The sequence below is a fragment of the Scleropages formosus genome, chromosome 8 (genome assembly GCF_900964775.1).
Source record: "Scleropages formosus chromosome 8, fSclFor1.1, whole genome shotgun sequence".
Classification (NCBI taxonomy): domain Eukaryota; kingdom Metazoa; phylum Chordata; class Actinopteri; order Osteoglossiformes; family Osteoglossidae; genus Scleropages; species Scleropages formosus.
This window is the reverse complement of record NC_041813.1, coordinates 2,673,488-2,802,892: the sequence shown is the minus strand read 5'-3', so window position 1 is coordinate 2,802,892 and position 129,405 is coordinate 2,673,488. Positions and strand designations below refer to the sequence as shown.

The 129,405-nt window shown below is 44.2% G+C and overlaps 1 protein-coding gene across 1 annotated transcript; it reads left to right on the top strand.

The window, feature by feature from the left end:
• Window positions 1-16,984: 16,984 nt before the first annotated feature.
• wdr11 (WD repeat domain 11) lies at window positions 16,985-67,353 on the top strand. The gene is made up of 29 exons (XM_018738135.2): window positions 16,985-17,187; window positions 19,325-19,436; window positions 20,953-21,106; window positions 21,951-22,124; window positions 22,774-22,960; window positions 27,205-27,370; window positions 29,400-29,502; window positions 29,847-30,045; window positions 30,196-30,296; window positions 33,309-33,488; window positions 38,589-38,673; window positions 42,267-42,373; window positions 45,689-45,764; window positions 46,504-46,612; window positions 47,707-47,828; window positions 48,099-48,246; window positions 50,642-50,748; window positions 50,832-50,946; window positions 52,663-52,834; window positions 53,117-53,225; window positions 53,535-53,597; window positions 54,088-54,153; window positions 55,081-55,258; window positions 59,044-59,139; window positions 61,139-61,304; window positions 61,681-61,778; window positions 61,874-62,019; window positions 62,331-62,410; window positions 64,380-67,353. The coding sequence occupies exons 1-29, from the start codon at window positions 17,102-17,104 to the stop codon at window positions 64,571-64,573; spliced, it is 3,699 nt and encodes a 1,232-aa protein (XP_018593651.1). The 5' UTR covers window positions 16,985-17,101; the 3' UTR covers window positions 64,574-67,353.
• Window positions 67,354-129,405: the final 62,052 nt, after the last annotated feature.

Here is a 129,405-nt window from a genome sequence, read left to right as displayed (position 1 = left end):
TATTATAGTTCATTTTTAATGGACAGATGAATTAGAACAACATCTAAATACCAGTTATAGAGGCGGTTGGACTCTCAATATGATCCAACAAAAATTTTTGGAAGTCTGAACCCCATCCCCCCTTTTTGAGTTACAGTTACTATATCACCACCACATCATCCTTGTTAGTAGATAAAGGTGTCACCTGCGATTACGGCAGAGTGTTCTGGGGGTGTGAGCGGAGTAGGGGCACGGTGGCACAGCGGGTTTGGCCGAGTCCTGCTCTCCGGTGGGTCTTGTGTTCAAGGCCCCCTTGGGGTGTCTTGTGACGGACTGGTGCCCCGTCCTGGGTGTGTCCCCTCCCCTCCCCTTGCAGCCTTGCGCCCTGTATTGCCGCCTTAGGCTCCAGCTCACCGTGACCCTGCTTAGGACAAGCAGCCTCAGTCAGTGTGTGTTGTGGGGTCAGCTACACAGAAACCTTCCACTAGTCAACGTTACATAACTATATATACCAACGTGATCTATCTGCGACTGTATTTCTTGGACAGAAGTAAACAATAATACCCTTTCTCAGTGCATCTATTACGGTGTTCTGATCAAACCGCACTGACAGCATGCCAAAACAACAATACCCAAGTAATTCACACTAGAATTGCATGACATTAAACATTAAACAGACTTCTTCGCTGGTACATCTCAATTCTAGAGTGGCTTAGTGTGACGAGAAATGACAAGAGAAGAAGAGGTGCAAATCTTCCTGAAAACCATAATGCTCATCTGATGGCCACACCAGGTATCGTTACACCTGAAGGAATTTATGCTGCTTCTTTTATGATCCCGACTCATACAAGTATTGCACCATAATGCCGTAGGAATGCCTACGGCCCTAAGCTGGTGGATTTTTTTTCTTCACCACTTGTCAGTGTGTTTTATAATACTAATATTTTTATACAGGTACTAAGCTCGGGCTTATGGTCCTATCATCTGTGTTTTTTTCTTTAGGGGAGGAACAGATCAGCAGCTACTGGGAGGCTTGAGGGACGAAACAATAATGTGAGTTTACAGAAAGCAAGTGCTCTCATATCGCCCTGCAGTCTCTGGATTGTGACGTTTCCACAGATACCCAGAGCCTAATACCGTGTTTTTCTTTCGCTCCCATCTGATCACGTTCGTCAAACATTTATATCCCCCCGCATAACGGGAATCCGCATGATCTCAGTTCATTTAATTACTCATCGATTAGCGGATGTTACAGGAAAGCAAATAATGACTAGAGCCCAGGATTTTGATGTGCTGTGATTTTCACCAGTGCTGAGCCCTGATTTGTGGGGGGGGGCACAGCCTCATCAATGGGAGCCCGAGCCCAGTACTGGCTGCCGGAGGCCTCGCCAATTAAAGAGCATTAGGAGATGACAGGTTTGATGAGACTGAATCCACCCCCCCTCGGCTCTTGCCATTGGCTCGGAGTCACCATGGTCCCGTGCATCCATTGGGGGCAGAGTCATCTAAATGATAGTCTATTAATGAGCCAACAAATCTCCTTAATGTCTGCTTCCATGCAGAGTACATACCCTTTATCTTCACTATCCCAGCAACGGCCAAGTACCGCGGTACGGAAGCATTTCGACTCCAGCGGGCTGGAAAGTAGAAGGTGGAGGTGACTTTAAGTAGTTCATTTCCACAGCTGCCCTCACAGAAAATCACCCCCCGGAAAAATGAATTGAACTCAAGTCACCTAAATATGACAATTTCTTCTCCTTGCAGCCTTTACATTCACACATTTCCCCTTCATGAATAATGCAGGAAAACAAGGGACTCTCTACTTCTTGCAGAGCCTCCAGTTGGGTGGCATGGTCACTCTTGGCCATAGCAGGACAGGAGGCAATGTGGGCCTGCGGTGATAAGGAAGAAGGTGTGTGGCCATGATTGGATGCTCTGCTGAGTCTTCACCTGGCACTCTTTGGAGATGAGGGGTTTCAATTCAGATTTAATCCCATCGGGCCGTGCAGCTCAGGGATGTTATCGTTTGGATTAGTCCATTTTATAGCTTCTGAGGCCATCCATCAGGCCCCGACAAGCACCGACATTTTTTTTACCGTTTCCCTCCAGGAGAGCGATTTCTATCAGCTTCGACAGGGGGTATACACCTCGGCGTGTGTGTGTGTGTGTGTGTGTGTGTGTGTGTGTGTGTGTGTGTGTGTGTGGGGGCAGTGCTGATTTGAGTGCGAATGATGAAGCACATCGTAATGTAACTCTTGGCTACTTGTCTTTGCTACAGCCAACCCCCCACCACCGCCCCCAAGCCTGTTCTTCCGGAGCCGATATTGTACTCATTGACACGTCATTCAGGTTTACCGTTGTCAAAAAAGCATCTCGACCGAGCTCAGATGACCTTACCATGGGTTGCATCACGATCATCGCTGGCCCTGAAGGCACACAAGCCAGCCGTTCCTCCAAATGGCAGGAAAGGTCATTTAGGCCCCTGAACCTTTGTCCAGTTGGAGGTTTCAAAGCACAGCTTGTCTAAATGTATTGAGCTTTCTGATCCATCGCTACAATATACGTCACAATAGGAGCTCTGCTTTATATGTGTTATTTATAGGCTTCTTTCTGTGTGCCGCTCTAGCCTATTTCCCAGAATGACAAATCTGTCTGTATTTTCCGGTACGAGACGATAGGCGGGGAGGGGACGGCGAAGAGGCAGGGCAGTCACCGAAGTTTTGTTGTACGACTCAATCGATATTCTGCTCTATAATCAAATTTCTATCATTTGGTTGCGGGGGACGATTGCAGGTTCCATCCCACGATCCTTGTACTGGAACACGATGAGTTGTCAAATCTTATTAGCTCGTGACATCTTGTAATTTTCGATAGATGAAAACCTCACGCCAGATGTGTTTTTTGAAAGTACTGTACATTCAAGGAAATTCATTGTCTCGGCAAGAACTTGTATGTAAAATAAATTGTCACGTAACCCCCGGAGGAAGACAAACACATACATGCACAGCATCGCATCAGCCAGTCAGGCTTCGCAGCTGAAAGGCATCGGATCGTTTAAATATCGACGGTGGACGGGTGACGTATGGGGAAAAAGGCAGTTTGTGCTTTATCGCATTTAATTATCAGTCATGTGTTAAATATTTGTTTGTTTAACGTGAATGAAATATCAACAACAGCAGCCGTGCTGTTTCGGGGCTCGATGAGAAATAATATGACAGTACTGTTTGATCCCTATGGGGATTCAAGAGCAAACCCGAGCTTTTATGAGAAAACCTCAATGTTCCCGCTTCAATTTTCCCTCCGTTGCCTGGTTATGAGGCGTTTATTTCATGGACAACTTCTCTCGGGGCAACGGCTGTGAGGAAGGAAGCAATGGCAAAATAGCTGCCCGAAGGACTTAAGACACATTAAAAGTCAAAAAGTATGTTGTACGTTGCATGGTAGATTGTGTGTGTTTATGTAAATTGTTTACTCATTTTTATTCTGCTTATTCGCAGGGTCATCAAAAAAGGAAGGAGCAGTTTTGAATGCCAGCTGCATTTTTATTTATGTCTTATATTGACACAACGGAGTCTGATTCGAAAACTATGAAAGCTGTGGAGACTCTAAGCTGCAGGAGAATGACATATTATTCAAATTAAAATGTTTTCAGTGTTTAATATTTTATTGCCTCACTACTAGACTGCAAAATTAACATGCCTTCACAGTGGTGGATAGAGTAGCAGTTCAAGCTACTGCCTTTAGACCTTAAGGTTGCAGGTTCGGTTCCCACCTCCGGTTGTAGTACCTTTGAGCAAGGTACTCGCTCTAAACCGTCGCAGTAAAATTACCCAGCTGTATTAATTTGTCAGTAATTGTGACCTTGACATTATAAGTGGCTTTGGACAAAAGTGTGCACTAAATGAATAAATGCAAGTGCTGTTGTCTCACAGTGCCCTGGTGGTGCGAGGTGCCCTCTGGGTGCTCTGGTTTCCTCCCACACTCCAAAGACATGCTGTTCAGGTTCACCCATAATATGTGTGTTCCACTGATGTATGAATGAGTGACCCAGTGTAAGTAGTGTATCTAGCAGTGTAAGTCACCGCGGTGAATAAGGTGTGTGGCCTGATAGTAACACTACATAGAGTTCCTTGGAAGTCGCTTTGGAGAAAAGTGGCTGATAAATAAATGTAAATAGTCTGTAGAAATACACACACACACACACATTTTCAGAACCGCTTGTCCCATACGGGGTCACGGGGAACCGGAGCCTACCCGGTAACACAGGGCGTAAGGCCGAAAGGGGAGGGGGACACACCCAGGACGGGACGCCAGTCCGCCACAAGGCACTCCAAGCGGGACTCGAACCCCAGACCCACCGGAGAGCAGAACTGCGGTCCAACCCACTGCGCCACTGCGCCACTGCATCACCGCGCCCCCCCCTCTGTAGAAATACAGAAGAGTAAATAGTAACAGTGACAGAGTTCAGCAGACAAGCAAGGAAGTGAATTTGTTGCCGGTGTAATGGGATCACTGCAGTCTCGGCACAAAGGTCCACAACGTAGCACAGAGCTGCACGGAGGAAGAAGGTCGAGGCAGGAGCTGCGGAGGGGTCTTGCTGCAGAGATATTTATTTCGACACATGCAGAGCTCACGCCATTTATCTTACCGCGGTATGTTACTCAGTCCACTGCTGTCATCTCAAATGAAGAGCTTATTTTGACACAACTGTTTCTGTTTTCCTCTTACAAGCCCCAGTACCTCATACCAGGGTCTCCTGAAAATGTGTTCAGCAGCAGCAGGCTGCGTTTCTTCACTAATACTATTCATAAAGCATCTGATTTCTATGTGCAAAATTTGTCAACAGAAAAGACACGTGGAACTAGCATGAGAGTTTATTGTGAGCTGGTATGAAATAAATTCCTGCTAAGGCAGTATAATAAGACTTATGAGCATTGTGATCTACTCTGTCTTTTTTGGTTGCCCATTGAAAGACAATTAAAGTGGATATATTTTTTTTCCCTCTGAAACTTAATGCAATTAAACGGAAATAAATAAGATGAATTATTTTATTTAATTTCATGTTTGCGGCTCTCGGCTCTTTATGTTGGTTCCCACTGACATGTGTATGAGTCGACAAATACATTAGCAGTCAATAAATCCCAGTCCACGTGTTGCATATTTTTGGGAAACAATATCCTACATGCTCAAAGACACAGAAAGCCAAAAAAAGCTGAATCAAGGGTTTATCAGGTATTTCTTACATGTAGGGATATATTCTCCTTGTCTATAAATTACATTATGCATTAGAAATGACAGGTCGCTGCTAAAGCAAAATCCACAGAGTCCAAATTTCTTCCATATCCTCCTCTTGAGTTTGTGTGACCCTTGACCTCAAATAATGGAACCGTTTGTTAAAGTAATTTCTCTCCTCTGAACGCTTTATTAACTTCATATTTCCCACCCGTAAAATCCCAGCTGCTGCAGCTAATAAGGTGTCACAAGCTTAGGAAGCAATTAGAGTGGGCTGTGAGAGGAGACCCAAGCCTTGCACGACGTGTCCGCCAACCCTTCCTCTGTGCATTAATTGCGAGACTATTTTAATTCTTCTGTGCCAGGCTGATGACATGGCATGGCACGATGGTGCCTTATGGATGGTGCGTCATAGTTGTCCGTTTTCACATGACTCTTGTTTTCGACTTTCAGTGGCATGCAGCGGATAAACCTTCTCTCCACTACTCCTGTAATGTAACATTAATGTTTATATGTATCGCCCAAAAAAAGAAAAATGGATGGATGGATGGACGGATGGGTGGATGGATGGACAGGTGAACGGACGGATGGATGGATGGACGGATGGTTGGATGGACGGATGGTTGGATGGACGGGTGGATGGACGGACGGGTGGATGGATGGACGGGTGGATGGACGGATGGACGGACGGATGGACGGATGGACGGATGGTTGGATGGACGGGTGGATGGACGGATGGACGGACGGATGGATGGATGGACGGATGGTTGGATGGATGGATGGATGGACGGACGGACGGATGGACGGATTGTTGTATATTATTGTGTATTTTTGCACACATATAAACATGCATTGAAAGAACAGTCAATGCTGTGAACACCAACCTGCGAATGATGGCTTAATCCATTGATTCCTCAGCTCTGTTATCAATACTGATTTACAGCTGTCAGGCAGTTTATTCAACTGAATATTTTGCTTCGGTATTTGATGTCGAACACTTTTCTCATCATGTCAAGATCCCTTTGGGATATGAAGTTGTGGAAATGAAAACGTCATTCTGAAGCTTGATTCCTCCTCCTCAATATTCATCTTAAGCTGCAATTCAAGTTTTGTTTTTATGAAGATATGGAGCGTCACTGTTTCACATCTGACAAGGAAATGCATTTTACTGCTCTGATCCAAACCAAATTCTCCCTCCACAATTATGCAGCTTACACAAGTGTCTGAAAGTCCTTCCACTAGAAGCCTAACCCTAAACCGCATGGCATTTGAATTAATTCCATTCTTTGTTCTGGAACTTCCTAGTGCTGCATTGTTCCTCCAGCCACACAGTGTAACCTTTTGCAATTTGATCCTATTATGCATCTGTACATCTTTAGATCTTCTCAGTATAGTGCTTCTGTCTCTCTGTTGCTGCGACCCATTTCTGTTCTATTGTTCAATAATTTAAAAAAAAAAAAAAATACCATGTTAAATCACAGCACAGACTTTTTTTGCTTTCAGTCAACATGATGGTGTCAGTTCATTCCCCGTTAGGTAATTGCTAAACTTTTCTTTGCTTGACTGCAGATTTTACCATGTAAAAGCAAAAAGATGAGGAAACTCTGACAATTTATTTTTTTTTAAAAAAAAAAAAAAATGTCAAAGCATTTTTGCAGAAATACAGTTCTCCATTATACAAGTCACATTTTGAATTTTGTAACGTAGTAATAGATGAAATTCTGCTGAAGTACTCTTGGACCTGCTGTAGTACCCTTCAGCAAGGTACTCATCTGAATAATTCCAAAAAAAATATCCTGCTGTATGAATGGGTAAATCACTGTAAAATAATCTAACATTATGCCACAACAACAATAATAATAATACTAAGAATAATAATAATAATAATGTGTTTGTTTTCACTGGCAATATGTAAATTACTAGCATTTTTCATTCATTACTTCACTGATCATCCAAACAGTACGAATCAGAGCATCAGCGATCGTGAAGTTAACAAAAGTGTGTTAGACTGTTAGACTGCAGCCGCACAACGCCAGCTTTTCCTTTTGTCGCATCACTGTACCAGTCTCAATTTTCACACTGGCTGGTGGTTTCAGCCTTAGAAAATTGCTCTGCAGCCTGTGATGATATAGATGATGTAATTTTGGAGTACATATCATGCAATCTTGGGAGGAAAATGCTCGAGGGAACTTTTGGTCACTGAAAAATATGCCCGGTGCCCTCCATCTGAGGATTACATAATAAAGCCCTCGGCAGAGCTTTTCTCCTTTAATTATAGGCAGTGGACCAGCGCTCAGGGTCGACAAGTCCTCCGGTGAAAAGACAGAACGGGTGAAGGCGTGTGTGTTTTATGGCTCCGCAGATGTGTCGGGAACGCCTGCGAGGCAGCCGGTGTTCGCGGTACATCACCGCAGTGAGTCCCTGGCAGCTTGATGGAAGGCCAGGTGCGAGGCGGCGAGTGTCAACCTCCTGCCGTGCGCGTGGGTGTAAAGCCGTCCCTCCGTCACCCGTACAACTTCTCCTGCCCCGGGTCGTTAAAGGTAAGGGTGAGCTGCTCCGTTCGGCGCGTTTCCCGGACAAGCCGCGCAGAATTAAACACCAGAGCTCCTCTTTCCTGTCTGTTGTTTAAAGCGCTTTCTGGCCTGGGGCAAAAACTACATTGTGGTTAATTCGCTGTGTGGAGTTTGCATGTTCTCCCCGTGTCTGTGTGGGTTTCCTCCCACACTCCAAAGACATGCTGCTCAGGTTCACCCATAGTGTGTGAGTGAGTGACAGAGAGAGTGTGTGTGTTCCACTGATGTATGGATGAGTGACCCAGTGTAAGTAGTGTATCTGGGTGCTCTGGTTGCCTCCCACACTCCAAACACATGCTGTTCAGGTTCACCTGTAGTGTGAGTGACAGAGAGAGAGTGTGTGTGTTCCACTGATGTATGGATGAGTGACCCAGTGTTAAATGGTGTATCTAGCAGTGTAAGTCACCGCGGTGAATAATGTGTGTGGGCTCATAACAGTACATAGAGTTCATTGGAAGTCGCTTTGGACAGAAGTGTCTGATAAATAAATAAATGTAAATATAATTTTCACTCAGGCCACCTACATCCTCGGTACCTGAACACAGGGTGATTTAGTTGTAACTTTCCAACACAACAGAGATGCTCGTGAGTCGCGGTGCGTTATCTTAAAATATTGCTTTTACACGGTGTGTGTCAATGTTGTTTTAAGGAGGTCTTTAGAGGGTCTGTGCTAACCTGGCTATGCGGGCAACAGTGCGTGGGAGAACTTTACAGATGTGACTGGACAGGCACATGAGATTGACGCCGCCGCGGGGGGAAAATGGCAAGATGACAATCCCAGGAGCAGCCTGTGACATTTCTGAGAAAAACACCTCGGAGCTGGACGGAATGGCCTACCAGGTAGCCGCAGTGGCCGAAGCAAATAAGCCTGAGCTAAACAGATGAATCTGCTTTACCCGCGTGCAAGACCCTGGAGAAATTGGCCGCAGAGCGATCTCGGCAAGACTCGGCAACCGATTTCATGCCGACACTAATTTTCCCAAAGCGTTTTTTTCTTCTCGCTTGGATTCTTCAACATCTCAGCCAAGGTCAAACACAAGTCCCCAGACGCCACGTCCTGCGACCCACCCCACCCCACCCCACCCCCACCAATCCGTTTCATGCTAGCACCTAGAAATGCTTGCCGATGTTTGAACCAAGATTTCACCCCAGTGCCCGAACGATGCCGTACGGTGGTGATTAGGGTTTGGTAACATTGCGGTCATTTCTCTATCACCTGTCTCTCACACCTCAGTACGGTTACAAAGAGGACCTTACAGGTAAAACACAAAATAAAAGCCCATAGCTGAGTCCATAAAAAACGCATTTACATTTACGTATTTAGCAAATAATACATTTACTTGTATTTATTTAACAGACACTTTTCTCCAAAGCGACTTCCAATGAACGCTATGTAGTGTTACTATCAGCCCACACACCTTATTCACCACGGTGACTTACACTGCTAGATACTCTACTTACACTGGGTCACTCATCCATACCTCAGTGGAACACACACACTCTCTGTGTCACTCACACACTGTGAGGAACCTGAACAGCAAGTCTTTGGAGTGTGGGAGGAAACCAGAGCACAGGCCGACACAAACACGGGGAGAACATGGAAACTCCACACAGACTGAATGGGGATCGAACCCATGTCCTCTCGCACCATCCAGGCACAGTAGTACCATAATAATACAAATAATGACACAGCAGCCTTTCCTTCGGACATAAACACCAAGGGATCAGAGTGGAAAATGCCGCATGACATGTTAACTGTGAAATGGGAAAAAAAAAAATGTCAGAGTTAATGTCAGGCAAGTTCCATTCGAAAGGTGTTTTATTCTTAATAGTACGAATCGCTTTTCTGACGTTTTTTATCATTTTGCTTTACATGAGGAACTATTCCTTTACTGATGGAGATACGATGCGTTTTGATGACTCAAAAGTCAGCTGGGTGTTCTGGGTCACTGCAGCCCCGGTGAGCGGACACGAGTGACAGCGGAGCTTAACGGTTCCTCCGTTACTCACCAGCTTGGATGGGAGGGGCAGCCCTGAGAGCTGGAAGAAAGGACAAATTAAGGAATGAAGGGAGGCAGAGGGCAGCGCATACAGTCGCTCCCCAGCAGCAGTCTATTGATTCTGTGGCACAAGGCAAAATTTCATTATGCCCCCCAACACTAATTAATTCATCTGCCATCGTTATTGCCTGGAAAAGAGACTGGCCACCTCACCTTTTGGGGGAAACTTTGCAGTTGTCTTATAACCCCCCCCCCCCCCCCCCCCACTTACTGAGCCCCCCCTTGTCTGTTATGTTTATTTTTTGAAATGACTCCCTCCAAAGCAATGCTAATTTTGTCTTCTGTATTACAGTGATTTGTCCCTTTATTCCCATTTATTCAGCAGGGTATTCGGGGACAGCTGGTAATGTAGGGGTTAGAACTACTGCTGTTGGACCCCAAGGTTGCAGGTTTGATTCCCACCTCCAGCTGCTGTACCCTAGAGCAAGGTACCTACCTCAATTGCTCCAGAAAGACAGCCAGCATCCTGGCATGGGGCATCACCGTGTCGGTGATGCCCCATGCCAGGATGCTGGCTGCCTTTCTGCATTCTGCGACTGAATTGTTATTGAACGTTTGCGTGTGCGGCTGTCGAAGGGCGTCTGATCTTAACACCCGGCTGCGCAGAGGGAGAAGATTTATGTGTCAGTGCATGTGCGTCTGCATGTTTACATTACTGATGATCCGATGTTTGTAGGTGGATGGCGAGCGTGGCTTCCGAAGACCCTTTCTTCTCCCGGTTACCATGGCCACCGTGTCACGAAAACACTCTCGGCTTCTGTAGCCCATGGTGATCTGGGCCACAATGAGAGGGTAGAAAGGAGAGAGCAACATCAGGACAAGGGACAGAGAACAAGACCAAACAGCCTCTGGGATGCAGCTTGTTTGTGGGCATGAACATGAGAAAAAAAAGAAGAAAAAAAAATCCCTTCTGTCACGGCCCCCCATCACATCTCCAGCAGACGCTTGTCAAAAAGCAGCGAATAAACCGAAGCCCCTCGCAGTGTGTTCCTTCACATATTTTTCTTTTTTAATGAGGACAACATCAAACCGCAAGTTCAAGCAAAAAACTGCTCTGATATTTTATGGGATTGCTAAACATGTCATGGGAAACTGGTTAGACTTACAACAGAAATGTGGGCTTCGTGGTAAAAGCTGACATGTAAAAGCAGCAAACAACCAGTCTCATCTTGCAATAAAGACCTTGCTTGGGCAAGAAACAGATGAGTAAATATGGATCAAAGCAAAGAAATGGACAGAAAGGACTTGGGACATGTGAAGGTCATCTTATGTTACTTCCCTGCTCTGCTTTTCATTTTGTCTGTCCTGAGTTCAGAGCTGTCAGCCAGTGTGATGACATTCTAAACAAAGGAACTTATTATATTCTATCCTTTCATGGCGTTCATTACATTTATGATACACACACACACACATTTTCAGAACCGCTTGTCCCTTACGGGGTCACGGGGAACCGGAGCCTACCCGGCAACACAGGGCGTAAGGCCGGAGGGGGAAGGGGACACACCCAGGACGGGACGCCAGTCCGCCGCAAGGCACTCCAAGCGGGACTTGAACCCCAGACCCACCGGAGAGCAGAACTGCGGTCCAACCCACTGCGCCACCGCACCCCCCACATTTATGATATAATATACATAATTGTAACTTGCACATAGAGATTTTGCAACTGAATTAGGCCATACACACACACATCATCTAAAACCGCTTGTCCCATATGGGGTCGCGGGGAGCCGGAGCCCAACCCGGCAACACAGGGCAAAAGGCTGGAGGGGGAGGGAACACACCCAGGACGGGATGCCAGTCCATTGCAAGGCACCCCAAACGGGACTCGAACCCCAGACCCACCGGAGAACAGGACCCAGTCCAACCCACTGCGCCACCACGCCCCCTATAACAACAACAACAACAATAATAATAATAATAATAATAATAATAATAATAATAATAATAATAATAATAATAATAATAATAATGGTAGTAGTAGTATATTATTGTTAATAATAATTATGCCTCCAGAAGAGGCTCTGGACCACCATGACCACCATTAAGAAGGAACAAGCAGTTGCTGACAATGAATGAATGATATTTCTGTTTGACATCAATGTTATGTATCGTCTCAATTTTACTTGACATTTAAGCCTCGTGTTTTTCGTACATAATGTGACATAATGAAATATAAAGAAATGTTACTGTGCTTCCCATCTTCACTGAATGTAAAAATGTGTAGCATCAATTTCAAGTTACACGTCCAATACTGAATGAACATGCTATTCTTGTCCGAACTGATGTGCTTTGATCCTTCGCTATCCCTATTATGTCTACAGCATTAGTATTTATTGACCGCCTGTACGGTTTACCTTGTAGTGTCAAGTGCTTTGCGTCAGTCTGTTGGAAACAGCACTATATAAAAATGAATTGAATTGAATGTAACCGAACCATGTGGATTTCAGTCATAAACATGCATCTACTGCATATTACCAAAGTTCTCTATTAAACTACATGGCGCAACAAAAAGCGGGAAAAGAAGCCAAAAGAGTAACTTCGCACAATGACGCTAATACAACATTTTTTCTTGCGTTTATGGGCTCCAGATCATAGTAACCCATAGTAACCAGCTTGTGTTAAGAGCTGCACAAATTGTCTTCTTTAATTATCTTGACCTGATGAAGATCAGATCGGGACATTTAGACATGAGAGAATCATAAGATGAGAACCTAATTTCTGTATGGGATCAGGACCTGGGTTCTGGACCTGGGATTTGCATGGGATCAGAACCCTTTATCTGCCAGGGATTGGAGCCATATTGCTAAACGTCAATAAAATTCTCAGATTTCTCTATAGTACTTGCGATACTGCCTATAGTTGTATGAATATCCATCCATCCATCGATTTTCTAGGTCGCTTAGTCCTTCTAGGGTCGCGGTGGCAATAGGAAGAGCAGAGCAGCCCAGACCTCCCTGTCCCTCGCAGCTTCCTCCAGCTCGACCCGGGGATCCCCAGCCGCTCCCAGGCCACCTGGGAGATATAATCCCTCCAGCGGGTCCTGGGCCGACCTCGGGGTCTCGTCCCAGTTGGCCGTGCCCGGTATACCTCCAAAGGGGGGCTCCCAGGGGTCGTCCTTTCCTAGATGGGTCCAGGTGGGACGTAGAAAGTATATAGAAATGTTATTCTAAGATCCAAGCGTACTAGTACTAAGCAAAAATAAGACGGGAGTGTTTACAAGTTTTGCCATTATAAGGCCTCCGCGGAGGAACAGTCCCAACACCCATTTGCTCCTCACCTTCTTTCTAAGTTTGCAGCCCTGTTTTGTTTGTCTTAATATATGTATGTGAATGAATTTAAACTAACAGCCTAAAAACAGACACCAAATACAAACAGGGCCTGTAAACAAAATCTCCGACCTAGTTTTTTCGCGGCATGCAGCAGCGCCTGAGAGATGGTGCAGCATCCATGACTTCATCAATTATGCAATCAGTGGCTGGGGGGGGGGGGGGGGGGGGGGGGGGGGGGGGGGCGGGGCATGGGTTCAGAATCCCGAGAAAACAACTGAAGCAGGCGGCCTTCTTTCACGTGTGTGTGTGTGTGTGTGTCTTCGTCTCCGCATCCGTGAATGTGCTTATTTGTATTTCTAACATCTATTTATTTGGCAGATTTATTTTGCAGGCGCGGATGTGTGGTTCTGCGTCCGTGTGCGGCTGTGCATTTCTGCGTGCCTGTGTTTCCAACGCGTTTCTTTGCGCAGCACGCGAGTGTGTGCATGTACTCGTGCATCGTCAGGTCCTTCAGAATTCGAGCATTTGCAGAGATTTTGGTTTGTGCCACTCTATGGGTTTGGTGCATGTGAACATTGGAAGGCTAAAACCAAGCCAGGAGGTGAACCAATTAATGAAGAAGTTGACTGAAATCTGGTTAAAATCCCTCCTTCTCCCGTTCACCTGCTGTGAGTGGAAGATGCCAAGCAGGACGCCGGATCCTCGGAGAACTCTTCAAAGACACGAAGGGGTTTAGAGGGACAGACCCGCTTCGGATTAACATCACCATGACCCAAAAAAACATCACAAGCAGGAGAAATCCTATCGCAGAGAACAAAAAGAAAGGTGATTCAAATTTCTTTTTTTTTTTCTTCCAAAAGGCACGAAAAAGGATGGTTCTGAAATGAAACACGTTGTTTGATTCACACATCTAGTTGCTGTGGCCTTTCTTTAAACTACGCTTTTGATTCCCTGTGTTTTAAAGTTCATGGAATGGAAAAAAATAGCTGTGCGATAACATTTGCAAATACGTGGTTTTTTTAACACACTGCATCCTGCAGCAGCTGTTAACTACTTTTCGCTTACAAAATTAACTGAACGTGGTAATTTGGCCAGGGGTGCCCAAACTTTTACATACAACTGTATGTTTTCTGCTATGCATTACTTCATATAAGAATTTCTGTACATGAAATAATGCATATCTATGAGAGACATGTAACAATTTGGATAAATGTGTCTGATCACATACACACACACACACACAATCTAAAGCCGCTTGTCCAATACAGGGTCACAGGGAGCCGGAGCCTAACCCGGCAACACAGGGCGTAAGGCCGGAGGGGGAGGGGACACACCCAGGATGGGATGCCAATCCAGCGCAAGGCACCCAAGTGGGACTCGAACCCCAGACCCGCCGGAGAGCAGGACCCAGCCAAACCCACTGCGCCACCACACCCCCCACCTGTGTCTGATAGAAACAGAAATAAAATGCACATTCTTCTGTAACAGTACATTAATGATGCTAATATGCTTTATGTACAATTTATTTATTTATATATTACTATTTATGTTAGATTCAGCAGTTAAGACCACCAGTAACTAAATAACACACCAACAACGCATCAGCTTGATGGATCACATAAACGTAGAATAACAGTCTGCCCGAAACGAGTGACGGTTGAGTAGAAACGATGACTTTACAAAGTGTTTATTCTTATGAATCTTGCAATCAATGTATTCAAAAGAAAAATCCGGGTTCTCGTATAAAATGTTTAAATAAACTCGCCCGCGTTACATCCCAACACGGGAAAAAGACAGAGTAATAAATCACGGGCCTTTATGTCAGATCTCATCTTTTCATTGTCACCTTTGAGCCCCACGAGTGTCCTTACGCCGCATGATCAATGGCGAGACAATAATTCACATTCCCATTAATTGACTGGCTTCACCACCCTTGCTCTCGCTCCGTGACTCTTTGTCCCTTGACGGCGGTCGTTCCTTTCGCGCCGCCGATTTGACCGCAGACGGGGCTGCGTCTGGGGTCCGATATGTGGCACAGCAGCACCTGCTATCTGATCAGAGACTGATCGGTGTCCCTCGTCTGAATTGGAAGGAAATACACGTTTAAAAATCCACGGTACGGATTCCGAGCCCTATCAATCCAGACTAATTGAGTTTTTATAGCAGCTGACGCATGATTATTTCTCTTCTCGGATCTCATTACTGAACCTTCATTACACATCGCCGCTGGGATCCTAGGGCTACCCTCCTTATTACGACTCAGGGCTGCTAGATTAAAACAAGAAGAAGTCACTTTTATAGATATATTGCTTTGTTTCACCCCAGGCAAAGGGCTTGGTAGCTACACTTCCACTCTAAGAAACTGTCCCAGGTAGCAGAGGAGGAGAGCAAAAGTAGTGCAGGTTGAAAACAGCAAATCAGGCTGCTCATTATTTCAGGTTCATTGTAGCTGCTGCACTAATGAAGCCTCTGGTCCAATGGCAAAACCACTTGTGACCGGCAAAGGACACGAGTAAGAAGGCCGAGTTTCGCCTTCGTTGATCACCAAGGAGGGTCCTCCACAGCAGCATTCCTCCTCTGGACTCATGCTATTTAACACTTCTAATGTCGGTAATAAATCGAGATATGATCGATATGAGACATGCCGAGTATTTACATTTATTTATTTAGCGGACACTTTTCTCCAGAGCGACTTCCAATGAACTCTCTGTAGTGTTATCATCCCGTCTGTCACCTCACAGCGCCTGGGTGGTGCGAGAGGACGTGAGTGAAGTTTGCACATTCTCCCTGTGTTTGCGTGGGTTTCCTCTGGGTGCTCTGGTTTCCTCCCACCCTCCAAAGACATGCCGCTCAGGTTCCCCCATAGTGTGTGAGTGACAGAGAGAGAGTGTGTGTTCCACTGATGTATGGATGAGTGACCCAGTGTAAGTAGTGTATCTAGCAGTGTAAGTCACTGCGGTGCATAAGGTGTGTGGGCTGATAACACTACACAGAGTTCATTGGAAGCTGCCTTGGAGAAAAGTGTCTGAGATGCTGGCACTGATGAGTCTCTTAAATCTGTGTGATTTCATTTCTTTTTAGGCAGCTGTAGGAAAAGCAAGGCTTGTGCGCATATTGGAGCCTTGTTGTCATGGCAGCTCTAAGAAATGACCAGTTTTAATAAAGTTATTATAGGACAGCTCAGTGAACCGATGGATTCTGTATGGAAATAGTGCTGCCAGGAGTTCTTCTTTCGAGCTATGAACCGGACTCATCGGGCTGCTTAGAAGTTACATCCTGTCAAGTATGAAGGGAAGCAGCTCAAGCATCCCAGAAGCATATTTCCATCAAACAATAGGAACTAAACAAAACTTTGCTCTAAATTCATTTCCGGAGTCATTCTAAGGCAACGGAAACTAGAACTTGTTATCAGTTAATGAGATATTAATACAGCTTCTCCCAGGAACCTACAAAGTCTTCAAGGGGCTACTGCTTCCATTCTGAAACATTATCTTGAGGCTGCGATTTAATAATGCTTCATAATATTACTTTGCCAAAAGGAAAAAAATGGAAATAATCACTATAACGTTAAGAGTCTGTCAAGTTCTTAATGTAGTCAAATATTTAATTTACCCATTGCCTGATACTTATGGCATGCATGTTATTATGCCAGAACTTTGTAGTTTTATTAATAGGTTTATGTTTTTATGTATTTTTAAGAGGGGCTGTTGAAATTCATCCCATGGGTTGTATTGTAAACAATGAGGGACGCGGAACCTTTTTAGCGGTTGGCTAAAGTTTCCTACATCCCGTTAAAATGTAACCCTCAGTGGAAGCGATACTTCCTGCCGTCCTACGTCCAGTTAGAGTGTAACCCTCTTCGGAAGTAGCACTTCCTGTTTACGGTTATCTCGTCAAGCCAAGGAAGGGAACCGGTTCTCGACTCTCCGGTTACTTTTTGGTTATTTTTATGTAGCGTGGATAGTTACAAAATACAATTAGAGCCGTCATGATCCCGTACACGGTGAACATTAAGCTGGCGGCTCGGACGTTAACGGGCACTCTCAATTTACAGAACAAAACCGCCGTGGATTGGTGAGTGGATGGTGGTCGAACCGTCACACACAGCGCGCGGCGAACGGGAACGGCGACCAAACGACAATAAATTATTAACACACACTCGTATTGACTCGTTAACTGGCTAAATTAATCTGGAAATTACTAAACGTGGCCTTGTGAGAACTTTTTCAGTTGTGCATCTTTGTAAATCATGATATGTGTTGTATCCAGATTTTGTTTCCTGAGTGAGTCTGACGTAAACAACAAAGAAAGATGTATTTTACTCCCTGAGCTGAGCTGGTTTTCCTAATAAAACCACAGACACGACTATCTGACTGAAATACAGCTGTAAAATGGTCTTAACCCTTCCTCTAGTCTTAACTGGTAGAGTCTTAACCTCCTTCTACTACAGCTGGTAGGTTGTTGGTTAAAGCTGTTGGACCAAAGTCGCAGGTTCGAGCCTCACTACCTGCTCTAGTATCTTTGATCAAGTTATTTACCCTAAAAATTGCCTCAGTAAAATTATCCAGCTGTACAAATGGGGTAATGATTGTGAAAAAGCGTCAGCTAAATGAATGAACATAAAGTAGTGCGCTGGGTGCTGCTTCCTGTCGAAACCCAGAAAACATCCCCATGAATCATTTCCAGCCGGCCAGCGTGTCCACTCTGAATCTTTCACTCTTTTCTCCCATTTACAGAGCAGGCTGTTCTTACTGAAGTTATTCAAAGAGCGTTCCTTGATCAAGGTTACTATAGGTGGTTGGGTAGTAGGACTTGAACCAACAGCCTTTGGGTTACAATTCCATGCCCTTATGGCTACACCACCTGCTGTTCCATCAATCTTCTCCCACCACCTCTTTCAGCATTTCTGTAGCATTGACATTTATTCATTTAGCTGATGCTTTTCTCCAAAGCGACTTACAATGTTAAGGTTACAATTATTTACCCATTTATACAGCTGGGTATATAACGGGTTGTGTAGTGTTAAGGGCTGTTTCCTTCCAATCTGAAGGTCCTCTGTTCAAATTTTGCTTCTGCTTTACTGCCCTTGGTCATGGTACTTACCTTCAGTTGATACAGTAAGAGTACCCTGCTGTATACATGGGTAAATCACTAAGTACGTAAACTACTATTGTTACAGTAGTGTAATAGGTGGGCGCTGATGCCTCGCAACACCTGAGTTTGAGCCTGGGTTCAAATCTGGCTCCGTCAGTATGGGATTTGACTGTGTTTCCTCCCACAGTTCAATTGAATTGGTGTCTGAATTGTGTGTGTGTGTGTGTGTGTGTGTGTGTGTGTGTGAGAGAGAGAGAGACTATGACTGCCCTCCATTTAGGTAGTTCTTTGCCCTGCCTCCTGGGACAATGTCCAGACCTCTTTCATTAATGTCAAAATTTACACTGCATTTTGCTAAACTCTATATACTCTCCCCAAAAATAAGTCTTTTTTTCTATTTCAGGTCTTGGCTGAAGCACTTTCAAAACTGAGGTTTATAATGTTTCACTGTGTAGGAGACAGTAGAAATGGGCACTTTTAAACTTGTGTAGCTTTTTATCTGTCAAAATGTCTGGACTTCAAAGTATGCCTCAGCAACATTTCTTTATGGCTCTATAAAAACTTGAAGTATAATATTGATATTATCCTCCTTTCAGAAAAACTGTGTTTTAGTCATTCTTTGAATATAGTGTGCATCATGAAATAAGGACATTTTAGAGAATTGGTTGTTAAAGTACTTATATTACAGGGTGAAGAAAGATGAGCAGCATGAATATGGATGTGTTGCTACATTTCGTGTGTGCAATTTAAGTGGTTTTTTTCTTGGTTTTCGTGTTAAGAGGGGTCATATCCTATGACTCCTTCACGCTCTTTGGCACCACTTTACGTTTATGATGTTTCTGCATTCAGCTGCTGGATATAAATGGCGGGCTTTGTACTGTGGTCGCCAGTAAACTTCAGGCAAAATTACTGAATCTCTGCTTAGTTTGATATCTGAGATGGTAATATTGTATTTTTTTAAGTGCACTTGTGACTTTTCTTGGCCATTTCATTGATTTGTTGTGATAACACAGTCATGAATGTGATTTTCGGAGTTGTCAGTTATATATGATATAGAAGTGTTCTTGTTTTCGGTCTTGCGTGCCATTTCCGTCATCTTTTCATCTCTCTCCCTCAGGGGATGGCAGGGGCTAATTGCTCAGGGCTGCCACTCCAGCATCCTCATCATCGACCCAAAGACAGCCCAAACCATCCAGGTGTTGGAGAAGCACAAGGCCAACATAGTCAAGGTAAACTTCAGTTTTTTGTTTGTGTAACTGCAGATACTACCTGCTCGCTGTCACTATCAACAGTTTGCTTTTCAACAGTTGTTTTATCTAAAACAAAGTGTTCTGGAGAACGCTTGTGTCTCATCTCCTTAACAGTTAAGCACCCATTGGTCTTTTGTACTTTGTAAAAAAATAAATTTGTTGTCTGTTAATAGCAAGCACAATTAGATGTGTGAAGGTTTATTGCTATACATGAGATGAGTGTTTGGAAATTATTTTTTTCACATTAGCATTAAAAGCTCAGTAAAGCTGAAATACTGAGTACCAGATGTCTTGCTGATAAATAACCTAAGTTTTTAGAATCTGTTTTCACAGCAACTTTAACCAGTGGTCAAAGAGTTAACAGATTTCTCCTGATAAATTTGTTACGCAATTCATATTAACTTCTCATGTGAGTGTTTAATTGACAATAGTGTAATTTTTCATGGTTTTTCAGGGTGTACTGCCACAGTTTGTTTGCTAAGCATTTTGATATTGGTTTGAATCCCATTCTTTGTGGAGTTTGCATCTTTTCACCATATTTGCCAGGTTTCTCCTGGGTTCTCCAGTTTCCAAAGACATGTGTGTTAATTTGAAGTGTGTGTGAGTGTTTACACTGAATACGTGGTTATTGATGATAAAGTAATTAATATCTTTGTTTTTTACTTGATTAAAAACATGCAGCATTTTCTGGCATAGACATGGTTACTGTATTTTTGGTGTACCTGCTGTTGAACCTACTCCTTGTGTTCGCTACAGTATATTATGGAGTTCTCCATTTCAGTTATATTACAGATGCCCTTTTGAAGCAATCGGTAGAGTTGTTTTATAATGTTTGGTCACTTGGGTCATGTTGTATGGTATAGAAGCTAATCCTGCAACTTTCAGGTTAAAAAAAATATCAAGCTATTTGGACAATTCTCCACTTTACTGACATTGGCTGAAACTGAGGTAAATATGTACTTAACTGCAATGGTGGGTAAAAGTTTCCTAGCCTTAGGAACCGAGAGAGCAAACAGAAGAGGAGCACAACAATGTTAAATATTTGCCAAGAAAAATGCCAGTGGTCCTCGATATAATATACATAATTATTTTGGGAAGTGTAATTCATGCGCAGTTCAGCACAACAAGCCGAAAGGGGTACATTAACAAGAATGGTGCAGTGCTGTGCATGAGTGGGGCCGACTTTATCCAGAAACCATCGACTGCCTTGTGGCCAGAGGTCAGTCTTTGAGTAATGGTCGAGAAGCAAAAGATCGTTTATCGGTGTGGGAGCCATTTTTCACGCCAGTCTCTAAATTTGGTCTTGTGGAACACTTCAGTACAGTAACAGCATAGCTTTTCAGTAATTTCTTACTGGAACTAAAAACAGTCGAAATGAAAACAAAGGTCCAAATAAAATACGAGTGGTCACATGTAAGGAAAGAACAAACTGGCAAAGTGGAACAAAATAGAAATCGTTTCTCTCCACCTGTCTGTCTGTCCATCTTTGCTGTAGGTGAAATGGTCTAGGGAGAACTACCACCACAGCCTCAGCTCCCCCTACTCCTTGCGGCTGGCCTCAGCAGATGCAGCAGGCAAGATCATTGTATGGGATGTGGTGAGCGGGACCGCCCACTGCGAGATCCAGGAGCATGCCAAGCCCATCCAGGGTAAGATGAGACCCTGCTGTGGGATTAACTTCAGTGAACCTGTTTCCTGCAGAGGAGAAGATGGCATGGTTGTGAAAAATTACTTTTGTACCCTAAGGTGTAAAGAACCAGTGCAGACCCTGTTGTTGTTACCTTAAGGGGGTAATGGTAAATGCCACTGACTCGAATATCACTCGTAGTGACCACTCACGTGGTTTTTTTCGGTGCTGAAGTTGTTTACCATTGATTGCCTTTTTCCATGACCGTCTTTGGGTTGAAAACATAGAGAGCTCGTCCAAACTCCAAATACCCTGAAGCTGGATTTGAACTGGATTCGTATGAGAAGCTGTACTTGCTGTGCCATCATGCCACAATTGTTCTTTTAGGCAAATTAATTGCACTGATATAATGTCCAAATGTCTAAATGGGTACAATCAATGGGCTAAACAGTGATTAAGTAACTATTATTACTAGGTTTCTTGATGTTTTGGATTTCACAAATGTACAGAACACAAGTGTTCCAGACATGTATTACTTGTGTACTTGGTTAACATAAATGTATTGCCTGGGCTGCCAGGGGACTCTCAGAATTTTTTTTTTCCCGTTGCTGCTGTGTGCTTTGATGTTATTTCTGATATTGGAAGTGGATTTAATTTAACTATATTTAAATTAAAAAAAAAAAAACATGACCTCCTTCTGCGGAATATTTTACTTTGCGTTATGTACTGCGATCTGGTATCATGTCCATACTAGCTTTTCCAGTAAAACTAACTGAATTAAAAATTAAATACCTGAGATGTAACACTGATGAAATGAGCATTCATAATGTTAAAGGAAAAACAGACAGAACATAATCTTCTTCCAGACATGGACTGGCTGTGGACGCAGGATGCATCACGTGATCTTCTGCTGGCCGTACACCCTCCTAACTATATTGTACTATGGAATGGCGATACGGGAACCAAGCTGTGGAAGAAGAGCTATGCAGAGAACATCTTGTCCTTCTCCTTTGATCCGTTTGACCCTTCAAACCTCGCATGTAGGAGAACAATCTTATACCTTCTGGTTACAGTAAAATCCTCGTTCATACTTCATCTTATCATTGTTGTCAACACCTGCATTTGTCATTATAAAGAACCCTGTCCTGCAGCCTGTCTTCTCATTACAGTTACCCTTCGACTCAGGCTGTAACTTCTCAAAATTGACACTTGTGGTGCAGATAAAGATACATGCTTGCACTTGTAATTTGTTGATGGCCATTGTGATAAATGTCACCGGAAAAGAAACTGCATTGGCTGTGCTTGAAATTCTTCCCAAATTATTTTGACTGCTTCTGTTTTTCTGAAATCCCATGGTTTGAACTGTACAGTGATCTTGGTAAGAGAGGTTTTCATGAAAGTGAAGATTGGCCATCACTTACAGGCTTCACAGAAAACTAGATTAGAGAATTGATTTGATTTTCATTCTATCAGCAACTCCTTATAGATTCTGAAAATATTTTTGTATGGTACAACATTTAATCTGTGTGCAAAATTTGGTTTCTTTTTCTAAGTCAACCTTCATTTGTATGACTGGGTAAATTTGTTTTGGAGGGGAATTTAACTGCTCTAGGTAGAAAGTCAGGACCCAGGTGGGTCTCAGAAAAACACATTCCTTTATGTAACATCCTCCCCCTGTCTCCACTGTAGTGTTGACCAGCGAGGGCATCGTGTTCATCACAGACTTCTCCCACTCCAAGCCTCCGAGCAGCACGGGTAAGAAGGTCTACATCGCCAGCCCCCACGCTAGCCCTGCTCACAACAAGCCTGCACCGCCTACTGGAGCCAAGAAGGCTCTGAACAAGGTGAAAGTGCTCATCACCAATGAGAAGCCAAGGTAATAGTGCCTAAAGTGCTGGTGTTCATTCTGACAGATAAGGATTCACATGCGATATGTGAAATACTGCCATGTAACAAAAGAATTGCTATAGTCAAAGTTTTCAACCTGAATGCACCTTGAAGTCACCTTGGTGAATAAGGTGTGTGGCTGATAACATTACATAGAGTTCATTGGAAGTCGCTTTGGAGAAAAGTGTCTGATTAATAAATAAATGCAATGAATGCTCAATAAATAAATGTAAATGTACATGAATATAAGAGTAAGGATACAGTGTTTTAGTACGCATAGGACATCTGTAATAATAATAATTTTGTAACTCAGAAAAGGACTGGACCTCCCTTTAATTTTCCATACAGTTTCAATCCTTCAAACTGTCATTCAGCTCCTGAAGGATGTAATGGAATACTGGACAATTCTGAAAAAAGGATAGGTTCCATTTGTGGTGCAGAAAAAGGAGGTGTAAATCTATTCAGCACTCCTCGGGTTTCACTAAAAGTTAAATGATGTTTGTTTAAATAATGTTTAAATCTGATGGAAGTCATGGAGGGCATTTAACTTCTTGTGGATGCTCTTTAAGGTTTTAGTATAAATCTGTTTAGCAGTGTGAATGTGATTATCACCATCTTGAAATACTTGAGCATCATGATTAGATCTTTGCACAGAAATGATTTGTGGATTTAGAGGAATTTATAGTGACTTACTATGAGAGGGTAAAAGTTGCTTTCCCCAAGGTGACCCTCCATATTAGTGCCAGAACCCAAGACTTTCTTTGGCTGGTGAGATAAAATGCAATTTATGGCTTGCCAGGAATGTGCTGCTGTGGGACTGGGCTCATCAGCCATAAAACTCAAGCTTCAATGCACAAGCATTAGTTTCACACTGCTGCTCTGTGCAGTGTAAGGATAGCGTTTTGCACCCTTTAATGTCTGTAAAGCAACACTAGACAGGGATCATGTCCAAATTGTATTCCAGGAGATTAGTGCACTTAGAAGGGTGTGGTTCATCTGCGACTCTCATCTGTGGGTTCCACCTGTCAACTCTGTTTCATCTCAAGAAGAGACATCTTGTGTAGAAACACCTTATGATCCTTGCTTTGTCGTACACCTCCAGTGATGCTAAGGTCAGATGATGGAGTTTCCAGTTTAATTTACCTTTCACCGCCTGAGACACAGCCAGCAATTTAAGGAGTTTGATTTACAGATTTCCATGACAAGCTGGACAGTGCTCAGTCTGGCCCAAATAACCTTTCATTGCTTTATCAGAGGAAGCTGAACTTGTTAAAGCAGGCCCTCAAGTCTGAAATTTAATACAGTGCAATTTGTCTGTCCCTGTTGGCATCGAAGGCATTACTTTCTCATACACAAATTGGCTTTATAGCTGCGTGATAAACTCGCTCGCAGTAAAGGCAACAGGAGACATGGAGGAATCATATACTTTGGGGGACGCCAGCTGCAGCGTTGCGGAAAGACGCCTTGTGGAACCCAGCTTCCAGTACAGCTTGTGAAGCATTTTAGGGCTCTTATCAGCTGAAACAAATACACACACAGTCTGACATTTCTCCTCAGGTTAAACATAATTTGACTTCTATCCGCACACTCGCTGTGTTCGTGTTTCCAGGAAAGTTTCACGCTCTAATTTGTTTTCATTGATTTGTCAGCCTTCTCTCCCATTGATTGGAGACTCAGTTTGCCCTCAGTGGTCCAACTGTTATTTCTGCAGTGTGAGTGCTGTGAGTATATCAAACTCACTGCCTCCAAAGGCTACCTTGCTGACCTCCAGTTACTCCATCCCCATCATTGAAATGCATCTGATTGATTTGCCTCCATGCCTCTAAGGATTAATTGTCATAGTAAACATCCAAGACCACACCTTAGCTATGTCCTTTTGCTCCATTAGTTTACCATTACTCGTCTTTACAGCCGGCACATGAAGCAGAATTAAGCGGAAGGAGAAACATGGCCTCCAACTAGTGTCTTCATCCCAGTGTTCTTCATGGGGTGCAAACATTACAAGGGCTTGACGTTTCCCCCGTTCCCTTGACTTAAATGCTGCTGTCCTAAGAAATCTGACGGACTGTTGCTGTTGTCCCTTGTTTGTTCAGCGCTCCCTCTGTGTGGTCAGCTGCTTTCAGTTATGACTGATGGAGATGAGAGTTTGTAACTGAGTTATGTCTTGTAAGCAAATCTTCATTGTTGCATTTCTTGCACTACCTTTACATGTAGATGGGCAAAGGTCAGCATGTGGTGTACTGTGTTTCCCAGGAGGCTGCTGCCAGCGGTTTCACCATCCCCCCAATACTTTGAATCATGAGTTGGCAGGGCAATCTTGCATCAAGCCTCTCATCCATGCTCTCAGCTCCTGTTCAGAATGGAATTCCTGATCGTCTTCACGTCTCCTCCCCATCCAGTGAGCAGTGAATCTCTGGATGATTCAGAGTCCACCTCGCTGCAACTTTGCGATCAGTACACTTAGGTGAACTGAAACCTCACAACAGTTCTTCAAGATGTGAAACATGGAGGATAAAACATCATTTTGCTAAGTCGATAATGTTAGAGGCAGGCAATGTCTGCCTTTCCTTGCCCAAGTGTAAGCATTAAAAACTTGTTGACACATTCAGACATGTGGCTTTGGCAGCACAATGCTTGTAATTTGTCATTTTAGCTGTTCATTTAGTGTCTTGACCATCTGTTACTTTATTCCCCTAGATAATTTATTTCTGCCTAAGTTACAGCTTATGAACAATTGTTTCTGCTCTGGGAGATTGTTCCTGCCACCTTATGGTACCAGGTTTATAGCTCTGACTACTTTGCTGCTGCTCCCTATACTAAGTTCTGCAGTATACATATTTTAATTTATGTTTTTAGCAACCACTTCTGTCTTACAGTTTATACAGTATAGCTTGTTTTCCAGTTTTCTTCATAGAGATACTTACCCACAGTGGTATAAGAAATCCAACCTTTTAACTTCAGTACTGATCCATATTCTGCTTATTCCCAGTAAGGCACTGATACAGGGAAAGGTTACCCTCTGTTCCATAGTTTTATAACTGTTTCTTCTCACCTCAACACCTGACCTCACTGTGACTCTTAAACCACAGCTGTACTGGATGCACGCTAAGCCAGTATGGGGGATGAATAAATTTATTGTGAATTTAGTATGTAACTATTTATAATAATCTGAGCTGAACTTCATAATACAGGCAGTGTGTTAGAAAATTTAAGGTATGTTTGATTTTCTTATTTATTTTAAATAAATACATTTATAAAATTACAAGAACCTTGAGAAGATTGCACTTGCTGAAGTGATTTACTGTGGTACATGGGACAGAGTTGCACTGTTGTGGTCTAGGTGATGAACCCTCTGGATTTTGCCAGTTTTCTTGACTGGTCCCATTTAGCTGCCTTTCTGAGTTGTTGTTGGTGTAACAAGAGCTATAAAGGCTTCTGAACTCTGACCCTCCGGGACTGGAACGTAATAGTCTTGCACTAGGTTTTGTCTGCCTTGGCAGTTATAATGTAAGGGAGGACTTGTTCCATGGGTGAAACCAAAGGGTGACTTATCCATGTTTTTCCCTACTCAGTTCAGATGAATAGCAAAAGAAAAAGGCCTTTTGAGTGCAAAAAAACAAGATCAACTTTTTGGGTTCAGTCACAATGCTTATACTTTGACCAGCTCTGTCAGGCTGTTTTATTGGTCCATGATATGTTGTATATTCAGCAGAAGTTAACTTTAATGAGCCCCTCCTCAAATGTGAGGGTTTAGGCCTGGAAGACCATGTGTACAAAACCTTCTCCAGCATCCTTCCTAATGTACTAAATTTTTTCTGTTACTGTTGTTTTTGTTGTACATGATTTTGAACATGTATCTATTTTTGCAGATTAGTTTTAATCTACTACTTAAAGACATATTCATGACAGACAGATAATAGACATATTCATAATTTATAATTTTTCAGGTTAGGTGGAGTTGGCACTCAGCTGAAAAACAAGGAAGTCCACAAAGCACATCACTTGTCCTGTTCAGAACTTGCTGTGATGACAGTGAAGATGCCATAAGACAGAAACTGAATCAAGAAACAACACTGACTTCACATGATCCGTTTAGTTAGCAGAATGTTGAGAATAAGACCAAGGGCCATATGGCCCATCACAGCTGACTTCTGCAGGACTTCAGATGAAGTGGATTACTGTACTCCACTTGTTACGTGTAATTGTTTTTAATGCTGTTTTCCTTGTTTGCAGTGCAGAGTCAGTGACTCTCAATGACTGCCTGCAGCTTTCATACCTGCCCTCCAAGCGCAATCACATGTTGCTCCTCTACCCCCGCGAGATCCTCATCTTAGACCTGGAACTGAGCCAGACAGTGGGCGTGGTGGCCATTGAGCGTTCGGGTGTGCCCTTCATTCAGGTAAGTCCTGCTCAGTCCCATCTAAGGTTCAGGGTCTTTAGAAAGCTTTCACCTCTTCTTTTTGTGATTGACAAGGATATCCATCTTTACACTCATGCCTCCTGTTGATTTTATTGCTTGCCTGATGCTTTTATCCAAAATCCATTATATGGTTTATGTTTTCCTCTTTATGCAGGTGGATATTTTTACTGGAAAAAAGCAGGTGAAGTGCACATACAAAAAAACATACAGTTGCAGACTTCATCTGTTTGAAGAGCTTAATGATTAAGTACTTTTCTGCAGGGCTACTGCTGTGGTTTTCAATTGCAAAACAAATCTATTTCCTTAACCATTATATTCCCCACTGCTTTTTACAGTCATGTGAAAAAGAAGGTACACCTTCATTGCATTCACTTGTTTTACGTTTAAGGGCTTAAAAATAATCATCTGTCCTCACCAACCTCTATAATTACAGAAATCCAGCCTCATATTACAAAACATAATAGGTTTCAATATGTCGTTAATCAATGAACAAAAAATAAGCCAAAATTAAGAAACCATATGGGAAAAATGAAGCATACCTTTACTGCTCCTTTTAACCTCCGGTTTGATTTATCTCATTTTAGGACCTGGTAAGGATCAAATTTTTTTGTTATATAGACCTACTGATATATAAAACCATAGAATTGAAAGAGTGTGTACGTTTTTTCCACATGACTTCACACATGTAACAGAGGGTAATTTGTCATTGTCCGTCCTGTTAATACATATTTTGTGCACCTAAGCAGTTCCCATTGTTACGCTTGCATTTATGTATACTTTTCATGTCTACTTCTGATATTAAGTATACTCATCCTTTACATTTTCTACCTTTAATTAGCGGTTTTTGCAAAGTGAGCATATCGGAGGCCTGCTTTGTGAGCCGTGTGGTTTAATGACGATAGTGCTTGGCTTGTCTCCATGTGTCCTGCAGCTCTACAGAGAATGAGTCAGGCAGGTTATAACCACTCAGGCTGCTTCACTGAGGGAAGGTGTGTGTAGGGGGGGGGGTGAAATTATTTCCCATTTTGATTCCTGCTTCTGGCCCAGGACAGGTGCAGCCTTGCTGCAGGAACTGGCTAATGCTCCCACTAGGTGATCAAGGAAACAGTGTGACAGTTCCAATGGTGTATCACCATAGGGGCTGGAAGAGTACTTGACCTGTCATCACCGTATAGTGTGAATTTATTAAATGCGTATGCAGAAGGTGTATATGTATGGTACAGCTAATGACAGTTTTATGCACTTTGCCTCATCTAAGAGATGTGTCGAGAGTGTTTGGTTCTTTGTGTGTCTAGGTGTATGTACTACGTTATTCCAGTGTTACCAGATGCAGCCTCTTCAGGTTTTATATGTATGACTGTGTCGGTGTGCAGTGTAGGAGTGCCCCCTCAGGTGCGTTGCAGACTCTTGTTTCTGTGTGTTTATGCGTTATGGTCGTCGTCCGTGCAGGCAAGGGAAGGGACTGGTGTTAGTCATTCTCACGTCTCCCCCAGGAGCCTGCCTCCTTCCTAAGTGTTATAAAGTGCTTGTCAGAGAGGCAATTTGCATGAGTGATAACCTCTCTCTAGGGGTGGCTCTGAGTCCAGCTTGGAGTCACATCTTACACACACACAACAGATAATGAGTACAGGCACACAAAAACACACACACACCTTCACATTATTCTCATACTTCATGTATCATACAAACACTTTCTCATGTTATCATAAAGCAATTTCTGATGGAATCTAGACATGTTGCAGTATTTTCACATTTATCTCTTAGACCGCACCACTCACTCACGTACCTTGATTTTTTCAGGACTCACATGCAAACGTGTTTCCTGTACATTATGCCATATATCTGCTACACACATTATCGTCGTATCTATATTTTGTCACATCTGTCTTTTACACCCCAATATTTTAGACATGTCAGTCCATCTAGAAGACATGCGTCACTGTTGCATTACTCTTCATCTGTCGCACACACACACAAGGTTCTTTTTGTCAACTGTTTCCTGCTGCAGGTGGTCCCATGTGCACAGAGGGACGCCCTGTACTGCCTACATGAGAACGGCTGTATCACCCTACGACTATGCCGCTCTACCTCCCCCTCAGCTGAGGAGTCAGGTTAGACCTCTTTAGTCGCTGTCAGTTAGCAAATCGGTTTCCTCCGTCGGCTGTTCCACTCTGTACTCAGGCATGCACTGGCCACCCTTACAAACGGAAGCCTTATCACTGTCCACCACCCACTACTGATCAATTCCAGTATTTTATGCCTTGCTTAGTGTACACATTTGTTAATATTCTGCAAGATGCTTATGGCTCATGGAGTACAAGACTTAAAATAACAGACACCTCTTTTTTTGTTGGTTTGTTAACTCCTGTCTGCTATTTTCTTTTCCATGTCTGTTAAGTGATTTACTCATGTCTCATCCCTTGTTCTTGCTCTACGCTGTTATTTAACGTCCCAGATCCAGAACAGAGTGTCCAGGAACTGGTGTATGATTTGAGGGCTCAGTGCGATGCCATTAGGGTGACAAAGACAGTGCGCCCATACCGCGTGGTTATATGCCCTGTCAGTGAAAACAACGCTGCCCTGGTGGTCAGCGATGGCCGGGTCATGCTTTGGGAGCTGAAATCCCACATCTCCAAATCGCCCACCAACCCAAGGTATATTCTCTAATACCACTTTGGCTTTTTGTTTAATATTTTTTCTTAATAAAACATGTCTGTCTATATATTGCTCTATTTATGTCTGATTTGGTTTTTTTGCATGTGCCTTGAAAGAAATTACAAATTTGTCGTCTCTTATTCTCCTAGTTCTGGACTCTCCCCACTTTACGCCCCAGTGTCATTTTGTGGAACTCCAGTGGGTCCAAACCAGAAAATAATCCCAGACCTCTGCCTGAACACCATGATTGGTAAGACATCACTTGGAACACAGATTTTTAATCTGAGTATACAGGGGTTTTGTCCTCGCAACTGATACTCCTGTGCACATTTTTTGCTACCCTGAGGCAGACTTTTACCTGATCTCTCTCTGTCTGCTGCCATCATTCTGTTTTCAGCTCAGCCGTGGCACAGTTGCAGATGAGCAAAAATCATTTATGTCCTGGCTTTCCCTGGGCTTCAGCCTAGGCAGACATGAATGCTGATGATTTTGAGATCTGGGTTTATGCAGCACAGGTGCAGGGAAAGTGGCAAACTGACTGATGAGGCTCAGTGTGCTCTGAGTATTCCTCTAGTATTCCTCTAGGCCATGTAGCCTATATCGACGAGCCCGGAATGCTATTGTCTCTCTGCCTTCTCAGCGGTTACTTTATGTTTCAGTCCTATATTGCCCTCCATTAAACTGTATGTAAAAGTACTCTTTTTTTCAGTAATTCAGTGTTGGATTTTATTAACAAACAGTTACCTTGCAGATGACCATGGTTTCATGGAGTGGGAGAGGAAGGGCACCTGGCTGACATTAGTTTGCCTAATGTTTTTTGTGTGTGGGGGGTAATGTTCACATGGGCCATTTTTCTGACTAAAATATTTAAGAAGAAAAAAAAAAGATTAAATGTAACTAAACTTATTCCAAATATCCATAGGTAAGAAAGAGTTGGTGCATGGAAAATGTTCTGAAACTCTCGAATTTGACAATTTGTCTGGCTGCTATATTTTTTTCACATGCCTTTCACAAAACTTTTAAGAAGTGTTTGTGGCTTATACACGTACATGAGATCTATATTTTATAACCCTTGCTTGATGAGAAAAGAAAATATATTTATAATGTATACTGAAAATGTTGATCACAATTTTGAACTTATAACCCTTGAGGCACTTTGCCTTGTTTAATTCAAAATGGCCTAAACGTGAGCCAAATTCTTTCAGAATCAGAACGAGCTTTATTGCCAAGTATGTTCTCACATACAAGGAATTTGTCTTGGTGACAGGAACTACCACAGCACAGACAGAATGACAGTGACAAGACAGGTGAGAAGATAGAGTATGTGAGCAAGGGATAAAAAATATTTAAAAATATAAAGTACCCAGTATACAAAAATAGTCACTAGATACAAATGCAAGGGAGTGTGAGTAAGAGATTTGTGATAAATAGTTATAAATATAAATAGCATTATGTATTGCACTGGTTTACTCTATAGGGGAGAGATTTAGGTGTTCATGAGGTAGATGGCCTGAGGAAAGAAACTTTTCTTATGCCTGGCTGTCCTGGTGCTCAGTGCTCTGTAGCGCCGGCCAGATGGCAAGGGTTTGAAGAGGAAGTGGCCTGGATGCGAGGGGTCTAGAATGATTTTGCTAGCCCTTTTACTGACTCTGGACGAGTGCAGTTCTTGGAGAGCTGGGGGGGGGATGTGCCTGATTCTTCCAGCAGTCCAAACTATCCGCTGCAGTCTTCTGATGTCCGACTTCGTAGCTGAGCCGAACCAGACAGTTATAGAGGTGCAGAGGACGGACTCAATGACTGCGGAGTAGAATTGCATCAGTAGCTCCTGTGGCAGGTTGAACTTCCTCAGCTGGCGAAGGAAGTACAACCTCTGCTGGGCCTTCTTCACAATGGAGTCTATGTGGAACTCCCACTTCAGGTCCTGCGAGATGGTAGTGCCCAGGAACCTGAATGACTCCACTGTTGCCACAGTGCTGTTCATGATGGTGAGTGGGGATAATGCTGAGGTGTTTCTCCTGAAGTCTACGCTCATCTCCACCGTTTTGAGCGTGTTCAGCTCCAGGTTGTTGTGACTGCACCAGACAGCTAGCTCTTGGACCTCCTGTCTGTAAGCAGACTCATCACCATCCCAGATGAGGCCGATGAGTGTGGTGTCGTCTGCAAACTTCAGGAGTTTGACAGAGGGCTCTTTTGCGGTGCAGTCGTTGGTGTACAGGGAGAAGAGCAGTGGGGAGAGCACACATCCCTGGGGGGCTCCAGTACTGATTGTGCGAGTATTGGATGAGAATTTTCCCAGCCTCACTATCTGCTGCCTGTCTGTCAGAAAGTTGGTGATCCACTGACAGATGGAGGTGGGCACAGAGAGTTGGGTTAATTTGGACAGGAGGAGGTGTGGGATGATGGTGTTGAAGGCTGAGCTGAAGTCCACGAACAGGATTCTCGCATAAGTCCCTGGTTTGTACAGATGTTGTAGAATGTAGTGCAGTCCCATGTTGACTGCATCATCCACAGATCTGTTTGCTCGGTAAGCAAACTGCAGGGGGTCCAGCAAGGATCCAGTGATGTCTTTCAGATAGTCCAACACCAGTTTTTCAAGTGACTTCATGACCACAGACGTTAGGGCGACAGGTCTGTAGTCATTAAGTCCTGTGATTTTGGGTTTCTTTGGGATGGGGATGGGGATGATGGTGGAGCGTTTGAAGCAGGAAGGAACTTCGCACATCTCCAGTGATCTGTTGAAGATCTTTGTGAAGATAGGGGCCAGCTGGTCAGCACAGGTTTTTAGGCAGGCCGGTGAGACGCCGTCTGGGCCTGGTGCTTTCCTTGTCTTCTGTTTGACGAAGACCCGACGCACCTCCTCTTCGCAGATCAAAGGTGCAGGAGGGGGGAAGGTGGGGGTTACTTGAGTTGTTAAGTGATTGGTGGAGAGAGGGTCTGAATGGGTGTGGGGTGTGAGACAGGGTTTATCAAACCTGCAATAAAACTCATTCAAATCGTCGTTATTTCAAATAAATATTTGCCTATAAATGTATTAAAGGGTGATATTTCTTTTTCGGGCCATTTAGCATACACACTACAGTGATTATACCCTACCCAGATGTAAATAGTTTTCATATAGCATGGGCTCATTTGACTTGTTTATTGGCCGGCAATCAAATTATTTGTCCTCACATTAATTGCTCTTAGCAGCTGGCAGTGTTACAATGTGTGAAATGGACTTCTCTCATGCTGCTTCTAATTTTGATTATTTCTTCCTTTCCAGAAGGACAGAATGTGACTTGGGCTGGGGAGCCCACCTCTCGCCCCCCACAGCAGGAGGTCCAACTGAAGTTCCTGCTAACGGGACTCCTCTCAGGGCTGCCACTGCCCCCCTTTGCCCTGCGCATGTGCCCTCCGCTCACCACGAAGAACATCAGCCACTACCAACCCCTCTTGGCCGTGGGTAAGCATCTTGGCAGGCTTATGCCTCAGACCTTTTCCAGTAGCTGCCATTTCTCCTCATTGCTCCATGGCCAATGTGCAACATGTTAATAGCATTTATATCTCATAATATTTCATAGTCACAAATTACAATACCCCTGCTACTGTACATCCTTAGTGTTCTACAGTATAATTAAAATTGATCTGTGGCTTCATTTACACATAGACATTACTGTAAATTGTTTAGGTTTAATGGACAAATCTAAGGCTGACAATAAGATTCATAAAATTCTGAAGCAATGTTAAAATGTGCTGCAGACTAGCAATACAAAATACCTTCACACTACTATTCACAATAAAATGTTACTACTGTTCTTATTGTTGTGCTTAAGTCTTTCATTTTACCAAGCTGGATTGTAATTTTACTAGTTTATATTGCTGGTTCATTTACCAGAGTAATTCAGGTGAAATAGTCAGTAGAGTCAGTCCTTTAACTGGGGATAGACTCAAAAGTACAGTCTGGGTTAGTCAGCACACTTGAGTAAGGAACACAAAGTTAACTGAGCATTGAATATAAACTAGCAAAATTTCAGTGATGTGCTCCTTTTGGCCAATTGTTCTGTTTACCTTATAGATTAATAAAGTTTTACAGTAGCGATGGGGGGAAAATTTCAATATAGCAGTCGTTTTATTTTTCACAAAGTCACATGGATACCCTAATTTAAGAAACTGACTATTTTCAGTTGCATTTGAAATTGACAATTGTTTTCTTTCCTTCTTATTTTGAAGTGATAACAGGACATTGTTACTAAAATGCAACACATGGCATTGTGTATAAACAACATTGGCAGTACGGTGTAGTGAATTCTTATTTATTTGAGGTCTCACAGCAGCCATGTTGCATTGCATTGCATTGCATCTATTGCATGGCTGAAGAGATACCGAGATCCGCAGTACCTGTGCTTTTTTCAAATACAGTATGTTTACTCAGCGCTGTGCAGTGGGGAGCTGTGCTGCTCCTGGCAGCCCCCTGTGTATTCTGGGTTTTCTTCCAGCTGAGCTCTTAATTAAATTCTCCTGATTGAGCTCCCTGAATGAACTGCTCAATTCACCTGAACATACTTGAGGAACGTGTTGAGGAGTTCAGATGTTCTCATTGGAGTTAAATAGAACTGGTGATGAGAAAAGCCTCCTTATAGGGTTATAAGGGTTATTGAGGCATGTTTACCCATAAAACTTTACTTTATATGGAAAACTGTGAGACTTAATAAACGACACTAAATTAAGTCTGATCCTAGCCCAAATAAAGGATTGATTATTCTACATGTTGTCATTTGTGAAAGTCTAAGAACACTGGCAGAGATATTCATTGTAATCGCTGGTTAATCAAAATGAGTTTACAAGGGGGAAAAAGAAATATAGAAATTTTTTTTCTCCCCTCACTGTAATGGGTGTTGTTCAGCTAACAAATTTTAGTGAGTCATCAACTAATGCATTTAGTTTGTGTTACAAATGAATCATGATTGTTCCAATGAATCAGTCAAGGCAAATTATTCAGCTTTTTACATTTATTCATTTAGTAGGCGCTTTTGTCCAAAGCGACGTACATCTCAGCAAAAGTACAATTTAGGCATTACATTACAAGAGAAACAAACATAGCTGCAGACACGAAAGTCTCAAGTAAATTTTTCTTTGTAAATTTTTAATATTGTTTGTTTTGTTATGAATTTTAACATGTGGTCTAGACCAGTTTATAAAGAATCTCAGTTTTTTTTTCCTGAGTTACTGCATAATACATTTCTAAAAATGTTCAATTTTTATATTTTATTTGCATATATCCTTCCCTGGAGTCACTTACCTGCTTCTTCAGTCGGTGGACTTAGTGTTCCAGTTTATTTTTTCTTTGTTTACACATTAGATCTGACTGTTGCCATTCTAAAACTAATGCTAATTAATCAGTATTATGAAATAAAATAGTTTAGTTTCTGTTTCAGGAGCAAAAAGATGGAAGAATTAAACATTGTATAGTTGTGTCAGAAAACAGCAGTGCCTGGGCTGTGCATTTGGATGTAGGTTAACTCTCCTCTCAGTCTGTATGGAGCTTGCATGCTCTTCCTGTGTTTCGTGGCTTCCTCTGGGTTCCACCGTTTCCTCTCACGGTCCAGAAGACATGTGTTTCAGGTGAACTAATAACTCTTAAGTTGTCCGTAGAATTAGGGTTATTTGATAAAGGTGTCAGCTCGGTACTACATTGTAATCATTGTACATCACTTTGGAGAAATAACTAAATCCTTATTAATTTTGTAAGTGATTCTCTAAGTGGTTTCATAATTCATTTCCTGCCCTGTGGATCACAACGGGCAACTGGCAGCTTCGTACAAATCCTAGTAAGCAATTTGTCATCACGTAAAACTTCTCTACTTATTCATTTTGTATGTATGTACATTGACATTCTCTCAGGATCGCAATGTAGTAGAATTTAAAGCACTGGCTGAAAGGATTCAGTCAGTAAATACCATGGATTTGATATTGACATCAGAAATGCATAGCAGTGTGCAGAAACATGCACAGAACAATTTTGTCTTGGTGACAAAAGCAGGTGAGGTTTATTACAAATCAAAGGGCATTTCCTGGAGGATTTCTCCTTTAAAACAGAAGGCACTCCTTGGTGAGAACATGCAAAAACTGTTGCCTCCAACATGCCTCTGTTGAAGGGCTAAAATAACTAAGTTGATCATTGTTTATGTTTGGGGTTAACTTTCACTCCCTTTAATGCCAAGTGCTGCCTCCTTTGTAAACAGGACACCCACACAGACTTTTAGGCAGACATGGAGTGGTGATCTGACAGGTTCTTTGCATCCACAGATGTGCTGATCTGAGCCATCTGAATGTTACTAATCTTGAAACTAAGAGTCCTGTTACAGACAGTTGCAGAAGAGATGTGGAGTTTTGATCTTTTTCTGTACCTCGTTCCCATACTGTTCCTTAATAATCTATATTTAGATTTGCGTGTGTATTATGTGTAAATGTTTAGTTGTGTTGAAAATGTGGAAATTCATAAAGGGCTATGGGTGTGATGGATGTTACATAGTATGTATGTACACACGCACATACACACAAGATATACAATTGTTTGAAATTCAACTCAAATAGGGTGTTTATTTTTAATAATATGTATTGCGGGAATAACACATGATGCATACATCAGGAAGTGATCAAAGCTCACAAACTACTGCAGTTATATTAAAATAGTTGTCATTTCATCCATGACATACATGGGAGTATAATGTAATCATAATGGAATACATTCATAGAAAATATATTTGTTTAACCTTTCTTAGTTTTCAGTTTCTCATGTCAAGGACACAAGTCATACTGTTTTCATCAGGGAGAAATCCAGGTGGTAATGGGGCTCCGAAAAAACAGGAAAGAGGTCTGATTCTGTCAAGATCAGGCTTGTTCTGCCTGGTTCTGTCAGTGCCATAATAGCCCTTCAGACATAACTGTTGTTAACTGTACAGTCAGAGGCAAAACTCCAAGTTTGCTGTGACAGAGCTGCTTTTAGGCAGGCACAAGAATCTGGGGCAGCAGCAGAGTTGTGCATAAAGCAAACAGGAGTTCAGGGAAGAACGGCTGTTTATTAACTGACTGTGCTGTACGGGCATCGAGGGCGATGTGACAGCCAGCCCCTTGGCTCACCCCCACCGTCCCAGATCTTGAGCCTAGCGATAATGGCAGCGTTGCCTCCTGGGTCTTCCCAGCTGCAGCAGCAGATGTGTGGATGAGCCCCGAGGGACGCACTGGAGGCCCTGACGTGTGCATCTGTCAGAAGAGCGATTCCAGGAGAGAAAGGAGGAAGATGGAGAGAGAGCAGAGTGAGGGGATGGCTGTGTGTGTGTCAGCATCCGAGAGCGAACACACCAGCAAAAACCTTTTTTAATCCCTGTAATACAAAAACCTCTCAAGATTCAGCTAAAAGCTTGTCCGCACTCACATATGGGCCCATAATTTTTTAGTCGCTGCTAATGGAGTTTTCATGATCTTGCTTTTTGTGCTGATCCTGTGTGTGCACACGTGACTGTACATAATAATCAGGCATAAAACCCTCAGTATTTTGTTTGCACACTCTGAGCCCAGGTGTGTGAGACCACCAGTCTCTGATGGGCCATATGCTTGCTGGGTTTTTGCCCGTCCCCATAGATCTAATTGGTCAAATTAGGGAATTGGTTGGATATATTTTTGGCAGCAAAATTAGAAAAATCGCAAAGCTAAGACTTAGCAGCCTGCTATTTATGTAGATGCGGGTGGCATAATTGTTTATGGATTTTCATTACTACTTCAGGCAAGCATCTCTTCTTTTTCATCCTTAAAGCGTCTAATCTAAATAACTAAAGTAAATAGCCACGATTTTGGAGTAATGATGGAAAGACACACTTCAAGCTTACCAAAAGACGTTTTCTATTTTTCGGGAGTGGCACCTTTTGGCAGAAAGCCTTATACAGCCTATCCGTATATTACGAACGGAATGCCATATATACATTTCTCAAGTCAAGAAGAGAATCTTGGTGTTTTGGCAGGGAGTGGGAGGGCTCTCTGGAATGGACCCATGGTTCTGTTTGGTGTGTCATTTTAATGTTACTGATGATTCTGCTGATTTTTGTGCCTGTTTTCTGTCTTCCATGTCTGTTTCTGATGAAACGGTGCAACAAATTTGGTTAATTTGCTTTGACTGCCTTAATAAACCCCGTTTTTCTCTCGAGACCTACTGTTCTCATGCCTTTGTCATGCCCATCGGGCCAACACACAAGACCACAATGTGTAATAGTTTTGTATAGTTTGACTATAAGGTGGCCAGTTGTTTTGTTTGGTCATCTCGTAAGTGCTGGGTTTCTTGTAAAACTTCTTATGACAGGTCCTTTGGACTCTAAACGGCACAGCGTTGTATCAGTTCTGAAATTGTAAGTCATCTTGGAAAAAGGTGTTCAGTAAGTAGGGACAGTATTAATAATGTAGTACGCAGTGCTGTGCAGCATTTGATATAATGACAAAGCACAAAACCATGTTTTGTTAATGCATGTTTTACTTTATTTATTTATTTTTATTATTCTTCCTATCTCCAAAGGTACAAGCAACGGTTCTGTCCTCATCTACAACCTAACCAGTGGCCTCTTGCACAAAGAGCTAAGTGTGCACTCATGTGAAGTTAGGTGGGTCTGTCATTTCTTATTACAGTTCATATTGTTGTGCATCCAGCATATTCAGAATCACATTCCTCCCACCCTTTGAAACATTGCTGTTGCATAGTTTATATTTATACATTGCTGTATATTAGTCAGGATCAAGATTTTATGCTCTAAGAAAGTGACAATTTTTTAGAAAAATTGAAAAGAAAAATCTGATGAAATTGTTCTTTGACAGTTATGCCACTTGACTAGATGTTTGTGCAATTCAGAATGATGTCCAATTTGTGTCAGATGGCACTTATGTCACTATGAAATGCCTTTATTCTCCTGCTCTATAGCTGTTTTTACAAGCAATGAGTTGAGTTGACAAAATGCAATTTTTCCTCCCTGAGGATTTGAAGGTTCCAAGGCTTACCAGCACATACTATGTCCATGCAATCCAAAACATAAAATTATAGTATACGATTTTGCTGAATTTATGTTTCAGTACTCCAAGTGACAGCTGTGCTATTTCTGAAGAAGACATTCAGGTGAATGTTTCAACTCAGTGACTCTCAGATATTTCTCACTGGAACAGAGTCTCAGGCATAATATTAATTACACATCAGGTGTAACATACATTTAAGCTGTATGTTGCATTATTTTAGTTGAGAATTGATTACTGCAAATTGAATCCACTCTGCTGATGAATAAGTTTTCTATGATATTTCATGCACACATATATTTTGTGTGTGTGTAAAAACAAAAAATGTTAGCAATTTTTATGTCATGTGGCCACATAACCCCTTTATATATTGAATGAAAGGGAAGCACTTTAGATACGCTTAACACTTTACTACCAAGTCTTTACACTTAAACTCGAGTTTTTGATCTCTAGAGTTTTGCAGGAAGTGTTGCTAACCTGACTCTGACCAGGATAAGAGGCTTAAAAATATATAGATGGATTCAGAATCAGTAAAAACAAGAAAATATTCAGTTCTGATTGGGTTAGCTGGTGGTGAAACACAAAACAAAAAGAGTGTTTTCATCGTTCCTAGTCTGTCCAAATACCATACAAAATCAATAACAATATTTCATTCAAATAAATTATCCAGCAAGCTTTTGACTCCCTACCTGGAATTTTGGAGTGCTGATTTGATCAAATATAACTTATTTTGGTAACTGTGGCAGTTTTAAGCACTTTCCAGTATGGATTCTTCTTTTTTTTTTTTGGTAGGGTCCTAAATATTTTCCTGGAGAATATTGTTTTTCATTCATTAACTAAACACTCAAATGCTGCAGTCATTAGATGAACGCTGTTATTCTCCTGTTCTGTTGTGCATGTAATATCACTAACTCAAGGTTCAGTTAGTTTGTTTATCTATAACCCTTAATTGCTGTTTTCCTTGCAATTCCTCTGTGGGTAATTAGTTTTCATGATAATGTAACAGAAAATATACTGTTTTGCAGAATTGATCTATTATGTAGACTTAAAGGACTTCCTGTGTAATTACTTTCAGGGATTTTCGTTTTAAATAATTTTTTAGGCACCAAGCACAGATGTTAATTAGTGGTGGCACAGAAGAATCTGTAACAGTGAAAAATTGTTGGGAACTGTTCCTAGTTCATACATGCAAGTAAATGGTTTATTTTACAGTGACCCTCCACTATGCAAGATTCGTGACTGGACACTGTGCAGGGAACAAAGGCCAGCCTTGATTTAAATTCTTCACATGAGGCTCTTGTCACAAACACCACACACTTTTTCTTTCCAAGCTTCCCTTGGAGACCAGTTTTCCTGAGCTTTGTAGTTCCAGCGATTATAAATAACAGGGCAAGGAGTCTAAACACCTTCTGGAGGTTTCAAGTTATAAATGGGTTATTTTTTCAAATTTTCTAGTGTAGTTGCAGTCAAAGGCCTTCACTGGTCCATGTCGAGAGGAAGCAGAGTGTGTGTTCCACTGATGTATGGATGAGTGACCCATTGTAAGTAGTGTATCTAGCAGTGTAAGTCACCACGGTGAATAAGGTGTGTGGGCTGATAACACTACATAATATCCATTGTAAGTCGCTTTGGAGAAAAGCGTCTGCTAAGTGAATAAATGTAAATGTACATTGAGAGTTTGGACCTCATGCAGGTGTTAAACACAGAGTTCCCCCTTTAGTGGCCGTTCTCCCAGACAGGAGGAACACGTTCACTATGAGTGATACTGTTTGCGTGAACCAAAGAAGAGTGAATATAGTGTTGAGTGCCATGTGTTTCCCAAGTGTGCAATACAAAGAAAGAAGAGAATAGCACTAATGCATGTGTCTCAGTGCTCCAGTCACACCTGACTCTACTCTATCTCCCTTTTTCTTTTTGCGTCCTCCTTCAGTTCACTTTGGTTAATTGCTCCTTCTGTCTTCTGCTCGCTCACCTTCCCTTTCCTCCACACTCTGGTGTTGCATGTCTCCTGTGTTCTTCCTCCAACCCTCATTTCCACACAAGTTCATTGTGTCTCGCTCCCTTCATGTGCGCATCCGTCACCTTGCTGTCATCTGCTGTCGTCATCAGTCAGCATGATAATAATGGAGAACCGACTCACGTACTCATCTTCCAGCCACCTGCAGAGGATCCCGAAGAAAAGCCCTGTGATGATGCATCGTCTCAGATTTCCTGCAAGCTGCATGCCTCCCCCTCTAGGGAATGCTGGGAGAAGGATGAAATAGAGGATGCCATGCTTCACACTCTGTATTTAAAGTAATCATCCACCACCCTAGCTCTGCTATGCAGAGCTCTGCCACGTCTTTACCCCAGCTTTGTACCATGTTGTCGAGTATTAGACCCGGTTCTCCTTATACCTCCTCTTCTTCAGACTTGAGCAGTGCTCACAAATTGTTCCAGGCATCTCAATAAACCTCACAGGCCACAGGTTAATGGAGATCATTCTGTGTCATCTATCAAATTAATCGTGACAAGTATCCTGCACCTGAAGTGCACCATAAGGTGTTAGCAAGAAAGAAATTGCAAGAAGAAATGAATGAGCATAGATTTAACTGGCAGAAATTTGCCACTAGTGAAGGCCAGTGAAGACAAGCTATGATTTGAGCACATTTTTGAACTGTAGCATCTTATGTTACTGTTTCTGAACTCATTCTCTTGTCGTCATCTGCAGTTTGTTGCACAGTATTTTACAATCCTGAGCTGCAATCTCTGAATCCTAGCTCAGTTGTGGTGAGACTGTGGCGACAGTTTTCCTGTTGAAAACGCCATTGCTGCGACACTGCAAACAGGTGACATGCCATTACGGGTCATATTCCGCCTGATGCCACTCCTGCTTTTCTTCTCCTGCCAGCAGGGCTGGCGCTTCTTTTCCATGTTCCACCAGAGAATAGGTTCAGCGACTGTGAGTTATCAAGCGTGACACTGCCGTAATGGCTCTACGATTGATCGAATCCGACTGCGTAATGCACCTTCTCTCTGAGTTTCCCTTGCCCGATTGTTCTGTCGGATTGTGAGGTGTGAAGGTTCTGTGTGCAATTACGGCGTATGTGGAAAAGCCTGCTGTTCTCACATAGGTGTGTGTGCATTTGTGTATGTGTTGATTAACTGTTTGGAAAGCCAGAGGCACTCAGGTATGTGCTCCTTTATCCTACAGGGGTATTGAATGGGTTAGTCTGACAAGCTTCCTGTCCTTCGCCACCTCTGCTCCAAACAACCTGGGCCTGGTGAGGAATGAGCTGCAGCACACACACCTGCCCACAGGTGAGATCTACATACCTCCTTGTAATGCCTTCACCTGCCAACACGGTGAAAACTATGCATCTTTAAGAGGACACGGCTGCAAACCTCTAATACAAGTCCCTGCCCATAGGTGAGGTATGTTATTATTGTTTCATTCAGCTTACGCTTTTTGCCAGAATGACATGGAATGTTAGGTTTATATGCTAAGCTGCATACAATTACTTGCTCATTCTACAATAACATAATTTTACTTGAGCAGTTTGGAGTAAGTACCGTGCTCAAGGGTACTACAGAGTGAGTGGGATGGAAACCCTGTGGCCTCCAATTGCAAAACTATTGCTTTAACCTCAATGCTGTTGGCTGCTCATATCACATGCATATTCACAATTGATGTCTCTGGGCCTGTAATACTTTCCTTCACGGTGTCCTAGGTTCACCTTGTCCTAAGCAGCATGGTACTGGTCTGCTAATCTTGATTCTGACCCCATCTTAGCTGCGGGGTAATTCTCCCCTTTGTCTCTTATGTCGTGGTCATTGAATTCAGTCTTCTAGGCTATTAGGATATCCCTGTAGGTCCCCGCAATCCACAGAAATTTTCCATTTTCCCACTTTTCTCTAGTTTCACATGCTCCAGAGTTAGTTGAGACCTAAGCCAGCTCCTTGTTTTTTTTTTTTTATTTTTTAAAATGTGCTTAAATGCATTGATAGCACGAATCTGATGAACAGATGTAAATGAAATTCACACTAATGGTTGCCTGCCTTCAGTTGAGAGATTTAAATGAGGACAGTGCTTGTGGAAAGGTTGGCGGAGCTGGAGATGAGAGAAGGCCTCATCATCTGTCAGGTAGTTCACATCAGGACAGTGTGAGAAAAAGAGAGGAGATAAAACTCAGACTTACACATGGTTATCTGTGGCACTTGTCCAGGGACAGTAGGCAGTCGGCAACAGAAGTATCAATGACAAAGACGGATTGCGTATTTATGGAAAAACAGTGCTGATGTTGGCTGTGCCATGTGCCACCCATCCCCATGCATGCACAAACACACACACAACACACACAACCTGATGGCAATTCTGGTAATGAGCCATATCAGTGCAGCACTGATACAATTACAGGTCGTGGTTCCTTGGTCATTACTTGCCAAATGTCCACCATCTCCAGTCAAAGTTTTCAGCTACATCTGTCTGAAATTTGGGGTTTAGGATAATATTGTGTTTGAAGCATTTTAAAACTACTGCAGTTACCTCCTGCAAAATGGTAGCTGTTTCGGTGTACCGTTTGGCCAATTTTAAGCTTTAGAGAAATGCTCTCAGACCTGCAACATTGCAGTTAGTTGGAATTAGGCTGTATAACTCCACCAGCCACTTTCAGTGCTGCTGGATGGAAATAACCATCCTATACCCACAACAATAGATCATGTCACACAACTTTTTTTTTAGGCTTCACACCAGCCTTCACAGGGGAATGAGTCATACCGAAAGAGCTTTAGAACAGACAAAGGAGTACATGTTACATAGGACCTTGGTATCCCTCGGATGAAAGTAGATTGTGCATGTTTGCGTGTGAGAAAGTGTGAAAGCGTGAGGAAGGTTTATAACCATCAGCTTTTTCATAATTTATTTTTAACCCAGTGCTTTCATTTAGGTTATGCCATCTCTGCTCATTATTATTTTTGTAAGTGTAGTTTAAAAACATAAGAAAACAGGAAAAGCTGGAGGTGCAACGGTGTGCTCCCATTAGCTTAGAAAAGAGCTTAACGCTTTGTGACCGCAGGCCCCGGCTATGGAAAAACATTAAAGAGAATCTGTAATCGACCAGTCGCCTTGGTCAAATCAAAGGCAACAGCAGAGTGATCAGCCGACGCACGGAGCAATCAGACAGTGGGACCCCGGGACAGTGATGGATAATGGCCTTTAAAACAAGATTAATGACACTGCACTTGATACTCCTTTTCTGAGAAACAATGTTTGTGTGTGTGTGTATGTCAGCATACTTCTCTTTCCAGGATTGAAAAGACAACCCACCATAAGTCCTTCAGTTAAGTGCTACAGTATTAATCTGCAAACACTGAGACTGTGCAGACATTGCAGTGACAATTTGCGTGCTTGTCCATGCTCGAGGGAGAGTTGAGTAAAGCTCTAAAGAAGTGGACCTAGCTGGCCCCTGTCATTGGAGATTCTGATCATGGTGGCTTCTTGACTGTGCAGATCACCATCGGGGAAGGTCAATCTGGGTCCTACAATCAGAGGTCACTGGCGGCATCCAGCCAGGAAATACACGGCTGATGAGCCGGCAGGCAGTCTGAATCGGAGCCGTCTACATTCAGCATCACATAATGTGTGACTTCGGAAACAGTACTGCTGTCGTTTGTCCTCTTTGCCCTTTGACCCCATTGCTGCCTTTAGACAGGCTGCTCTGGGAGTCATTTTCAGGGAATTTGTGTATATACTTTTGTGTGCTTATCAGCTGCTTCTCGCCTCCACGTTCCTCCCCAAAGGATACCAGTTCGGTACCAGAATAGAAAACGCGTAGGCCGATGTGGTGAGGAGGGTTTACTTTTAAGCAGTTGTATCCTGGAATTAGGAGTCTAGGTCCAAAAGAAACAATTTTATGTGCTAATATTTATTTTTTCAATTTTCTACATTCTGCAAGCTGCTTATAAAACTGTTTCTTCTGATTGTTGAATCAGATTTATGTTATAATTAACATTACGATTTTTCACGTCGTAATTTCAAGGTTTGACAGTTTAATAGTACGGTAAATAAACATGTTAATTAATCCACTCATTTGCCAAAATGGTGTTCAAATGAAGTTCTAATGCACCTGGTCCTTTGGATGCGGAGATCCTTGCAAAAGTCTGATGTGAAATGTAGCGTTGCGGTTTCTAGGAGACACACATGTGGTTTTATGTCATAGACGGTCTTATAGTGTTAGAATGTGTGAAGAGTGTGACCCTAAAGAACTTGTACCTTGTTGTAAAAGTTTCCGGCGAGCTCTTATTTCTGGCATGCTGTCTGTTATTGCCTGTCATGCTGCCAGCAGATGAGAGGGGAGGACACGAGCGGTTGACGGGAGACAGCAGGGGAATCCGATGGCGAGATGGCTAGATGAAGAAGTGCAGTGCAGCTGAAAGTTTATTCAAACCACATAGAGAGGCTCCAGTTTTTCATCACTGAGTATTTCTCCAGATGGCCTGAATTGCTGAACTGAGGCCGGACAGGTGGTGGACATCTCCCTGGCCAGCACTGCCTGCCCCGTCTTAATCCTCCATTTTTCAGTGTTGTCCTTCATGCTACTAATTTCCTGCGCCATGTGTCCTTATGTCCCCTCTCAGGCCGGACCTTCGCGTTCCGAGGAGAGCGAGGCAATGATGAACCAGCTATAGAGATGATTAAAGTGTCACATTTGAAGTGGGTGTCTGAGCTGGTAAAAACAACACATACTCACACACAAAAGCAGTCCCTTTCTCTACAGCAGCATACATTTATTAAGTCAGTATATGACTTTTTTCTGTTCTTTAGCAACATTTTAATTTCACATTTGATCATAAATGCTTCATAAACTTTGAGTACCATTTCAAATGGCTTGAAAAGCATTTACAAGCAAATGCTGAAATGTTAGCGCTCTGTATTTATTTAGTGTTCAGGGTTCTGTCTCGGTCTCTTCTTCAAGTGTCCAGTAAAGAGAATGAAGCGCAGAAGCTGAGGCAATCTGTCTCTGCTGTCAGCTCCTGAAAAGGGCTTAATGAGGCCTCTGCATTGGAGGGAGAAAAGAGATGTCAGCCCATTCATTCTCATCCCCACTCCTCTGGTCCCTGTGGCTCTAGGAAAAGTTGTTCCCCTCATTTTAGGCTGCAGCTCAAGTTCAGGCCTGGTTTTCAATCTAAAACTTAGTGTAGCTTCACAGTTGACGTTATCAAAAGCAATGGACCCCTCAGATGAATCTTACAGATTCACAGTGTGAGCAGAGAAATGATGATGATAAGGCTGATAATAACTTTGATGTATAGCAGTTAAATATTATTTGATTATTTATTTACTTAATTACTTATTCTATTTAAATGTTGTAGAAGAACTGAAGTGTTTTGGCAGGATGCAACCTGTTATGTTGCTTTGGATGTTTGAGGATGCAATCGCTGACACTCTACAGGCAGTACCTGGTGGTGGTGTTCAAGGATAAGCCGCTGGAGCTGTGGGACGTGAGGACGGGGACCCTGCTGAGGGAGATGGCCAAAAACTTCCCCACAGTTACAGCACTGGTAACACACACTTTATGAAGAAATGACTTCTAACCACAATCAAACAAAATTTGAAACATATGAAAGCTGAAATACAAACTTTTTTTTTTTTTTTTAAAAAAAAAAAAAAAAAAAAAATCATGTATTTTGAAACTTCCAGCAAGATTTGTTTGTTTTTTTTTTTGTTATTTTTTTTATTCTACTGAACAAAATGAGGAAAATCTGTACATAAAAACATATAGGGAAAATTTTTCCTTTTTCTTGTATTTCGATATCAGAACATCTCTCACACATGCAGCCACACTTCTGTACAAGTGCTGCGTCCTGTGACACACATACTCATGCTCTGAGTCCCTTTTCTTATCTGCCAACCACAAACCGCATCTTTGACACATGCACTCTCAGTTGGTTCTGTTCTCTCACTTTCCATCCGCTCTAATAAGCGTTTCTTTATGTCATCTCCCTTCGCGCTCCCAGAAAGCTGGCATATTCATTACCCTGAAGAACAACCGTAAAAAGAGACGAGCTCTGAGGTTTATTGCTTTGCTGTGAACTTTGTGATGATGCCAGTGAAAGGCTGCAAATAATATCAGCAATAGTTTCCATAATGCAGGCTTTCTTGATGCTGTTATTCCAAGCTGATTTCCATATTGATTGTTCTGTCAAGGTAAATGGTTTCTGACCTCAGTCTTTAACGATTGGGTGCAAATTATGTATCCCAAATGTCTTAACAGTGTTGTTATCCACTGAAAGTCATGACTAAATGCTTATGTGGAAAATAACCAGCACAAACAATCATACTAATCTCGATCAGGGATGCAAACTGGAGCTTTGTTTTCTCCATTAAGTTCCATTATCATATTCAGGTTAGGCTGCGTATATCTGACAATTCATGTTTGTGTGTGTGTGTGTGTGTGTGTGTGTGTGTGTGTGTGTGTGTGTGTGTGTGTGTGTTTGCTTGCACATCTTTGGTAAGTAAGTATTTGTTTGACTCATTTAAGAGTGTATTCTGGTTTTGTAAAACTTTCTTGCTTGTGTGTGGATGTGTGTTCCCATGGGTGTGGGTGTAGGTATGTATATCAAAAAAAAAAACAAGGCTGCATGCATCTCCGCAGGAGTGGTCCCCCTCCCACAATCTGAAGAGTCTAAAGAAGAAGCAGCTGGCTGCTCGAGAGGCCATGGCCCGCCAGACGGTGTCAGACACAGAACAGACCAGTGTGGACTCTTCAGTCATAAGGTCAGGGTCAACCATCAAGAATAAGCTGTTAGACTGGCTTTGAGCGCTCTTGGAGATCACGCATCGGTGATGCTTCTACATAATGTGGAACTGATTGTATTTTGAATTTTGCTGCACTACTTGAGAAGGATGTAGGTTGTGATAAATGTGTTGTATCCCTGTAACAAGCCTGCAATTGTTAGTACTACCAAGGAACAACTGCTACCAGTTTTTAGGAATATTGGTTTTTGCCACCCTGTGGTGGAGGTTTAACCCTTCCCCATTCCTTAGCTTGCTGCAGGATGCAGAAAGCAAAGCAGAGCTGAACCAGGGTATTTCGGCACGGGAGCATTTTGTGTTCACCGATACAGACGGACAGGTCTACCACATTACTGTGGAGGGGAACACGGTCAAGGATGGAGCACGCATCCCACCTGACGTAAGTCCCTAACTGTGTGGAGGGCACTAGTCCTCTCTTTCTGTTTTTCTCTCTGTGTACTTCAAATTCAGATTTTCATACAAACTTGAAGCAGAAGAGTGATCCAACATGGAGTGTGGTTGGCCCAGTTTCAGGGTTGTCTTGAGCATTCCAGGGCTATCACTGTAAAACATCTACATAAACCCCTATCAACTCATGACAGTATAAAACACATTTACATACTTAATGCTCCCAGATAATTCCCACTTTTAATTGATGAGTTCTCCACAGGATGAGCAAAAAAATCAAGCAGGAACCCACGGAGCATATTGAGTTTATTGTGAAAAACTTTCTTAAAACTGTGCACAGCTACTAAAATCTACATATATATCCAAAAAAACCATAAGCTAAACTTTTCCTATTAAATGCTCTGCTGTGTCTGTAGTCATTCAGTTAAGTAACACACCCCATATCCGACAGAAACGCTTGTGGAATTCCCTACACTCCCATAATGACCCACTCTTTTAAAGCAACACTTACATACTTATCATACCAACAGATGAGAGATCTGGATGAAAATATGCCAATTACAGTATTATTATTGTGTTATTTGACTGTAATTCTATCCGTATTGTAGCAATAAAAGCCTGCACTGGCAATGTCAACAAAGCAATTAAAATGTGAATCCATGTGTTATTAAACTGTTTTTCTTACATTAGTGTCACAGCAATCCAGTATTACAGTTAAATTTTGGGGGGCATTTTTGGATAGACTGAGAATGCATTATTATTTTTCCACATTTAAAACAATGGGAAATAGTGTTTCGTTATCTTAAATTTTGATATCCATACCGTTTTCAGGAACAAATTCATTTCCTAAATTGAAAGATGCCTCTACTGTTTACACTTCCTAAAATCAATTTGTCTTGTCAGAGTTGTCCCTCTCTCATTTTCCTTCCCACTTCCCATTGTTCATATTGACAGTGTGTGTGGGTGTTTTGTGTCTGAGGGCTCAGATGAAATACAAACTGAACCAGGGGCCTCTGCCAAGCATGCAAAACCTCCGTGGCTGCATTCAAATTGGGCATCCAACCATTTCTATCGCCTGGCACCTCATTCCCCTTCTGCTGCCTGCTCTCTGCAGCAGTGTCATCAAACCTCACATCTCATTCCTGCTTAATTACATTTTCTCAGGGTGGTTGGGGGGTTACATTGCTAGACAGTGACAACAAACTGCTTCAGATGAGTTTAATAATCTTGCTAAAGTGGCAGGTGGCTAGATGAAGAGACGAGAGGTGCAGAAAGGGTTCCCTTTGTCAAGTGTGACAGAATGCATCTCGTTTATTGTACTTAGGTTTCATCAGTTTGGGAATGGGAGTGAAGGACACAGCTCTATGGCCATTATGATCATTTCATTGCAACTTACCATCTCCTCCTTCTGGGATAGCTGGACTCTTACTTGATTATATTAGGTCTGCTCTGTTTCTGATTAGTACCATTACACTGTTCATTATCATCAACCCTCCCATAGACATTCATTTTGTACATTTCTTTATCGCTTTCCCTCTCGTCTTTTTTATTCTTAATTGAATTTAGTTTGCTTAGTTGGAATTGCAAAGGTCTATTGATATTCCTGGTGTTCCATTTTCCACCAAAGGTTTATTATAATTCAAAAATAATTTTAATTAATTTTGTTTGTGATGCAGTTTCAGTGATGCAGTGGAATTGATAAGTGTCACAAATGAAAGGTTATAAGTCTGCTGTTATTGTTTCCTTACACAATGTAAAGATGGCATTTTCAAAAGAACCATTTTTGTTTTTAGTGTTAGAGGTGCTACACTAACATTGCATTCTAAGAAAATGTGATGACTTTCTGCTTTTTCATATGCAGTTCTCCTCGTGTCAGGCCTATAAATAGGTGGAATAGACTGAACATTTGTACACCTTCCACTAAAGCACAAGCACAACTATTGAATTTCAGTTCACATATCCTTTCGTATCCTGACAGGGCCAACCAACCAGAAAGAGAACAGGAAATCAAATAAGAAAGCCAATGATTTTGTGTAATTTGGACTGCTTCCTTCCCCACTCTCACTCTAAGAAAGCGTTCCTTTCTTGAAGACTGGAAACTATTTCTCTAAATCCAAAAACACTCTTATAATTGGCATGTTGTTTTTAGTGGCTTTAGGAAACAAGGAAATTTACCACAGAATTAACAGCTTACAAACCTGAACATAAAGCAAGCCTGGACATTTGACTTTATGTCTATAACAATGCACATGTGGTTTTTCTTATCCCATGGGTCAAATTATGTGTGAAGTATAGGTTATAGTCAGTTTAACAGAAAATCTAAATTAATCTTTGCAGTTGAATACTGTTGTGTTTTAATAAATATTGGTGAATTTTTTGTGCCTCAGGGAAGTATGGGTAGCATTGCTTGCATCGCCTGGAAGGGTGACACTTTGGTCCTGGGAGACGTGGATGGGAACCTCAATTTCTGGGACCTGAAGGCCCGCCTCTCCAGGTATGCTTGTGTGTAGCCAGGCACTACTTGTGTGTGTGCGTGTCCCTCCCTCACTGATATTTTTTGCATTCCTCCCTCCTCAGGGGTGTGCCCACACACCGAGGTTGGATAAAGAAGATCCGCTTTGCTCCAGGCAAGGGCAACCAGAAGCTGCTGGTTATGTACGCAGATGGGGCTGAGGTGTGGGACACCAAAGAGGTGAGACTTTCGAGGGGAGGAGAACCGCACAGCAAAACCTGACAGAAGTGGTGGTTAAGGTTATGCCTGGTAAAGTGCTGTGCTCAGTAAACATGGGCTTAAATCTTATCCTACTTTTGTTGGTCAGCTGCTGCAGTACCCTTGAGCAGGGTTCTTACAGAGGAATAAAAATTTAGAACTTAATTGTCTTATTTCATAAAGCACAGAAAACTCCAACCATAACATGCAGCCTGTCTCAAAAAAGATGGTGTTAATAAAGAAATTAGCTGTTCCTAGAGGCCATGGCATTCATCGGCTGTTTTATATAATCTCTGGACAAATGAATAATTTCAATAAACCACAGTATTATTATAAAAAATGGCAGCTGGCAGTTTTGTCAGATGCTGATTCATACCTGTCCACTTAAATTTTCTGACATTATGGTTCTGAATATATTCTCAGACAACATTTGAGCCAGACACTGACATACCCATCTGTTAAACAGTAACATGGCATTTGCACAGCATGTTCATTCTTTAATTTTAATATTTACAACTACTTTTGCCAGTATCCTGTTTACCTGCAGGCAAAATGCATTATTCCACTTGTAATGGTTGTTTGTTTGAATTAACATCCTTTTGAACAGTCTGTTTTTTTCAATGTACCATTAACTCTCAAGGTCTAAGTGGTTAACTAAGGGAATAACAAAAATTAGAGTAAGAAACATCAGTAAATATTTCTCACACTTTATTTCTGTTTTATTTTTTTTGCACAGACCATGTAGTTCACAGGCACATTCACATGTATGTGTAAAACACAGAACAAAAGATGCTCTGAAAAATTTAATTTGATATTCCCTAGACATAATACTACTAAATCTGAGTTACTTTCATTGTAGTATAAGCATGCACAACATCCTCCATGAAAATCTCAAGCAAGTCAAAATGTTTGTAAAAGTCATGTACCAATGTATGGTATATTGTACATGAACAGCCAAAAAAGGTGGTATTTATATTTTCCTCCTTATTTTAGGTGTTCTTTTCCTTTTAAAATGTCACAGAAGCTTGGTAAACAGTCTGATGTAAATGTAGCTTTGGCACCCTAAACACACAGGTATCTCCCCAGGGATTCTCAACATTGGCTTTGAGGGTATTGCTCTTTCCCTGCTTGCACTAGGTCTATCTCTCTGGCAAATGGTGCGATATCAAAAGAATGACAGGCTCTTTGGAGTGAAGGAGGTGTCTGCATTGGCTCTGAAACACACCAGTTCTTCTTTGACAGCTATGTTTCAAAGTCTCAGGTGAAATAGTGGGTTTTAAGAACTGCGAAGTGCCCTTTGAAAATATCAGACCTCGTTGTCGATACTTCTGAATTTTCACGGCCATTGCTGCTGCCCTAGCTGCAGAAGGAAGTGCATGTAACCGAGCCTAGGATGTTGGGTGTTGAGTAAAAAAAGCAAAACGATTTCAGTGCAGCCATTTGCAGTTGCAGGGCTTTATCATTTGCAGCCACACAGAAACAATAAATGTCAAACGGTAACGATTGTAGCTATTTAGAACAAATGGCCTTTATGTCCTCTGCGAGTATATATGATAAACCATTGTAGTCAGATATCATAGGGTACACTTGTCTTAATTTCTTGTTGGTGTCTAAAGAAGGGTTCATCTTGTGTGATGTAGAGCACTGCTAAAGTAGACATTATCATGTTGCCACACCTGCTCCCCTCGTGCAAACCAGATCCAGATGGTCAGCAGCCTCAGGGTGGGGCGCAATGTGAACCACCGCATCCTGGACATCGACTGGTGCACCTCAGACAAGGTGGTCTTGGCATCGGATGATGGGTGCATCCGGGTGCTGGAGATGGCCATGAAATCTGCAAGTTACAGAATGGATGAACAGGACCTTACTGGTGAGGGGGCAAGGAGAGGAATGAAACAAAATGACGTGACTGGATAGGAGAACACACAAAGCAAAATAATATTTAATGTAATACGTTTGTTATTGCTCTCTGCTAGTGCTCAGGGCCTTATTATTGAACACTAGAGAGTTTTAAAGAACATGTGGAGGGTGCAAACCCTGTCAGTTCCCTCCTGTTTTCTGGCATGACAGTACTGAATATTCAAATAGTAACACTGATGCCAAAACCAAATTCAAAATAATCTGAATCCTGCCCCCTCCCTCTATCTTGTAGATCCTGTGTGGTGTCCATACCTGCTGCCACCCCGTGCTGCCCTCACCCTGAAAGCCTTCCTTCTGCTGCAGCCCTGGTCTGGTTCCTTCACCATGGACATCACTCAGGTGTAGGTACCCTGCTGCACACCACCCATACTCTGCTAGAGACCCCTTTTGTCATTCAGGAAGAAGAGCCATACGCATCTCCAGTGTGATTCACCTGGAGCACTCCGAGATAGACAGCAGCAGTAATTCCCAACTGTGGTTCTTCAGAGCAAGGTTAGAGATCTGTGATGTGGGATGTTTGAAATTAATTGAAGCCTGGACAGACCTGGATGCTCGAGTAAATCTACATCTGGTGATTGGATAGGATACATGGAGACTGTCTGTGCCTCAATTTCAACCTCATAACTGCTCATTTTCCCTCCTCTATTTAGAGACTACACAGAAAAAGAAGAAATTAAGGGGCTGATCCAGGAACAGCTGAATTCCCTTTCCAAGTGAGTCGTTCTCGGCAGATGGCATGCTCGGAGAAGGCCATGGGGCAGTCCTGAAAGAATCGGATAGTGTGGAGAGGATGTAAAAGAAAAGAAACTAGACATTTCAAATCCACCTCTGTTTGTTCTCCCTCCACACTTTTGCTGGGATTGTGAGTCAGTTCCTGTCTTTGGAAGGGAACACTGTTTGGATAACACTTAGAATTTTTTTTTAATGTTTTGTACTGTATTATATTTTTTGCATATGTGCAGAAACCAAAAAAAAAAAAAAAAAAATCAACAAGCCATCAGCTGCTACTAATCTTGTTTTCATTCCAGTTGACGAAATGGCTTCCCTTAAGTTGCATTTTCTTTAATGGCAGGAATCTATTGTTTTGCCTACAGCATTGCCCTCATTTAACAGATAGGAAAAAAAATCTATTTTCTTTCTCCTGCCTTCCTATTCCTTTAATGAGTAATTTAAAGTATGTTTTGTTTTTTAATCTGTGTTCAGTGATATCAAAAGTGTTCTTCTGGACCCTGAGCTGAATCTGCTACAGAGATGCCTGTTCGTGACCCGGTGAGTCCCCATTAGTCCTCGTAAATTCCCGTGGCCTCCTGTGTAGGTATGTTGTGTGGTTGTTGTCATTTTGCCAGCAATATGGAGGAAGGAAGGACTGCACTTTACTACCATCCATCTGGTCCAAAATGTGAAAATGCTATCTTTTATCGAGCATCTGAGATAGACAGCCTTGGCTACTGGGGCGTTTTATCTACCCATCCCAAAACTCCCAGCACATCTTTTGGGCAGCAGTTTTAAGACTGCTTTTTGACCTTGATGTTAATGGAAGCTTCCTCCATACATTTTCTCATTTCAAAAGACTTCTTATCGCTCCCCGTTCTCCAAGTTAGGTCTTACCCAGGGAAAGAGGACAAACCTCTAAACTGGACCCTGGCGACAAGAGTTTATTTATCTTCCATTTGCCAGATGCTCTTATCCACACACACACACTCAGCACAAAACACAAAAGCATCTTATTCAGGATGGTACAAAAAAGCTTTTGACTAATGTGGCCACTGTGGGCAGGACTTTGGCACTCTACCAGGAGTCTGGCAATGAAGAAATTCTATTATAAACATGTAGACACAAAACAGGGACTGGTCGTGAAATAGAAACGAAAAACAGAATGACTAAGAGGAATCGAATGCACAGAACTTTTCTCTCACTCATCCCAGATGAAAACTAAAGGTACATTACTGTACATTTATTCATGAAAGCAAAAGAATGAAATTGCTGCTGCTGCATAAGTTAATTTTGAAGAAAAAAAAAGCAAAGAAAGGGTACAGTCCCAGTTCTCAATTAAAATAAATGTCTTCCATCCTAAAATGACCCCTACTTTCTACCACACTGTAAATGTCTCATCTCTCCTGTTTTAAGTTTAATGTCTTTGTCCCTGATGGAAGGACCTTAAGTCAGTGTATTCCTGTGGTTTCCGACTCACCACAGGCTGTTCGGAGATGAGTCAGACCTTCAGTTCTGGACAGTGGCAGCACACTACCTGCAGTCCTTCTCAGAGGCATGCCAGCTGGGCGTGCCTGTCACCAGTGGCACCCAGGCTGAGGGGATGCCACAGAGCCACCTGGACATCTGCCATGACACACTGTGTGAGAGCACCTATTTCCAGGTGAGGTGTGGCCAGCTCTCCCGCAGAAACATGGTCCAGTAGCAGAATGTGGAAAAACCAACTCGAGATGGGAGTGTAACTGAATACCAGTGGCCATCTGTCATGTCAACATGGGGATTTTCCCTTACATGTTGTCAGGAGACTGTCAAAGTCAGTGTGGGTTTCTTTTTAATCTGACTTTACGGTCAATGCTCTTGACCTTGACCTTGGGTTGTACTTTAATCACCATCTTTATCATCACTTCTTCCTTCAAACCCAGCTGGAAATCGGTCCTTAATGGTCTGGAGCTTCAGCTTGGGTCGAACACATTTGCCACATATAGCGAAGGGCAATAAAACACTGTACTTTGGCAAGCAGTCTGTAAGGATAACACTAATCTTGCCCTGGGCTATCAATCAGAAGATGGGTTAGAGGGAAAGGTGTTTTAGATGCAGGTATTGATCTTTCTGTCGGTGTGAAGTTGGTTGGTGAATTGAGATGACAGTTATGGAATGTTGCCACGGGTGGCTTTGTTGGACACTACGGCGCGGTATTCATGCAAGAGTGCTGCGCAAAAATTTTATGGAGTCCCATATCTTTATTTATTTCATAGTTTTATTCTATCTATATTTCTAGGCTACAGGAAGGGTTAAAGTACTAAACCTTGACACACTGGCTTTGAAATGCTGGAAAGAGCTGCTAGTGCACTGTACCCTTAAATAAGGTGATTTATCTTAGTTGTTCTTGTAATACTCTTGTGACATAAGAAGGTTAAGAATGCATTGCCTGGAAAATTGTAGGAGTTGTAATGTTACTCTCGATAATAAGATTTTGAAGCCCTTTAGTACAGCTGGGTACTGTGTGGTTTTATGAGTTTGGATGCCTATATTTAGTCTAGATACCTTTTATTGAGTTCATTGAGACTAGGGACTGTATCAAGGAGAAAGGAAAATGACACAACTTCTACTTTAAAACAACACTGAGTAACTTTTTCCTAATTTTGGATACTTCTCTAATCTATTACATCATCTCACTGAATTCATTGGTTATTTGAGATCAGCTTAATTTGCATTGCTAATTAATTCAAGATTCAAGATTTTATTTATACACACACTCATTTATACACACATACAACCTGTAGTGAAATGTTAATCTAGTCAACTCTGTAGACTGTGCAGAGACAGTATACTTAAAAGAGAAATATATTTTAAAAAAAAGATGAGAATATAATCAAAGTTTTTAAAAAATGTACAGGGTACTGAATTAAAGCTAAAATTTAAGAAACTGAAATTAAGATTTAGAGAACAAAAAAATGTGCAATTATTGAGAACAAAAAAATGTGCAGTAATTGTCTTCTGATTTGGTTATCACTCTCATGAGAAAGAAATTCTAGGTAATGAGCATAGTATGTAGATTTCCAGCCATCGCCTTTTTCTGCAACATGGGAATAAATGAAGCATGCCCTTGAAGTTAGAGGTAATATTGTTACAGTGTTTTTTATTATTGTAATGGTAAGGCAGATTGGGAGAAATGGTGTGGCCTAAATACTATGTACTACCCAGCATTCATTGGAAGTCGCATTGGAGAAAATAAATTATGATGAAAATGATTATGATAAATTATTTATGGTAAATAAATAAATAAATGGAAATGTACTGGTATTTTTGTGTTCCACACTTTCAATACATTTGATAGCATGATTGACGAACTAGTGCCCTGTCTAGGTTGTACCACATCTCACTTCTTATGATTTTCAATAGACTTTAGACCTTGCAACCTTGCACTGATATTCAACATAATGAAGTAATGAATGAATAAAGATGTGATGCTTTATTCCTACTAATCTAAAACATGCTTTTATACATGCTTAATTCAACTAATTTCTTGTGTCCAAGAATGCAGTACGTAGCAGCATCAAAGAGACATTCACAAAGGCTGTGGTTCTTTTTATCCGGCCCTGGTTGCGAAGCGTGGGTCCATGACCACTGTCCCCCAGAAACACACGTCGACTCTGCTGTCGTGATATTCCCTCACCTCACAGCTCAGGCAGTCTAGCAGATCTAGATCGAGATGACGATTAGTCAGGTTTCCCAAAGGAAAATCTGAGGCCAGATGATACCTTCCTGCACATGTGTGAGGGGACAGGACTTACACAGGAGAGAACAGAACTGCTTCACACATGAGCTGGTAGTTTGCACAGGTGAAAAGGAATTACCAAGAATTTATTAGAGTACACTGCTCCAGTAATAGCTCAGTATAATTGGAAATAACAAATATTTCAAACCAAAAAACGTTTTTTTCTCGTCTCTTCACAGAAACTAAGAATTACAGTGATGTTGATGGTAGTGGCACCATGTATTACAGATTAACATGTGGATATTCAGGTCCTCTATTTGCAAAGACTTCCATACATGCCCGGGCACAGATGGATAATTCGGGTTTTTGGCATTTGTCAATTCCATGAGTTAAAGAAAATTCAGAAATGGTCACCAGTGGTTTTAAAAAATAAATTTTAAGGTAAAGGTACAGATTGCTTTTAAAATAGATTTTCAAGGTAAACTTAGTACTTATGATGTTCGTTTTGATTGGGAGACACGCACTTTTCATCATAATGTTTGTTACAGCTTTGTGGCTTTCATCTCATTTTTATCATTTCAGCCATGCCAGGCCTTGAGCTAGGAATATTTTCTATGCACTTTCTTAAAAATCATACATTGGGCGAGAGAAATTTTCCGTGTCAGTCAAACATAAACTCAAGCACGGAAACCTGATGCAGATAAAGAACTGCAAAGAAATGGGTTTATTTTGTTCAAACTGAATTTGTGCCCGACAGACAATTTTTGTGCTGGCACATTTCTTTATCTAATACCTCTATACTGATTGATTGAAATTTTAGTATTTGTACACAAATTTCTGAAATTCTGTGGAAATTTATTTTTTACTATTCCTCGTCCTTTCAGCACTGAAAAGTTCTAATTTATAATTCAGTTCTGGTAGTGCTGCTAATAAGGGACTTTGGTACCTTAAATGTACAGTACTGAGCGTTAACTGTAACTTAACAGTAAATTCATCAGCAAGACAGTATGTGACTGCAACTTTAGGTTTAATTATTTAGGATTTATCAAAGATATCTGCTACCTGTGTGCTGCCGGAGGAAGAGCTTTGTGTGCGATACCTTTGCTGTTTTTGCTTTCAAGCTGATTTCTCCATGGATCATTTTTCACACTTTTACATAATTAGTCATTTTGCATTTTGAAAAGTGACTTCTGCTCATGTTGTTATTCTTTAATTGATGTTTCCCACCAGTTTTATCAACACCACTTTCAGGAAACACTGCATTGTTTTTTCTTTGTTGATTATATGTAATCTCAGCTGGTGGCAGGAAAATGTTCCCAAGCAGTGGTTGAACAACCTGTTAAAACTTTGTTTTGGTGTAATCTTTATTATTTCTAACTCTTGCTTACATTTTGTCAGTGTTCATGTATTTTATTGACTTCATAGTTTGTGCTCTATCCCTTATTAGCTCTATTTTCATAGCAGAAATGTGGTCAACATCTGTTAGCATTCCATCTGTTTTTCTTGAACTGACACTCACAGTTGAATCACTGCACAAAAAAAGCATTAAATTCGGCACTGGACTGTGTGTTTAAGACCTGTTGCAGAGTAAGAGTCGGTACCATTTTATTGTTAGTGGGATTTGAGCTGAACAAGTAATGTGTGGCTTTACTACTTATTTCAGTCACTGACTCATTTGCTGGTTTTCTCCTTTATTTTTTTCCATTATGCTTTCCCTTACCATATGACAGAAATTTCAGCTGGAGCGAGTTCACCTACAGGAAATGAAAAGATCCAGCTATGAGCACACCAAGAAATGTGCTGACCAGCTCCTCCTGTTGGGACAGGTGAGTCATTGCAAAGGTGATACTGTCTTGTGATATTATAAAGAGCTTAGTTTTTCTGTCCACCAACAGCTGTCACCAGCAGAATAAACACCAGTAGCAGCTGGACTGTTGATCCTAGAAATGGTGCCAGATGACTTCCATCGCTCCTCTGGATCCCTGTCTGCGAGCACACATAGGCATCCTGCTTTGCTCATCCACGACTCTGCTCAAATTAAGCTCTGGCAGGATAGGATGCAAGATAATTAAAATGCTGCAGATTAACACCTGCTGACATTTTGCAGGAACTCTCCTCTTGACATTAGTACAGAATTCAAATACTTTTCCAATTAAGATTTCTTCTTTTTTGGGTTAGGGTTAGTAACCTAGTTATCATGCTATACTGCTATGGTGCAGTACCACTGTTAGTGCTGTTTATTTTGATTGCCAAAGGTTGTGTGAGGCAGCGAGGCTGGTTGTAATCATGTCTGAGCTTTCTAGCTGGTTCCAAATTGATGTTTTTTGAATGCTTTTGAAAGGAGCTCTGAGGCTCACTGGGGATATGGTCTTTGACTTGTGCTCTGCTGAGGTTTGCACTCCCTTCCTTGTAAGTTGCAGACAGCTGTGGGCGGAACTGTAATGAGCCCGGTCCTTCTCTCATATCTTAGACATCCTCCCCGGCTTTTCCAGGTGCCTGGTGGCCTTATCAAAATTCTTTGTTACTGCCGCAGAACCCAACCTGCTGTCTAATGCTGGCTGGGAGAAGCACTGGGTTTTTAGAACCATTTGCTGTACCTCATTGAGCCTGGAAGTCCAAATCAAGCATAAACCGAGGTCCTGGCAGTTCTTGGATCTTAAAAAGTGTGACAGTTTTGTATGTAGACTACACCACAACCATGGATTTGCATCCACTGCTGAAGGGACGAAGTCAGACGCACGTGCTCATGTAGCGCTCAATCCACTCTTTCTTTCTTTCGCAGCAGAATTTGTGACTTTATAGATTAAGATTAGACTGTTAAAATTAAGCATTATGGAGTGTATAACCAGAGTAGTCGCATGCTTTGTGCATTAGGCGAGTTTGTTGTTTGTACAGTAAATCCTTTTTATGGATTCATTATTAAAATATGGAGAAAAATTTAAGGTTTTAGTTATACTATGTAGCAGAATGACCCTGTCATCTTGTAGTAATGAAGGTAAGGTGTTAAATCATGTCCATCAGTGGGAGCTGGCGACCTGCTGTGAAAGGGTTGCCTCTGCTGTGTGTAGAGGGTTCGATAAACGACCGTGGTGTCCTCGTCCGTCATTAAGTGTAATCAAAGCACTGGCCCCCTCACTTTGTTCATTATTTCTTCTGTGCTTCTCTGTAATCTTGGTAGCCCATCGCTGTGCCTTTATGGTATTGCATGGAAGGGTGGAGAAAATAGGAAGGAAAATATTAAAAGGAGCTGAAACATCACTATAAATTACTTTTACTGTACATAACCATACTGCTGTTAGGCAGCTCAATTAAAATGTTGAGGATATATTTGCAAGGCATTTTATCAGAGAGAAAGGCAATAGTGGGGAATGGATGGGAAGTATAAGACTTATATATAAGTATAAAGATATAAGAGGAATAAAGCATTCTTCAAATCTGGAAATGATTCAAATAACTTGTTCCTTTGCGATCAAAAAGTCCCAGTGCTGGAAATTGCAGTTAACAATAGCACTGTTTTGGGGGAAAAGTGTCCTAGCTAAATTATTTAATTGACATGCTATGTACTCAAGCATTCCAGTAAACTAAATAGAATTTTTTGTAATTTTAGTGTTACATTCATGTTAATGGATTACTGTTAACAAACTGTTACCAGCAAAGAAGGCCAAAATATTGCCGCCGTTTTTCTTATGATTTCTCACTTTTTTTTTCCTCCACATCAGTCAGAATTCTTATACTATAATTTTATTCTATGCATTTCTGCTTAAATTTTCTTTTAATGGTTCCTGGTGGGGACTAATTGTGTGATCCTCTCTCTTTTCATACCAGACGGACCGGGCAGTGCAGTTGCTGCTGGAGACGAGCGCAGACAACCACAATTATTACTGCGACTCGCTCAAGGCGTGCCTGGTCACTACCATCACGTCCTCTGGACCCTCCCAAAGCACTATCAAGCTAGTTGCCACCAATATGATTGCCAATGGAAAGCTGGCAGGTGTGCCCATTACCCCTCTGCCCTCTTGCTCAAAATCCACCTCCATCCATATGTTCTCCGGGGTAACTTTTGCTGCCACTCCTTTATTCTGTCGTAACAGGGGTCAGTATGTGTGCATTACCAATGCTCCAGTAGAAATATCTTCACTACAACATAATTAGCCAAGATGGTCTACCTGCCCTTTTTTCCATTAGACACAGTCCCTGAGATGAGACTAAATATGTTCCTCCTTTCAGATGATGATACAGGCAATTTAGTTTTATGCCTCGAAAATGCCTTTCTGAAAATGGTACCCACTAGTCCCCACTGTTTGTGGGTAATTATGTCTTCTCTGTTTTACAAATTATCCTGTTTGTCGCTCGCTTTCTCACTACAGAGGGGGTACAGTTGCTCTGTTTGATAGACAAAGCAGCCGATGCCTGCCGCTACCTGCAGACTTACGGGGAATGGAACCGTGCTGCCTGGCTGGCAAAGGTGTGCTCTTTGTGTCTCTTTGAGAAATTAAATAAGATGCTGGTGATTCTACGTATGTTCCTGCTCCCTACCGCTCCTCCATTTCTCTCCCCAAGGTACGTCTGAACTCGGTCGAGGCATCTGATGTGCTGAAGCGCTGGGCAGAGCACTTGTGTTCCCCCCAGGTGAACCAAAAGTCCAAAGCCATCTTAGTACTGCTCTCCCTGGGCTGCTTCCAAAAGGTGGGGGAGATGCTCCACAGGTAAGAGCCTCAATTCTTCCCATCCTCCAATCCCTGCCTATAGCGCCGGCTGCATTTACATAGAAATGACATCAAAGGGCCTCTGAGAATTTATAATGAGCAGAGCTATCGATCCGCTCTCGTCTGGGTCTCTGAAACCCCGCGGTAAGTCTGCAGTGAATGCCAATGCGTTGGGGGGAGGTAAAGTGTGTGGGCGAATTCCTAAATTAGATTTACCCAAGAAGGGGTAAGAATGCTGAACAAGTGGAGCAGTGAGTCCACCATCTACACACTCCACTCAAGTGTGTTTTTTTTTTACTCTGTCCTTGTAGCATGAGGTACTTTGACAGAGCTGCACTCTTCATTGAAGCCTGCTTGAAGTACGGCGTGATGGAGGCCAACGACAGCACCAATATCCTTTCAAAAAGCCGCGGTTCTTACATCGGCATTCAGAGAATAGCATCTGATGGATGGTTACTGTTTGGCTCCCCTCTAGAGCTCACAGAATTCGAGGTAATAGGTTTGTGAGTTAAAAGACCTGACTCATAAAGCATCCTTCATGGATGTACACATAATGGCCTTTCATTTCAGGGTCTCCAATTATTGCAGCTATTTGTGTTCAAGGCTTGGAGCACTGTTACTGGGACAGCTCCCCTGTTTGCATGCATTCAACAGTGAGATGATCTACTAATTGCATAACTATGGTCTCATCTCTCTGCATTAATCTTCGCTGTCTTCCCACGCCCACCACCCACCTTTCTTTACAAATTTTTCTTTTTGGACTTTTAAAGTGCAGTCATTTATATTAATTCAGAGTAATGATGCTTTTGATACATTTTATTAGACTTTCTTTATTTAGCTGTTAGCTCGTTGATTTAGCGCTTCCATTTTTTAAGACCTTGTTTACCACTCGCACATTAGACATCCAGGTATTTTTGCTTAAGATCACTTTGTTATTGTAAGTGCATATTTTTGCAAATACAACAAATGTAGACACTATCAGAAATTTGGAGATGGCATGAAGAATACACATTGTATCTGAAGGTGACTGAAAATTTCTGCATTTCAAAAGCATTTCCAGTCAGGACTCCTGCACTGCTCTCACCGTTACTGGGTCGCACTTGTTTTTGCTTTTTGAGCAGGAAATGCAGACACAAAGTGAAACGCAGTAGCCTTTGTCATAACTCAGGACCTTTGGCCGCAAAAACAGATGCGTGCTCAAAAGATCTCTTTGGGATGGGTAAATTCAACCTGTATTCCCGAACGTCTCCCATCTCTTTTACAACAGACATCACCTCTTCTTTAACCATTGCTTTTCAGTGGATATACGCTGCGCATATTGAGTTATTCTTCCCTTTTTTTGACGGACACGCTATCAGCCTGTCTGCCAAGCAGTCTAAATTGACCTTCAGTGCTCTCATAGCTTGGAAGTCTGATTTCATAGCCATAATTCCCTGTGTGTCACTCACGCTCTCCCTTGGGGGGGAATGTGTGCTCTGTCTGCAAATCTCTGTGACCCCACTGCCTTGAATGACTCTGACATTTATCAAAATCAGCCTATGCTGCAGGCAGTGTATTGTGGGGAAAACTGACAGGCAGGGGGATGTAATTTTTATTTTTTTTTTCCCCCACTTTCTCAAACACTCTTGTTTCCTGGGACCACCTGTTCTAGGAGAGACTTTTTCATATTTTCCGTAAAATAGCCCTTTTCTTCCTTTACTATTCATACACACTTTTAGCTTTTCAAGTGCTTCTTTTTAAGATGGGGGAGGAAGTTAGTCTTGACTCAGTCTTGATCGCAGTTACTCTTAGAAAATAATCGACTGGAAGCTGCATCTGTGTTAAGCTTACCTTGTATAATTAATGTTTATATTGTCCGTAATGAATGAACAAATACAGAAGTCAAAGCAGCAAAAGCAGTTATCAGTTTTCTTGTTTCTGCTGCTAAATGCAGTTCAGTCTCCGATATAAAACAGTAAAATTAAGAAAATCATCGCTACAACCCACTAAATCAAAAAGTACCTGCATAAAATGCTTAACGTGCAGTTCTGCCATTCTGGAGCATGCACCAATAAATGTTTTATGTTTTTATATCAACAAACCGCTTCAGGCTGTAATTGAATCTAGGTAAAGGCCCCAGAGATTGATTTTTCTGTTTTGTGAACTGACATTTTTATTCAAAGATCTCATGTGAATTATTTGCATTTGTTGTAGATTACTAAGCATTTTGAGAATGTTGCTTTGTTTTTTGGCCTGGCTGTTCCTATTGTATCCATTTAGAGCTCTGTGTCTGTGTGTTTCTTTGTGTTTCTGTGTGTGTGTGTAGATCTGTGCACTATATTCTACGAGTATGCACCGTTTCCCTTGACCTCTGACTCCACATAAGCTGATTGGCTCGGCCTTTGCCGACTACGCCAGGCTGTTGCGCTCAATGGGCCTAACCGAGGGGGCTGCGCTGTGGGCGTCGCGGGCAGGCGGTGCTGGTGAGGAGCTGCTGGAGGAGCTGTTCCAGCCTGCTGATGGGGTGGAGGGAGCTCTGGAGGGACAAGGGAGCCCCCTGTTATCCCCTGAGTGATGACTGGTGACCACAGAGTTAGAGCTGGGGGCAGGAAGGGCCTGAGTAGACAGGAGACAGACTAGTGCGGGAGTGTGAGGTACCAGAACGGTCAACCAAGAAAGACAGAAAAGATAAAACATTATTGAGAGGAATGAAGTAGAAATGAAACAGGCAAGTTGTGATGTTTGTAAGTGTACAGGCAAGTGTAACATGTGCCACATGGTATGATCATTTATAAGTTCATGACATTTTGTTGCTAACAGCAAATTGCACTTTGTCATTATAAACCCATTGATGTTGTGTTTTAGTTGAAAATATTCAGTGGAAACTTGAAATTCCACTTTAATAGTGACAGTTTAATGGATAAAATACTATGAATGACATAAATCAGAGTGAGGCCAGTTCTGTCTATTCTTGCATTACCTGCACACGAACTGAAGAGAACAGTGATTACTACGCGCTTACCCGACAAATAGCAGCGTAGAAGCTGTGATACTGCTGTGGAGTAAGTATCCTGGTTACAGTGTTGGTTTGTTTCAGCACTCTCAACTAACTCATTGAATTCAAGTGAATGTGCAGTTCACAAGGAAGGATTGGCTGTTTTGTTTACTTGACAACATTGAATTTTTATTGCTTGAACTTTCCATTCTGTCTTCTGCTCTTCAAAGTGCACCACTAACGCTTCTGTCTTCATTCACACTCTGTCAGTTTACTGTATGAAGAGGTTTGTACTCTGCATTATAGGTTATTTTCCAGTCTTCTGTTCATAAAGGATATACAGTCCAGGCAGTTGTTTGCACTGTAATTTAACAAAATAATTGTACTGTAAAATGATACATTATTGGTAATGCCTCATAGGATTACATAATGCAGAATATTATTATGAAACATATTCTATGATCTGTAAAATTATAAAGTATTGATAATGCCCAGTAGGGTAAGATTAATGAAGTATGCTACTATGAAACAGATTTTTTTTCTTTTTGTTTATTTTGTTATAAATGGGATTTGTGGTTGGTTGCTCCCCTTCGGTCAACTATTGCACCCCCCCCCCCAACCCCAGAGAGGATACTTTTTTATTTTAATATGAACTTTTTGTATATTTGCAGGAAAGTGCATTGTATCATGGTAGCTTGGTAGAGCTGTTTACTCCACATAGTCAAAAATGGTGCGTCATTTAATGAAACAAAATATGTCCTCGGATAAACAAGATGAAAGGAAGTGTTGCACTGGAGCGCTTTTAAGGTTTCGATCCGTTCTGTACTCTACGCGCACATGGATAATTGGATGGGAGCATGAGAAAGCTCTGAACTGAACTTGAACACAAGTACTTTATTCTAGACACAAGAAAGAAGGTGTTCAAGGGAAACAGTAGAAGAGGTGAAAAACAGGAGCAATTTTGCCATTCTTCTCATGTCATTTATTATTACAGAAAATATATAAGATCCACTTTTTGTGATTGTTATTTCTGTCTTCTTTTTACTTTGTGCAAATAGCTGTTATACTTTACATCCCTTCTGGGCACATAATTAAATTTTCCAGAAGGATAAAATAATTTTGTAACTTCCAAAAATTCTTTATACTGTACATTTTTGGATGTATCGTAATATATATAATAAATGCATTTCTCTAGATAAAAGTTTAAAATTGTAGAAAGTTGGGTACAAGTTCAGAGATGTGTCATTGACTGTATTGTTTGGGACCTATGGTGTGCGGTAGGTTAGGAGATCAGGTGATGTTTTCGTCGCTCTTGACCTCATCCGACATCACGTCATCTTGGAGATATCTCTGTGCGTCTGACTCCTGTGGTTACCAGCCCATCTGGACGGATGGTGATGGTACGATGCGTTCGTAGTTTTAAAAGGGCCTTACAGTGAAGACATTTCAAAGGCGTCGCAATCCTTCGGGGCAGGATTATCTGAGACGCGTCGTGAGGTGTCAGGAGTCAAGGGTACCCTGAGTGCTCCTTTCAACTTGGCCCATGTCCTCGGGATCCCGGAGTCCTAAACGAGGTGTTAAATAATGCATGGTTCCGTGAGACACCAAACAGATGTGTCAAAATGCAGAACAGGGCAGCCTGTGTGAGCCCTGCAGATATTGTAAGCACGCAGCGTGAGGCGAGCCTGTTGTAGGTACTCCTGAATCGGATCGGAACCAGCTAGACTGAGCCGGGCTCAGCCTCCTTTTTGGTCTCTGTCTTTGCTACTCATTCTGTTTTACTACAGTAATACTTATTTTTCCACTTTTTTGGATGATTTTTCTAGATCCCCCTTTTTTTAAACTACTTTTAATTCTTTTGATTTCATTTTTATTTCTGAGACAGAAGGAATTTTACCATTGAGGAACAGAAAGACAGGTCAGTGGTGCTCCAACCAAAAGTGTGACTTCATGCATCTTTATTCATAACGGTAGTTAATGAAATAAGTGTGAATCATTCCTGGAGCAGGAATTAACAAAAAAGTTACGACGCTCTTTTGTGAAAACACCGTTTGTTACGCATTGCCGAAGGGCAACACACACTAGAACCATGTATCAGTAGCTGGTTAGCTGTCTGGCCATTTCTTGTTTGCTCCCTGAAATGTGTGATTTCTAGCAGCCCAAAGGTAGTGCTTTGTGATCAGCAGATAGATCAAAGATTTAAACCAGCAGTTGTCAAGAGATCTTTGAGTTAATATGACGTGTGGACCACTGCAGTATCTGTGTATTGCCGTGTGAAATGTATCTGATCCCATGTATTTGGTGGTATTCTGCATGTTATTACTGCAAAAATGTTTAATAAATTCCATAAACAAATGATACATAAGCAATGTTGGGCTTTGTTCACACACGGTGGTGATGTCGTGACTGTTGTTGAATCGTGTCTCTGATGTCGAAATTTTTCAGTAATCCGTGTTCATTCTGGCAAATATGTATCTTGCTGTACACTGGATCAAGTGGTGTTGTCTGTTTTAATACCAGTCCTGTGTTCAGGTGGTTACTGGAAAAGTGACTATATGAATATATAAATGACTATTTTGCTTGATTGTTTTGAAAAACATAAAGGCAAATATCTCAAAATCTTTGTCTCTCAGTTTGTAAAGAACCTTAAACCACCTTAGAGCTCAACTGATGTCTCTTAAAGTGAATAGGACTTATATGAAGCCTCTTTCTATGCGTGTGTGTACTATGTATGTGTAGAAAGAGATACAGTATGTAACATAAATATTTTGCAGGTTGTACAAAAGGACAACACTAGATGGCGCCGCAGTATTTAAGATCCATGGGGACGACTCCTATGACTAGTGTAAATTGAAAAGTAAAAACCTGTGAAGTGCCCTTCTGTAATACATCAACAAAAGGATAAATCACAGGTAAACCACTGACAACTCTAGCAGTGAAATGTATTTCTACGTTATTTTTCATTATTATATTGCCTTTCTGAAACTTTTTCATACATACAGTCTTAAAACTTTTCCATTAACAACTGACATTTTTCAGTGCAAGTTGGGTAACTTTCTTCCGCACGGTACGGGAACAGTGAAAACGAGAATCCTCCACTTCAAACCTTCTTCATGTGTGTTTATAGGAGTTCACACCTGCCTTTTGTTAATGATATAAAATTATGACTGGCCCTTAACCGCACTTTCTTGAGAACGCAGTGTTTGGTCACTTTTGCAGAACTTTAAGAGGTATTGGCTTGTAGCATAGCAGTTAGAGCCCCTGCCTTTGGCTCAGAAGGTTGCTGGTTCAATTCTCATCTCCAGCTTTAGTACCCTTGAGCAAAGTACTTACCCTAAATTGCTCCAGTAAAATTACCTAGTTTTATAAAAAGGTAAATAATTGTAACCTTAATGCTATAAGTTGCTTTGGAGAAAAGCATCAGCTAAATAAATCAATGTAACGTAAACCCAGCGGCCCCACGTCACCGAGATCCCTGCACCCGATGTTGCGTTTAGTCTTCTAACCCCAGTGCCGCACGGTGACCGTGGTCACGGCTTCTCCTCAGCTCAGCTTCCCCCTTTCCTACCCAGCCCACGTTCCCCGTTCCTCCAAGCTGATGTATCTGCGCTCCTCCCCAGCCCTTCTTCGCCGCTTTCCTGCTCCACTTTGGCCCTTGCCCGCGTCGCCCCGCTCCTCCTTGGCCTGCGCCGATCCTTGCGTGTCCTGTTTACCCGTTGGCTCGCTTTCTGTTTTCTTCTCGATGTTGGAGGGCAGCGAAATTACCGTTCCTGAAGCCCATTCAGGAACTCTTTACCTCTGACAACCAAATCTACCCTCACTGCATTTTTTTCCTTCTCTCCCAGTTTTCATTTATTTTCATTCACCCGTCCGTTCTTTTTAAAACGAGAACAAGGAAACAACAAAAATCAGGAGAAAACGGCTACAAACAAAAGGCTTTTGAGCAAACAAATGGGGTCATTGTGTGGGGAACTTTAATGAATGAATTTCGAAGCAGAACTCGCCCATTAAACCTGCATTATTAGTATGCAGGGCAAACAAAGATGCTCGGAAAGCGATGCTGCCGCTGTGTTAAGGGGCTTCTTTCTTTCCTGCTTTTTCCACTCCTCGCACGGCCATCCGGGCTGTTCCTGTTTACCCCCCTCCCGCTTTTCCAAACTCCATTTTTTAAGTGTTTAAATCGCGGTCGTTGGACTGTGTCCCAGAAAACTTCTGCCTGAAGAAACCTGTAAAACACCAGGCCAACGCTTGTTCCTTACTCTACGTACCGTGTTGAATGGTGTTGCTGTTTTTGTTTTATTATTTATTTTGCAGAACCGTTCCCTGGGAAACTCGAGTGCCTGACTGAAGAACTCTTCCGCACCACTCATCTCGCTACAGTCCTATAAAACTCTACCCCCCTTTCCTCGGAACTGTGATACACCGAGTCTTTAAAAAATCGGTTACGCAGAGAAGAAATAATTTCTAACAACAAAAAATTTATTTTTTATCTTTTTTTAAATGCCATCGATTGGATAGGAATCAATTCGGGCATCTAATTGAAAAATTGAGCAGTCATATTACTTATCATGGAATGCTGGACCACTTATTGTTTTTCCTACTTTTCTCCTGGACCGTAAAAGTAATTTCTATTGGCTGAGATCCGTCTCAGCTGTGAGAACCTAACTGGTTGAGGGCACTCTCACAACCGCTGTCTCAGTTGCTCGGTCAACCACGGTCAGCAATCAGTTGGCGTAAAATTTGACCTGTGATTCAAAGGGTCCAAATCCCCGAGATCCCATAATGTGGTTCCCTGAAACACAACGGATTTCCTCTTTAAACTGTAAACTGTCACATTAGCTGACATTCCGTCTCGTCATCTTCTATGGAACGTGACTCTTCTTATTTCCCTTACCTAAGTGGCAGCATGGTGGCACAGCGGTGTTTCCTCTGGGTGCTCTGGTTTCCTCACACAGTAATAAATAAATGTAAGTGAACCCAGCGTCCACGTCATAACTCAGCGTTTGTATCTCAGAGTGAATGTCACTAATCCCTGTTCCCAGGCCTCGCCCGTTGCCCTTGCCTGAGACTGTATAGCACCCTGACATCCTACGTCCTGCCCTTGCATTGCAGTCCTGCTCCACAGCGCCTGCCAAAAAAGATCTGGACTGCCTGGGAAAGCAAAGTGGGTCACTTGAGCACCAGCTGGTTGGCAGCGGGCGCGCAGGCAGAAGTCCTGCGGTCTGGGGTTCAGCACTCTGAGCTCTCGAACCTGAACATCCACGGCAGGAGACCACGGGTCCGCATGCTTTCCTATAGCAGCTCCAAAAAAAAAGACCACTCCTGTATTTATAATTTATCAGCAGCACACGGTAGGGCCCGTCGCATGTCGTTAAATATATACGTCTTTTGTGCTGAACATCTTTTATTATATTTCCCTGTAAAATCACATCAACAGTGACACAAGTATATATTATTTCCCAAAGCAGGAAGTTATTTGTGTTCACTTCCCTGGGAATATACTGTATATTAGTTTTAAGAGAAGGAGACACTTTAACAAAGACCTTTTACTTCATGCTTCTTGTAACATGTAAATAAATGTCTAACCCTAACTCCAGCCTGTCGTAGCCTGGTCTGCTCCACCGCACCCGCGTTTACTTGTCATTGCGATTCTAACTGCTCTGTTTTCTTTTGAAATACTCGTCATCCGCAGTCCCTCTCCCCTGTCGGAGCGATCGTCTCGCAGCAGCGAGGGCAGCGGTCAAGGATGTTGACTTGGTCCTAGCTGCTGCAAGATGATGGTTCCGAAAGGGGAGCGGGAGCTTGTTGGTTCGATCCCCGCTACCGCTCTAGTAAAAACACCCAGCGGCTATGTGAGTTTAAAAAAAAAAATTACTGTAAGTCACTGTGCACAAACAAGTTTAGTGAGTATATGCTATTAATGTTAAATTATTTCCATCTTTGAGAAGTAGCAGCTGCTCTGAGAAATCCCCAACAGGGTGTAAAAGCCTTCTTGCCAGCAGGTTCAAACTTGCACATTCCACCATATGGTCACCTGTTTTTCCTCTTCTATGAGTTTATTGTGTCTTATTACCTGTTTGTATGTATTCACTTAGCTGACTCATTTTTTCCAAAGCACTTTATAGTGTTAAAGTTATAATTAGTTATTCATTTATACAAAGGGGGAAACTAATTCAGGGTAAGTACCTTGCTCAAGGGTACTATAACCGGATGGTGGAATCGAACCTGCAACCTTTGGGTGCGTAGGCAGTAGCACTAACCACTATACTACCAGCTGTTCTTTTTAATCTCCTTGTATACATGCTCATATTCATCAGAATGGTGGAATGTTTGTGGTTTTGGGACAAAGATTAAAATTCATTGCAAACTCCCATGACACCAAAGTACGTTCTCCACGGTGTGGTGAAACGTTGCACTTTTACGAGTGTGAAAGTACCAGCGCGTCATCCCTTACCCTGAAATACCGATTGCAACAGCTGGCAGCGTTACATATTTCCAAAAAGGTCCTCGCCACTGCAAAAGGACCTGTTATGAACGCATTTTAATAAGTGACAATGTAACCCAGTGCTGCATGATTCATTAACAATTAGTCACACCTGAACACTATCAGTAACCCGACTGACCGCTGAAATAATATTATTTTAGTGGGTTCTTATGGTCTCTCAGTAAATGCAATGATTTTCAGGATGGAATCTATTGGAAAATCATGTGATTTACACAGATCATCTGAAACCACTTGTCCCAAGTGTGGTTGCGGCAAGCCAGAGCCTAACCTGGCAACATAGGGTAGCAGCCCATCACAAGGCGTGCTAGGCAGGGCTCGAACCCCAGACCCACCCGAGAGCAGCACCCAGCCAAACCCACTACACCACCACGTCCCCTGATGCTGGCTTGTGTAATTTAAATGTTGGTTCATATGGTGGAAAGAAACTGCGCTTGAGAGTCACACGTCGGCATCTGTCTCTTCTTGCTAATGTAATGAACGCATTGTGTTTTCTATGAGATGTTCGTCGCTTTGGAGAAAAGTGAGCTAAATACATGTAATTTCGAACCCTTTGACCTCGTGTACCTGGCCGTCAGAGTAAAGTGCCTGACCCCATCCTCTCCAGCTGATGTTTGTGCTGGAGATGCTTAAATCCCTCCTTATCTTATACAGTTTAGATGAATGTCATGTTGTTCGGCGGAGCGTGGCGTTGGGTAACCGCAGTGCCACGTTCCTCAGGAGAGACACCGAGGAGGGATGAGCGGAAAGAGTCCGGGGGGTTGAGTCAGACGTGGCAGAACAGCAGGATTTCTGGTGCAGCACCATGTGATGACATGCTGTTATCAGCCTTTCTCTAAAGAGCTGTGGAAAGACTAATCTTTGGAAACACAGGTTGTCTCCGACGTGACTCCGTTGTGGCCGTTCTGTACAAACTGCGAAGCCCTCAATGAATGAGTACATTGTGCTGGAAAAGGCTGAATAGCTGTGCCATTTGCTGTTATTTTCCACCCCACCCCCCGCTCCTGCTGTAGGACCCTTGAGTGAAGTACTTACCCTCAACTGACACAGTGAGAGAGCCCTGCTGCTTAAATAGGGAAATATCTGTAACGTGGGTTCATCACCTAGTAGGGTAAGTGCCCTTGGAAACATTGATAATAATAATCATAAGGGAAATAGTTTGCACCAGTGGGTACCACAGTAGTTACAGCCATTGTCTTGCCATAAAAAAAGGGTTAGGGTTGGAATCTGCACCCCTTTCGTAGTACTTACTCACTTCTACCTCATCTCTGTATCGGGGCAGTTGGTTGTGTCGTGATTAGAGCTGCTGCCTTTGGATCCAAAGGTCCTCAGTTTGAGTGTCACCTCCAGCTGTGGACCCTTGAGGAAGGTACCAAAAAAAAAAGCTGCTCTGATAAAAATTACATTGGTGTATAAAGTGGAGAATATTGAGATATACCAAGGCAAGCTGGGAGGGTTAGGGTTAGGGTTAGGGCTGCGGCTGCTGCTTTTGGACCTGAAGCTCACAGGTTTGAATCTCACCTCTCTCTTTAATACCCTTGAACAAGGTACTTATCCTAAATTGCTCCAGTGAAGTTACCCAAGTGCATAAACAGGTATATAACATTGTAGATTGCTGTAAGACAATAGGAACCTTGCCTGGAAATGTCACCTTTGTGCAATTGTTAGGGGACCAGGCTCTGCTCCTCTGAGACAGAAAAGCCCTCTGGTTTTTGGTGCAGCGGGATTTTTTTTTTAACCCCTTCATTTAGAACAGTTGCATTCTGGGGACGGCTTACCTTCAGGGTCTAACGTCTGTACCTTGTACCCAGATACACGAGTGCTGCTAAGCATCTCTCGGTAGCAATCCCTCAGACAAAGGCTTTGAAAACCTCTGCCGCTGTCTCTTGTTGTGTTACTTACTGCATACCGCCAGTGCCAGGCCCGAGGAGCAGCACAAACAAGACGCAACGCAGAAGGTTCCCATTGACGGCAGCTCTGAATTAATGCCGGGCAAAGATGGGCTGAAAACGGCAGGAAGGCAGTGAAATGTCAGCGAGGGGAGATGCAACCACGGTGCCCGCAGGGGTCTTCTGTGCTCGGACAACGTGCTCCGGTACCCGGGAGTCCGTCTCGATTCCAGGGACGTCCTTAATGCAAATAACCTTCATTTGTCCAGTTAGTGAGGAGATCCAGAGGTGTGAGGATCAGCGGGGAGAGAAACCCTGGGAAAATAACCTCGGAATGTGCTTGGTCATGAGGACGTTTAATAACCGCCCAAAGAATCGTATCTTTCCGTACTTTTAATTTTTCTCGGCTTGCTTCGGAGAAATGGCTTAATAGCTCAGCTATGCAGACATAAATGTTTACTGCTTTTTCTTTGCTCCCGTGTTGTAAGTTCTTGGAAAACAAGTTTTTTTTTTTTTTTTCTTCTTGACGTTTTGTTTATTATGGCATTGAATATTTAGTGATCCATGTGAGAAAATCAATTGATCCTTGAAAAAAAATATTAAGCACATGAATTTCTCTTTGGATTTGGCCCACAATACTTGATTCCAATTGGACCCTCAGGCACCAAACACACAAAAAAAATTGAACTGCCATAATTGCAGTTTCCCTAAAGAATAATGGAGTACTTTATGGAGAATTACAAATAATTAAAACCCATAACTGCAGGGCATATAATGTAGATTTGACAAAGATGTTCTTTAATGCATTGCACTGGGGTCAGTTTTAAGCTGGGAAAGCAGCTTTTACAAATTACAAATTTGCAAGTTTCTCCTTTGTCTTCTCCCTTCCCTGCATTCTTTTGTTTCCACGACTACAGCGAAATTGCTGTTTATTTCTATTGTCCGTTTCATGATTTTTTTTTTTTTGAAAATTGTAATTCGGTATATTTGCTGATTTCAGTTGCTATGGTTTCATATCAGAATTAGATGACGGTAGCGTGTGGGTTTCAACATTTAACCGTCTGGGGTGACACGGTGGCACAGCGCCTGGGTGGTGCGAGAGGGTATGAGTTCAATTCCTGCTCAGTCCGTGTGGAGTTTGCATGTTCTCCCTGTGTCTGTGTGGGTTGGTGCTCTGGTTTCCTCCCACACTCCAAAGACATGTTATTCAGGTTCACCCATAGAGTGTGTGAGTGACAGAGAGAGTGTGTGTGTTCCACTAATGTATGGATGAGTGAGCCAGTGTAAGTAGCAGTGTAAGTCACCGTGGTGAATAAGGTGTGTGGGCTCATAACACTACGTAGAGTTCATTGGAAGTCACTTTGGAGAAAAGCGTCTGCTAAAGAAATAAATGTCAATAATAACAGAATTAAAACACTACAAGGGGCCAACAGAACGTAGCTTTTAAAGCATGGATCCCAACATTAGCCTTTCCAGTCTACAGTACCAGAGTGGAAAATGATTCCTCACCAACACTCCACTGCCATCTTTTTCTTTGCAATTATCCCATTTACAGCTGTGCACCTCCTGGCTTCTGGCAGACTCCTCATTTCTCTGCGAGTCGTTTTTGGAAACACGCACTCATCTGAGCCGCGACTGAAACGCACCGGAGCCGGGAGGCGAGCTGGCCACGAGCTCCACCGGTGGCGCTTGAGTGCTGTGCGGGAAGAGGGGACTTCGGAGAGGAGTCAGAAACCGTGACCCGAGATACGGAGGCACGGCAGCAGGGGGTCTGGCCTGCCGTTGACCCAAAGACCATACCCCTCCTTCCCCCAGCTGTTGAGCATTGTTTGCGCTTCCCGTGAAGCAGAGCGTGTGGTTCCACTCTGAGTGCTGCCAAGCACATCGGCGCTGTTCTCCGAACGGATGCTGGGATGCAGAGGTTGTCGTCCCACCGGCCGCAGCTTGTGGCTCGGTGTCCCGTCAGGGGACACCCACGTGTCTCAGCACCGAGGTCTTCCGTCCTTTCGGATTTCATTCGGTGCCCTACCTCCAGGACCTTGCAGCAAAGCTAAATGGTCCTTTGGAATATGATTTTATATATATATATATATATATATTTTTTTTTTTTTTTTTTAAATCAATTTTTTTAATTATCATTTTTGAGTACTCTCCATAAACACGCCTTGTTTATCTCGTCTTTCCTACCACTTCCCCCAGAATTGGTTACGCCGTTGAAATGTAACGTCTGTAATTTATTCTTGAAGTTAAATTCACCGTATTATTACGCATATTCTCAGAATGAATACTGCCTTTCCTGTTATCTGTCCTTAAGCAGCAGCGTTACATTATTATTATTTTGGGACTCCCCATTTTATTATATTCTGACATTGCTCATATTTTACTTTGAATGAAAACTGTAGGTAACCAATGCTGCTCTACCCTTTGATATGTGATACATTTTCTGAAAGCCAGTCCATTGAAATGCAAGAAGGTTTATAACCATAATTCCCATATGTTTGGGCAACATTTATTTTTTAATGAAAAAATTCAGCTCCTTGGCATGGTTGTGCGAGCAGAAGTAGGGGAAATTTAATTCCAGTGAAAAGCAGAAGCCAAGCCCCGCAAGTGGGTATGATTGTGTGTTTTGGTTGTTGGGGGAAAAGGACAGGGGCTGAGCTTCGTTAAAATAACATATATTGAATTTTGCTGAGTTTGGCCAAAAAAAAAACATTGTTTCATCTAAACCCTCACATGGCATCGTGCTGTGATGTGTCTGTAGGGGGCAGTAAAGCCGAGGGTATGAGGGCTTTCGGCGATGGTGCGAAAGAGGGCCTCTTCAGCGCTTTCGGGTTGTTTGCTTGATGCCGTGAGCTTTGCAGTTGGACGCATGAGCGTGGACTGATGACGTTGGCGTTTTTTGAAACGTGGCCTCCGTGCTCGTACCTCTGCATCGAGGACGAAAGGGCGGGAGAAGAGCCCAAAAGTGAACGAAAACCCTAGATTCAGCAATGACCTAAATAACGTTTAGCAATGCTTCGAATCCATATGTGGAGATTGACTTCCAGGAGAGCGTGTAAGACGTCCACCGTGAGCAAACCCAAGGCGATCCCCGGTAGCTGCTCAACCGCTCCAGTCGCTGCCGAGTTGGGTGACTCTCTGGGACGTCGGACGAACACGTGAACCGGAAAAGCATAGCTGGTTTGACCTGATCGCTCGCTCCTGGTCCATAAATCCAACAGAAGACTCAGGCGGTGACCGGCTGCTTCACCGCAAGCAACCATCTGCATCTCGGGCCCTTCCGCCATGGATACGTTCTTCTCCGCAGCGATGGCTCAGCAGTCCGCACAGCACAATATATAGACGGGTTTGAGGAGAAGACCGACGCCCTCCTGGTCACCATGACTTCGTGTGTTCGCCGCAACTTGGAGACACTCCTCACGTCACCTGGTAACCCGGGACTGATGCGGAGAACTAACGTCCTATCTTGGCTGCTCGCTGTGACCCAACACTGAGACATGTTTTCCTGATGGTGACGTTCGTTTATTTCGCTGATGCTTTTCTCCAAAGCAACTTGCAGTGTTAAGATTACAATTATTCACCCATTAATACAGCTGGGTAATTTTACTGCAGCAGTTTAGGGTAAGTACCTTGCTCAGGGGCACTACAGCTGGAGGTGGGGATCAAACCTTGGATTCTGGTGGACGCTACTCCATGTTCTATGCGGTCAATTGCTGCCCCAATATCCGTACTCATGTCCTGATGCACACGATCGAGTGTGTTCCTCTTTTCTTGCTCCGTATCAGTTTATGGGCAACAAGGAGTTTCAATAAAAACTGTTGCTCTTTTTTCTTCTCTCTTTCCTTCCTTCCTTAATTTACGCATCCAGGAACTCAACTCTCATTACTTGGGACCCAGGGGGATGCAGGCAGCTCAAAGACGGCCAGCAAGACATCCGCCCGGCCAGGAGACGTGGCCCGCAGGACTGGCGGCACCCGGAATGTCTTTGCACAGACCTCGCGACGTGAGAACTTGCAGCTCGACGGTAGCTTCTTCACCATCTCCTGCGTAGCTTCCTAGTGCTTCGCTTCATTCATTCTGGGGGACTCTGACATCACCTGCAAAGTGCTCCCTGGAAGCTCTTCCGGCGGTTAGCGGTACCGGTGTCCTTGCCGCGCTTCTCTCGACCTAAGTGACCTAGCGGTTCCAACTCCCGGAAGCCTCTCTCTTGGTGTGTTATCTCCTGGATGGCGTCTCCCAGCCAGAACTGTGCCGTTATCTGTGCTCGTTTTCTATTTTTAAACCTCCCAGGCGTGGGTCCACACCGCCGCGGAACACGATCCGAGCTGGGACAGGAAATCGGTGCGCTCAATCCCAAAACCCAGGACCCCCATCGCACCCCGCAGGCCCACCTCCGCCCCCCGTGTCTCCGGAACACCGCAAAGCGATGGGCCCCGTGTCTCCAGCGAAACTCCGGAGCGACGTTTCTTCAGCCAAAGGGCCCTCTTGAGCCACACGGGCTGTGCTTGGGTGGGGGGTGTTTAATTTACGGTCTTGTCATCCGAATCTGCCGCTAAATAAATAAGAAATGAAAGGACTGGGCTTCTTCGTAAGGTCAGCGGACGCAGCTTCCATCCTGCACATTTGCTCCAAGCAGCTGGCAGCCATCGCTGTGTCCTGTTGGAGAGCTCGCTTGTTGGTTTTGGGGAGGGGAGCGGAGATCGAGAACACAAAGTGACCTAGCCCACTGCGGAAGGGCTTCGGGTTTTAACAGTCCAGGTGTGATGTCCAGAACGTGATGCCCCAGCACACAGATCATTAGGCTGGAATCCAGGTGGGGGGGTTCACTGTGTTTTTTTTTTCTTTCTTTCTTTAATCCTCTTTGGAAATGTACTAATGATGTTCCTCCAGAAAATGAGCAGATAGTTCCAGGTATTCTGCCACAGAGCTCCTGTGTGACCTCATCTTGGACTGTCGGGAAGGGGGCGTTTGCCAAAAGCCCACAAGAGAGCTTGGTGCAGATATGCTACGAAAGCTCCAAGCTGATCGAGGTGTTTTCGCTCCAAGTTGGACGCTCCTCTGATACGCCGCAGCCGCTTTAACTCCCTGCTCACTGCATCTCCCAGAGAATAAAAACAGGGGAAGCCGTCGAGTTTTTTCCAAAGCCGCCTCCGTAAGCCTGTGAGGTTCTGGTGTGTCATTCCCAGATGCTTCATATGCATTTCGGCACAGTGAAATAATAATGCTACAGTTATTGGGTATTTATGTGTTGGGCGGGGTGTGGAGTAAACCGCATATTTATGTGTTTTTATGTGTTTTTATGTGGGGCTTACAGTGTATGTCAGCATAAACCTTCGGTTCTTTTATTCTCCTCTTTTCTCCCAAACAAAGTGTGTGTGTGTGTGTGTGTGTGTGTGTGTGTGTGTGTGTGTGTGCGCGAGCGCTCCTTGCCGAAACCACGCTGACTCAGACACCGGAGGGGTACAATGGGAAGATTTTCCCCTTTCCTTGGCTGCGAGTCCTGTCTTGCCAAGAGAAGAAAGCGAAATGCATCCTTCCCCAAATCCCACCCTTGGCGCCTTAATGCCCGTTTTGTTCGGAGGGGCAAATTCTATTATATTAATCACAGAAGAGTCTGAAACCTTTTTCCCCCTCTCTTTCCCCCTTAGAAGCTCTGCTTGTTCCAGCATTCCTTTCTGGCTACCGTTTCCTCCCTCTGTAGTGCTACTTCTCGTAGGAAGCACAGTAACCACTTTTCTCCTGTAGCTCCTTATAAAAAAGTGTCCAGAAATGAGTTTGGTTCCACGTATAACCCCCTGCGAAGGAGTGAACCAATCAGTGAATCATGTACAAAGTCAAAATTCCTGCAGCCGTCTCCATAAGGATTATGCTGAAGATTGACAGTGAGCCTTACATTTATTTAGCAACTTCCACTGAACTCTACGTAGTGTTACTATGAGCCCACACACCTTATTCACCATGGTGACTTACACTGCTGGATACACTACTTACACTGGGTCACTCATGCATACATCAGTGGAATCCACACACACACTCTCTGTCACTCACACACTATGGGTGAATAGCATGTCTGGAGTGTGGGAGGAAACCAGAGCACCCAGAGGAAACCCATGCAGACACAGGGAGAACCTGCAAAGCCCACACCCACAGAGTCAGGATTGAAGCCACATCCTGTCACACCACCCAGGTGTTACAAGACAGCAGCACTACTCACTGCGCCACCATGCCACTCTGTAGATGTTTCTTTAATTAGTGCAATTAGCACATTTCCATGGTTTTCTGCAGAACTGTTGATCAGCTCATGCAAAAATGAACCAGATACATTTCAGTGCATTTCCTTTAGACATTTCCAGGAGAAAGTAACATTTAAATGTATTTGTAAACTGCGTGTATGTGTACAGCACTCACACGTAAAATGTTGACAAGCACTCATATTTCCATGTACAATACTTCCTCTGAAAGTAAACACAAAATGAGCTTCGTAGTGTTGCATGACAAACCGCTCTGATGCTGCTTTTATTTATTCTCTCGTTTAATTATGCACGACGTTGTGTTTCGCCAACAATCGAGCCTCATTTAGTTGTACTTCTGTTCCCATTTTCTTCATTTATTTATTTAGCCTTCCTTGACAGTATCCTCCCCCCCCCCCCCCCCCGTATCATTGCTTTAGAATCTTACGGTTTCAGACGAGTTAAAGTATATTGCGCTAGAGAAGAGCGAAGTAAAATTTAGTGTAACATCTGGAAGTTCGGAAACTTTCTTTTCTTTAGTTTCAGCCTGTTCTGCTTGTTTCTGGCTGAAGTTAGACGCATGTTTTTGCATAAATGGTTCAGTTTAAAAATGTTCCAGGGAATCATCTGCAGCAAAATAGTCACCAGGAGGTCAAGACAGAGTGAATTTTCAAAGGCCTCGCACCGCGACAGTAAATAGCGCTGCATTCGATCCTGATAGACGCTTCATAAAATTTGAACTTGGGCTCATACCCTCTGCTCCCTCCCATGTCCACTGATTTAAGTTTCCCCGTTCAATAAACTTCCTAAAAAAGTAAAGAAAAATAAACCCTTGCACATATAGCTTGTCTGTACGACACATAAGGGGGGGGGGGGGGGGGGGGGGGGGGGGGGGTTGCGGTGGGTCCTGTTCTCTGGTGGGTCTGGGGTTCGAGTCCTGCTTGGGGTGCCTTGTGATGGACTGGCGTCCCGTCCTGGGTGTGTTGCCCCCCCCGAGCCTTACACCCTGTTCCACAACCCCTCTTGGGACGAGTAGTTTCGGACAGTGTGTGTGTGTGTGTGTGTGTGTGTGTGACACACATTAGAAATGGAAGCTGTGCTTACAGTGGTGGGCACTCTCAGAAAAAATCGTGCTCTTCTCAAACATCAACATAACGATACGAAGCAGCGCGAACAAAGAACCTGTGACCATGTGCTCATTGCTATGAATTCATATTCGATTTCTTCAGTCGGGGCGCAAGTCTTATTTCCACATTTATTCGTTTATCCGACGCGTTCCCCTAAGTGACTTGCGATGTTAAAGTCATTAAGGATACAAGGTTACGCTTATTTATACAGCAGGGTAATTTTAGTGGCGCAATTGACAGTAAATACCTTGCTCCAGGGTACTGCAGCCAGAAGTGGGGATCAAACCTGCAACCGTTGGGTCCAACAGGAGTAACGCTAACCACTACTCTACCAGCCGTCCCTTCGAAGCCGCGTTTTCTCCATATCACATGCGCTGTAAAATTGTCCCTCGTTTCTGCGTCCCTCTCTGTTTTTTACTACTGTAATAACCTTGTACCTCTTTTATGTTTGCTAGCGGCTACACTCTTTCTCCCCTCGTTGGCCGTTACTCCGCGGCGGCGGAATGCCTGCTGCGTCTTCCTGCCACGGAGCCGGCGACTCTGCTTGGCGGCCGAGGATGTCAGCAACCCCACACCTGGGGAGCAAATAATCGGCCTCCTCAGATGATAGTTTAGTTACGACAGCGCCTGGGTGGTACGAGAGGACGTGGGTTCGATCCCCGCTCAGTCTGAGTGGAGTTTGCATGTTCTCCCTGTGTCTGCGTGGGTTTCCTCCGGGTGCTCTGGTTTCCTCCCACAGTCCAAAGGCATGCTGTGCCAGCGATTGACCGTGGAGCACCGGCACTGTCGGTCTCCTCGGATAAAAAGGTGTCCCTTAAATACGACATAACGCTCACTACGAGTCGCTTTGGAGAAAAGCGGCTGCTAAATGAGCGAATGTAATTATGACTTCTGCAAACCTTGAAATCCTGCGTTTGTTGTTCTATCCAGAATGACAGCAGGTCGAATTGAACCGCTGTGACTTCAGAGCAAGCAATCGGCTAAATTAGCAACGTGTTCCTATCCCGAAAGAGCTACGTGAGAAGCGTGGTGCGAAAACCTATTCTCTTAATATGCTTTTCGGAAGCATGAATTCGATTCTTTATTTAAAACGACTTCAGCAGGGTGCCGCGTTTGTTTTTGTACCGGTCAAAGTGCACGTTCGCCCTCTCATGTGATGTTTTTTCTCTAAGGATCCAGTCCAGATGTCTTGTAAAGGCACTATCTGGGTTAATGGCAGTGTATATATTTATTTTTCGCCATCTTTGCATGCTTAATATCCCCGTCTGGCAGCTGCGGGGCGGTGGAGGGTGGGGGTACAGCGATTGCAGGCCTATCGGAATCCAGCTCTGAACTTTGCCTTCTTTCGGTTCAGCGATGCCAACGCGGGGCAGCGCAGCGTGACTCTCCACCAGACGTCTTGGCGCTGGATCCAGACGGCTATGCAAATACCCTCCGGATACAACCCGCTCGCACTCCTCAAACTCCTTGCCGCTCCTGCGTCCTTGGTGCTCCTGTCCAAACAAGAGACCAGAGCATTTCGGTTGGAATTTGTCACCTGTCGCGATTCTAGGCGTACCGGGCAGAGCGCAGAACGGAATCGCCGGTACATCCTGTACGGCCCAAAGCATCTCCTCTCATTTTATTGGCCTGTCCAGTTTAAGAGACTTATTTCAATGCCGTCCTTACATCTAACAATAATGTCGCAGCTAATTTCTGAATAGCCACGTCAAGAAAAATGAGTAGTACACATAACAGATGGAAAATGCTGCAATCGTGTCGTGGAAAGAGGTAATGCGAAATGAAATCAAAAGCGGATACAGTAAATACAAGGACATTTTATCGATGGGCCGAGTTGGTCTCCGGGTCGATCCCGCACTGAGAAATACGGGTTGCTTGGGACGAATCTGTCATTTATAAAAATGTTCGATAATTATACAAGGGGTGGCGCAGCCGCCTCACGGCATCTCAGCGATGCAGGAGAATGCGGGTTCTGTCCGCGCGGGGTTTGCGTGTTCTCCCATTTTCCCCAGGGGTTTTCTCCCACGGTCCAAAGACATGCGGTTCGGGTAAGTTGGTGATGCTTAATTTCCCTTCGTGTGTGTGGGTGTGGCTACCCTGCAATGGACTGGCACTCCATCCAAGGTGTGCCCCACCTCTGCCTTGCATGCCCAGTGTTTCCAGGATCGGATCCGGTTCGCTGCAGCCCTGCTCAGGACAAGTGGTTGTTGATACAGGATGGATGATTATATGCAAAACAGTTTGGCAAAGGTGTTTCTGAAACATTGAGACTTCCTCAGCCTTAATGTGGATTTGCTTTTTTAATCAATGTGTGATTATTTAGCGCTATTTGGCAATGTAATGAAAACGAGAATATTCATTAAATTCAAATTTACAGACGGTCCCCGACGTACGATGGGGTTACGTTCCGATAAACCCATCGGAAGTAAGTCGAAAACATCGTAAGTCGAAAATGCATTTAATGCACCTACCCTACCGAACATCGACGCTTCTTATCCTTTAAGATGGTCGATTGCGAAAGCCCAAGTTCTCGTGCGACGGCCGTTAGGGGCCTGCGGCCTTCATGCTGGGTAATTATCTCGAGTTTCTGCTCGAGAGTAACTGCCTTCCTCTTCTTCTCGCCAGTAGCAGGAGACACGGATGGGAGTTTCGCACACGTGATGGAAGCATGAAACACAACGTACTTACGGAGGGGGTATCCGAAAGAACCCTGGAAACACAGAGCGCTGTAGAGTTTCGGCTGTAGACGCTAGCGACAGCGTGACAGACCTGGAGATGCGGATCGTTGTCGCTGCCCAGCATCACGAGAGAGTACCGTACTGCCTATCACTTCCCCGGGAAAAATTCAAAGTACGGTTTCTACTGAATGCGTATCACTTTCGCACCGTCCTAAAGTCGAAAAATCGTAAGACCATCGTAACTCGGTGACATCTGTAGTTGTAACGTGGAATGAAATGCTCTCTAAAATTGAATGACTTTATGGGCGACTTGGTGAAGTGGAAATATGCCTGTAGTTCCTTTACAGGACTCTCATTTAGCTTGAGGTAGTGAATGATTTAATGATCGCATTATCAATTTGTGTTGGTCTTTCTAAAGGAACGTGCGTGTTTGCAATATATGAGCAAGACTGCTCATGGCGATCATTAAGCTGTTAATTTCTTTTGTCTGCGTGTGTGTGTGCATGTGCGCGCGTGTTTACGTTTGCACACACCGAGCGAAGCCGTTCCGCTTGATCCGGTACGTGGAGGCCAAACCCAGTACCGTGACGGCGAAACGCAAAAAGCCGAGCTCTGGGTATCGCCCCTTCGGATTCCTGCTCATGAGCTTCGAGACAGTCAAATATTCGAGATATCCATTCGGATCGGAGAGATAATGCTCAAGTCCGTATGACGACAACTAGCATTACTACCGAGGCAATAAATCTGAAATAATGAAATGAAAATGTAACTGGAACCAGACGAGATTATTGAGTGAAATCGGTGTAATCTGAGAGGCCTGCCTTCCTGTTTGAGGCACAGACGCTAGTAAACCACAGCTGGACCCTTCCTTCCAGGACGGGGCCTCTACGCCAATGTGGCTTTCATTGAGACAGTCTGGCTCCACGTTCCCGTCGCCTGGGCTGCGAGGCAGCTTGTTTGGTGGCCATAATCCCCGGGGATCCGCTCCGGGTCCCGGACCTGGTGGTTGAACCCCGAGTTGACGGGCGGCCGATTCCACCCAAGCCCTTGATGTGAAGCCGGAGCAGATGAGGGAGAGAAGCGTTCCTTACAGATTTCTACTCCCAGCACACATTTACCGGGAGGAAAAGAGGGCTTTTCGGCTGATTTCAGCCGAGCCGGCGCGGTCGTTTTAAAAATGCCCTTTTCGACCTGCGTCCCCTCAAGCCTTACCTTCGTTGTGCCAAAATGAGGGCAGAGAGTAGAATAAATGTAGCCCGAGAGTATTATGTCCACTCTGACTGCTTTTCAGTGTGTCCGATGAATGGACGGGCTTTACTTCACATGTGATCTTGAATTTATATCGTGACCCTGCCTCTTAGTTATTTCATTCAGGAGGAGGTATAAATTTCTAGCCGGTAATATATAGTGGCTGTGGGGGAGGTGGAAGTTGCGGAGATTAAATACCTTGCCCACAGAGCTCTGATTTATAAAACCTGCTGGTCTGATGGAAAAACGTGCATCTCGCCTTTCAGCCTTCGCCACAGGTTGTCATCAAGGCCAAATTAGCTCTATGCAGAATGCAAGTCCGGCCAGCGCGCTACCCTCCAACGGCCGACCATGCCTCCATCCCCCCTCTCTCTCTCTCTCCTTCTTATGAAAATTGCTTCGAGTGCGGTTTAAAGACACGAAAGGGTCGGGTTTCAAACCTTTGAAGCTTTCCCCGTCAATAAATCGCCGGATCAAGCAGCTCGGTTAAGTGTGTTTTGGACTCTTGAGCTTTCTCAAGAAGTCAACTTCTTTTCACGGAGTAAGCTGTGGTTGCCAAGCGAGGTGCAGTCGGTGGGGGCACCATCATCCATCAAGTACCCAAACACCTCAAGTTTTTAGAGCCTCGTGGCCAAAAAGGCCACTCGGTAGCGGGGGGCTCGTGTCCGAGCCAGTGGACGAAAACCCACGGAACCGTGACGGAGATTTTATAGCGATGTTGCTTGTTGCTGGAATTCGGTGTTGGTGGTGCGGCTCACCGCCGATCCGTCTTTCCGCTTTCTGTCGCCGAAGGTTTACCGCAGCCTCGCGCTTCCCGTTTCAAAATGCACCGGAGTAGACCAGCCTCTAAGCGGTTCACGAACGCGGCGTCTCGAAGTGAAACGCTCGGCTGCTAACTCACTGGAACGCCGCACTTCCAATCTCCTTCACCTGGTGGGAGCGAGTGTTTATTTTACACGGTGTGCCTGAAGGTCATGTGTCCATGATGTGCAAACCATTTACACCTCAGGGGTCCTAAGTTCACTCCTTCTCCCGACTCCGGGGCTTCGGGGATTTTTGAGGTTTAAGGATTGTGGGTAACCACACCTCCCTCTTCCCCTTGGGGATTCACTCCTAACACCCTGACTCTGTGGCCTAACCCCAGGCCCCTGTAGGTGATCCATGACCTCCACAAGCTGTCCAGGGCTCAAAACCCAAACTCCAAGTTGCAACCTAAGCGCCGTGATATATGATGCAATAGAAACCCGATTTACGATTTATGCCGTTGGAAGTTCTTTTCTGGGCTCTCTTTGGAGTGTCTGCGATAGACCAGCGTTCCTCAAGACCCCTTTCTGCCCAAGGATGCCCCTTGACAAGGAATGAGAGATACAACTGGAACCAGATGTGGATATTGAGAAATAATGGGGTTTTATTGGTTCCATCTCTGCAGGCCATGTCGACAGAGTGAAGCCATTTGATGGCAAACGTGAAGAAGAGAATGATGATGAGCTGTAAATTATATGAAAGCCCTCCTCGCTGTTATTTGTGTCGCTCTCACTATCTCCTCTCCTCAGTTCGGCATACGCAGCACATCTTGCATCTGTTCGCAATACCACTTGTCAGAAATCGAAGGCAACTTCTGAAAATGAGGCTGAGATTTGTCGAACTGTGAGGTTTACACTTGTTTAATAGCAGAGGAAACGATAAAAAAATTGGCTGGAGCTGTTTTTCGGTTCTTGCGCAGAGGGCAGAAACGCCGACACCTCGTTCGAGAAACAACGTCGTCATCCGCGTTTACTCGGGAAGGTTTTCCGGGTGTCAGGAGGGCAGAGAAAATGTAGTTCCGGAGATATTGGCCAGGGATTTAACTCACACATGTGTGGTGCTGGGTGCAAACTATCAAGCGTTGCCTGCCTTCCCATCCCTCGATCGTGCTCATCTGCAGAATGTAAACTGAACACATGAACAGATGCTTCAGGCGCTACAAAGCTGTGAAAAAATGTGTTTTGAGTGTGTTTGTGTGTTTCATGGGCAAGGTCTTGGCATGGTACTTTACTGTGGTACGAAACAGCATGGCCTCTTCATTAAACCCTGGCCAGTTCCCAGTATTTCGTGTAGTCCTCATACAGGCAAATATTCATGGGGGCAAAGTCTTTATGGTCATTTCCTTGCATGCTGAAGGTTGTTGGTTCGATTACCTCTCCTGCTGTAGAATTGCTAACCTAACAATATCAGCTAAACGAAGGCTAAAAAATAATACTTCCCGCCTCAAGGAAGGGTTTTCACTTCGCTCCCTTATAACTGTTCATTGCTGCGACCCCACAACACCGACCCAAAGACTTGTTTTATTGACTCGGTGGCACAGCTAGTGGCTGTCTCACAGCACCTGGGTGGTGCAAAAGGATGTGGGTTTGATTCCCGCTCAGTGTGTATGGAGTTTGCGTGTTCTCTCTGTGTGTGGGTTTCCTTCGGGTGCTCTGGTTTCCTCCCACACTCCAAAGAGATGCTCTTCAGGTTCACCCATAGTGTGTGAGTGAGTGACAGAGAGAGTGTATGTGTTCCACTGATGTATGGATGAGTGACCCGGTGTAAGCAGTGTAAGTCACCGTGGTGAATGAGGTGTGTGGGCTCATAGTAACACTACGCAGAGTTCACCGGAAGTCGCTTTGGACAAAAGTGTCTGCTAAATAAATGAATGTACATGTAACTCCCCCCCCCCTTTGAATAGGAGTGAAGTGTAGAACACAACCACTGTTCATGCAAACTTAAACTACTTAAATTTATATCCTCAGATACAGAGTGAATAGAAAAGCTACACAGAGAATAGTTATTGGTTGAGTTCATTCTTTCAAAAGTGACAGATCGAAACATGAAGGATAAACCGCTACATGCAGGCTGAGACGTGATTGCCTGAGTGATAATGTGGGATCATGTTCTTGCAGAGAAGTACAAATACTTTAAAAATGAAACGACAGTCAAAATTTTATCTTTTTTGAATTTATTTGCCTCCACGATACTTTTATATTTTTTTTATTAGCTGTGCGATCCCTACAACCCTTCCTTCTTTCCATGGCGGTCTCCTAAGGCACCGCTTTGCAGCCCTTTTCTCACCCTGATCTTTCCAGAAGAAGCTGTTCGTGGGGCAGAGATGTTCATCCGAGGTGCAGGAGCTCCGTTAATCTCCGAGACCGTAAAGTCCTGTTATACAAGGTGAAGGGTTGGACTGCGGGTGCTGCCCTGTCTGGTCAGGAGTTCTTTAATAGTAACTGACACACTCTCACCTTTGACCTCCTGGATTTGTCTGCCTGTAGACCTTATCAAATCCTGGGCGCTGTCCTTCGGTAATCTCCGAGTCCCTCGCTTGAGGTCTCAGGGTTATCGGGGAAAAAGCATTCCTCCATTCCTTCGTCTTACATCGACAGCTGTCCCACTATCGTCAAGAATAACCCGGAAAGTGAAATGGAGGGAAGCAGACAGGTTGGGTGCATCTCCTCCGCACACTTGCACACGCTCCCCTACCCTGCTATGGAACAGACTCGCAATAAAAATGGACAGATGTTAGAGCCGCTGCTTTTGAACCCAAAGATTGTAGGTTTGAATGCCACCTCCAGCTCTATAACCCTCGAGCGAGGTACTTACCCTAAATTGCTCCAGTGAAACTACCCAGCTGTATAAATGGGGAAATAATTGCAAGGACCTTACCTACATTGTAAGTTGCTTTGGGGAAAAGCATCATCTAAATGAGTAAATGTAAATTGCTGGAGTGCTCCAGTTCTAAATGAGAAATACATCCTGTGGATCATTGCATTTTCTCACTTTGTTTAACAATGAATGTAATATTGCTACATTGAATCCATTTCAGGACTACAGTTCAAAAATATTTTTGCAAATCAGCCGCTCCAAACCTGGCTGAGCGTTGTCACGGGTCAAGCAAGAGGCCACAGCGATTATTGCGAACGTCCTCCGTTATGCCAGAAGGCTTGGCTCGGAGATGTCTTTCGATGCGTATGGTTTTCTCCTGACGGTGGGATGATAGGGAGAAATATATCTGCGTTTTGTTTCCTCTGAGTATTTCAGTGCTTTGCCACATGGTCAACCAAACTACCGCTGTTATTGTGCTGCGGTGATTTGATGCTGGGCAGTATGGTGGATGTTGGGCAGGTATTGGCTGTTGGCTGGTGTGGTGGCACAGTGAGTAGTGCTGTTGTTTCCTGGTGCCTGGGTGGTGTGAGAGGAGAAGGGTTCAGTCCCTGGGTGCTCTGGTTTCTTCCCACAGTCCAAACACATACTGTTCAGGTTCACCCAGAGAGCATGTGTTCCACTGATGAGTGACCCAGTGCAAGTAGTGTATCTAGCAGTGTAAGTCACTGTGGTGAATAAGGTGTGTGGCCTGATAGTAACACTACATAGAGTTCATTGGAAGCTGCTTTGGAGAAAAGTATCTACTAAATAAATGAATGTAATGTTTGGAGCATAGGAAGGACCACCCTGGGAGAAGGTTTGTTATTCAGCGGAGAAAACTGGGCATTTGAAGCCCATGAATGTCAACACACCTTCCCAGAACCATGGTGACACCAGCTGAACAACCCACCTCACGCAGAGCAGGATGAAGAGTGAGAGCAGTAAAGCTGGAACCGGACCTGTAGAAGGAAGTGCAGACCAAGGCTCATGTGTGAAGGTCCAAAGCTGTTCTATACATCATGGGTTTCCTACTGATTGCCTGAAAACAGTGCAAAAGATGTTGAGAGGAAGGAGGAGGTGCAATCAGTAATGGAACCCAGCCTCTTTCATGATAAACAGCAAATTTCGCTGTGTGGAATGAGGGATTTCCCTAATAGGAAGCAGCCCATACCAGGTTCTCCTGGCTCACACAGCTGCAGAGGCCCAGAGCAGCTTTCATGGAAGAAAATCACTGGGGCAGGAGCCTTTAAGCGGGAAAGAATACGCAAAGTGTGACAAGGTAGAAGCACGGCGTTCAAGGCCCTCGTGTACGTGTCAGTTGCTCCGACGCCAAGACGCGGAGAGCAGTAACGGGGTGAAGGCACCATAATGGCACAAGGGACATCGGAGCGCAATGCAGAATGAGCATCGGTGCAGAACATCAATAGCACACGGAAAGTCCGTATTGCGCCTTCGGTGTTTGCGACTGGCGTGTCTTAGCGCTACGTGTATGATGCGTGTGCCCAGATCTCGGGGATGCAAGGAAGTAGCTCAGTTCCAGACAGCGCTAAAACGTCCTATTTAGTGCAAATGTGGCTGGTATGAATAACAACTTCTATATTATATGTAAATATATGCATTAAATCCATTATGGTGGCCGCTGCATTTGGACCCAGGCGGCACCTCGTGATAGAGCTGGCGCAGCGGGTAGAGCTGTTGCCTTCAGAGCCGTAAAATTCCCCCCAAAAAACCCTTCTGTGGCGAAGGTGGGACTAATAAGAGCTGGTGAATCGGTATGTTTTCTACTGCTTTTTCTCAAACACTCAATAACCCCGAGTGTGTTTTTTTTCCCCGAGTGTTATTCCATTTTGGCCACAGGCTGATGACCGTTTGATTACCTTTTAATTTCCCAGAAGCCTTTGGGTGATTCTCAGAAATATATTTGATAAGTTTCAACTGTCTCAATATTACATCCACATCGATTATTAGAAAGTAAGTGGGGATGGGGGGGATTTCAGAATTAAATCATGAAAGAAAAAGAAAAAAATAAACAAATAAAAAATCACCCATGAGTGAAAAGACGGTGTCCCCCTTTGTGTCAGTGGTGCCAAAAGTGTTCGCTCCTGTAATAATGTCCCCACTGCGATCTCTGAGGAAAGCCTCTTTCATTCTGTCAGTTCACTGTCCACAAACATTTATCCCACTTTGTTGTTTCTTATAAGACCTTCGTGTGACATATCACCGTGTGGGTTGGGTCTCACACACCGTTCGCACCTTCTTTGTGACCCAAAGTGTGAGTATCACTGGAGAGACGAGTGCTGAGGCCACATGGACGTGTCCAAGTGGCGCTACAGTTGATGGACGGCGACCCACTGCACTGGAGGGTTTGAATCCACTCAGGGTGGACACGTAGCTTTTGAATGACATGGCTCTTACTCCAGAGTATGACAGAGCTCTTAGGTGGCGCTGTGGGTAAGAACCTCTGTTTGTTTTGTGGGTCTTTTTGGTTCGAGTCCCGATTACCGAATTCCTGGCTTTCTGTTCTTTCGGCAACTTAGAATGGGCTGTTTTTTAAGGAATGTGGCCCTTACCCTTGGGTGTACTGGTAAAGAGCACCCAAGAACCTCTGTAGCTGATTGTCAAAACGCATGTGATTGTCCTTTCAGGGTTGCTGGTTGGGTCCCTTCTTGCTCTACTTCCATTGATTTTAAAGGTGGGCTTTTCTTGGGTCATGTAGTTCAGCTCTTGGACACAGGTGCAAAGTCGGAGAAAAGGGAGCCTGAGAAGCTGCGTAGCACTGTCCGCAAATGCGTATGCTTAAATTTCCAAGGTTGCTGGTTCAAGTCTCAGCAGTGTGTCTCTTTAATCCTGAGGCACCCTAACCTACCTTTCTGTTTGAAGCTTTGAGCTGTGGAGGAACAACAGAGATTTTAGAAGGTCTAGTGCTTGGGCAGTGGTGTGGCATAACAGGTAAGGAGCTTGACTCCTAACCACAAAGTCCTTGGTTCGGTTCCCCGGGGAAGGTAAGTATGGACTGTGCACCTGAGCCTGCCGCTGCCCACGGCGCCAGCGCTTCGGGATCCGTTGGTGTGTGTGATGGAGGTGTGAGGGTGTTTTGGAGTGAATGTGTAGAGGGGAAAAAAAAACTGCCCCTTGTGGGGCCTTGTTTCTAAATTAAGTTTTAGCAAAAACAGTCATTTGACTAGGTGATGCAGTTTTATATTTGTTTAGTTCTTGTACTTACCTCTTCATGCATCCCAGACTTGATCACACTTAGTCTCTCAGGCAGGTGTTGGTGGGATGGGTTTGCACTTACCTTAAATTTACTGTTTCTTCCTGGCACAGGACTTGAACCGTGGGCCTCTCGCACACCAGTGCAGTACTTTACCCACTGCACTATTGAGGCTTCTGTGTTTTTCACCCTTTGTTTGACACTTGTGTTATTAAACAGGTCTCTGTTGCAGGGCTGTAGAAAAAGCTGAACATTATCACTTGCATAGGATTCAATATCAGGAGTCTTCCACCCAAAGAGCAGCACACTGACCGCTCTGCTACGTCTCCAGTGCTGAGGGTGTATGGTCTTTGAACATCTTGTGCACCTTTGACAGACCTTAGTTTCATTGAGGTTAAAAACTGAGATGCCCTCCACGGTTGGAATTGAACCCCCTACCTTACTAACCAAAGGCAGTAACGGTAACCACTTGGCTAGAGAGCCAAGCCCATCCAAGCGCTGCGTGATACGGCACAGTGTGTACGTCTTCGTCTCCGTGAGGAAAAGGACAAATTCACAGTCAGAGGGCAAGAGGAGGTGGGAAAGTTCAGAACCGAATATGAAAACAAACAGCTTTTGAATAATTGCACTTTTTTATTGATCATGCACAGTACAGAAAGCAAAGCCAATGTAAATAAAAGCTGGCAGGACTGACTAATCAGCTCAGTTTCTCAGCATTTTGGCTTTGTGTGTTCAGAGTACAATTAACAAAGACAGAACTGAGTTCACAGACTCTCTCTGTCTCTGTAGGCTTTATGTCAAACACCACTTCGTCCTTCGTGGAGCTTCCCGTTCTCTGCTTTCCAGCTCTCAAGATGAAATCTACTTTGCATGAGAAATATTTTCTTAAAGTAGGGCAGTAAAGAGGGTGGCAACGGTGGCACAGCGCCTGGGTGGCGCAAGAGGACGTGGGTTTGATCTCCACTCAGTCTGCATGGAGTTTGCATGTTCTCCCCATGTCTGTGTGGGTTTCCTCTGGGTGCTCTGGTTGCCTCCCACCCTCCAAAGACATGCTGTTCAGGTTGTGTGAGTGTGTGTTCCACTGATGTAGGGATGAGTGACCTGGTGTAAGCAGCATATCCAGTGGTGTAAGTCACTGTGGTGAATAAGGTGTGTGGGCTGGTAACACTACACAGAGCTCGCTGGAAGTAACTCTGGGCAAAAGCGTCTGCTAAACAAACAAATGTAAAAGAGCTCTGGAACGTTAGGGAAGTCAAGAGGCCTTTTTGTCCTTTCAACCATATAGAGCTGGTGCAGTATAGAGTGAAACGAAACAACGTACCTCCCGCACCATGGTGCTACAAAAAGCGACTTACACAGGACTACATAAAGTGCACAAAAACAGCACAGCGATTAACAAAACAATAAACACGGTAAAAAACCAAAGATATTACAATATAATAATAAATAATACAGATATAAATATATTACTTAGCAGCCAAAAATACAGTTGGTTCTTTCAGCTTTTGGGCCCAATTCTGTCTCCGCTCTACCGAGAACAGAATAAGAGAACGACTTAGATGTAGGTCGTTTTTCAGATATTTATCCAGACCAAGAGCCGTGCCTAACAAAAACATTTAATGTCGAATGTATATAAAACAACACTCTGTCAGCGCTGAGAGTTCAGGAAACGGTCCGGGAAAATGGGGTGTCTGTGTCAGTGTCCCTCTTCAATATTTGTTTTAGAGATCCGTTTGTGAAGAAATTATTGTGTGCGTGTGTGTGTGTGTTTGCTGTTCTTTCTGATGCCTTATCCTCTCCATCAAACTTCTCCTTTGTTTGCTTGACTCTGCACTTTCATCACTCGTCTGTTTGGAAGACTGGAAACTCTAGCTTGGAGAAAATATGCGGGGGTTTGACCGCCCCAGTCTCCGGAGTCTTTACATTTTTGGGGCACCACCCCCCCAAAACGCAATTTGTATGATACGGGGGGCCGTCGTCCTACTCCACATATCCATCCGTTTAGAACTTATTCTTCTAAAGGCAGTCGTTTTCGGCCGATTTATTATTTTTATTTGTTATATGGAAAATGGGTTTGATCCAATGTCTTAGTGTTGAGGTTAAGGGTTGTTTGGAAAGACGCCGTTCCCAAAACTCACAAACGCAACACTGCTGTGCCGTGCTTTGGTGAGCGATGCTAACAAGGCTGTTGTGTTGGATGGAGAGAGTGAGTGTGTGTGTGTGTGTGTGTGTGTGTGTGTGTGTGTGTGTGTGTGTGTGTGTGTGTGTGTGTGTGTATTGTTTTGTGCAGGCTTTTGTCTCTCAGCGTCCTTTTGCGCCTGTCTGTGTACACACGGGCATTCGTTTACAGTCATAGCGGCCTGCACATGCTTCTTGTTACCAGCTCACGGAGCCCTCAGTCCCGCCGTGTTTGGTTTCACAGAGACTCTCTGTTCCTGTAACGGCGAGAGCAGCGGTCGAGGCACAACGAGAGGCCCCGAAGCCTTTCAGTCTGCGTGCGCCTTTCTCCGATCTGCAGCAGGACGCGGCGACCGCCGTCTCTCCGGGTCGCTGTCTTCGTCCTCCGTCTCTACCCCCCTCTCCCTCCTGCCGTGCGCTGGGTTTGGAACCCTGCATGAGGTGCGGTTTGCGGGCTCCATGTGAGCGGCAGCTGCCCTCCACCGCACTGTAACCCCTCTCCAGCTGACATTAATAAAGAGCTTACACACACACACACACTACGGCCGGGAGGGAGCGAGAGACACGGTTTATCACGGGCGTTTAGGGTCGAGGGAAAGAAACCCTTCTGAGCCGCAATCTCATCGTGCACACTGGAACGCAGAGACGCGCACCGATAAACACTCGTGAGCAAACTGACAGTAACACACAGACAACAGTCAACCATCATCCACGTCGCTTAAATATTATTTCTCTACTCCTCACAAAACTAATCTGAGAAGGAAGCAGCAACTCTTCCTTGTTTCAGGAAGTCTGCAATAGTTGAGCATGAAGACGTACATTTACATTTGATCACTTAGTTGACGCTTTTCTCGAAATGACTTAAAACACTGTTACAGCCACGCACCACTTAACGACATTTCGCTTAACGACTGACCACATATACGACAGCGGTCCCATAAGATTATAGAGGAGCTGAAAAATTCTTATCGACCAGTGACATCGTAGGGCAACATGTTACTCACGTGTTCGTGGTGGTGCTGCTGGAAACAAACCTACTGTGCTGCCAGTCATATAAAAGTATAGAACATACAATTATGTACAGTACATAATACTTGATAATGATAATAAACACCTATGTTAGGCTATACCACCAGGTGTGTATAAGTACACTCTGTGATCGAGGCTATACCATCTAGGTGTGTATCAGTATACTCTGTGATTGAGGCTATACCATCTAGGTGTGTATAAGTACACTCTGTGATCGAGGCTATACCATCTAGGTGTGCATAAGTACACTATGATCGAGGCTATACCATCTAGGTGTGCATAAGTACACTATGATCGAGGCTAAGGGGGGCGTGGTGGTGCAGTGGGTTGGACCGCAGTCCTGCTGTCCGGTGGGTCTGGGGTTCGAGTCCCGCTTGGGGTGCCTTGCGGCGGACTGGCGTCCCGTCCTGGGTGTGTCCCCTCCCCCTCTGGCCTTACGCCCTGCGTTGCCGGGTAGGCTCCGGTCCCCTGTGACCCCCTATGGGACAAGTGGTTCTGAAAGTGTGTGTGTGTGTGTGTGTGTGTGTGTGTGTGTGATTGAGGCTATACCATCTAGGTGTGTATAAGTACACTCTGTGATCAAGGCTATACCATCTAGGTGTGCATAAGTACACTATGATCAAGGCTATACCCTCTAGGTGTGTATAAGCACACTCTATGATGTTTGCACAAGGATGAAATGGCCTAACAACATATTTCTCACAACGTAACCCCATCGTTCAGCGACGCATGTCTGTACTCACAATGTTTCACCCATTTGTACTCCAGCAATTCTGGACAAGTACATAAGTCAGAGGTACTAAAGCAGAAGACGTGACTTGAATCGGGATCCTGCAAGGCTAAAGGCATCAGTTGTGACCACTACGCTGCCCACAGCCCAGTGAATGATAGAATAGAAGGGAATAGAGCAGAGTGACGTGCGCGTCCTAAATTCCTACCGAGGGCCCAACACCCGATAAACCCTTCCTTTAAGTGTCATGCAGGCAGACTCTGTGTGTGTGTGTGTGTGTGTGTGTGTGTGTGTGTGTGTGTGTGTGTGTGTGTGTGTGTGTGCACGCACAGGTACAAAATTTCATTAGTGCTGAGGTGTAGATGCCTGAGAAAGCGAAGGCCCTAGGAATGCAGCCATCGCACCCTTTCCCCCTCGGGCCAGGTTCACCATGGGGATCAGAGCACACCTGGGACAGGTATGACCGCCTCGGGGGTTTGGGCTCAAGTTCATTCCCACAAGGGCAAATTCCATCCTTTTCTCTCCTTAGCTGCTTCGGGACACCTCTCCTTCAGATGACGAGGCCCAGTTCTGGAGGGAGAACAAAACTTGCTTTCAACGGGTTGTTCGACTAAAGTGAAAAATAATACAGCTGTCATAGAGAAAATCAGATGCAGACGACACAAAGAATCAAGCGCGTGCACCGCTGTTGCAGCCGAACAAGTGTATTATAAAAACACACTCTGCGCTCCTACGAACAAGAAATGACATGTTCGCACGGACCTCGTGTGCATCGTGAAGATTTCGTTTTTTTTCTCCTGTACGGTAAGTAGTGTGCCCTATTGTACACTGTATGTAGAGCGTATCCTTACTGAGCCAATGTGTGTCTAATGCTTGTGCCCTGGTCTGTGTGAGAAAGAAATACTAAACGATTATGTATATGCGCAGTCATATATATTATAGTTACATGCAGTACAATTTTAATCCGTTCGTTAAAATGTCAAGGCGAATTCCCATAAATCGTATTTACCATTACAGATGCTCCTCGACTTACGATGCTCCGACTTACGATTTCTTTCGACTTTACGATGGTGAGCTGGCGAGAGGCATTCAGTAGAAACCGTACTTCGAATTTTGAATTTAGATTTTTTCCTGGGAAAGCGATACACGGAGCGATACTTTCTCGCGATGCTGGGCAGCGGCAGCGATCCGCCTCTCCCAGTCTGCCACACGGTCGCTATAGAGGTACCCCCCTGTATCCACGGTGTGTTTTGTGCATCAATAATGTCACGAACGCCTGTCTGTGTCTCCTGCTACTGGCGGGTAGAAGAAGAGGAGGGCAATTCCTCGTGAGTAACTGAGAATATCAAGATAATTGCCCGGCATGAAGGCGGTAAGCCCGTAATGGCCATCGCACCTATTCTAGACTAAGATGTTCGGTAGGTTAGGTGTATTAAATGAATTTTCGACTTACGATGGGTTTCGCGGAATGTAACCCCAACGTAAATCAGGGACCACCTGTACCTTCAAAGGTTAAACTTTTTATGCGTTCCCGAGCCCCAAAACTGACAAACCCATTTCTGATAAACTATCACCAAGTCCCATTAAAATAGACAAAATTACTCCAACAGTTACCACTAGTTACCATAATAGAACATAACAAGGCAGTATCCCTTCATTAATTGCTCTATAAATAACACTGTAGAGCTGTTTACTTGCCCTCATCCAGCTCTTTCACAGCTCTTACACACCGCAGGCTGAAGAAACCGTGGGTTTCCTGCAAGCGCCCCGATTTCCTTGTGCGGTTCAGACACGTGTTTCAGGTGAACGGGTGACGACTCTAAACTGCGTGTTTCATTGCTCTGCTGCTGACACCACACATCAAGTCACAATGTCCGTCCAACATGTCACAAAGAAAAGTAAATAAAGCATTTAATACTAAACATGCTCATAAAAATATATTATAATCACTTATAAATATAAAATAAATCCCCCCCCCCATCTTCCTGTGTTCATGTGCCTTCTTTGGGTGCTCTGATTTCCTCCCAGAGCTCAAAGTTTCACAAGAACTGATGACTATAAATTGCCCTCCGTGTGTGAGTCTTGTAGCCCATGGGAGTTTAACGCAGTGTATCTAGCATAGTAAATCACCTTGGATAAGAGTGCCAGCTAAATATGAATTAATAATAATAATAATGTTAATAATACAAATTAATAATCATTGCACTCCACTTTGGAGAAAAGCGTTGCAAAATGAATAAATGTACATATTATAAGGTTCGTGCCACTGAGTCGTCAGGAGGCATCCAAATCCGAATGAGGCCGTCACGAATGCAAAGAAATGCCTCGAAGACTACGCATGGGTATTAAATTAAACTCTTTGTGAAGTTGTGTTCTCATATGTTGAATGAGTATGCTGTAAATTAATGTACAGTATATATCAGGGTCTTTGTGTGTGTGTGTGTGTGTGTGTATGTGTGTGAGTGTGTATTTCATTTTGTGAAGTCATACAACAAATAAGTGCAGTGTCTCTTGTTGAATGTGGTAGGGAAAGACGGCAAGAAAAGATTTATTTGCACACATTTCCCCACCTGGCAGAGGCTCCTTGTGCTTAATAATAGTAATAAATGAGAGGATAAAACCTCTTCTGGGTTCTTATTGAAACAGCATGCAGTGAAACGTCCGCAGCCATAACACACATCTTAATGAGGAAAATGGGGCAGGGAGTGCAGGGGTGTCCAAGCTCTGATATATGCTTTGTGTGGAGGAGGACGAGGTGGGATAATATGTATGGCACTTTGTGTGCGTGTGTGTGTGTGTGCGCGTGTGTGTGTGCGCGCACAAGTTTGTTCAGTGCTGTCATCCATGTTCAGCACTACCCTCTAAAGAGCAGCTCCAGCAACCAAACATCACACACGACATTACTGGTAACCACCCTGACGGTACCCTCAACTCTGCCTGAGGTCAAAATGACCGAACTGATCTCGCTGCACATAAACTTTATTGGGGGAAAAAAAAAATCCGCAACCAAAATGATGGGTTTTGACTTGCAGCCTAAAACCAAGAGTCTGATGACGCGGACAAGGGACCGTGCCTTGGCTCCGATCGAGAAACCGTGCTTCCGCGAGGCCGTTCGCCACTTCCTCACGTGCACCTCGTCGATTTCACTTTGATCTCCTGACCTCCAGCGAGCTTCACGGGACATTTTCCGTGCTGCTGGCCTACTGTAAATATGCAGCATAAAACAGACAGCAGGACAAAAAGAAAGAACTGTCCCACTTATGGCCCTGCAGAAGCTGATCTAAAGAAGACATACGAGGAAACGAAATTAATTTTGTTAGCTTCTGATGTTACATCAAAAGATGAGAAGGTGTTGCAAATGGTCTTGATGTTAAGAACCTGTGTCAGGAGGACTTAAAAATTGATCGAAAAAGAGCTAGCGTGAGATCTGGAGAGGCGGGAAATGGAGCGGGAAAACGGCAGAATGTACAAGAAGATGTATTTTAGGTGGGTAATGGGCTGAAAAATCACATGTAACAACTTACAGACTACAGCGTTCGAGCTTGATTTTATAGGAAGCCGAACGAATTGCTCATAACAGAGCAAAGAGTCGAAATCGGACGAGTCTCTTGAAAACACACAGAAGCAAGGAAGTGCATGGAGAGCTCCTTCAGATGGTTGCTCCGCTCCCACAAGGCTCACATTAATCTGGGACTCAGAGCGGCTGCAAAATGTCTTGGAATCTTGTCTCTGTTGTGCAGACTGGCAACCCTTCATTTAATAAATTCTCTTTACTACCAAGAGCCATCCCGCTAAGATTAATATCCATCCGAGACGCTGCAGTTTCCATCCAAAAGACACATACAAAATCCGAGGGACGTCAAAAGCAAAACATTCCAGAAAATCGCAGAGACACGAAAATCTTCTTGCCGCAACACTGGATACTGTGGTATCGTGAAATGATTATGATAATTGCCCAGCGAGAGGAAAGTTAAATGAAAAAATTGATGACCGCAACAGGAACTGCTGGGATCGTCTTCGTTGTCATGCCAAAACCACGGGACTTTTACGGCCATGTAATGAGAGGGAAACAAGAAAGAGCAGCATCGTGGGGGCAGATGGAGAAATAATTGGGTGTTGGTTTTATGTTGGCTTTGTGCGGCGGGGCTGGGGTGCCGGAGGAGAATCCGCACCGTGGCTTATGATTCGGTTCGACTTCAAAACGCAAAATTACCTTCACTTGCCTTACCGTGCAACCGAAGAGCCGGTGAAAACGTCTACGTATTGAAGGAAAAATAACCAGAGGAATTCTCCTTCAGGTCCTTCGATCATCTGTTTGTTTTCTTGTACTGGGAAGTTGACCTGTCCTCTCGCCCACTTCCGAGTCACATGGACAGCACTATACAGACACCCCTCGACTTACGTAAATTTGATTTACGTAAATCCCGATTTACGTGAAAAATTCCCAGTATACACATTATTTACGAAGAGCGCTTTTATTTTACGCAAAACATCTGAAATACGTTAAGCGCAAGTCGGGGTAGCCAGACGAAGCAGGAAGCTGCATCGTCCCAGTTCCCGCGTGTTTTGAGCCTTGGACGTATCTCCTCCCATCAGCGTAGTGCTTTTTTTCACATTTTGTTTACCCTTTTTGTTATTCACAATGCCTGGTGGTAAATGTGCATTTGAAGGAAAAGGAGAGGCGTCTCGCAAACATACAGAGGTCGATTTGGAGATGAAACTGAAAATAATTAAGAAGTATGAAGGTGGACAAAGATTATGGTCTATAGCGTGGGAACCAGGTTTAGCCGTATCGACTATAAATACGATAGTGAAGGATTCTGTACGTATAAAGAAGCAGTGAAAGGAACAGCTAGTATGAAAATAATAACGAAGAAACGTCAAGGTGCAATAACTGAGATGGAAAAATTAGTAATGTTGCTACAATGAAAGGTGGGAGACGAGGGGGAATCCGACATTGAAGTCCGTAACGGGTTGAAGAACGGTCTATTTGTCTATTTGTAAGTCGAGGGGTGTCTCTATACCGAGGATAAGAAAAATAAAGTTTTCCAGCAGCAGCATTGGAACTTAAACCGACGACCTTCCGGAGCACGCTGCCGTGCCCTTGTGATTGCCTTCCAATCTGCAAAGGTCTCACCTTATTTCCATTCTTACTGTCAACCTATGCCTCCCTCTCCCTCTGTCTTCCTGTTTGCTTTACCTAGTTCCATTTTCAAGGCCTATTCCTGCCAGTCCAAACCTGGTGATGTTTCACAGCTCTCAGGAATTACCTTGCAGCTGGCAAGAAATGAGACAGAGATTTATCCCTTTCCTATCCTGGTCCCAGGAAAACCTTCATCCTCATCTTTCTGGCAAATCTTCCTCTTCCCCCTCCCCCCCCCTGTATCTGTCAAATTCAGAATGCTTTGCTGTGATTCAACACATGTGCAGTCATTGCCAAAACTTCCCAGTTCACAGAATATTGCACATCCATAATGTGATAACCACGAGAAAAACAAACATTGTTCAATATTGAACAATGCTGACAGCGATCAATCAATATCAGAATAAAAAAGGGGGAAAGGAAAGCTCAAACTAGTACAAATAAATTCCAGTAAGAGTTCTCCTTCTTTCTGCCATATATGTCGTGCTCACGTAACGCTCACAGATCAAGCTGTTAAGTCGAATTTATGCGGGGGTCAGAAATTGGCATACGGTCTAATAAGAAACAGAGAATGAGAAATAAACAAAAAAAACATGGTGCGTCTATGAGTGCAGTTGTGCGCTGCTTAATGACGTTTAGCTTAACGACTGACCACATATATGACGGTGGTCCCATAAGATTATAGCGGAGCTGAAAAATTCTTTTCAACCAGTGACGTCGTAGCGGAACGTGTTACTCACGTGTTCGTGGTGGTGCTGCTGTAAACAAACCTACTGCTCTGCCAGTCGTATAAAAGTACAACACATACAATTATGAACAGTGCATAATACTTGATAATGATAATAAACACCTATGTTATGCTATACCACAAGGTTTGTATAAGTACACTCACGATCGAGGCTATACCATCTAGGTGTGCATAAGTACATTATGATCGAGGCTATACCATATAGGTGTGTACATGTACACTCTGAGATCGAGGCTATACCATCTAGGTGTGTATATGTACACTCTGAGATCGAGGCTATACCATCTAGGTGTGTATAAGTACACTCTAAGATGTTCGTACGACAACGAAATTGCCCGACAACGCATTTCTCAGAACGTATATCCATCGTTAAGCGACGTCTGTATGTTAGAGCACTCCAGGTTTATCTCATATTTTCCACACCTCAGCCATCGTCACGCCTGGGTTGTGAAACATCACCCCCAAGCCGGTAGTGGCAGTCAGCACGGACAATGGCCAGTTATACTTTGGGGGATTATCCAAGGGAAACATAGGAGTTAAAGAGAAGGGGTCCTGCGGGTCCCAGGATGAACCCCCGCCCCTAGGGATTGTGATAATGGTGTGAACAGCGGGTCATGCCGACCTCTGCTTTCCATCACCATTGCGAGCCATTGGCGCAGTCCGGCCTCTGGTGTCAGATCTTTAGAGCAGCCAGTTATGAACACAACGTGTGCCCTTTTAAAGAAAGCAAGCACTAGAACTCCCCTCTCCAGACCCACTGCATACCGGGTGCCAAGTTCAATAGGTTAACAACCGGTTTAAAGATAACTAGCATGCACTTACACTCCTAAGTGACCGTGTTTTGATTAATTGCTTTGACCTAGTTTGGACTTTGTGCAGACATGTTGCTTTGGAATACAGCTCCGCAATTCTGCACGCATCTACAAACATGTTTCCAGAAGTGGGCAGAGCCATGACCTTCCACACTGCGGAGAGAGGCATTGTTCAGCTACTGAGCAGGATTTTCGTTTAACCTGTAACTGATTCCATTTCCGTCGAGTGGACATTTCTGCTTATAAAGGACGATGCTATACCGGTAAACACACCGAAACGATTTGCGTAGGGCGACTCAACCGCGTTACGTACAAATAGCCGATGTATGTTTTATGGATTTTAGCCTATTTCAGTTGGGCTTTGCGAGTAAAATGAGCTCTTTCAACGTAAAGCCTTTCAATGTAAACATGTGAAGTCACAACGGCACGCAAGTCTGGGCTGTTTGGTTTGTATTTTGAGCTTCCCCTCATCTGGATTTATGTTCCTACAGATCTCGAAGCGGGCTTGCCATTCTGGAAGGGTGGTAACCCCAACTAACTTGTTTGGAGTTATCCTACAGCAACCTGGAGGGGCTGGTAATGTAGTGGTTAGAGCGCCTACCGTGGAACCCAAAGGACACAGGTTTGAATCGTGCCTCCAGCTGTGGAACCCCTAAAGAAGGTTCTTTTAGCCCAGATTGCTCCAGTCAGAAGTTTCCCAGCTGTATAAAAGGGTAGATGGTTATAAGTAGGTTAGAAAAGTGTCGGCTGAACCAATGAATGTTAGCGTCAACACATCTGCTCGAAGCTACGAAAGCAGCATAAAAGAAGGCCTCGAGTTGGTGAGATTGAGCTACAGTGAGGTCCACTTGGCAGGAGTCTCATGTCCAAACCAAGGTGAACTCATTGGCTTTTCAGCACCTCGGTTCTTCCACTTAACTAACTGGAACATCATAAACACCAGGAGACAAATCTGTAGTTTTTTTTCTTCCACCCTTATCTTCCTCGTCAGTTTTGATGACTTGCAACCCCAGAGGATGCCACTGTGTGTGTGTGTGTGTGCCAACTCGTTTTTAAGTAACGACCTGCAAACACTGTGCCAGTGTGGGAATGGTTACCATGTTTGCTCACTCTATCGCTACTTTCTTGACTCCTCTGCAATGGTCCAGCTCACAGCTGCTGTGCCTTGTAAAAGGAGCACTTTTAATAGGTCTACGGCAAGGCAGCCAGAGGCGATAAGCGATAAGCGGTAGATTTACCCGCCCCCCCCCGATCCGGAGTGATAGCATTGTGCATCTGGAGTGGCGTGCGATTGCAATGTTGATCAAACAGAGGACAGGTGCGCAGGACTCCATCCCTCAGGTGTATCGGACCTTGAATGTCCCCGGAACTGCCTTGGGTAAATTTGCCCAGCATTTCTTCTTTTTTCCTGGTCTCAAAACCACCGATTTGATGAGGTCGTTCCTTTTCCAGCTCAGGGCATTAAGGAGGTTTTGATGAACGTCTCAAGAGCGAACGAGCAGAACTCCCGTCGATCTGCAAACGCAGCAAGGATAAAGGAAGGGTACGACTGTGTTCAGACAGGCAGGAAGGGGGACGTTGTTAATGAGTAACCGATTCTGATAAATTGCAATGTGGTAGCAAAAACAGCCTTGCATTCCCACAGAGACTTAGTTTAATCATAATAACATTCCCATTTCCTGCCATGGCTGCATTTAAAGCAATTATTTCTAATTCAACAAAAAATATAGAGTATACATGTCTGGGCCCAGTTGGCGTTTGCCTTTTTGATAAAAAGTGGATAAATATTCCGGGAAAGCGTCCTGGCAAGTTTTTTCTGTTCTTCAGCGATTGTCATGAGACGGAAGAATAATATGGAGAAAATTAACTAATTTACATTTAATGTTGTAAAGAAGGAAAAAGTAAAAGTAACCTGATTGAAACCAGGATGCACGGACTATATTTACATTCCTCTCCTTCCCGTTATTCACCTGCTGATTTTTTCAGTCTGTTTATTTATTTTTTTTTTTTTTATTTATTTAAGGTAGAAAGAGGGTTCCCCGATTCATTTCCCTGCAAGTTCTCCTCCGTAAATGTTTCATTGCACACACCTGCCTGTATTTCAAGATTACACGAATCATTAATTCCGAAGAGGCAGGAAAAACTTTTTTCACCGAACGGCGGCCGATCGTAAAAACGGAGGGAAAAGCATCGGCACGAAAACAACGCTCAGCCTGTAGACCTGGATGGGGAGGTGTACATCTGCCCGCTTTTACATCACAACATTTCAGCGTGTGCATTTACGTGTCGGAACATTTGCGCGCTGCAATGACGCACTGCTCCGCGTGGAAACCGACCCTCGATCGGAGCGATTCGCGCCGAAAGCCCGACAAGTGGGGGTCCCAGGATAATGAGGGGGGTCGATATTCGAGAGCCAAAGCATTGTGGGATAAGCTGCAGCTAATGATGAGGAAGTCAGGCTCCGTTTGATCTAGGAGGCCTTTGGCACGTCCCAAGAAAGCTGCTAGCTGTATCAGGGAGCCTCCTAATCTTCTTAAGGATATGCTTAACATTCCTGCACATTTGGGGGAAAGCAGATTTTTTTTCTAATGAAAAACACTTTCTTGCCGAACCCTTTTCCTGCATTTTTTTTTTTTTTTTTTTTGTGTGTAAAGCAAATCTTCTGGCTGCAGCGTTTTTACAGTAGTGCGAGTCTCTGACTTCCATCAGCAGTTTGCTGGGAATCGTGGCTTTAATGGGCTTTGCTAAGAGTTGGTGGGGGGATGAATCCCCACCCTCTTGAAAGAGTTATGACAACTGGAGCCTTCCTGCAATGCGGTACAATTGTTCCCGATGGTCTGTAACGTGGACGGAGAAAATGCCAATGAAAGTTAATGAGGTGCGGCAGGTAGGGCAGCGGTTAAGGAAGTGGACAGTTTACACCCTAGAAGAGGCCCTGTTGTACTGCATTTTACACAAGTTACTTGATCTAATTATTAACAGTAAACTCCCTCAGCGGGACAGCTGATAGTGTTAGGGTTAGCATTACTGCCTTTGGACCCAACGGTTGCAGGTTCCATCCCCACCTCTGGCTGTAGTACCCTTGAGCAAGGCACTTACCCTAAATTGCTCTGGTAAAATTTACCCCGCTGAATAATGGGTAAATAATTGTGACCTTAACACTGTAAGTAGCTTCGGAGAAAAGTGTCAGCTGGAAAAATTTTTCAAGCTTTCAGAATTAGTGAATTTAGAAAGCTTCGTATAAGTAACAAAATAGGAATTGAAGAAAAAAATGATAAAATCAAGACGAGTTATGTGTGATTATAGCGTCCAAAGGACGTGAAATCAGTTGACGTCACCTTTTCACAAAATGCTTTTTGTGATGCTAAATCTGGTCTGATGTAGAGATTGCAGTTGTTTACCCAAGCTTTGAACAGCACTCCAGGCACAGGTTGAGGGCGCGTTTGCCCAGATTTTGCTGGAGGGAGTACAGAGGTGAAAATTACCATGTCAATGATGGCAGAAGGCCCTCAAGCCGCCAGCGTGAAAAGCCGAGAAGGGGGACGGCTGGGGGCCGGGCCCAGGGCAACTGAAGAAATGGAAAAGAAAAAAAAAAAAGCCACGCTGAACTCTCTGTGTGTCCCTTTCTGAGGAATGACTCAGAAGAACCAGTAACATTTATGACCCTCTTTTAGAGCCGCTTTGGTAAAGAACAGGGCAACGCCAGGCTCCGGTTTGGGAGGTCTGGAACCAGCAGGGAAACCTCATTCTCTCAGCCTTGTAATGTTCCTGTGTCTCACTCCCTGTGTATTCCAGCTCGACCCAGAAGAGGAGACGTCTTCTAAGGCCAACCCTCATATTTACCGTGTCTTTAGAACGAGAGTTTGTTTTCCCCACAAAATCTCTCTCTACAGGAAGTATCTGCACTGCATTTTTTTTTTGGAAATCTATGATCCGCTTAAAACTCCTTCATCAAATTGTTTAATTATAACAGTATATGCATATACAGTGTAAGGTAGACACGAAGTAACGTGGCATATAGTAACGTGTCGCTAAAAGACCTCAAAATTATTTTAGCTCAGTGTCAGTCTAAGGTCTCAGAAGGAGTTTCTTTCAGACTCGTTTGTCTCTTGATCTCCTAAATGCTTTATAAACTTACATCACATCTGTCCTGCTGTAAATGAATAAATGTAGATGAGGATTTTAAGGAGTAGAAGAAAACTACATTTCTGTATTTCGAATTCCAACCATTTTGATCCTCTAAAGGCAAATGGGGAAGATTTAGCTGTTCAAGTTCGGTAGAAGCGCCGCTCTGCTTTTCTGCTACCGGGCAAGTTCTCCATCACCCCCTTCTCCTGCAACACAGCCCACCCTCGGATTCCTGAGCAGTTCCATAAGTCTCGGCGTTAACTGGGAGAAGTGGGAGGGAAACCGTTACTGGTCTGATTGCCTTGGATAAAGGAAATGTTTGGAATTTCCTGAGCTTCATGTAAGACCTCCTGGTAGCACTGCCTATATATAGTTTTGATGTTTCCTCCGTCCGTCCGTCCGTCCGTCCGTCCAACCTATCGTGGTTGTTACCGACTTCTGCTTGACACACGTTGTCACGTCAACCCAGAGTCAGTTAATGTTTAAAATATTTGTTTCATGCATTTTATTAAAAACTTCTAAGAAAGTGAATCCTTAATAGTTTGTGCTGTCGGGAGACAAAAAGCGTAAGTCGGCAATTTAGTCAAGGTGTTTCGAAATCGCCGTCAGAGTCTCGCCTCTCGAAAGGCCCTCATCCGCCTCTTCGTTTCCCGCCACGAAAGCCTTTTACGCACTTGGGCGAATGCGGAGGAATTCAAAGTCCCCCCGTGCCCTCCCCGAAATCCTAGGCCGCTCGCCGAGTGGAACTAAAACAAGTGTTAAGCCTTTTGTTTTGTATCCCGCGTTCCCCATGTGTTCTTTTCTCTCCTTTGTTTAATGCCGGAGCTCTTGTCTGCTGCTGTAATGTACACAGTCCCCACAGGTCGAGAAGTCATTCACCCCCCGCCAGTTGACTCGGTGCCCTATCAACAGGGCTAGCGAGCTGCCGGCGTCCGCAAACATTGCGCCATCGAGTAAACGCGCCGGAGAGTCCATTGGCGCAACGCTTGCGCTCGCCGCATGATTGATGCAGTTCGTATGGTGAAGCGAGAGCCAAAGCGAAGGCCTCGTGGTGGGGGCAGGTGGTGCTCATGGACCGTTCCTTTGCTACGTCTTTTTTTTTTTTTTTTGCCTTTTAACAGCACAGGGCAGAAAACACAAACAAACACCATCAACAGCTTCTTCCCAGAATGTACAAATTACAGCTTCCATAGTTGAGCTAAAACTGTCACACACAAAGAGTCAAATTTATATTCTGGTGTACAACTGGTTTTTAGTGTACACTTTTAAAAGGATTTATGACTGTTGATGTTAAATATTTTATAATTACAACATACCGCTTTCTGGAACTGCAAGCAATATATTGTATCTCGCATCTCTTTGAGCTTTTTTTTTTAACTCTCTTTTTCCACCAAGTATATTTCGTACTTCTGAATTACTCATTAGAAAACTAACCACACCGACAATCAGAACAGCTCGGAGGAAAGTAAGAAATAGTCGGCGGGACCTTTGCGTTAAGACGAAAGGTGTGTCTAGATCGACTCCGAGTTTATCCCAAGTCCGGCTTACGGACACACTTCCCGGGTCCAAATACGAATCGTGAATCTCAGATGATCCCTTGGAGGGTTTCACTCTGACCAGCCATTCTACTTTCTTCACACAACTTCTGTCTTCAGCTTCATAGTTCAGATTTTTTGTCCAAATTAGGAAACAACCTGTGATTTATAAAGCAGTTTATTGTTGTTTCATCCCAGCAATTGTAAAGAAAGTCTTAGAGAAAGCGGACTAAGAACTGGACTCCAGTGGGGATGAAAACGGGAAATAAAAAGCCTCCGGCAGCGTTTTGGGGGTAAATTCCAAATATTTCGCACCAGCGCAATTGGAGAAGCGTGACCTGGGTGTGGAGGGGTATCCGGTAGAGCGTAAGAAGCAGGCTGGTGAGCAGGTCACCGTGAAAAATCACCAGCAGGCTCTGTCATTATAGACCACAAATGGTCACATGGACTTTCCTTCTCAATGCCATTTGATTGAGAACAAAGCGACAGCCCTTTCCCTTCGGCAGCTTCTCCGTTCGAAAGCACATCTGAAAGCGATTTTCTTTTTTTCCTATTTCTGAAGTGGTATCTCTACGCTTAATTGCTTTATGAACGCAGTCCACAGCGAGTGTTAAACGTGTGCCGTGAGGTTTCTGCATAAGCGCATTTTCTTTGCGTTCACTTTGCACTTTTATACCCAAATGTATCATTTCTATGAGGAATTAAACAGAGCCAGCAAAGGTACCTTCCCCAAAAAGTACGTTTCATATTCAATGTCTGTATGAAATGTGGCTTTTGCGTGAATTGAGTCCCCAATCAAGTCTTGTCCTGTTACAGAAACAAACATTTCCTTGAGGCTCAGACTTCATGAAGCGGATGAGCCCTCCTATTAATGGAGCGAAATAAATAAAGGTTCTGATGAATCAGTGTTGTCTTTGTAACCCGTGTGATTTTTCTTTGTTACTGGTCTGGACTGAGGGCTCCTGAAATGATGATGCGCGCAGTGAGGCTGAGACGCTTCCATCTGTAACGGCGTTTTCTGCCGTGTTGCCTTCACGTCGACCGTTCTTCATTTATCCGACGCTTTTCTCCAAAGCGACGTTCATCTCGGAGGGCAGACGGACGGCTCTCGAAGCACAGCCAGTGGAGCCCTCAACTTAAAGCAATTTTGCCAGCAGGTATTGCACACATATATCTTTATGTCACAATGTTCCAGCAAGAATATCAAGGTAAAGTCATGCTGTCTTTTCCTCTCTCTGGTTCCCTGCTCATTTTTCACACATCTAATAGAAATGATGCTTTAGAATCACTGTGGAACGGTGCTTTGGTACGTTTTGCATTAATTTCGCCTCTGACCATGTAGAGGCCATGCACAATTTATCGATTTTTTTTTATACTTACTCATTTAATGCAGCTCGGGCTACAGTTTCGCTCATGATTAGTTTCGTAGGGTAACTAGCCAGTCAATGAAACACTTCTCAACATTTTTTTTTTTTGTCTACTCCACCCTATGAGCCATTGGGAACCGAAGCAAAATTCCTTGTATGCGTGTGCATAACTGGCCAAATAAATGGGATTTGGATTCTGATTCTGATTTCATCATTCTCGTTGCGTCAGAGGGAGCCTTGGAAGACACATCGAATCCTGAGGGAACACTCTTAAATGTTTCACTTGGTGTTTCTGGGACAAGTTGGGCTCTTATTGAAATAGCGTCCAGAGCACTTTCGGTCACCCTTGCTTCACAATGTAAAGCATTTTTTACTGTAGATACACTGAAGGACTTCCCTCGAATTCTTTGACATTTTTTCTTCTTGTCCAAATGAATTAATTAATTCATGAAAGCATTAGTCCAACTGCTGCTTTTTTACTGTAAGACAAACACTGGCTTAGGTTGTCAGTGTCTTTTCCATAATGCTCAATATCTTGTTTTTTTTTTTCCTTTTGTTTTTTCTACATCTTAAAATAAGTTTATTTTGTATTATTAATTTTATTCTGCTCCACTCATACATTGCCAAACCCCAATCCTTATAATGAGAAAATTTAAACCAATGGAAAAATGCTCATACTTATTGTGCAGAAACTCAGCTGTACTGCTGAGCTACTAGACCTTAATGATGCAACAGTGATCCAATAAAATATGTCCAGGTTGCTAGTTTGAAACACAGAAATCATATTTTTGGAGATTTTGAATACCTATGCCTTAGATGAATACAAAGTACTTTCTCCCATGCTGTTTACATATTTTGCTTACAGTAAAAATATTAAATATTTTAAATATTGGACTTTTATCGGGATAGAATGGTAGCTAGTGTGTACCCTTATGTCTTGCATGCATTTCACAAAAACAAAATTATTTTTCATTATTATGGACTGTATTAATTATAATCATTATTATGGGCAACTACGACCAACTAGTCATCAACAGCTACATTTACTACATGGAAAACTACAATCGCCATCATCGACGGCTTATGTAAAATCTCTCGTAGTTTATATCACCCATAAGAGGATCTTTGGGAATTTTATGTCATTTCCCAGCATTCTGCTGTTTTACAGGATTTCAGACACTGTTCGGTGTAACAGGATCTCCCTGCTTGGGACCCCCTCCTGCCCCCTAGTGGTACCAATGGGAACTACACACAGGAATTTGCCCGACAAGCGCGATGCGGAGGTTCCGGTTACTGCTTTCTGTTCACTCTTTCCTTCCAATTTACTTTTTAGCAGCCCGCCCAGGGCTAAAACTGCGATACTGCATTCAGGATCTGAAGCTCCAAGCCGAGAAAGAATATAAATAAACGCACTTCCTATAATTGAAACAGTTCTTATTACTTTTATGTGTTATTATACGCTTCATATTACATTTATATTCATCATCTTATAGTGCTTAATCATACTGAGTTAGAAGTAAATTTGCAAAAAAAAAAAAAAAGGCATCTGCTAAATATATAAACGTCAAAGGCTGAACAGGATCCAGTGAGAAGAGTTACATTCGGGACTTATGGTAGGAACCTGAAGACAAAAAAAATGAAAGCCCTAAATTCGGAAGAGCCGGAAGGATTCGTACGAGGACGTGGTGGCAATTGTGGATGTGTGATGTGAGTAATGTAGGGAAATGAGGACTTAACCGCTGTCTAAACAGCTGTTACCGGGTTCCTGGGTTTTGTGAGCGGAACCGGCCCATCATCAGGGGATGTATACAGCGCACTGTCACCGCCAGTGAGGGATATCAGCCCCGAAGTTCTGGTCCAGGGCCCAGGGACTGCTCTGCTCCCCATCTGCTGTGACACGGACCGGGCCCTTACTAATGAACTACCCTGAACGTAGTGCTGATGACATCCGTCACTGGGAGGACATCAGGGGACCCGGGTTAGACAAAAGCTGGTCTTTTTAGGCTAGCAGAGCAGACCGAATTACCCCGGTATTGCTTTACATGGCTTAAATTGTCCTGGTGGGATGGGGGGAGGTAAGATGGACTCATTGTGAACGAGTGCAGACCCCCTTTTGGAACAATGACCTGGAAGAGCATCTCAGCTCCAGGGCCTGCGGAAGATCACCTGGAGGCTCTGCCACGCTCCGCTGGGTCGTCCCCTGAAAGAGCCGAGCGCCCCGCCCCCCCCCCCCCCCCCCCGCCGACCTCGACCGCCAGGACGCTCACCTGGTGTCACACAGGGAGCCTCACGTGGCCCGGGCTCCAGATGTGAACACCTGCACAGGGGATGTGTGGTGCCCTTCAGGTCCTGAAGACAGAATAGCAGAGGAGCACTGAAGCTGGACAATGAGCCCCTCTGTTGTAGTTTGACGGGGGGGGGGGGGCGGGTGTTGTCCTTTGCTATTACTGAATAAACGGTGGTTAGTGCTTCAAAAAGGGACAATTGGCACTTAATCAAAAGCGTTAACAGACAAACCATATCAGTTTGTTCATTTTCCCAGGAGAGGGTATCTGCAACTGGTCTCAACTCAATATACGTGTGTGTGTGTGTGTGTGCATATCAAAGCGAGTGAAACGGTTGGGAACAGAGAGAAGGAAAGAGCTGTGGGGGCGATATGGAAATATTTGTAAATCAAATAGACATCTCTATCTCCGTAATTTGTTTCTGTTTGTCCTCCGACAGCCTTACGCAACGTAGCCCTGCATCGTAAAACGGAACTCTCGAGGTAAATCTAATTCTTCTTCGCTCGTAAATTTCACCTTCACGGGAGGCTTGCTGGCGAAGAAGGCTCCGAGGCGCGGCGCCGGTTTCTGGAACGGATGCGCAGCTGGTTAACGGCGGTGCGGAGGATGTTTAACATACAGAGCAAGGCTCAGAAACACGCACTTCGCAGCACGTTTGCTGGCGTGGCCTGGAAAGGTCTCCGTGCCCTTTGCGTAAACCTTCATCGCAAAAAAAAAAAAAAACGGCACATCGGGAGATCCTCAGAGGCGCGGACTCATTATCGCCGGCGCCGGATAAACACGGGAGTTGGTTGAAGACGCCGCCCGATCCAAGAAGTGCATTTTGCTCGGAACCGGAGCTGCTGCGCGCGTTTGCGTTGACGCGCTGGTGGAGCGCACCTCTGCTCGCTGTCGGGATGGGAAGTAACCCTTAAACACTCGGGACCAGCGAGGCGACAGCGCTGAGCATCGGTGGCACGAGGTTACAGGTAATCCTGGAGACCTTTGGCATCTGAGTCGAGTAGAAAGGAAGAGCACCGGTCTTCAAAGTGAGGAAAGTGCTAGAACAATTCAGAGCGTAGTCTGTCTAGCACAATGGAAACAAACGCAGAAATGAGTTGTGTTTGACCTTCTGAAGAGTTCCCATACACCCCGCCCCCCCCCCCCCCCCCCAGGTCCCCGTTGGCTTCCTGCAGCAAATTCAAGACTCTGGTTATGGCCTATAAAACCATCAACTGATCTGCTCCCTGGTGCCTGCAAGAGCTGAACACTTGCTACACCCCAACCACACTGCTACACTGCTCCACCTCTGCCTGCTCGGTGGGCCTACACACGAGGTCCAAAATCAAAAGCCCAAAGTTCCTTGCTTCTGGCTACACTGTAGCAGAATGAGCACCCCCTCTCACTCAGAACTGCTGAATCCCTCTCAGCTTTCAAGAAGTGGCACAGGATACATCTGTTTTTAATGGGCTTCTCTGCTTATTTCCTATCAGCTCCATAAACATTCACTAAATTATGTGTTTGAAAAAAAATACTTCCCATAAATTATACATGCAGCTAATTGTGTACATTTAAATTTATTTATTTAGCAGACACTTTTCTCCAAAGCGACTTCCAGTGAACTCTACTATGTAGTGTTACTATCAGCCCACACACCTTATTCACTGCAGTGACTTACACTGCTAGATACACTACTTACACTGGGTCACTCATCCATACATCAGTGGAACACACACTCTCTCTGTCACTCACACACTATGGGTAAACCTGAAAAGCATGTCTGTGGAGTGTGGGAGGAAACCAGAGCACCCCGAGAACAAGCAAACTCCACACAGACTGAGCGGAGATCGAACCCACGTCCTCTCGCACCACCTAGGCGCCGTGAGACAGCACTGCTACTCGCTGTGCCACCACATGTACCGTACACTTATAAAAATGGTAGTGCTGGAGTGGCTGGTGGGCCTGCGCAACTTAAGTGCCTGTATCTGCAGCTCTTCATCTGTTGCCGAAATGCTCTTTTGCTCACTCTGAGCTGTGAATCGTTTCGGAGAGAAGCATCTGCCGAACGAATGTAAGTAGATGTAAATGTAATCTAAAAGCCGCCCGTTGAAACGCAGAGGGAAATCTTGCAGTTCTGCATACAGAGGAAGATGCTCGACTCAAACTTCCCAAGTTAAACATCGGCTTTTACAAACAGTTAAATTTGCGAGCCTGTTTTGGATAAAACAATGGCTGAAAAACAACATAAAGTTAATAAAAGGGGAGAAGATAATAGGAAGAAGACTCCGCCGTGGTGATGGAACGGCAGTAAAATGCGAGAAGCGCAGCGTTTCTGCGATAAGGAGACCCATCTCTGTGCCGCAACCCGCGGACCCGGCTCAGCCGTCATCGCCGCCGTCGTGTGCGTCGATGGTAAATTTCGTTTAATTGCACTTATCCATTTTGTCCGAGAGCAAACCCACCGAGCGTGCGTGTGTCGGGTGGGTGCGGTAATTGCGCTCCAACAATAGGAAGCAGCCTACAAATAATGGAGGCGCCGGATCTTACGGGTTGCTCAGAATTAACTTCTTAATGGACTTGTCTCTGCAGTAACCCCCACCCCACCAGGGGCGGTGAGTGCAGGGGTTAATATTCCAGAAATCTTCAGTCCTTACTCAATAGCTGGATCCCGCAACCATTAGAGAAAGTCCTTTTCCAGGAACATTTTCCGTGAATTGTTTGCGATTTGCGTTTCGAAGATCTGCTCTCGCTAATCCTTGGCAGCTCAAGACTGCGGCACTTAGGGACAAAGTCCAGGCCTGTTACTGCTTGTAGGTAGGATGTTTTATTTTGATACCTCCCTTCGCCACTTCTTGGTGCCAAGAACTGGAAAGCAGATGAAAAAAGAGTTGAGGTGAAAAAATAAACTGGTGGCTCGTTCTCGCAGAGTGTTTTCCTGGCTACTCTCCGGCAACCACCTTGGCTCACCTGCCGTGTCATTTCCCACATGCTGCTCGACGTTTGGGCGCCCGAGGGATGTCCCCGCGAGGGACGGGTTTCTCGGGGTCGAAACTAAATGCCGCCCCAGGCCAGACCGCAGAAGCTGGAAGGGTGCAGGATGGCTGCTGACGGCTCCTTGAGGCCTGGAGCCTCCACCAGGTGTCTTCTTCACTAGGGCCATAGGGTCTTCGCTGCACGTCTCCATCGCTCTCTGTCCTGGGCTGCCCACTTTGCACCTCCTCAGGACATCTTGATCTTCTGTAGCTCTCACTGTAGGGTTTGTATCTATGTGAGGAGTGACCTTCCTCTTCTCCGCTTACCCTGCGGGCTCTAATCCAAGACTCGCCTTGGAATGGTGGTCTCTCGTCTGCGCAACGTGTGTCCGACCCACTTCCTTCACTGGGTTGCATTAACTATGGGCTGTTGCTTTGTCCTCTGCCGGAGCTCCTGGTTAGAAATTCGTTCTGGCCACCTGATGTGCGGGATCTGGCGGAGGCAATTGTTGAGAAAAACTTGCAGCTTACGGTCCAGACTATTTGTGTGTCTCCAGGTCTCGACCCCATGCAGCAGCGGAGAAACCACCGGGTGTACAGGTCCCCAAACACCTGAGGAAGGCTTCCAGGATTAAATGCTGATCCTCGGGGAGCAGAGACAATTCTGTTGGGCTGGGGAGGGGAAGCCAGGTGAGTCTTAGGAGCCAGAGGCTTGCAGCCGAAATGGTCCGAAGCGCAAGTCACACCGCCAGCGAACAGCACGGTTCGGGATGATGACCATTTTTAAAATGCTCCGCGAAGAATCGTCGTACGATCTGTGGTACAGTATAAAATAATGAGACGTGGCAGTAATGCTCTTTTTTACCGAGGCCTTTCAAGCAAATGAAAAGCTTTAGGAAAAATCTGCAAATTATTCAACAAATAGCAGTAAAAAAGATGCTCTGAAAAAGCAGATATTAAAATTCCGTAGGTAATTGCTGCAGTAAATTGCAAATACGGCTGAACAATAGTTTTAAAAAAGAAACTGATAACGCTTCCATTTTACGAGGGGAAAAATTTATGTAAAAGTAACCGCTTCAAAATGCAGATGAGTCGCATAATTTCAACCACTGATTTTAATTCTGGAATTTTCCCTCCCTTCACCAGATTAGTACCAATCTGGGCCATGAGGATGGGGGCGTACCTTCATTTTCATTCCAAGATCCGAAGAATGAGTAAGACAGATGCCAGAAAGAAGGCCAAGATCCCCTGCACGTGAACAACTTCAGCTGAACCTCCCATGTGGACGGAGTTCATAGCATCTCAGAGACTGATGGTTCTCTGCAGAGATTCAACTGACGGGGAATCTAACTGTTCAGATACACAACAATATCTTTTTCTTCATATGCTGCTCTGCACACATTTGGATTTTTACCATTTTGCTCTCGTTCAGGACCAGAACTTAAATCTGACTAGCAGTTGAGAGCTCAAATGTGGACTGTTTTTTTTTACAAATTCTGGAACCATTTGCAATGGACTAGGAGTCCGATGTCTGCCAACAACCAGATGAGGGAGTTGAATCAGCATCAGTGTTTTCATACAGGCAAATAAACAAGGGAGAACATTCCCACAACATCAGAACAATTGGCCTCACACAAATGTTTCTCGAATGACTCTTAATGGGCAATCTCGATATTTCTGATGCAAGACCTACACCTCTGTATTTCAACGTGGCATTTTGCTCTTGTGCCGTCAAGTGACTTTGGGGGAAATCATTGACAATGCAGAAGAAGAGACATGATGTCCTCATGCACTTGGCTCCAGCCTGTATCTCAGAAGCATGTGAGTCCCATCTCAAAGCCCTCAATGCGATGTGAGTAGACACACAAAGATTTCACTTCAATTGAGGGTTCAACGTGATAATTGCTGGCTTGGCCAAGAAAGGATGAGAGAAACCAAGGGCCCGAGAGCCATTGCTGTGATGCAATCATCTAGAAAGCAAACCCTAATTAACAGGGATCTTGGAGCAAATATCCACCTCAATGGACTCTGAGCCCAACTGCTCCTGGGAGCTGAAAGGAGCAGCAAACTGCTGTCTTTCAGTTGGTGATCCACCGGGGTCCGTTAGCGTCCCGGAGCCTCACAAACAAAATCCACTGTTCGCCGCTTCATTCCTGTAATTTAACCAAGCAAAGACAAGGTTCAGTCCAGCACCAAACTGCAGCAATTCTTTGTGGTATCACTGTCTAGACGTTTTTTACAAGCATGCCAGGACTTAAGTATCTGTTCAGTTGACACTTTTCTGCAAAGTGACTTACACTGTTAAACTACGAACACAACAAGGTGGCACAGCCAGTAGCACTGCTGTCTCACAGCACCTGGGTGGTGCAAGAGGACATGGGTTCGATTCCTGCTCAGTGTGTGTGGAGTTTGCATGTTCTCCCTGTGTCTGTGTGGGTTTCCTCCAGGTGCTCTGGTTTCCTCCCACAGTCCAAAGACATGCTGTTCAAGTTCACCCAGTGTGTGTGTGTTCTACTGCTGTATGGATGAGTGACCTGGTGTAAGTAGTGTATCTAGCAGTGTAAGTCACTGCAGTGAATAAGGTGTGGGGGCTGATAACACTACACAGAGTTCATTGGAAGTCACTTTGGACAAAAACATCTAATAAATGTAGGTTTACATTCCTGCTTTGTGGTGCTCACAGAATCCATCCTCTCCAGTCCTGCTCTCACTGTGACCAAGTGCCACTTCCATGGTGCTGTGGCACAGTATCAGTGTCCAGGTGAGCTGTTGATTACATCTCCTGTGCCAGTTTCATTAGCATTTCTCTATTTTCTTTTGCCACGGGCTCTACTTTACCCGTCAGAAATGCTGGAAAACCCCAGAGTGCAACCTTTTTTTCCAAGCTCATATGTCAGAAATGCACTGAAAACACAGAAAGACAATACGGAGAGAGGCGTCCCGGGGCACCGGCTCCAAGCGCTTAAACGTTTCGCTCCCGTTTACTCGGGCCGGAGTATTTTCACCGCGTTCGTATTTCTCAGACATCAAATGCATGACGCGTACCTTAGGACTTCACCGTGATTTCTACGCTTTCAGTAAGAAGTATTCGTGCGCAAAGTACACCCGTCCTACTCCGGTTGGCCGAGGCTCCGCTTTCGGCTCAAAATAGACATAATTAGTTCCAATCTCTCGAAACTTTCCGACTTTGTTTCGGGCTCATCGTCCTAAGGAAATCCTAGCAACGGGCGACAACACAGAGGAGGAACTGTCGGGTTCTTCGAGGAGGTTTTCGCGTCGACATAAAAGATGGCGTGCGCTCAAGTTTGGGCAAATAAATGTGGATTTGTTTTTGCGCGCCCAGCCAAGCCCCGTTTCGGCCCGACAACACAGACCCTGCGAAAACCCGACTGTTGAAGTTCACAATTCACTGTTTATCCCATGCTTTCCAAGTGCAAAATGAACAGTCCATTTGCTTCAGAGATTATATTTAATGCAACTCTGAGCAAAACTCACTGCATGGAAACATTTTGCCGTCTGGCCACATTTCCCGGTTCAGAGCAACTTTCAGCTGTTGGGAATTTCTGTGTGGAAACTGCGCCGTTTCTCCTTCTTCGTGTTGTGGTTTTCTTTCGCTTTATTTGTTTGTTTAGTGCTCAGAATGTTTTTTGTTATTGCTGTTCTTTGAAATATGGTTTTCGTAAATTGTTAGAAGTTTTTTTTTTTTTTTTCTTTTTGAGACGGGTAGAGCAAACGGAAAAAAATCTGTCCGACATTAAAATTCTGACCATTTCTGGATTCCATCCCTCGGTTTGCCCTCTTGAAAGCGAAAGAGGGATGACAAGCAAGAGCTGCTTCAAGTTGAGGAAAAGAAAACACCAGCGTGATATAGTTTTGCGGCGTATAAATACGGCACGCGCGCGTCGCCAGTGTAGTCCGCCTTCTTTCTGCCTCCCGTTATGGGAAAGCAGAGCTCTGCGACTCGACGCACCGGGACGTCGCGTTTCGGCGAGCCCATGGAATTCTGGGACTCGGGCCTGTTTTTCTTGTCCATGTGAACCCAGCCTTCTGTCGCAGCACTGAAAGCCTCCTAAGAGCAGAGATCTTTTCCCACATGTGGCAAGACTCCAAGTTGATAGAGTCTAACTCTATGGACCCGACAATGTGTGCCAAAAAAAAGGTTCCAACAAAGAGGAAATTGCCGCTGTATTTATATATGTTAGCACAACTATTATTAAGAGGGAGCGGGGGTGGGGGGAGTAATGAATAAGGCTCAGATATTCCACCAATCCCGTGGTTTTCAGAAACTCCAGGAACAATGAGACATTGTGGGCCCAAAAAAGAGTTTATTGAGAGAGCTGGTGTGTGTGTGTGTGTGTGTGTGTGTGTGTGTGTGTGTGTGTGTGTGTGTCCATCATTTCTTGAGTTCACAGTTTCCTCATTTCTCATACGGTTTTAATGAGCTCATGGTTAACGTGAGGCTATTTCAGGCTGGTACAGGAGGAGACTGCGTTGCTGACCTGTAGGCTGCCACCCTCCTGTGGCTCCTCTACCCAGAGCTCTCTCCAGCCAGCTGTCCTCTCTCCCTCTCAGAGCAGCTACATCACCCCCACTGCTAAGTTAGGAGTCCCACCATTGCCCCTTGCTCACTTTTTACTGTGTACTGACTCACTCACCCCCCTCCGATCCCTTTTACACCCCTACCGAGGCCCATTCAGCTCCTTCTGTTCTCATTAAAGCTCCCAGCACCCAGCACTGTCTCCGTCAGGCTGCCCATTGTAAGGAACTGCTTATCCACCATGATCATGATGATCCAGAAGAGGTAATGCATGGGGGGGGGGGTTCAACAGGGAACACAATGAACACCACTGCCCCACGGTCTGAGTTTCTTTGAGTTCTGGGCTGCGAACTGAATAATTTGAGCGCACAAACTGTGGCAGAATTTCAGTCCACAGCAAAAGATGCAATAAGGCCCATTGGTACTCCAGTACGCAGTAATGAAACCCTCCCACTGAAATTTGCCCAGGAGTGTGTGTGCTCTATATGTGAGCCCAGGTTTCCAAGGCCCTGTGCTGCATGGTTCCTACTGCATCATCATCATCATCATCATCATCATCATCATTCCTTATCATGAACTCATCAGTTGGCTCAGAGTGTTAAATCCTCACGATCCAGCTACAGAATGGGTGATTCATTACTTTTAATAACTGCAGGACAAAAAAAAAAAAAAAAACAGAAATACAGATCAGCAGCACTGACTGTTCCAAACTCGTTCAAGCCCTGCTGCTTCTTGAACCTGCGCTCAGTCTGACCTTCTGTCACATGCTTGTCCGCAGCCCGAATACAGGGGCACATCCCAGTCTGTTTGTTGTTTTCATTAGTGATACTAACCCCCCTCCGCTCCATGTGGGAACGCTGCCTTGTTCATTTGTGCCATCGTGCCCCCTCACCTTGGACTGCTGGGGCCGAACCGTTCCCGTGGGCAGGGGATGAAGTCAGGCTTGGCGGGGGACGGGGCTGTTTGCCCATCAGCACCCATGTCTCCAGCACGGTGCGGTGCGGTGAGGTAATGCTCTGCAGGCAGTGACAGCTCCTGGGAACCAATGTGATGAGGGCAAAGTCGGGTGGAAACAGTCGGTGGCGCGGGGGGGATAAAAGACCGAGTGCGTGGGAGGAATCTAATCCATGATGTCACAGGCAGGTACACACATAGCTGCCCAAGCACTTTCTGGAGCAGTGGAGGCTGTGAATTATTAGACGGTTCTGACACAACTTTCCCTGATTTTAAAAGTAATGTAAAACATTTGGATTGTGATTAAAAGGCACAAAGGCACTACATAAATATGAATTTACTGAGCGAGTAATTCCTCTGATGTTTTACATCCAGCTGCCCGATCATAGTTACTAATTTCTTGCACTATAGTTTGAAGCTCGGGGACGGCTGGTACCCTACTGGTTAGCGCTATTGCCTTTGGATCCGAAGGTTGCAGGCTCAGTCCTATCCCCCTTCTGGCTGTAGTACACTTGTGCAAGGTACTGACCCTAAATTGCTCCGGTAAAAATTACCTAGCTGCATAAATGGGTAAGTAATTGCAACCTTAACTTTGTAAGTCACTTTGGGGAAAAGGTGTCTGCTGAGTGAACAAATGTGAAGTAGCACTGGATCACAGTTCACATTGATTCCACATTCTGAAGGTTGTATGGTTGCACAGCGGGTAGTGCTGTGCCCCCCCCCCCCCACCCCCGTACCTGGGCTACTTGTCTGAAGATGAGTTCAGTCCGTGTCTTGTTTCCATGTTCTCCTCATCTTTGTGTGGATTTCTTCCCGCAGTTCAACAACATGTGTTTCAAGTGCAATGGCCACTTTAAATTGGGTGTGAGCTTTTAAAAAGCCACATGGGGAGGAGGAGGAGGAGGGGGGGGGCAGAAGAGAAGTGAAAAGGTTCAGTAGCACAATAGTGATGTGAAAATTTTGACATGAGCAAGCACAGATTGTTTGGCACAGCTGGTAGCCAAGTGCTTAGAGCTTCTGGCTTTGGAGCTGAAGGTTGTAGGTTCAGGGGGGCGCGATGGCGCAGCGGGTTTGGCCAGGTCCTGCTCTCTGGTGGGTCTGGGTTTTGAACCCTGCTTGGGGTGCCTTGCGATAGACTGGCATCCCACCCTGGGTGTGTCCCCTCCCCCTCCGGCCTTGAGCCCTGTGTTGCCAGGTTAGGCTCCGGCTCGTCACAACCCCGCTCGGGACAAGCAGCTTCAGCCACTGTGTGTGTGTGTGTGTGTGTGTGTGGGTTGTAGGTAGTAGGTTTAATCCCCACGTCTGGCTGTAGCACCCTTGAGCAAGGTACTCCCCCTGAATTACTCCAGTAAAGTCACCCAGCTGTATAAATGGATAAATAATTGTAGTGCCGGAATAAAGTGTCAGCTAAATGTAATATTAATGTAATTAACATAAATAAATGTAAATTGCCCTGTAAGAGGGTGTGTGTGTGTGTGTGTGTTGGTGTACCCTGCCCTATGCTTCTGGGATAAGCTCCAGATCATGACTACCTTGCATTGGACAAGATGTAACTGCGGAACGATGAACTTTGTCACTAAGAAACTAAGACGGACAGAAGCGAAAATTGTTTCGGGAAAAGGGCCGGCCTTTGCGGCTCGTTCGGAGAGGATTAATTTTAAGTTATATACGTTATATAGGGTCGGTTCAAGCGGAACCGAACAGGGCGGCCTGTCGGGAGAACCGCTCAATGACCTGACGAGGAGCAGACGTGGCAGTCGGGGGCCACTTCGGGTCATGGCTCGTGGGGATGTTTGGATTGGTGGCGGAGCGCTGGTGAATTGAGTGACCCGTGCCTTTCGTCTCTGCCTCTTTGCTCCAGTTGTGTTTGACAGAAAGAACGGGAGACAGAAGAATCACTTCACCCTCTAAGTAAGCTGGTCACTCTTTCAACGTATTCATTTTTTCCTCCTTGACTCTCGCACTTCTGCGGCGTGTAATGTCATGCCAGTAAACCTTTACAGAGAGGCAGCTTGCGAAAGAATAATGTCGGTGGGCCCAAGTGAGCCAATTCAGAATCGAGTGATGCTTAAAATACACTTGAAAATAAACTGCATCGTGCTTGAACGTTTTTAGTTCGCTAATTACACTTTATCACGAATATGTTTTTACAAAGTAAAACAAAGTCAAGTAGGCCCATTCATGACCACTGAACGGCCTCAAGATTTTTCCTTTCGGGAAAAAGCGAGAACGAAGCCGAAGCGAGCAGAGAAACACCTCTGACCGTCGCACAGCTTCCTCGAGCGGTTCATTTTATTCACTCCCTTCAAAAAGTACAACGCAGCAGTTCTTCCCCCCCCCCATGTTATTTTTCACTGGACTCTTTGAAGCTCCACGTCTCGCTAAAATCACATTCACTTGCGTTTGTGTCCCGCAAAGTGGCTGTTTCGTTTTAGCTCATGAGTTTTCAACGTTTTCCAGAGTCGCAGATTTAAAACCCCTTTCTCATAAACATATGAAGAATGTGGTGGAGTGTGTGTGGGGGGGGGGGGGGGGGGTACAACTAGGAGAGGATAAATAACTGAAAGATTTATTAGGCTCCATCTAAAAGTCAATATGGGTTTAGGGTTACATCTCCGTGGCACAGATTTTATGTTTAATAAGGTACAGGTGTTGCAGGGGAGTTTTCACTGCTCTGCCTCTCCGCCACGCTGTCAAGGTACATGTCAGTGCCTTAATTTACACTGCTTTGCTTGCATTTCGAAAACAGTGCTACCTTTGTCTGGGCCTGAAGCGATTACATGTGTCTGAGCGCAGACAGCGACAGGCCTCTACATACAGGGGTGAGGCCAGAGAAGAAAAGAGGCAAAGCGAATGAGTGACTAATAAGTAAAGAGAGAAAGAATGTAGAGAAAAGTTTAGAGAAGAGCTTGACTGCCACTGTAGGAGGTGTGTGTTTTGTTTCTGTGTGTGTGTGTGTTCAGACCCAGCGACAGTGGTGCTCCGCAGGTACGGAGGGAAACAATGAGCAGTCTGTTTCAGGTAGGGTGTGACACCCTCAGGCATGAGGGAGGGAAGGTTGAGGAGATGGGGACTGGGGGTGGCGGTGGTGGTGGTGGTGGTGGGGGGTTCTCGGCAGGATAGGACGTGTTTTGGGTGCGTCTTAAGGTATTGGGGTGCCGAGCCTGGGGTGGCAGGCGAGGGCAGGATAAAACCCAGGGGGGAAAGAAATTCCAGTTTTATCCACAAAGTTGCACTACCTGGTTTAACATGTTTAGAAACATAGAGCACAACTTAATAATAATAATAATAATAATAATAATAATAATAATAAATTAAATAAATAAATAAATAAATAAATAAATTATTATTATTATTATTATTATTATTGTTGTTGTTGTTGTTTAGCTGATACCTTTTCGCAGGTTCAATGTTCTATGTTGGAAACAGCAAGTTACAGCTGTGAGTACCTTACTCAGGGTTACCACAATAGGAGCAGGGGTTCAAAAACAGCTATTAAATAAATACTAAATAAATACTAAATAAAAGAAAACACCCCTACCACTACACTACCAGCCACCCCATTGGGTATAACTTTATATCATTTCCTCTGCAGACGTTTCTTTTCCGTAACGAATTGTAAATTGCAATTTAATATAAAGATATGCAAAATGACGGGGGGTGTGGTGGCGCAGTGGTTTGGACCGCAGTCCTGCTCTCCGGTGGGTCTGGGGTTCGAGTCCCACTTGGGGTGCCTTGCGACGGACTGGCGTCCCGTCCTGGGTGTGTCCCCTCCCCCTCCGGCCTTACGCCCTGTGTTGCCGGGTTAGGCTCCGGTTCCCCGCGACCCCGTATGGGACAAGCGGTTCTGAAAATGTGTGTGTGTGTGTGTGTGATATGCAAAATGCTCTATGTTCCGCATCTGTGTGTCCATAATATGCAGTACAGCTGACTGACTGTAACAGAGAGAGCTGCGTATCCCACTTTGTGTGGAAGAAGGGCATTCTAACTTCTAGAAGCATCTCTGTGACACGGGTGACCTGCCGTCACAACGTTGTGCGAGCAGAGCCGAGGTGCGACATTGATGAATAAGGTGTTACGGTCTTCTTTTTGTGACCCGGCGTGTGCACAGGTAACACACTTTTTTCCCCACTCTTCCGGAAGAGAGATAAACGGTGTCCAAGATTAATCGTATCTTGCCTCCTCCTTCCACCTTCCTGAATCTTAGATACCATCTCAACACAAAAATATGTCAGCGCCACCAAATCAGAACCCAGAATAAAACACAATGTCCACAATCATGCGACCGACTTGTTCCCTGTCCCGATTTCCCGTAACTTTGGAGAACTAGGGACGTGCTTGCCAGCCATGTCACCGAAATCCTAACTGTGGGTCTCCCTTGAACCCTTTCTCCAGTCAACATGTGCAGGACTGTGTTTCTCTTAAGGTGACTCATACGGATCAAGCAGAACAATAGTTAACCAAGACTGAAGAGTTGCCTGAAAAAATACTTTCTGCATTAAGAGAAAATGGATGAAGGCAAAAAACGGTTTCTTGGCAGCTCCTTAATTGCTTCTCATATTAAAAATCACTCATGCCTGTCGGCATTTCTCACAGTTCCCGACTTCCGTTTGAGTTGCAGCAAAACATGCTCATCTCTGAGCCTCCAAAACCAGTCTCTAAATTGAGGTCTTTATGAAAGTTTTCTTTCAGAGCGCTGTCACTTTTCTATTTGCGTTTATTTATCTATCAGACACTTTTCTTCAAAGTGGCTTCCAATGAACTCTGTGTAGTGTTATGAGCCCACACACCTTATTCACCGCAGTGACTTACACTGCTAGATACACTACTTACATTGGGTCACTCACACACTATGAATGAACCTGAACAGCATGTCTCTGGACTGTGGAGGAAACCAGAGCACCCCAAGAACATGCAAACTCCACACAGACTGGGTGGGGCTCAAACCCACAACCTCTCGCACCACCCAGGTGCTGTGAGATAGCAGCACTATTCGCTGTGTCACTATGCCACCCGACTTATTTGTGACTGCGTTGTAATTGTGCCGGCAACCGCTTGTCCCATATGGGGTCGCGGGGAGCCGGAGCCTAACCCGGCAACGCAGGGCATAAGGCTGGAGGAGGAGGGGACACACCCAGGATGGGACGCCAGTCCGTCGCAAGGCACCTCAAGCGGGACTCGAACCCCAGACCCACAGGAGAGCAGGACCTGGTCCAACTCACTGCGCCACCGCGCCCCCTACCTGACCCACATAGTAAAGTGATATAAAAAAGCTGCATGGTCCCTCTTCCAGAGAATTACATGTTGAGAGGATTGAACACGGGGGGCTCCAAACTTTAAATATACTTGTGTGAGGAGTCTGATGTTGTTTGCTCTTGTCCCGCCTTGACATGTAGCTCAACTCCTCGCCAACGCGACCATCGGCGTGCGGAGGGTAAAGCGGTACGAGTGGCTCTCATTGACGGGTCACACGCTTTCTCAGCCACACAAAGAGACCCAATTCCCAGGGTGGTTCTCAGGTGTATCGCTTTTCCCCTCATACCCATTTGCCTGCTTACCCGACTGGAACACCGAGAGAGTAAAGAGCAGGGAGTAAAAAGGGGGGCGAAGATTACAAGCAGCACACACACGCACGCTCACGTGCATCCCACTCCCCGGGTTTAGGAACCACGGAAAGAAATGCAATCCGAAGGCAAAAGCCAAACCCCAGCCTTGAAGGCCACATGTACGCGCATGCACACGGCCACACTCACGAACTTAGAGTTTGGACCGCAAACCAAACGGTTCACAGGCCAGGGCTGTATCTCAACACTTCACACACTACTGAGATAAACAGTGTCAGACTTCAATTTCAAACAGGAAGTTAATATTCTTTGATTTCCTATTGTATAAAAGCCCTTGAGCTCCGCTTTGCCATTCCTCAGATTTCCCCACATTGACACTGAAAAAGTTTTAGACTGACCGGGTTTAAATCCAAATCAGGCTTTTTTCTTTCAATCAAACAACACAGTGTCTAACAGACATATTCAGAATGTGGTATAGTACAACATATCTTCCATGTTTCATAAAGTCTGATGCCTCTTAATAAGTTAATGATGTGTTAAACTCTTCATTACTGATGTTCACTGGGGACAACTTTATTTCACCATGCATTTAATCTTTTGTATCCCATGATAAAGCTTCATCCATCCACCCATCCATCCATGATCAACAAGCAATCATCTAACCAGGAATGAGGTGGTCCAGAAATTACCTGGAACTATGCAGGACAAGAAGTACATGGTGCGGTGTACTGTAGTATTCAGTGCAACGAATAAGGTAGGATGTCTCCTACACTGGATGACAGACTGTACCAGAGTACTCACACATCACGAACACGCTCCATCGTAGAGAAAGTGAGCCTTGGTTGAATTCAAACCGGCAGCAGTGCCAATGTCAATGTACCCAGAATGTGTTACGTTGATGTGTTGTCTGCAGTTTACGGCTGTCAACACTGAACGCACAGACACTGACATTTACCACGCAAATCAGTGACAGGATAAACGAGACCACGCGCATCAGCAGAGCAGCACGGTTAAACCGTTCGGTCAGTCGCGCACTCACTCCAGAGCTCTGTGTTGGCGTGCAGCTGTATCGAATGTGTGCGGGGATCCTCGCTTCCTGCCCCTAAAGTAAACCGGCCTTCGCCCTGACAATTTAATGAAGACACTCGTATTAACACTCCCCCCTTCCGCTACCCAGACGGACAGAACGCCAGGAGGAGTTGCGATAATGAACGCCACAGGAAGCGAAGATGTGATCGGAGACAGGCCTCGAGCCTGACATCATCGCCATATTTCACGTCCGGGTAAAAATACAAGGATTTGAAGGAACCCAGTGAAATACACACATAGTCACGCTTGTTTGAAATACAACATGTCCGAGACAACTTCTGTAGGAAGGGCTCCGGCAGCTATTTATCACATGGCCCTTCCAAATTGGTAAAGTACCTCAACAAGTAAATTTACCATTCCATACTGGATGATGTGCTTATTCGAAATTCTCTTTAACGCCTTTGTCAATGTCAGCAGGACTACATCAGCATCTACCTGGGACTCAAACCTGCAACCTTTGCAAAGCAACAAGTGTGTTTTGTTACTAGCTACCCTAGGGTTTCACACCGAGGTCCGTTTTACTGGCCAGCCAAGCAATACCTTGAAAAATGTGTTATATTAAGTATGATTTGCTTCTGAAATTTATGGGGATGTAGAGGAAAAAAGAAAATTGATTAGTGACACATTTACAGTAAGGCTTCCCAGCTTTTCTGTAGCAGTTCCCAGATATGCAGGACACATTTTCTTTGGTTTTTTGGATAGCTGGTAGCACAATGGTTAGACCTGCTGCCTTCGGACCTAAAGGTCGTATTCTCGATCCCCACCTCCGGCTGTAGTACCCTTGAGCAAGGTACGCACCCTAAAAATGCTCCAGTAAAAGTTGCCCAGCTGTATAAATGGGTAAATAGTAGTAATACTAACAATGCAACTTGCTTTGGAGAAAAGCATCAATTAAATTAATGAACATAAATGTAAGGATGCATGTGGGTTGCTGTACTTTGAGCTCTCTGTCCAGTTTGTCTCATATAATAATTAGGCAGGTCTCATTCAAACTTTAACTGGTTCCGTATGTTGAAAGGGTGAAAAAGGGCTTTGAAAATGAATGAGGGAGGAATACATTTAAGAAACAGGTCAGAGACAGACAAAAGCAAGAGAAACCAGAGAGCTTGGAAAAAGATACCAGGAAGACAGAGGAAGATGGGAATCAGGGTGAGATTTATACCCGGATAGAGTAGGGCTCAGTGACGAGGTAGAGCTGTATTATTTACATAGGGAGCTCCAGGCTCCAGGTTTGCACAGCACTGTGTCCCGTCAGAGTGGTGGCCAGGACTGCGCGCCAACAGTCATGCAATCCACTCAAGGTGACATGTTGATATTTGTTACATAAGTGTCCCGGGTGGGTTGGGGGGGGCAGCTATTATGCATGCGAGGAACCGTGTGTTCTGCACTCAAAGCCACTTTGCTCACAAAGTCAAATCTTGGTTCTCTCCAAGTCATCGTACTGCACGAGATGGGGTTTGCATGTGTCCGAGGGGAGGATACGTATGTATACCTCACCTAGGGGTCTAATGTGTGTGTGTGTGTGTGTGTGTGTGTGTGTGTGTGGTTTGTTCTGGGGCATCCTCACCAAGCCAGCCGCAGCAAGCCCACAGTATCGGAACAGAGAACCAGCATCACATTTACGGTATGAAGGAGGTCCTCCAAAGAAGCAAGTAAACACCCACAGAATCCCAGGTTGCTTGGCTGCAAGGCAAGAGTCTCCTAACATAACGTGTAACATAGTCACAGTATTCCTATAACATCCCACTGTTATCTTTTCTCCAGCGCAACACTGACTGAACTGTAGGTTATGGGCAGTAAAGATATCTACATTAATTCACCAGAGTTAAAACTTGAATACGGATACTCCTCGACTAACGATGGGGTTACGTTCCGATTCATCCGTCGTAAGTGGAAAAATCACAAGTCGAAAAAGAATACAGTACCACACCTACCAAACATCATAGCCTAGTCTACCTTAAACGTGCTCAGAACACTTACCATAGTCTACAGCTGGGTCAGTTTAAACAGCAGACACACATGGGTGTTTAGTAGACACGTTGGGATGCGAAAACACGAAATAAACGCTTTCAACACAGTATCGCTTCTTTACACTCGTTGACGTGATCGCTACAGAGACTGCGAGCCTGGTTGAGTGGATGCTGCGGCTCGCTGCCATCGCCCAGCATCGGGAGAGAGAATCGTACCACATGTCGCAAGCTCAGGAACAGATCGAAAGTCAAAATTCGAAGTACGGATTGTACCGAATGCGTATTGCCATCATAACTTGGAAAAATCATAAGTCGAACCATGGTAAGTAGAGGAGCATCTGTATACTATATGGAATCTATATTAATATTTAGCAAAAGATGAGATGGGTCGCAGAGCAGGTAAGGCTTGTGCCTCACAGCAGTTAGGCTGACGTGGGTTCGAATTTGGTTCGGTCTGTGTGGAGTTTGAATGTTCTTCCCGATTCCTCCGGATTCGCTGGTTTTCTCCCACAGTCTAAGAACATGTTTTGGATGAACTGGTGACTGTAAATTACCTGTTGTGCATTGGTGTGCGATAACCCTGCGATAAACTGGCATTCTGTCTGGGGTGTACACTGTCTCATGCCCTATGTTTTCGGGACAGCCTCTGTACCCTGCATTGGACACAGTAAATATAAATGATGTGGTGCTGATGTCTTAAAAGTGCCCATTACAAGCTTACATTATTGTTGGGTATTTTAAAGTATATGTTCTGTTTCGCTTGTAAGGTAATAAAGGTTAACTGCAAGAGAAAGACTTTAAAACTGAAATACTGCAGCAAAAAACAAATACATAATTAAAGTACATC

Coding starts and splice junctions, on each gene's coding strand:
- wdr11 (XM_018738135.2), top strand. CDS start 17,102: ATGATCCCGTACACGGTGAACATTAAGCTGGCGGCTCGGACGTTAACG. Junction 22,125..22,773: donor TGACCCTTCAAACCTCGCAT/GTAGGAGAACAA, acceptor TCTCCACTGTAG/TGTTGACCAGCGAGGGCATC. Junction 53,598..54,087: donor CAGCTGAATTCCCTTTCCAA/GTGAGTCGTTCT, acceptor ATCTGTGTTCAG/TGATATCAAAAGTGTTCTTC.